This window comes from Pipra filicauda, unplaced genomic scaffold, assembly GCF_003945595.2.
Source record: "Pipra filicauda isolate LSUMZ 115617 unplaced genomic scaffold, ASM394559v2 scaffold575_size278286_pilon, whole genome shotgun sequence".
Lineage (NCBI taxonomy): Eukaryota > Metazoa > Chordata > Aves > Passeriformes > Pipridae > Pipra > Pipra filicauda.
Genome location: NW_024104726.1, coordinates 4,538 through 117,000, shown reverse-complemented (window position 1 = coordinate 117,000; position 112,463 = coordinate 4,538). Strand labels below are relative to the sequence as shown.

The 112,463-nt window shown below is 38.8% G+C and overlaps 1 protein-coding gene across 4 annotated transcripts; it reads right to left on the bottom strand.

Annotated features, from left to right (window-relative positions):
• Positions 1 to 30,920: 30,920 nt before the first annotated feature.
• On the bottom strand, positions 30,921 to 107,068 carry ENAH (ENAH actin regulator). 4 transcript variants are annotated; one of them, XM_039387541.1, is made up of 14 exons: positions 106,838 to 107,068; positions 74,705 to 74,870; positions 73,122 to 73,299; positions 62,060 to 62,144; positions 47,244 to 47,563; positions 45,253 to 46,053; positions 43,177 to 43,484; positions 42,765 to 42,910; positions 42,330 to 42,384; positions 42,017 to 42,065; positions 40,264 to 40,330; positions 34,176 to 34,254; positions 32,577 to 32,634; positions 30,921 to 31,441 (listed from the first exon to the last, which is right to left on the bottom strand). In XM_039387541.1, the coding sequence occupies exons 2-14, from the start codon at positions 74,834 to 74,836 to the stop codon at positions 31,404 to 31,406; spliced, it is 2,316 nt and encodes a 771-aa protein (XP_039243475.1). In that variant the 5' UTR covers positions 74,837 to 74,870; positions 106,838 to 107,068; the 3' UTR covers positions 30,921 to 31,403. The 4 variants fall into 4 exon arrangements, with proteins under 4 accessions (XP_039243475.1, XP_039243476.1, XP_039243478.1 ...); XM_039387542.1 differs by lacking the exons at positions 73,122 to 73,299; positions 74,705 to 74,870; positions 106,838 to 107,068 and adding exons at positions 62,505 to 62,516; positions 68,819 to 68,999; XM_039387544.1 differs by lacking the exons at positions 73,122 to 73,299; positions 74,705 to 74,870; positions 106,838 to 107,068 and adding an exon at positions 68,779 to 68,999.
• Between the last annotated feature and the right edge of the window lie 5,395 nt (positions 107,069 to 112,463).

Genomic DNA, 112,463 nt, shown 5'->3' with positions numbered 1-112,463 from the left:
ATTTTGTAGCTATAATGTTTGAATTAAGAGTAAGTATGGCAAACTTTTTTTCCCCTAAGTGATTGCAGGAAATGGGCATTTGTGTGTGAATTATTTAAAAATATATATATATTACTATTTATTCTGTCTATTTTGGCCTTGAAATTTTTTGTTTTCACAAGCAAATTTTAAAAAAATTTATTTTGTATCTCCTATTTTTATACCAAAGAGGTCCAGTTATATTTTCTCATACATTCATTGTATTTTTCACTATGTGATGCAGTAAGAGACATTTAAATGAGATTAAAAGTTACTCAGTCAAACAGGAATCATGTGTAAATATAGATTTTAATAAATGCAGCCAGAATAAATTTGTTCTTTAGTTAAGGCAATCAGCTTTATCTAAGAAACACTTGATAATTTACTATGCAAAAGAATGCAAGTGAAGCTTAATTTCTGACTTCAGATAATGTATATTTTGGTTCCAGCTAAGATTTTTGCTATATTACTATTGCACAGTTTACAACCATTATGTTAAAAACTGTTTTCAGTAGTTGTCTAAATTACAGTAACTATTCCTTGGAGTGAGCCTGCTTCATTTTGTTGGCAGAAGAATCCTACAATTAATATGCTTAAACATGAAGGTTTTCAGTTGAAATCTCATTTAGAGAATAAACTTGCTTTCAGAGAAATGGTTTTGGTTTGGAATTGCTTACTGAACCTGGATTAGAAACCTACTGGGCCATTAAGAACTGTTTATTGCAATTCTACCAGTGATAAGTGGTATACATTTGAGAGATTATTTCAGAAATATTTATGGGACCACCACAGGACAACTAATAAATGGGACAAATAGGAAATCCAGTCAGGACCATGACCATCAAAAGGATATTACCTGTGCACTGCTGCAAGTTAGGTTTCCAGTGTTTGAAATTTGCCTATATCTACAGAAAACATCTCAATCTCACAACATAAAACTGAGAAAATAATTCTCTAGGCTTTCATTTCAATGAGAATAACAGAATCATCAGGGTTGGACAAGACCTTCAAGATCATCTAGTCCAACTATCACCCCAGCACCACAATAATCCCCCTAAAATGTATCCCCAAGTGCCACATCCAGAGACACTTTCAGAGACAGTGACTCTTCCAGAGGAGAAAAACACCTTTCCTTCTCTGATTCCTGTCTCCAAAATGCTCTTCAGCTGAAGGCAGAGAAACGGGGAAGGGGTTTGGGAGGAAGCCATTCAAAAAGCAGTGGGAAGTGAGTGTTAGCTATGACAAGACTCAGGAGAATGGTGGAAAACAACACGATAACCAAAAATGGGATCATTTCACTCTTCTCCAGCAAAGGCCAGGAAAAATTTCATCAGGTGTAAGTTATGGTTCTGAAGTCTCCTTAGGACACACACTTAGCAGTAAAAATTGCTTAAGCTTAAGGGAAAATATAAGTAGCCGGTGAAGTAAAATTTCAATATGAATAATATTGTCTGCACTCTGTAAAATCTGAGTATATCCAAGGGGAATCTGGGGTTTTCTATAGGACTGATGTCTCAAGCAGCTCTAAGTGACAGCCAGGGATAGTCCTACAGTTTGTGCTTGCTTGTTGGTGTTACTTAAGTAGTCCCAGGGAGTTCAGTTGTATTGTCTGGCCTTGGCAGAACAGGTTGACTTTACAGAGGAACTCTCTCCAAACAATGAACCCCTCTGGAGGTTCTGAATTTCTGCCTCTGGAGGCACTGAATTTAGTATTTCAGGATATTAAACTACCTTTAATTTAATACAATATATTTTAAAAAAATCCCACTGGTATATTAACTCTAGTTAATATCCCAAGACTTACAGTTCAGAATTGGTGACCATTGGAGTACCCTACATTGTTATTAACCAGTTGGTTATTAACAGTTGCTGCCTGTGATATTATGAATTGCTGGCATTATTATGTGTCCTGATATTTAAGCTAACTCATCTGGACACACATAACTGTGTGCTTTCTCAACACCATATGAAAACAGGTTTCACAGTAGTCCTCAGATAAGTCAAGTCTATGGAATTAAATTCAGGTTATAGCTAGCCTCTTTTTTTAGATCTGCAGATACTTCTTGAAACATTAAATTTTACTCTAAATCCTTTTACCTTTATTTTGTATGGTTGCTTAATAATATTTGCATATTCAATATCTATCTTGCATTTTTTGTCCTCCTATTTTTGATTTTACCTGAAAATGTTTGTGGCTGACAAATAAAATCATCTCAGAAGTGTTCTTGTTCCAATAGCATTTAGAGACCAAATAATGAACTAAAATTCCATTGACTAGGCAAAAAAAATTCTTACAGTCATTTTCACACCGTTTCTGTCCATCTCTTATTTCTTCTGATGTAATAAGATGGAGATTTTCATTTTTTTAAATATAAATATTAAAAGATGACAATTCTGATACCAGTACCTATCTTTCATCGAATGTAACTCACTTTAAATTGACGAAATCAATATTCAGGAAATACAACCTTAACACACTGCACAGTGCTGGCCATGAACTCCCCTAAATTTGTTTTGCTCTGGAATACTTACAACATTTCTGGTCAAAGTTAATCTTTTTCTGTCCGGCAGCCAGATCTGACAGCCCATGGCTGTCTGGGGAACTCCCATGTGTCCCTACCACACCTGTGCTTAAGACAAGTATTATTGTTACTTTGTTATTATACCATTTTTAATAGGTTTCGTGAAAGGTTGCAAAAACAAGTCCTAAAAAGCTGCCAACTCAAGAAGGTTGAGAAACATTGTGATAAATGGCTTTAGCAGGGGCTATGGAGGTGGGTGGGGTAATTCAGCTCCTGTTTCCTCTCCTGATTAGCGCTTTGCTTCTGTGGAAGAAAACACCCGTAAGACTCATAGTAAGGTGGCGTTTTTTATAGGCTGTTAAGCAACCCCTTCATGCATAGATGTGTGTGTATATATAAATGGGTGTGTATGTGTATATACTACATAGACTTTTGTGTATATATATGCACACCCCATATGCTTTCTCTTTCTCTCTAGTATTATATTTGATCAAAACATCCTAGCCTGTCCAGTGAAAATACATCTATTGTTTGCATGAGAGGAAGAAAATTCTTGTCTGGCAGCTGTCATCATGACACATGGAGCTGAGCAAATTACCTGCTGCAGCCAAGAAGGTGGTGATGAACCTGTGTGTTGTCTGTCACATCAAAAAGTATAACCTGAAAGAGAAGGCAGACTGAGTTCTGCATGCTAACAAAAAACATCTCCTCTCTGCCTCTCAGACTGACACTGAAAAACTAATGACAATCCAAGTTTTAAAGTTGTTGTTAGTGTGCTCAGGCACTTTGGGGATTGTTTTGATTAGGCTATATAACTTTGTTCATATTTTTTCAGTGATAGAATCGTTCTTAATAAAGGAGCGAGAGATTTGGGATTAGCCTCTGAATATTATCGAACTAAATCAATAAAAATTTTGTTTCTTTGGACCTCAGTAAGGCAGGGATTTCACCCTCGACCACAGAAAAAGTTTCTCATTGTGTATTAATATGTGATACATCGAATTGGAACTTAAAACCCCCTATAAAGGAACAGCCTGCCAACAAACAGTACAGCTCTGGGCAAATTAAGTTGAGCACTTGCATTCTGGGAATTTTTGCAAAATGTTTATCTTTAGAAACAGCTTTAAAAAAATACCCAAGGCTATCAACTGTGCTGGGCTCAGCAATAAGAAGAAGGACACAGATACATACAAGCTGACTTTAGTTCTCCAAACAGGAGAAGGAGGAAAAAACCCACGTTGAATCTTTGATCTCCACAATAGTGCAACAAGCTTCCTTTCTGTATTGTATGTGAATTTATAAATAAGACTCATTATTTACTAGGGGAAGTTGATGCAATTCTCTGAGCAACAGGTCCTGAGATAAGAGTTTTGGCTACTGTATCTTCTGCTGTATCTTCTGCTGTATCAATGGCTTACCTTGCCATTTTTGCAGCACGGCTGTTAAATTACTCCAGCGTTAAGCCCTTGGAACAGTTGATTTTCTGAAGGCTTATGGAAAACACAGACTACAGTATTTCCAAGGATTTCTAGGACAAATACATTTGTATGTGGTAGAGGTATGTGCTTGAAAGAGTTGTAAATGTTTAAACAGAAAGTGGCTTTAATTTAGAGGAAGATAGAAAACTTTACACTTTAAATGTATTACTTTAAATAAAAAGAAAAGCTGCTTGCACCTCCTGGGTACCTGCTGATTCTCAAGCAGTTTCCCAGAAGGCTTCCAGCTGTTGAACTTGTATCCTCTAGTCTTCAGGAAGAGCAGAGCAGTGACTTCAGCTGACACAGCAGCCATCTGGGATCCCCACAGGATGGGAGGGACAGAATATACCTTCTCCTGGTTCCTGTGTGACAGCCTGCCCTGGATGAAGAGAGCAGCTTGGCCTCAGTTCCCACGTATAGCACATTGAAAATGTTCATCCCTAAATCATTAAGACACTCTGGTACCTGGGAAAAAAACAGCAAGAAAAGCCTTGGCAAATGCAAAACAGATAGAACCCAAAGGCTTTGAAGTGTCAACACAAACAAGTATACGTGTATATGTGTGTCCACACATGTGTATATTTAATATACATACAAATATGTATATATATAAAGAGTGAAAAAAATATTAACTCTCCAGCGTTAGTTTTGCAACCAATGCATGATTTTCGTGCCTGTGGCTGGCAGATTGCACAACTCCCTGCAGTAGATGAAACTAATATTGAAGTGGCTTTTTAAAACGAGCTGAAGAGGGCCACAGGCTGCTGGTCCGGAGGGAACAAGCGTCGGAGCCACCGGTGTGGAGCCAGGCAGGAAGGAGCAGTGAGGCTGCTGACTGGGCCAGGCCAGTGGCATGTGAGGCCCTGCATCAAGGCAGAATATTGCACCCACATCCAGTTTTCTAAATGGTATTAAAAATTCGCTGCAATGTTTTTAATTGAATTTTAAAAGAGGGAAAGCACTGTACTTCTGGGAAAATAATTTGGGTAAATTTGTACTTAAGGAAAATAATTTGGGTAAATTTGGACGACTATTTGTAACAAATAATTCCAACACTGGGATATATAGAATAAATGATAGATTTCTTAAGAGAGTACAGACACCAAAGAAATTATTTTATTTAATGTCGCACTCATTTTCTCTTGTATTTGGTGCTACTGCCATCCTCACACCTCTCATCTTATTCTACAAAAAAAAATGTAATTACTCAAAACATTTAGACCTAAACCAGAAGTGATAAATGAAGAAATCAGCTTGATGCATCTAGCAAAAGATGAGCTCACGTATTTTGGCTTTAGGAGCTGCTATCACTGTATATCTACTTTCAACTAAATTGACTTCTTCTCTTATTAAACCTGTTCAACTAGTCTTGTTTATTATTTTTTAAAATATAGTAATTTAAATATTAATTAGCTCTTTGAACCTCAATGTCTATATTTCTAATAACATTTTAAAATATATACACATACCTAATTTTTCCACTGCGGTTTATGAAGACAGAGGGTTTAAACTGATTCAGATTTCTAAAAACCAAACTAGCATACATGCATCAAGTTGTTTTCAGAAGTATAAATAATAAGTATTAGAGCAGAGCTTCAGTGTATGTGTGATCCTTCCGTAGCATTGTTCATTGCTTAACATTTGAAATTCTTGTTTCAAACAATATCCACATAAAGTTAATTTTGTTAGAAGCAATTTTACTACATGAATCAAAATGCTTCAAGGCAGAATTTGCATATACAAGACTACACCTCCCTCATCTCCACAAATCTCTCTTACCTTCCTTCCCTAGATTTAAAGTCTATCTATGTATACTCTGGCCACGGCTTTAAATGTGGACTGTTTATAAGACAGCAAGAAATTTGCCTCCAAATTCTTGGTTAAGCAGTGAGCAGCTGACAGCTGGAACAAAAGAGCTGAAAGACACTGTTAATGTGGGAAGTTTCACTGAGCCAGTACCTGGAGACAGATAAGCGGCAAAGATCGTTACATACTTCAGAGTCTTGTCTTCGTCTCTCTCCCCAGTTTCTCTCCAGTTCTCTCATTTCACAGGCATGAGAAGCTCAATCCAAAACATGAGTTATGGGAAGCAGAGGCTAATGGCAGACTTCTTATTTAATTAAAGGAGAAAAGATAATTAGTATGATTTCCAGCCTAAACTATACTAAAAACCAAATTCATAATGAATTCTGGCACTAGGCAGACTGACAGTTTTCAGACACTTCTGTGCTTAATTTTAACTGCAGAACCATCCCTAGTATTATTGCAATAGTCTTCTATTCTTGCCATGGACACCTCTGCAGTTTTTGAGTTTCAGAAGGCAGTCACAGGCATTCCCAAGCAATAAACAGGTCAGTGTTCTGAAAAAAAGTTACTTGGATATTTAAAAAAAAAAATATTTCTGTAGGGACCAATTCCCACACACTCTTTGTTTGTTCAGCACACAAAAGGAAACAGCACTTTGTTCTCCAAGAAAGCCAGCACTGCCACAGACATCGTTACATCAGCTCAAGGTCCCAGTAGGGCAATTGAGATGGCTCACAGATATTTCTTCCAGCCTGTGCAGAGCTGACCAGTCCCGGAGAGCTTTGATGAGGTTTTTGAGGTTTTTAAGGTTTTTAGGGTTCAGACCGCTGTGCACACAACACATCTGGAATTTCCTTGAGCAGTAGGTGGCAGGATTCTGGTTTCAGATTCAATGTTGTTAAATACAGTGTTAAATACAAAAAGCAAGGACTTGGGTACCTGACACTGAACTGCATGAAATTGTTTCTCCTTGACAGGTGGAATGGTCTTGCTGCTGGAGCAAGCCCTTATTTTGCTGGCCAGAAATGCACCTCAGTGATAACCTGACCTGAAGCACCTTCCCGTGCACAAAAACAAAGACGCTTCCTGCTCCTAAATGTTTTGCATTTATGCCAACAGGCAACATGACTCATCCCATTTACTTTTAAAGTTTGCTTTCCCTTCACAATGGCTCTCTGGCTGACCTGGTCTAGGTGGATCTCTCCTGCTACGATGGGCCAGACCCATGGTAGTGCCCAAGCCCATGTGCTGGAACACTCACAGATCTTAGCAGTGCAGGAAACTGTGCTGTACTGGACTTATTTATCCTTTTTCTTACTTACTTTGTTTCTTGAAGATGAAGCTGCTGTAGTGTGGCTCAGAGGTTATTCCTGTAAAGCATCAGCATTACTTGTCTTCCACACCCCTGATGAAGGCACAGGGCACGTGGCAGGAGGACCTCACGGCGCAAAGGCAATTGGGCAATGGCAGCCTGAAAACCACAGCGCAGTCTTTTTCTTACTTCTCTATTCCTTTCCTCTCTGCTATATATAAGAACATTTCTCAGAGCACGTTTCCCCCAGTTACATCCTCTGCCGACATTGCACAGGCCTTTTGTTGAAGCAGTGGTGGCGCAGGGCAGGCACTGCAAAGTCATTTCCTGCACTAGCGAGTTCAGGCTCTGAGGTGGTGCAGCAACCACTCCATGTTTGCCTGCCACTTCAGCACTGAGATACATGTGAGCTTTCACCTGAAAAAGGCAGAAAAAGGTAAAATCCAGATGGAATTGCAGAGCCAATGGCAAACCCCCCCCCCCATGGGTGCTTTTGCAGGCTGAAGCAGACAGGTTCTAGGCAAGGCTAAACAGAAATCGGGAGATCATCACTGCATCCTCAAGCCTTGCTTCAAAGCGGGAGTTTTAAAGCATTTTCAAGTTTGAAGGAGATTTTTTTATTGTGCAAACAAAAGAGCGTAAGTCAGCATCACTTGACATGAAAATATATTTTTCAGTAGTCCCAGTGGCTCACACAGGCGTGGAGCAGGGTGGGGCAGCAAAACACCCAGAAACACCATAACATTCAGGCCACTAAAGCTGGTTTTGAAACAGCTATTGAAACACCCTCCTTTGCAGTTCCACCTTTCCCCTGCAGCCCTCACTTTAAAAAGGTCTGTTCATAAATGCACAAAATCTGTGGAGGCTTCTCCTATCACTTCAAAGGAAAACCTCAGGGAAAGGCCTTTCTCTACATGCTTTCTTACCGACATATTTACATTTCAGTAAAGGAACTGTATAGGTCACCCTAACCGTAGACTTTGCTGGTGCCACTTCTCTACTGTTCCCTTGAAACCAAGTTTTGCTTTCAAGTTCAAAATGAGAGGTTTTTCTCTTCCTGCACACAGCTGCCAACCGCTTCTTGAGCCTTCTGAGGCGCAGCACGTTTCCTTCGCTGGGAGAGGGGAATTTCCTCTTTTCAAAGCACTGAGTCCCTCCCCACACCCCCGTCGATCCCTGGTTACTGTATACAGCCTCTCAGAAGACTGATAAAAATGCAAAATACAAACTTGTTTGGCCCCTTTGTATTTACTCAGTTGCTTTGCTCATTAAGTGTACGTGTCTGAACCTTCCTTTCCTTGCAGGGGCATGGATAAGGAGTTAACATCAGCACTTAACAGCAAAAGGGAGCTCAGTTTCTGCTTTGCTTCCCTCCTGACTCCCCAGTTGCCCATAAGTCAGCACCAGAGATTTCCAGTGTCTTCCCTTTGCAAAATGAGAGCCCTGCTAGTCTTTAGTGACTTATGCCTACTTATGTCTTCTTTCTTTTGCCTTATTTTTACTAGGACAGTAGGGCTGGCACATGTGCCACGCTGTGCTGTTTTGGCTTTGCCATACAGCTTTTCATGGGCATGCAAACAGACAAGGTCAAGGATCCCAAGGGGCCTGGGAGGAGCTGAGTTATACACTGGAGAGAAGTCATCTGTAAATCAATAGTTAATAAACGATGCTAAGCAAATCAGAGATTACATGCAAGAAACTGTTTAGAAATACATAAGAAATTTGTAAATGCAAAATTTATATCATTATATGCAATATATACAGGCTATATATTGCAAATAATTCACAATATATGACTAATATAGAATTCATAAATGTACAATCATACAATTTATAATTTTCTAATATAAACCCCTCATACATATGCAATATAAACACTTCTGAAATTTTATAATAAAAAATGTATTTGGTAAAGCCAGCTAAGAGCTTTCTCTGCAATTCCTGAAAGTACTTTTCACTCGAGATCTACACAACCCGGTTAAAATCTAGTTTATAGTTTCAGCACATTCAACGTGTAAAAAGTTTGCCTATAAGCAAGCGTTTCCAGAAGCAATGTGTCTGGGCCTTATTGTTTTGCTCCTCAGACAGGAAAAGTATTGTATCACAGGCATCCTGAGCAGCTGCTCCAGGGAGGGTGAGTCTGAGACACAGTCTTTCTGCAGTGCTGCCTGTCACAGCAATTTCTGCTAAGCTGCTGCAAATTACCCAGTTCAAGAACACATCACAGTGCAAATGTAAAACAAAGCACAAAAACAAAGAAAAAAAAAGAAGGAAAGAAGGAAAAAAAGAAAGAAAGAAGAATGAAAATAATAAAGAAAAAGAAGAAAGAAAAAGAAAGAAAAAAGAATAAATAAACAAAAAGAAAGGGAAAGAAGAAAGAAAATGGAAAAAAAATAGCACTTCAAGCTTCTAACTTTAAAGCAGTTTTCCTTATTACTTCTTTGCATGTTTCTTCCCACATCTCTTTATCCCATTCCAAAGTAGCCAAACTTGCCTAACATCCACAGTAGCAGAGGAGCAGAGCTGAGCTTTGATGTTGTGCTGTGGATCTGCATAGCTTCATGTGAGGAGAAAAACAAGCCCTCAGCCATTCCTGCTCCCTAAATTTCATGCTCAGGGTGTGAGTGCTGGACTGCACAGCACAGCAGGAGACACCAGAAGGGAAGAAGCAACACTGTGCCCTTCCCAGAGCAGCATTTCTGCAGCGACACCACAAGCATACGTAAAGTATCAAGGGGCTTGGATGTGGGACCATCCATTTGGGGCCTGGAAGCCCCACAAGTTAGATCATTTTTGTTGATGCAGGCTGTTACCTCTCAGTAGAAACACCTTTTAGAGTTGTTCTCGAAGATACCACTGACAACAAGGTCATGGTGAGCTGCCTCTGGGCTTCATCTTGTGGTCTCAGGGATTGGTTTCCTGCAGGATCTTACAGATGGAGGAAAATGGGGCAAGGCAGAGAGAAGAAACTACAGTGAATTAGACATGTTTTGCACAACACACAGCTAGTTTATTCACAGCTGTCTACCTTGCAGTCTAGTCTATGCAGTCTAATCTAGGGTGTATTTGCTCTCTGGTATATATGATACAGAACAAAATAATTTTAAAATATTAGGGGTAAAATTAACAAATACACAGATCATTAAAGAAGAATCTGGTTTCGGTAATGAGAATAAGACCTCCACCTAAACTGATGGAAGCTGGAATCCTTCCTATCATGCTGGCAAGGAACATGGAGGCATTAACAATATCTGATAGGATATTAAGGCTGTGGGCTATCCCATACCTCCCTGGTATTACTACAATTTCATGTTCCTTTAGAGCACATATTTCAACTGCTGTAGCTTGTGTGTGATTGTTACTGAGCTGATACCAACAGGCCCCTCACCTGTCTACTTTATGTGCCTACACTGGAGTCCTGCCTTGGGGGACTGGCTCCATGTGGACATCAGCTACTGCAGGCTGGTGACTTATTTTAGGGATGAATACCCCTCACAAAGTTCACAGTGTGAAAAAGAAAGGCATACAAACGTTATTATCCTGGTTTCTTCCCTTTCCCTCATTCAAAGTTGCACCTGTCTGCTGTCCCCTTACATCCTTCTCCACATAAATCCTCTGGCAGGCGATGGATGGTGCAGAGCACTTGCACGTGTGGCCGTCCCATCAGCGTGAGCACATCACTGTGCTCCTTCCCAAAAGGAGGTCAGCTGAGCAATGGCAGCTGAGTCCCATCCATGTTTTCCAGCCCAACCAAACCTGAGGACTCTGAAGGATCAGGTCATTACAGGGCTTTCACTAGACCAAAGGGAGTAGTTTGCAAGCCCACACTGATGGCTCTGAACTGGAGACTCACTGGGATTAGGGGAGGATTGCAGGACCCAGCTGGGCAGGCATCTTCCTGCTGCCACAGCCAGCTCTTCCTCTCCTGTGCTTTCTAAGGCCCCTTTGAAAAGCTTTCAGGGAGGCAGAAGACAGAAGAACAACTCTTACACCACAGTTTACTCGTCCTGATATCTTGACAACCCCAGGAATTGTTCTGACTTAAAAAAAAAAATAGGCTTTGTTTCACTAGCTTGATAAATTATTTTTTTCAGGAAACAAAGTTTCCTCTAAATTTTATCTGTTGAAATTGTAGCAGCAAATTCCATCTGCAACAGCTTCAGTGGCTGTTCCAACTCTCCATTCAAAGAGCTCTCATTTCTAAAGCTTGCAGAGAGATGTTTACCACTGGATAAAACCACACAACTCGGTGACTGTAGAACCAGAATTAGATGACTGCATGACATGATTTCTGAACCTGAGTCTACTGTCCTCTCAATATATGTGTTTCTTTTATCTCATCTCTGAGGAGGCCATTTGAAAGCCATCTCAAGTGGGGACAGGGGAATGATACTTGGAAAACCTATTTTTCCACATTCTACCTGAAACTTAGGATTTATTTGTTGTGTACATCTAACAGGCTGATTACAGTGCCAGTATGAGTTGAGAAAGGCTGCCCTGTGCCAGTGTAACTAACATATTGTTAACTAAAGGATGTTTCACAGAACCACAGAATATTCTGAGTTGGAACGGACCTGCAAGTGAACAGCCCACGTGGAGATCAAACTTGGTGTTATCAGCACTGTGCTCTAACCAACTGAGCTAATCTCAGGGTACTTCTCAGTATTAAATCAGCCACACAGTTGGTTCTTTTAAAATACCTGTCTGGCGATGAGGGATGCACTCCAAGTGGTTTTGTATCCAACTCCAACGCTCTGCAATAGCCTTCAGGTCTCACGAAGCAGCAGGTTGGCAGAGGGGTGTGCAAGTGAGCCCTCTTCATTCTTGGGTTCCCTCCTCTCATTAAAAAAACAGCTGAAGCAGCATTTCACATGTGTGTGCATGCAGCCAACTTGTAAAGATCAAGGCTGTGGGCAGGGTTTTGCATCATTAGCAGCCCTCTCTGTCACAGTACCACACAGTACTGAGAGAGTTCAAGGTAAATTATGCTTTTCTCAGCAAAGATCCTAGGCAGCTCGCCTCCACAGCAACCTCACATACAAAACCAGAAAGGACAACACATTCAGAGCACAACAGCCCATTTACCAGTCCCTGTCTTGCACATTAGAGCATGAACTGTGAACCTGTGGTTTCTGGCTTGAGGTGCTGCAATTAGACCAGGGGAGAGCAAAGCAATCAGTGTTGCTCTAACATCTCACACTAGGTAATAATACACCTAGTGTATTAAACACATCACAATTACCATGCTAATTATCTGTGAGAAAAACAGCCTGTGAGGTGCCCAGCCCTGTCTTTTCCTGGGAAGCAGGGAAAGTACTTTCCTGACTCAAGGTGTCTCACAGTATTCAACTTTTTTTCCTGTTTTCAATAAAAGTGCAAACCACTGCTTTGCAGAGGTAGGACTGAGCAAAAAGCTTACATTTCTTCATTCTTCTCTGTGTTTTCCTTAGAGTCACTGGCGAATCACTGAGGGCTCATTGGCTGAGAATGGCAGCGTGATGATACAAAGCTGTTTTACCCCAGAGTACACTCCCTACATTGATCTCCCGATGCATCCCTGGAGTCAATCCAAAAGCCAGAAGCCCGTGAGAGTATATGTGTGTGTCTGTGTTTGTGTATGTACGTGTGCTTTTGGGAGGCAGGCGTTGTGCTGTCTTCTCCTACACACAGCTGTGACCTTGTCCTTGCCTACTTTAGATGTTGCTCTTGGGCTTATGCCCCATTTATCCAAGTAAAACTGAGTCTCATTTACTAGATGTTGATCTTAAACAGGTAGTGCAAAAGAAATCCTAAGGCTGAGGCACTTCTCATCCCTACTTTTTCTCCCTTCCCACCCTTGTTTGTGGGAAATAACTTATAGTGTAAAATCTTGGTCTGACACTTCTTTCATGGTCTTTTCCTTCCCCATTTAGTGAGCTGTACTTATTGCTGCTTAGAGATCTCCAAGAACAAAGCCTGCATTTGCTGTGCCACTGCACTGGTGTGTTATTTACCATATTACACTTCTGCAATATGATTTTAATAAATTGAAATGCAAAAATATTTCTCTACAATTTTACAAGACTAATTTCAAGCTGCGGTAATAAAAGGTCTCAGTTTTTATCTGTGATTTCAGAATCATGAGCTTCACTGTTTGCACATAGGCTAATTCACTTATGAAGATGCTGAGCAGCACAGAAAAGATTGATCTTGTGCTTACTGGATTCACCGTCAGCTTCCAGATAGCGCAGAAATCTGGGAAGGCTGCTTTGGCTGGTAAATTGGAGGAACTAATTGGATGTGTTCTTTCATCAGTAAACAGTATCCAATTCTGAGCAGAGCATTTTGAACGAGCAGATGAATTTTGATCTGGAGAGGGATCATAAAAGCACCAACCTTGGGAACCCTGAGGGAGGGGATCTCAGCAGAAGCTGTGGGTGATGCACAAATCAAAAGGTACAGCATAAACTCACAAGAATACCCTCCTTTTGAAAGCCCAAGAGACTCCAAGGGCCCTAATGGAGTAAGTTGTTGTGAACTCAGTGCAAAAACCCCTGCCACCATTAATGCCCCCACAAAGTGATCCCGAGACTGCTCTGACCTACATTGCTCTTACCAGCCAAGCTCCAGCTTCAATCACGTTCCGCAGAAGTGAACACTCAGCCCTCGCCTCTCGCAGCAACAACAGCATCATTAGTGGGTCTGGCAGCCCACAGAGAAATAATTGCGGGCATTATGAAGCAGCAACAGTGATGGCAGGTTCAGAGGGCAGTCCCATAATCAAGTGAACGTTTAGATAAGAACAATAATAGCATACGGGAACTCAGAGGGAGATAACAAGCGGGTTATTGAAATATGCTTCAAGGAGTAGAAAGATCAGCTCGGATAGCAGGGAATCAAACTGGCATTTCTTTTAATTCAAGTTCAATCTCAGCCATAATCTATACATTCAGGGTTAGGTCCAATTCAGACTACCAACAGACACTCCCACACACATGCACACCACGCTGCTTCACGTATGGAATGGAGTTAGATCACTTCAGACCTCAGCTTCACTAGAAATATGTTAAAATGTGAATTTATATGAAGTTCCAGAAATGTTCAGAAGTAAATTTTTCTCTAGGCCACTTCTGTGTTGCTAGGCAAGAATGTAAGAACCGTTCTGACCAAACCTTAGACCCAAGGGGTGGAAAGATGATTTAAATTTTGATTATTGAAATGTATATTTTATAAGAGATTGTTAAAGTGTTGACATTCCCCACAAAACGAAAAGTTTTAACATACTGGAAGTCACATATAAAAAACTAGAAGCATCCATTTAATATTACACCTGTGGCCTCATCAGTTGTGGCTGGTAACAAGTAGTGCATGTTTTGATTTTGGAGTGAGATACAGCATTTTATGCTGAATCCTAAAGCCTGTCAGGTTGTATCACATTTATGGTGGGATAATTCTAGACAAACATGCAGCAAACTGACATCAGCTCTAGAAGTACCTGCCTTAGAAAAAGGGAACACAAGATAGTCCCTGTGAATCTTTTGTGTGCAGGTACACCATGGTCTTCTGTAGATACGTCATCATGTACAGATTGCTGTCCTCCCCTCCCCCAAAATAAACAGGGCAAAATTCAATGTCATGTATTTAAATTCCTAGAATTCCGACAACCAGGGCAGGACCTTCCCAGCAACTGGGCTTTTTTCCACCTCCTAAGCATTACGCAATTTAAAAAAAAAAAAATTAAGTTAAATTAATGAAATCTCTGGTTTCAGTTTATTAAGTTGGATTAAACTCAGATGGTGCCCCATCTGAGCTGTGGAAGGATTGTGGGACATGGAACTTGTAACCAGTGTACAGCTAACCTGAGTATGGGCACTGGCTGTATCTCCAGGACTCCCTACCCATTCCTCCACCTTGGCTGCTGGGCTGCAGGAATTCAGATCCTCTTCCATAGGACACAGATTACCAAGAAGGACTTTACTACAGGAAGCAAAAGAGATGGTGAATATGGAAACTGAGAGTCAGGTTCAGTGAGAGTTCACACAGAGCACCGGTTTAAGCTTCCAGGAGGAGCCAGACACAAAGTGAAGCCGAGCCCTCCTCAGGAGGAAATGGGTTCGCTGGGGTTAGTGAGCTGAGCAGCCGTCCACGCTCGGGACATGGAGCAAAGGTTTGCAGTAGCTTTTCCAACTTCGTTGAGGCCTTGCTCACCCTCAGGACAAGCTGGTGGCATCTGAAAGGTGGGGAGGAAACGGCCAGGGGGTTTGTTCGGTTTTTCATTTGGTTTTTTTTTCTGGTGCTGTGCCTTTGGCAGCACACCTCGGCCGCGTGGTTTCTGTGCCTCAGATCGTTTCCTGTCGCTGCCGCAGCTCGTTCATTTCCCTGTGGTGGTGCTGAAGTGCTCGCCACACAGAGAGGGGTTTTTTTTTAAAACAAAATGAAATTTCAGTAAGCTGTCAGGAATCAACCCCCCAGATGGTATGGTAAGAGTTTTTTTAAAATAATATATTGGATTATTTAGGTCAACATTAAGCTCCTTTAAGCCTTTTGTTATGCTGTTTCAAAACAGTTCCTGTTGTACTATTTCAAAAGTGCAATCTACTGTATCAGAGCATCGGTCCTATTGAGTTGCATCAATAAAAACCTCAGACACTACTTAGGATCAAGTTGTGCTGTGTTTATGCCGTTGCAGCTCTGAAACATAACACAGGAAACAATTTCATTTATATAACACCAAGGCAGTGCACAATAGGCTTCACAAAGGCCCATCAGTGCTTTGCTGTGTAATTTCTCTCATTTCCTGCTGTAGAGAATATGTTATGTGTACAAATGGCTCTCGCAACTCCAAGAAAAAAGGTAAATGGTGTTTTTATGATGCCTTTGATTTATTCATCAACAATATGTTTAGTTGCTAAATTATTATGCAGTGTAGCAGTAGGGCCATCTAGCTAATTTAGTCTTTCACTGTATAATTATAAAACATATGTAGATATTTTCTGTACTGATCTGAAACACTGAAGCCAAAGAGTATCTATGCAGGCCTACTAAGTCAAAATTTTCCCAGTGGAAAAAGATATATTTCAGACGATTGATTTTTTTTTTTTATTAGTTATACACCATATATTTAATGCCATTTCAGATAAAATACACAGATGGAAACCAAACATACAATTTGGGTCTTCAAAAGACATTGTCAGTACCAGACAATGATGCTTCGAATTATAGGATAAAATTAACTACAAGGACTTTTAAGCTTCTATTACAATTGCTTCTGATTTACCACTGACTTTGCATGTAAAGAGATGTGTCAACTGAATAATTGAATGCATCAAATGAATCTTTTTACGTTACCTGAAGAACAGTGAATCCCTTCTGTGTTTTAAAAGCAGATGCTGTGTTCTTCCACGTGATGTGAGATTCAAATGACCCCGAATCTTTTCTGCTGGGGAGCCTTGGGAAAGAATAAGGGAGAGTTTTGCTTATTTAGGTTAAATCACTGAATGTTTGTCTCAGAAATAACTTCTTTCAGCATTTAAAATAAAGTCTGTCCTGAGAGGTGAAGTACAGTTCCCCAAACTTGCACGGTGTTTGAGGGGTTTTCACAGCAATCTTAATTCAAGCATGATTTGCATGACATCTGTTCCCTCTTCTACACATCTGCATCAATGTCTTAAGTTGACCTCTGAGAGGCTGCACACATATGGGTGAGTGCCGGGGAAACACACATGCAGCTGAAGACATGCTTGGGACTCTTCAGGTCCCTCCTCCTGCTTGCATTGCTCCTCCTTCCTGACATATCACTTGCTTTAACAGTGTCCCAGTGAAAAACACTGAAGTTACCTGGCCTGACTAGAGAAACACATCCACGTGGTTCAGCCGTTTGTCATCTGTGCCAGACCCCAAAGAAAGGTGACCTCAGCTGGGCTGAGATGCTTTGGACTGACATTGATTCAGGCAATGCAAATCCTTAAAAATAAATAAATAAGTAAGTGCAAATCAGGGAGTTTATTCCATGATGTTTGAAGCAAAGAATCAAACTTGTAAAGTGGATTGCAGGGAAATTCCAGCTAGAACAAACCCAGGGAATGCCTTGTCAGACCTCTGGCTCAAACCAAGGTCAGCTGTAAGGTCAAGCCTGCTGACTCAGAGCTTTAAATGCCCTTGATACGGCGTTTTAAATAGTTCAACAAAGCATTCTTTAATGCCTGCACTAACACCCAACAATCCCATTCAGCATCACTGCAAGCCCTGCAGTTGTTAACCTTGCCAGCAGATGCCACTGCAGTAAAGTTGTTATAAAAGATAAAAAAGTCGAGATTAAGACCTTTTGTTCCTTGGTACATCTTGGTACTTACTCAGCAGCTTCCCAGAATTACTTAAATTAGAAGCTGGTGATTGGAAAAAAATCCCCAAATCCTCGCCACCACCACCTCTTTCAGAGGACTGAGTTTTCCTGGGTTTAGTGCAGCAAGAAAACCACAGCGTGGCAAAGCGAGAAGGTACTGCTTGATGCCACACAAAGGCTGGATGTGGCAAGATCTGATCACTGTATTTAACCTGCCCTGACAGATGCTGAGGAGGACAGTGAGGGGCATGACAGAAACCTGGAGAAACAGCCACACTTGGAGCATCCTGCCTGAAGTTTGTGCTGCCTGCATCCTTAGAGACCTGCTGGTGCTCAGGCAGCCTGAAGCATCTCAGTCTCTTTCCATAGGGAATTAACATAACCTGAAAAGGGCTTGGCTTTTGGTTTGGTTTTTTCGTTGATTTATTTTTGAAGTTTCACCATAGACTGTTTCTTCTTGACACAAGAAACCCGGCCAGGCAGAGGCATGGAAATCCCACAATCAGCAGGCACCAGCAGCCATGTCTGGGGAAGATCAGGCTCCACCTCTGCTGGAGTATTTTCCTGGTCAGGCTCTCGGTCTCTGAACATCTTTACGCTGCTCAGAGTAGGAAAGAGCAGCGCTATTGCCAGTAAACTGCCCGGACAATACCTTTGTCCTTGAAGAGGCTGTGGGGAAGCAGTGGAAGAGCCCTTCTGCTGTTTTTGGCCTAGGTTAACTGGAGACAGCTACTCGGTGATAGGAGAAGCCCAGCTGCAGGAACTCTCCTGCCTGCTGCCAGTTCAGCAGCCTGAGAAGCCTGATAAGGCTCAAAATGCCACACCAGGGCTTGACAGTGGTGGCCTATGACTTATCCAGGCAGCAGCTCGTCCCAGCAGCAAGGCAGGCGTGACCACGCCCTGACCTCCCACAGCTGCACCAGGAACGTGGCTTTGTTTTTAAATGGAACTTATGGCTACAAAGACACTGTAAAGGAGGTGGGAGGGAGATCATGTACAGTAGGTCATGTGCTCTAATAAAGGTTGGACAACACAAGGGTGGGCCTGCAAATTGCAGAGCAATAATTAAGGTATCACCGCTTCTGAAGACAGCTCTGTTGGGCACAGGAAGGCAAGGAAACACATCAATACTAGCTTTACTTAGAAGGGGGAATAGGAACAAGGTGAACCCTTAAAAAAAGCACCCTGGCATCCACACAGTTCCTGGATATCCTCGGAAATAAAGGAGCCCACCAGCTTCTGAAAGAGATGGAGAGGGACACAGGAGAGAAGCACTCTCCTCCCAGGAGGAAAGAGAAGAAATTCTCCTCCAGGCTCTTGGGTTTCTCAGAAGGGAATTTTCCACTCAGGATGCCCTTGTGGAAGGAGGTGCATCCACAGGAGTCCACTCCTTGTTTCCTTCATAATCTCACTGACCTCAAGTTATGACAGAAACCTCCTTACCATAGCATCCAAACCACCAGCTGCACAGGGAACTGGAACAAATTCCTTGCGAGAAAAAAAGCCAGAAGGCTCTCCTTGAGCAACTATGGCCCCATATTGACAAGCCATGGAAGAGATGAAGTCTTCATCCTCTGGAGATGCTGGTTCCTCTCTGGTGACTGTTGTCTAGGCTGAATAATTTAGAGTTGGAGGCCTAACATGGGTGTGAAAACTGATGGTGCCAATCCCTCCTGAAGCTGTAGGTTGCCTTTAGGGCTACCAGCACTACCCTTGGCAATTATTGCTCCTGACCTTCTCCTATTCCCAAGATGATTTCTTCAGTCACACTTGGGAAAAGAGGATGTCTGGACACCACTCCTGAGTTCCTTCTCTCTCTCTGTGGACAGACCAGACTTTCAGGTAGATACAGATCTCTTCTACAGCAAGGTGCTGAGGATGCAGTAGCCCCCCAACAGACACCACTATGTGTGCACCAACATTCAGCTAAACAAATAACATGTCAGGCTGGTATCAGTGACAACTCTCACTTTACTAATTCCCCAAACCCTTTTTGCCCTACCAGCCAGGGCCATGGGCTGGAGCCACTTAAACATTAAATAGACATCATTAAATAGACATTAAAATACCCAGGCCTTACTCCAAGGCTTCTTCTGAAGATGGAGAATGTTGCTGTTGAACAACGCCTACCGCTTGGCAGAGAAGACCTGTATGTGCTGTCCCAGTAGCTGCACATCAGCTGCGAGGACAGAACCACCCTTTATTTCCTCTGACTTATCCCCAAACAGGTTCAACCCTTTCCTCAACTCCCAAACATTTCCACCATTGCTTCCCAGTTACTGTTCCATGAGATTGTCTCTGCCACTATAACTTCTTCCTTATCCTTGTCTTGATCCAGCTTTGTGAGTGATACTCTTGCCTCTGCATCCCACTCAGACCGCCATTTCATCAATCCCATTATATCCTTAGAAAGATCTATGTTCAGTTTTCCATTTTAAATAGAATGTCCTGTGTTTAGGAATAGGAATCAAACACAGGAACATACCCTAATCCACCCATTTTAATTTTACTGAAGCTAGTAGAGTGTAAATACACACACACACACACAAATTACAATTAATACCTCTGTTCCCGCAGACCTTATTTTTCCCCTCCATTGGCTCCAGCTTTCTTACATGTTTCCCACGTCATAGCACAATATTGGGCATTGTATCTGGAGTTTGCTCCTGCTGCTGCCTTTGCAGGAGAATTTCTCAGCAAACGATTATTTGATTGCTCATACAGAGTCATCTGAGTAACACTCCAGACTGAGCATTTTTGGGGGGTATTTCATAGGCTTCTATTTTTAAATTGCATTCTTGATACTGGACTGAATACTTGGGCATTTGTACTACTGCGTCCTGAGGCTTGCCAGGTATTTTTTCTGCTTGTTTAATGAGAAAGCACATTATACCAAGCAGCATAGTCCACATCACCTGCCTTCTCCTCTCTCCTCCTTAACTGCAGATAGGCTATTTTTCCATTAAGTACAGCATCACTAATTTTTTTTCTATAATAACCAAAGAAGATCCTGATATGGTGGGACTCTGGCTGTAGGGAATGAATACACCACTGACACATGATTGCTAAAAAAGCCCCAGTGAACTCCCAGTGAGGAGCAGGTTTTCTGGAACCTAAACCTAGTTACTAACTAGTATAACCCAAGTCACCTTAGCAAAGTGTCATGCTAACCCCAGCTGTCCACTAAGTACCACACAGCTGCTTGCTCATTCCTCCCTCAGTGGGATGGGGAGGAGAATCAGAAAAAAATTGCGAAAAACACAAACTCATGTGTTGAGATAAGAACAGTTTAATAATTGAAAGTACTACTACTAATAATAATAGAGAGATAAATAAACTCCAAGAGAAACAAGTGGTGCACAATAGAGCTCTGCCACATGTGCGGCAGGAGAACTTTGGTCAACAGGCAAGTGAGAGGCTGGTCAGCAAGAAGATTTAGGGAAGCCAGGAGGAAGAACAAGAATCCATATTCTTGTATCTACCTTTAAAAATTAATTTAAGTCTAAAAAGATTATGAACAGTTGAACAGTCATCCCCTGCCTCTTCTGAAGCTGTTTTAAGACTGAAAACACCTGATGGAAGTTGCTCTCCTGATTTGGAAGGAAACAGTTCCATTAACTGCTTCAACTGCACCGTAGGATATCCCCTAGGCTGAAACTATGGTGACTGTGAAACAAATCTGGTTTGATTATCCTCACTGTTCTACTCATTAAGCATGTAAATCCTTTTGTTAAAAACAAGCCATTGCAGAGCACAGACTGTTCTGGTTTCTGCCCTCTCTCAAGCACTTCAATTACCTTTCTCCAGCATCAGAAAAAAATCAGTGCTGCCCTGCTAGAGAAACATTACACAGTTTACATTCATGCCAAACTATCAGTATTTATTTCAAAAAGCAAACTGATATTGACTGTATCAAAATAGCACTTTTTTCTAACCAGCAAAGCATGGATATGAGGAGTTAATCCATTATCACCAAGAAACTTTTAATACAAGCTTCCCCCTGTGTTTTCCAAACGAACATATTTGCAAGAGGAAAACCTGAAATTAACTGGAACATGAAATTTATATGCAGTTCGTAAAATATAAAAAGACTATTTTTAAGTCACTGTTTGCAATACAGAATCTCAATCTGTCTGTGATACATCTGTGCAGCACTTCAGGGAAGTTTTCCTCTGGGAGCATTAGCTTTGGCAATGATATAAAAAAAAGCCCCTCTGAGATAACTTTGTAATTGGAGCGTTTTCATTTTCATTCCCTTTAAAGCAGCCATCAAGCCATTTCTGAAATTTTAGTGCAGAATCTCTCCATAAAAAGGTGTTTTTCTTACCTCTAGCAAATTTAGCGCCACTGAAACTCAGTAGCAGAGCTCAAAAGTCCCTCAACGCTTGCAATGGCTGCACCTCCCTGCAATGCTGGCTCCAAATTGCACCAGCTAGCAATACTATCCAGCTCCTTGCTCAAAAAGGAGACCTTACTTGTCAGTAATTGCTATTTATTTATTCAGTATCTGTATCTCAGTTATTCAGCAAATCAATTTGAGTTTAGAAATACTGCCAGATGCTTTCTTTTCTTTACTCACAGCATACTGTATATGACATATCATATGACAGTGTAGTGATATGATAGTATGGAAGTTAGAGGACACTGATAACACAAAACACCGGACAGAAAAGGAGCATATAGACTGGAAGTAAGCAATTAAAAATAGTCTGAGCCATTCTGTAGCACCCCTGACAGTATTAGAAGCAGGATTCTCAACCTCCTGTTAAAAAAAAAAAAAAAAAAGTAATTTCCTGTAATTCAAGTTTTATTTTATTGCTTAGATATTTTTCATAAATGCATAGAAATGCTGGGCAGTATTTACTAGGTTGTATAAATACAAGACAATTACATCTGATGGCTGGAAATATTTCAGACTAAAAAGGCCAAACTAGTATTGACTTCAGAGAAGCTGAGAACACTCAGGGCTTGAAGACGTGCAACTTTTGTTCATGACAGCTGAGAGCATACAGAGAAACATTAACAATTTGGGTCCAGTTAAAGAACAAAACCTTTTGCCTTTAGAGTAATGTAGAGGGTAAATACAGAACGACTTGTTTGCTCTAAAGGTTGCAGGCTGACTGACTGACACTTAAAGGAATTGTGTTGGTTTTTTCTCCAGAAGACTAATGACTTCAAGGCAATGAAGTTGTCCTTCAGCAGATACGTAAAACATAATTATTATGCAATGAAAACACCTCAATTTTGCTGCTGGTGCAGCTCTGGTTGTGCTCAAGGCTTCATGGACAGGCTGTGCTGGATCCTGCACAGTGCTCAGACCTCGAGCTGTGACCCTGCCAGGCTCTGCCCTTGGGGAGCAGTGCTTCAGACCTGAACTCCTCTTCCTTTACGTTAGTCAAGTATGTAAAAGACATGATTTTGGTTACATATTTCGCCTTATGTTTCTATGCCATCAGTGAAAAAGTAAAAGCATGTAAGTGAAAAGCAAGTACAGCAAGAAACTGCAGTATTTTATGAAGTGCTCGTTCCCCTCCCCTTATTAACCTCTGGCTTTCCTCACATACAGTGCTTGGGAACACATGAAACCCGGATGCTCGAATTCACACTGGTTGTTCTGACCATGCTAAATGTGCCACCATCTTCAAAGCACTTTGCAACTCTATTTCTTCATTTTGAAGGAAGGAATTTGCATTTTTGGCTGTCAGTCCCTCTCTTCTGGAGTCCTCTCATTTGCCTACCACTGCTGTGGACTTGTGATTTCTCTAACTACATTCCCTAAAGGTGCACTACTCCATTTCCATCCCTAAGCTCATCTCTGGAGATTTCCACCTTCAGGTGACTTTCAGAGGTGCTTCCAAGAGCTCACAGGAGGGTTTTTCTTCCCAGGCACCCTGTGCCACTGACTGCAAGTGGTAACCAAGCCTGGCTGGTCACTGAACTCAGAATTGTTCATTCCCACCTGAGAGCACAGAGCATCTCACTGGCTCTATGATAACTTATTATAGCAAGTAGCAGATCACCAAGCATTACAAGATGCAAGAGATGGAAAACCATCTGGAAAGCAACACAAACTAACAGATTGATAGAGAACTGAAAACTCATGTTTTCAGTTTACAACCAATAAATTGCAGAACTGTCGTATTTTCAGCTTGCAAGTTATTTTGTAAAAGCCTTCAAAGAGTGCTTTTCTTTCTTTTTCTTTTCTATTTTTGCTTAATAATTTATTTAAAGAGTACTTAAAAGCTGTCTCTGGTATGCAGCCTGTGTGTTCCCCTTTCCTGTACTTTGAGATCTGTGTGGGAATGTGACCTTGTGAAGACTCATACTGAGTTTGTCACCACAGCTTCAGGAAAAGTTGCTTGACTCCAAAGTATCTGAGAATAATATTTAAATCTTTGAAGGACTTTTTCCCCCCCTATCAAACAGAAACAGGACAACAAAGCAAATTTAAAGGCCTCATTCAGCAATGCTGCCTCTAAAAATGTCTTGAGCACACACTGACCTGCCATGTTATGGAGATACTAAGAGAAGCTGAAGATTGGAGTATCACTATCTCTTTAATAACAGATTTCAGGTGGAAAAAAAAGATAAAAGGCCACAAGCATTGTATTTCCTTTCCCTCCTGGACAAAGGCCTCCTGACCATCAAAGCCTGAACCTGTGCATCCATAGTTAACTGCACTCTCCCTCTGGGGACACAGTATTTATTAGGCACCGTACTCCGAGGTCCCTGAACTTCCAGTGTCTGATGGGACTGAACTCCTCAGCTTCCTTACAGGTTTCTACATGACTAACTCCACTTCAAGTCACTTTTGGGAGGTGGAACATGTAAACTGGTTCCATAACTGAGAGATTCACTCCCATACAAGTAGTAACATGTAGAATAAGAGTAGGATATAACAAGGTTCTCACCTCTGAGAAACCAAACATCTCCAGCAAACATCTGAACTAAAAAGATCATGTTTAAGGCCACATTATATGCAAAATACAAAGCTTTGTCCTTTGGGTCAGGCTATGAGTATGTTGCACTAACACAGAATATCCAGTTATCCTTGAAGATGTGCTGACAAATCCAGTGTAGGTGCCAAGTCTTTCATGAATGCCAGTGTCTTCCTAGCATCATAGGCAGCCAGCAGCATCAGCCAGTACTCCTCAGGATGCACTTTGAGCAAGGAAAAGGATTTTTCACTTACCCTATGAAGTCCTTTGATGGACCAGCTCCATCAGGACTGGACTCCTTGGACCCCCCTCCACTTCTTACCTGTAGTGTGTCAACCTGTAGCACCATGAGCTGAGGAGAGCTTTTCTCATCAGGGGAGCAAGGATTACTGGGCACATTTTTGATGCTTGTATTTGAGGCAAAATTGGCCAGTCACTGGCAGAGATAAAGGTCTCAGCCTAAGAGCCATGTAAAACTGTTTCTCAGCTTCTCCAACCACAAGGCTTCATGGCAGCGACAGACACCCCTGGAACCACAATCAGGAGGCACAACGAGTGTCTCTGCACCCCTCTCTTTTTGTCAGGGCTACATGTCAGCTGTTGGGGCTGGTTCTGCCACATCACAGGATGTAGCTGTTGGGGCTGGTTCTGCTGCATCACAGGACAAGCTGTGTAGGGTCAAAGCGGGTTTCACAGTACTGGGGAAAAAATGTCAAGCAGCAGAAAACTGAACTTCAACACAGACATTTTTTTTTTAACATCCTCACCCTACAGTGACAAGCAAGCAGCCTTAAGACGTCCAGAAAGCCACCTTTCCTGCCTGTCTCTATCTGTGGATTCCAGCAGCATCCATAGTGGGTTTAAAACCTGTTTGTGTGTCTTCAAGCCTCCTGCAGGCCATTTCCAGCAGTGTCCGTCCCTGCAGCTATAGCCTGAACACTTTCACAACTCCCTGACACTTTCTCTTCTTTCAGCAACATCCTCACTACTGTTTACGTTTTCCTCTGCCTGTGTCAGCAGCTTATGGGACGATTCCCAGAGACTCCTCAAGGAAAACCAGTTCAGCACACTTACAGCATAATTAGCACAGATAACTTCATTGTTGAGTGGAAAGTTGTTCAGAAAGTAGGAAGAGACTTAAGTGGCCCCAGCTGGTTGGTGATAAAAAATAACATTTAAGATGGTAAACACTGGATGATGATGGGAGACCACTTCCAACTCTATTGTGGTTGAGCAGTTGCAGAAGAGACCTGAAGTCACAAAGAGAAGGGAAAACATCACACCAGTAAAAGCTGTAAAACATGTTGAGAAGAGAGGTGGTGATCCCCATCACTGAATAACAATAATGGCAAAATTAAGCATCTCAGAGAAAACTGTCAGCTTGCAGTCAAAAGCTGCAACAGCCAGAGCAGCAACAGAGCTCAGCTGCAGTAGTTGCTCCACATCTTCACCACTGAGCAGCTCAAAAGGACACCAGATAAGGAATACTCATTGAGTAAGATTCAGGACACTAAGCCCTATAAAGCAAATGTTAGACAATGCATTTATATAACAGTGTTTACCTGGGATCCATTTATAAAATGGAGGTAATTTTCAAGCTCCTTGAATTTCAGCATCACTGTGACAACCAACTACCCAAAGAACCTTCTGTGCAATGAATTAAGATACTGATTACAACGCAACATGCAGATACCAGTGCTGTGATTATAAGGTTTGGCTGAGCTTTCCCAACATCTAGAACTATACCTATTCTTCCATATCTTGGACAATTACACCAATTTGTATTACATGTCTATCATTATTATTATTATAAACCTAATTGACTTGAATATATCTCCTGACATATCAATTTCAATAGTCTTTAAAGTTTTGAAATAAATACTTAACTCCTGTCAGGCTTTCACATACATCGACTTAAAGATGTGCTGTTTTGAATACGTAAATTTATATGGTGACAGCTGATTTAACATCCTGCTTCTCCCTTCGTTAAGACTCTCCTAGATAGCATGTAAATGAGCATTAAATAATCCTCATACCCAAAAATAACCCCTTAAGACAAACAATTTAAGTGATCTTTAGCCTGTTCTTCAAGAACTTCGCACTGGCCCCAGTTCCACCAAAATCAGACTCTCGTTCCCTTGTCACCCGCTCTCTATCACTCCCTGCCCAGCAGTAGCCTACAGTGTCAAGAAAATTTACAGCCCCAAAAAGAACTGTGACTTTTTGGTAAAAAGTTGGTTTGGGAAAATTTTTTTCTTGCTTCCAGTCTTGTTCACCTACTGAAAATAGAGGAAATCTTCTCTTGATTTTGCAGGCTTTGTATGACTAGATGTAAGAACGTGCTGGCAAGTAATATTTAGCACTGGAACTGAGCCCAGTTAAACATTTTCAGAAGAGTCCATGCAAAGTGCTGACAATCATCAGTTTGATCAACCACAGACCATCTTCCTGCTTTTGTAATACACAACTTTAAAAAGTAGATACCATCCATCTCTTGACACCAATGGACAGATTTGGTAACACTGTTCAGACATTTTAATCAGGAATGTTTACACTTGTTGCCTAAACACTGCCCCAATAACAGCAGACCATTTTAGAATCTAGTGATAATTTTATTTAAAAAAAAAAACCTTTATAACTCATTAGGGTTGGTGCCAAACTTGGCACTGGGACCAACAGTTTGCCAAACAACAACAGCAGAGAAGTACAACTTCAGGATGTCAAGTCGAGGACATTTAAACAGCTATGCTCAATATTCTGGTATAAGATAAATTGAGCAAAACTGTCCTTAGCGTACAGAAAGCTCTATTGATCTGCCATGGTAAGTTTGCTTTATTACCACTATTGAAAATAAGTCACGAACATAAAAGCAGTAAGAGAAAAAGGTGGACTGTTTGCAAGTATTTTCCCCCTGGTCTTCCTCTCTCCCTCCCTTCCAAGTTCTCTGTGGATACAGAGATCAAAATATATATTGTGTGAGAATGTAAATCACATCATACATTTAAAATTAATTTTAATTTATGTACAGCAGTTACCATTCATGAATGTTACACAGTCCCTGCAATTACATTCCTTATAAGGTAAGTCTTCACTGATCTCTGTTGAATCTTCTGATGGAGAAACAGAAAGGAGAGGTGGAATCAAGGGGTAAGGAATGACCATGGTCATCAAAAATTTTGGGAATTTGAGCAGTAAACCTCAGAGAGTCTCTATGACATTCCAGAAATAAATGGTGGCAACGTGTATATATTGCAATTTTATTTCATTCGCTCAAACAAAACGTTAGCATGTAAGAAATTTAAAATGACACAATATGATAAAAATAGCAGAGAATGAACTGAGAAACTAAAAAGAAGGTAAACCTAAATGCATGAAAAGTCAACATTCATTAGTGATCAGCTTCAGTCTTTGATTGACACTTGATGCTTGATAACTTTAAAACAATGAACTGGAAATCATTATGAACTATCTGAAGAGATTTCAGCACCAGCACTAAGATTTTTACATTCAGTTGGTTTGCAGTTGACTTGGTAGCCACTTGTCTGTAGTGCAGGTTTATCACAGGTCAGATCACAGTGTTGAGGAAAGCAACGCCCTCCTGGCATTAGAAAGGATCCCTTAAACTGCCCTCAGCTTAAGACATCCGTTGTACAAAAGCACAGAACCACCACAATATGGTTTTTAAAGAACTTAGTCACCAGTAAGCAAAATAATCTTAGCTTCTGCAGTTCATTTTCAATACTGAAATCTCTGGAAACGGTGCAACTGTCAGTAGGTCAGGAAATGTCTACAGTAATCTTTAATTCAATCCGATTTCCTGGAAAGAACCAATTCTGCAGTTTGGGATTACAGAAAGTATGTATGTAGAAGCAGCACAAAAGACAACATCTGTTCCTTTTTCTTTTAAACAGAAATCATGTTAATTGTAGACCAAGGCACAAAACGTTTAGTGCATAAGCCAGTTCCTTGCACAATCTAGTAGTTCAGCTTTTAATTTTGGACCACTTGTACCCATTCACTATTCCACTATGCTACTCCTGAACTCTCCTAGAAACAAATCAAACGTGATTTCTGACAAGGGTAAACATTCTTAATGCTCAAAAAGTCCATGTAAAACAAAAAGTTACATCAACAAAGATGAAAATGCCTCCTCTTGTTTTGAGAAAAACAGTACTTGACAAGCTTACTATGGATTTTTTTTTTAATGCCTCCAATAAATGCATGCAGAAAAATGTTGTTGCTTCTCTTTATTTAAAAAAAAAATTAACAAATGGAGTTAGGTAATATTTCCACTGTTGTCAACTCTTAGAATTTGAACCTCTAGAAATAGGCAATGTTTGAACAGGTGAAAAATTTCCTACTGAAGCCTTTCCAAAGCTGCTAAGTGCTGTTTTGCTTTGGTGTTCAGCACTCGAGACATGTTATGGAAAGCATTTGTCCTACGAATGAAGCTGCACATACACGTAAGCTGAAACGCTAATCTCTCCAAAAGTTGTAAGTAAACTTTTCTTTTTGATCAGCACAGATCCCAAAGCAAACATGGCACTGTTACAGCTTGGAAAAATTGACCGTGCAAAGGGAAAGGAAAGATTTTGATCCATGTTCTTTATCCAAAGCACTACAGATCCAATTGAAAGAATTTCTATTCCACTGAATTGTACCACATTAAAAAAAAAAAAAAAAAAAAAAATTTAATGCATAAGATCTGAAAACCCTGGGAAACAGAAAAGTATCACCTCCCCTAAAAATGATTCTCAAATTGTTGAACAAAACCAATGGCATTGCTGTTTTTCTGGGTTTGGGTTGTGTGGAGCTGTGGGGGGTTTTGTTGGTTTTGATTGTTTTTGGAAAGGAGGATGGCAGATAAATTAGGAGGAGAAGGGGACATTTACTGTGACCTGATGTTCTGTTGTTCTAAGGTAACTGCTGTTCTGTTCATTAAACAATCAAAAAAGGAGTCTCAGAAAAGAGTGAAGCAGAAGGTCATGGTAAAAAGGTAAAGGACAACGCACTTACACAGGGGCATCCTCAGTAATTCAGATGCCTACACATTTTTTCTCTCACTGAGAAATGAGTTTGGTTCACCTGGGAGTTTCAGAACCATTATGGAAGTACTACTGAATTTCAAATAGAAAACTGAAAAAAGATACAAAAGGATTAAGTACCTGGTTCCATTAACATGGTTACTGATAAAAGTTATGTTTTCCTCATTATTACACATGCATGTAAGATGAAGAAAAAGTGTAGAAAGTAATAAAAATGTGTCACCTTCCCCCTCCCTCATCCCACATCTTTCTGGGCATAAATTAAGCCTTACAAATGAAAAGGCTACTCTGTGACATGCAATTTTTCTTTTAATTAAAAAGCTGGCTGTGTTGTGTTACATTACAAAAATGTCCACATGCATAAATCTAAAAAAAGCCCCAAAATCTACTGTAAATCTACAACATACTAATGATTTACATTTGACTGCTGATTCGCATTATGTAGAAGTCTTAGATTTGGTAAAGCATCGTAACAATGTAGGAAGGCATCTACATCTTTAAACTCTGGACTGTATTTGCTTTTTTTTGTTTTCCTATAAAATTGCATGAAGGCTAACTAGAGAGGCTTCCTATCATAAAATTCCAAAGTCTTGATATGTTATCACCGTCTAGGTCATTCGCTTACAAATATTGCCCTTTAAAAGCGCGCGTTTCTAATTGTTCCGTGTTTTGTGAACCGAACTTCTACACATCTGATCTCTTAAATTATTCATGGAAATATCAGATATGATAGGAAGACAAACCTGAGATACATTTGAAGTACAACAGTATAACTTGCTCCTTCATTAATAAAGAAAACCTCTCTGAAAAGCCTTCCCAAGCTTTTCCCTGTTTTTTGTCTTAACAACTGTCCTAGTTACAGGGGTCGGGACCAGTTTATCACAATGTGGGTATAACCAAAACTGTGTATTCTACACCCTCTATGTCATTTCTGATGGACTGTTAATAATAGATCATTTGCAGCAGCTGCCCAGGGCACACCTGACACCTCAGGCTACAAGCTGGGCGTTAAAGAACTCTGTGAGGAGTGTTTCTTTGTCTTTACACTAATGACTCAGCTGTGATTACTCCCCTCCGGGAAGCATTAGCACCTTCACACCCAGCCTGAGGGGTCATCTCTGCTAATGGGCCATACTGGACTGGCATAATAGGCAGCTGCAAGGACCTAGACCATTAAAGACTCCAAAAATATCCCATGACTCACAGAGTTAAATCACCCATTGTGAAACTCCCTGCCCTGGGGGAGGTACTGGACATTCCCACCTGAACCTGAGCACATATAATCTTGGGGTTTTGGGACTTCTGGTACCACTCGGCAGATCGAGAGAAAGACCAGAACTCCAACAGGACTGCAACTGCGATCATTACCTCAACAGGACTGCGACCATCATCTGGACCAACAGGTTTTCCTTTCCTTTTACTTTGCACCCGAGGGACCACGTGGTGCTCAGCACAGGGGCTAACAAGCACTGTTCTTGTCCCAGGGTGCCGGGTTATACATCTGTCTTTGGGGGTTAAAACCAGTTTTCGCTGGATCATTGTATTTATTGTAATCTTCTTAGTAAATTGTAAGTCTGACTTGTAATCTCTCAAGTTAGGTTCATTTTCTCCCACCGGTTTACCTTTAAACCAGCATGAATTCTGAAACATGTGCAATTTTAACTTGACATGAGTAGACTTCAAAGCATTGTGATCTTGTCTGATAGGTGTAGGAATTTCTGCATAATCATTACAGTAACTTTAAGAGTCTCTTCCACCCTGCTGTAAAGGTCAGAAAAAAGCTGCAAACTAGGAGGGGGAATAGCATATCACCAGAGTGATGTGTCTGAAGCTTTTCAGAATAGGTTGTTTCTCCCTCCTTCCAAGTGTCTGTCTGTCTGTCTCCGTTTTCTTCTAACAGCTCACAAAACGTAGTCAGTTTTATATCAAGTTAAAGAGTCACATCGGCTTAGTACTAGTCTTTCTATGCAGTATTCGACTTGCTCAGTTCCTGCCTGATAGCTGGAGAGAAAGAGAGAGAAAATTAGCAAATCAAATAGTCACAGTCAAGGCAGAAAGCCAGAATACTCAACTGACCCCTTAAAGAAGGCTCACCCTGCTCCAACAGTCTTACAGTGTGAATAAGACAGTCTCATGTGGCTTCAGACAATTGTAATTATCAACCAGGCACTACTCTTTTCCTTCCTGTAAAGTTAACATCTTATTTTTCAGTTCCCATCTCCAGTAAGCCTATGACCTTACCTAATGACAACCACTACCACTGGGATTATCAAGGAGCATATGTTTGGGCTCACTTAAGTTTTTTTGTTTGTTCTAAGAGCAGCCTCAGGGCCCTGTACAGTTTGCACTGCACTGTTGTAAAAGGCTGAGGTACAACATACCACAGTCAAAATATAGGGAAAAGCACTACATTTTCTATAGCCCAAAACCAGCCAGCTCTTTCTACAATATCAGCTGATGACTTTGATATTTTATCAGCAGTCGTATGAGTTTAATATGACTTTTTTTTCCCCCTAATACTTTATTTTGGTACATTCCACAAAGCAAAAAAAAAAAAAAAATAAAGCCCACCAAGGCAGTAAATTATACACAGAGTTTTATTTAATTCCTGACTGGTGGACCTTTAAGATCGCTCTTTCTCGGTGTTTTCTCTTAACTACAGAAGACTACTTACGAAAAGGTCTTCTGTTAAAAATTAAAATTGTGAGAATTCTTTTCTTTGACTCCTATGTTACAAATCAAAGAGAAGACAAAGTTGGAAGCACCATTCTAGTCTGAATATTACCAGTTTTGAAATACGCACCTCGGCATCTCTGGATTATTTCAAAATAACCTACCTACCACCACATGATACTAAGGACAACTGCAAATCACCCAAATACAGCATCCCTCCAACCACTCTTAAAAGACATTACTTGGTATAAATGTTCTACTAAAGCAAAATTCCCGGGAGAGAAAACAAAGCACATCAATCAGAACAGGTCTGGCACAAATGGTTTGCCACCAGGCTAAGAACAAAGCTAGTTTTACCAATATATAATTCCCAAGGCTGGAAACACTTTGTAAACACATTATAAAGCACCTGTAGCTACTTACTCTAAAACTCAACAGCAACAGCAAACACAGCAGTACCTACCATCAATGAGTTCTTCCTTTAATTTTGTTAACTCCTTCCTCATTTCGTCTAAAATGTCCTGTGGCATCAAAACAAAAATAACAGATCAGTGAACAGATTAGTTTTGCCACCTGTAATTTTCTGTGGAGAGAAATCGAAAATTCTTCCAATCCAATTCTTCCAAACAACACTTCACCCTTCTGAAACACGTAACCCACCCTTCAGCTTCCAAGTTAATCCTCAAAACCTAAGGCAGGCATCCATAAAACATCCTTACTGCAGTACAATACAGAGAAAAACTTTCCATAGAAGTCCTATAAATTGATTTCCATAGAAGTCCTATAAATTTATTTCCACAGAACTTATGAGAAGTGACATTTCAAAGTCAGAATAGTGCACTAATATAACTGCCAAATAAAAAAAAAAGTAAAAAAACCCAAAACTTGGCACATTTCTTTAAACTAAGGAAGCTTTGCTACAGGTGAAATGTGATGTGGAATGCAAAAGAAGGAGCTAACTAAGCACCACAAGCCAAGGAAATAGTCAAAGAAGAAAAAAGGGAGATCAAGTTATCAAGGTCCCGGTTGCCAAGCAGAATGTGAGGGAATGAAGGCAACAGGGCAAAGGTGCCACCTCCTGCTTGCTGTTTTCTCCATCCTTTCCTCTAAGTGATGTTAACTGATGATTTGATAATGTGTCTACAAGCAGAGTGGGGGGGTAGTGTCTGTTTCTGCAAAAGAGACTGTCATCTCCTCGCCAAATCCGTAGTGAGCACAAAAGTCATCTAGGGGATTCCAGCTGCTTCTTTTCCAGTGTTGGGGTCAGCATGCTGTTCACAACCGTGCTGTTCACAACTGAGCATGCAATTACTGTCATGTGCTCTACATTTGTTGGGTTCCTTATGAGCTGCACCAACACATGCATGGACACACTTTTCCTGCCTGAAGGCATTCCTGGTGTAAGAGCATGTACCAAGCTGCAGAGTAGGTAGGTCTCCCCATTCGCCAAGTCTTATACAAGACTCTTGGGCAAACAGCAAGAAGCCTTAGAGTGGGAGTGTGGCCACCAGTTTCTGGCAAGGGCAAGTAAGAGTTTGACATGTGCGCAGTAGACATAGAGTTTGAGATGATTTTGCCTCCAGAGAAAATAATCTTAACAGAGGCAGTGGGAATGAGTGCACTGTAAAACATGGGAGACCTGTGCTTTACGGGATGATGGGGTCCTCATCTTCTGTGCCTTCAACTTGAAAGAACCACAGAAAAGAAATAAAAGCAGACCAGGAAAAAAGAAGAAGGGAAAAAAAAAGCAGCTAGACTGCTATCAGCAGCAGCATTTCATGGAAGCTGTAGCAAGAGTCCCACAAATCCTCTCGAGATGACAAAACTAGATTCTAGAACAAACCCACACATGCTCCAGGACCTCCCACCAGGCCAGAACCCATTCTAGAACTGCCTGCTGAGTCAGGACTCAATCCAGAAGCAATGAGAACAGATTGCTGATCCATAACCCAATTTAGAGCCAACCACTAAATCGGAATGGTCTAGAAGGAACTACCAAGCTATGGGACAGCTACAAGCCCTTATATATCCAAGTTGCCCATTCAAAGCATTATATACATACCTGCTTCAATCTGTCATAATCTAGACCTTCTGACTGTACTCCATTGGCACTAGGTTGTCCCGTTGGTGTAGATTTTGGTCTGCAGTACAAAAACACATTCATGAGTACAGGATACATAGGACTTCCCCATCAAACTTACTAACACTTGTCTATCGAAAACATAGTAAAGAATCAGAATGAAAAAAAAAATGCTGAGAGTGGGAGGGTGGGAAAATCAAGCAGATCCAAAATACCACACAGAATAGAAAGCAACAACCGAAAACGTTCTCCACACTCTGGAAATATTAATTACCATATGAATAAGAGTTATTAGTTCAGACCAAGAACTTTCAAAGTAGCAGACATTTCACTGTCAGTGGTTTCTGATTTCTTCATAATGGGCATGAAAAGCTGAACGCCTTCAGACATCAAATACTTTATCTTTTCAATTGCTTACTCATTCAAAAGAGGTTCTCTTAAGGAAACACTCCCACTAACTAATGACTACATGTTGATGCTGACTGTATGAATGCCATGGAATCACCCTGGCAGATTTTTAACATTTGACAGGACATGGTTGAGCAACCTTATCTGACACCCTTCCAAATTAAATTATTCCATCAATTGCTTTTTAAAGCTACTGAAAGCAGGTATCTTACTGTAACAACAGTAAGATAATATGTGAGAGGAAATTCAGTGGTTTGGACTAGGTTATGTTCGGTGTTCCCTGATGCAATACTCTCTTAAGACAAAGACTTGCTTTCCAAGATCATCTTGCATTTTTTAACACAGATTCCAAAAAAGTGGATCTTCTGACTTCTCACTTCTCTTTCCCGACCCCCTCTTTTATAGAAGGTGTAATTCAGACTCATGTACTTACTACAGCTATGAGCAGAGACAGTATCTAGATGCTGACAGCAGGAATACCAAAACGGTTCTCCAAAGCAGGGAGGGATGGATGGATGGCGTGGGACAAAGTTCATGTCAAGAGGTTTCCCCAGTGTTTAGAATTATCACAGTACGCTAACTTTGAGGAAGGGCAGGGTATGAGTAGACTAAACTGGGACCTATTTCACTGAACAAAAAAAGCCTGGCCTAAACTCAGTGTGTCACTTCAAAATTCCTACACAGGAGAAATTCATTAAGCACTGCACTTTTCTGGATTTGTCACCTGATGGTGCAGCCTTATTTATTACAATGGAAGGTGGACAGGAACAAAAAAAAAGAAAACAAACAGTAAGAAAGGCACAATTCTGTGCTTTATCTTCTTTTGAATATGCACTACAAACCTACTTTTTTTCAGAAAAAAGCAGAATGCGTGAAGGACACAAGCAGTGTATCCCATGTTTGCGTTCTCATTTATTTGTATATTTTTAATTTAGCTAACCAAAAAAAAAAAAAGTTGTGTTCTCATTCAAAAGAAAAAGAATAGCAAACATATATATGCATATATTTCCTAGTTTGTTTTATCAAATCGCTACCCTTCAGCTTTCATACATCTTCCTTTACAGGACAGCAGTTCATTCACAGAGAAGTTATCCTATTACATGGGTTTTGTTCAATAAGAGCTGAATGAACACCACACTGGATTGTTTTGATGACTTTTACAACCTGACAGGAATATTTTCTGGAGCTGCTACCTGAAGCAAGAACACTCAAAACATGACTCCAAACAGAAAAGACTGCACACACCAAAATGTTGGTTTGATACTTGTTCTTCATGTGGGATCCCAATACTCAATTGCTACGGCTCTTAAGACTTAAGCCTACACTGTTTAAATGTAAGTTCCAAGAGAGAAACTGCTAACGTTAGTATTGCTTGAAACACCCCAAAAAGAAATACACAATCCACCAAGTAAGACAAAAGATGAAATACTGAATAACTTGATAGCAAAAGAAGCTGAAAAATAGAGTTCACCTTGCAACCACCACAAAATCTACTGTGCTAATGCTATGAAGGCAAACCACGGTTTAGGATCTTTTACAAAACTCTTTACGTATTTACAGTGCTTAGTTCATAATGGAAGAATTCCATGCTCTAAAATATTCATCAAGATGAGATCTTTGGCAATTGCTGTTTCATGAAGTATCTGATACCTGAAGTGTTAGTTGCAGTTTACACCTCAAACCGTGAACCCCGACTTACTCCAAGCAGAATAGTATGAGTTTTTCAGATTCTTCATATATAGTTTCTGATCACTTCCATTGACTACCACTTTGTTCCCACGCACTGTGGTATTACAGCATCTAACAAACATGACTGAAAAAACCCCCAGTATCCTCTTAAATACAGCTCCTGGCAATTGATAACAGGCACCTACTGCCTTAATAGAAAAGTCCAAACAAGAATATACTTAAATATTTTTTAAAATTTTTAAAAAATAACTTATGACTTTAATGTTTTAATGAGATGACTTCAAAGAAAACGACTGCTTCATGGTTTTTTTTCTTCAGAGCTTCAGAATAAAAAGTCAGCTTTACCCACCCTACATGACCTACTCCTGCTGTCAAAAATCTCAACAGGAAAGCTTCTTTATAAAACTCTACCCCTCAGTCTTAAGAATGTCTTCCATTTTTGCTTTCCGAAATGCAAGACATTCTTAATTTAAATATTGAAAGACAGCAACTTGTAAACTAAATAATTTCTATTATCAGGAAAATCTACCTGTCTTTCCTCCCTCTTCAACTTGCTCAGAAGAAAGATTAACAGTGAATGCAGTTGCCATTAAGGAAAATGTTAACTACTGAAATTCAGTCAATAAATCATCCCAACCATTCGATCCATAGACAGCTAAAGAGCTCTCCCGTGTGGTTTTTCATAGCATTGCCTAACAGGACAGTGAGGCAACTCTGACAGTCCCTAACACACCTTAAATCAAGCATGCAAGGTAAAGATTTTTTTTCATGCCAACATGCAGAATACACCACCCAAGATAAGTAGCTAAAAGGGGAACTTTTCATACAAAAGATTAAGTAATCACCACAGTGAGTGCCTTCACAAAAAGCAAAGCTGGAATCTGACTCAGTAATTCTGAGGGGTCTGTGACACTTCTACCTGTGGAAAGTTCTCCTAAGGAAGGTTTAAATGTCAGTACTTTATGAGTACCACTAGAGAGTGAAACTTAGATCTACAGAAAAAAAAATACATGATGTTGACTCTAACTTGTGAGTATGTTCCAAATAGAAACATTAATTTATGTTTAACAAGTCTTCTATCAAAAAGCAAATGTGAAAACTCACTCGGAAAAGTAATTGCTATTCCTGTGTATCTAAACTTTACAGTTTTGAAAACCATTTTGAAAATGCCACAAACGGTTCACTAAATCCTGGCATTCAACAGGAATTGGCATCTTTGCAGGTGGAGACTGCCAGAAAACCAGTATTTAATATGAATTCATATCTGGTTCTTAAGCCATCTCAATTTGCCTTTGACACCATCTGCCTTTAACAAGTGCAAAAATGGGCTCAACTGGACAAACAAAATGTGAAGAGATGGTGAGTGTGGTGATTACCAATCCATGTAAAAAAAGTCCAACCCTGAACTGGTCAAAGTGGTTATTACAAAGTCTCAAATCCCAACAGGATGATACCTGTTTAATGAATCATAGAACCTGTTTTCAGAAGCAAGCAGATTTTTCCACGGAGATTCCCGTCTACGAAGGGGAGAAACACTACCTTAACAAGCTATAATAGGTCTTAATTTTGTTCAGTTTTAGCACCTCAAACACCATGGAGTTTCAGTAGGTCCAAGAGTTCTATTTGAATGTTTCAGGAAATAAAAGCACAAAGCTTAAGTCTTTTCGGTTTGCTACAAAAAAAAAAGGCCTGATTTTAAACAGGACACTAGCTTATTTTAAAATGCTTAGAACATTCATTCTGAATAACAACAACTTCATTGTCAACCTGTTTGGAAGCTCTGAAGAGAAAATTTCGCTTACTTGCCAGTTTCTTAAGCACACTTTGCTTAACCTCTGTAGATGACTCATATCCTCTCTGTAGAGGTTGGAAGCAGGTTCTCAAGCCCTACCAGGTGAAAGATATCCCCTTTTGGCAAACACAGTACTAGTGTTTCAAATAGTAACACCCTTTTATTAACTCACTCAAAGAAAGTTTAACAAGCTGCTTGCTGAGACAAACTTAGCAAGCGTAGAGAATTAAGAAAAATGCAAGGATATTCAAGGGAGACCTCTTCTGACACCTTTTCTTTCTTGGTCTGTGAAACATTCCTCATCCTGGCAAAGCAACTTGTAAACCCTGACTAGAAAGCTGTACCAGCAATCTTAAAGTATACGCTTATGGCACTTGCAAGTAGGTTATGACAGCATTGGAAAATAATACTGATGTTCAATAAACACAGAATTCTTATTTTAGAAGTATTTTTAGAGTATACACCAATGAAGGCCCATATCAACTTGAATTCTATCAACATTTTCCACTGGGTGAGTGAAGACAAAAGCTTGATGGAGAGACTGTCTCAATGCATCTCAAGAGAAATCTCAAAAATCCTCTGTAGTCCTGTACTCCTCTAGGTCAGAAAATATTTTTTTAAAAGACCTCAGCAACTCTGAATTTCACCAGTTGAAAAAAGATCAGTGAAATTAGATGCATAAAACAGTTTACAAGAACCTGCTATTGCAGGGTCAGGTAGAAACAAGACTTAAGAACATCCCAGACTCCCCAAAAGAGTCCGACGTGGACAGCTGCCCTACTTATTAATCCCTTCACTTTCTTCAACTGCTTATCCATAGGGTATCTACAGCCAAAGGGACAGGTCAGCAACTGTTTTAAACAATATGAAATCTAAAATGCTCTTTAGGATTCCTTACACAAAATATTTCTGTGACAAGTTCCCCCTCAATGCCACACATTGAAGCAGAATGAGGTATCAGTACAAGAGACCTTGGTTAAAGCAGGTAAGACCTGCTGGGGGGTAAGGGGGAAGAAGGCAGTGGACAGTCAAAGCCAAAGGCAATGCAGCATTTTGTTACACTGACAGTGTAACAGAGAGAACATCATCACCAATGTCACCTGCTTTTTGACAAAAAACAAAGCAAGCAACCAGAATCAAGGCTGCAGACACCTTGAGCTCCTGGGATTAAGTTACTTAAGAAGGACAGACATGGATATTGATACAGGCTGAGAATGTTTAGTGTTGCATTTTAGAACTGAACTGGCAAACTCAACTACAAGTGAGGTCACTTAAAGAACAGCTGTTTTTAATACTATAATCACCAAATCTTGTATAGCTGTTTCCAACAGACCAGACTTCTAAGGAGAATTCAAGTAATTTCAAACATAGCATTCTAAAGTTTAACATGTTCTTTTGTTTTCTCTCAAGAAATTCAGGTAATTCTTTCAGATTATCACAGTTCAGAATCCTTTAACCTCTGTACACACAACATACAGGAATTCTAAGTGAACCCCAAGCCTTCTGCTTAATGTAAATGGCAATTAAACATACCTCCAAAAAAAATACCTAAAGCAACAATTTCACTTACTGAAATGCCTACTGAAACACCCACTACCTACTGAAGTTCCAGCTGACAAGTTACCAAAGGCTGGTTAATGCAGTGAAGGATGTAGTCTTTTATGACAGACTTCCTTAGATTGGTATGAGACAGCTACCGAAAATTGTCACAGAATCAAATCTTACCAAGATAGCTTAAATATCTACAACACCATTCTATGACTAGCACAGTGATAGAAGGGAGAACACCTATTCACTAGATTTACTACTGAATGTGTGAACTGCAGCACTGAGTTTGGTTTTCCCTTGCAGGAAATTTCAGACTTCAAATAAATAGAAAAAATTAAACATTGCTATAGGCACATATACAACTTAGTAATTCAAGTTATATACTAGCAATTGTTAAAGAATATTTTTGAGTTTTAATTTTGATTTTACTGTCAAAAATTTCACTTACTAGCATTCTCCAAAAGTGACTCTTGATTCCTACTTAGAACTGCCAAAAAGCAGTTTCGCAGCAGTAATTTTAAACCCACACATTTTACTTTTAACACTATTAAGGTGAGCTTTGCTATTTTAGCCCACCATCTTCAGCAGCATGTGCAACTGCAAACATAAGGAAAAGACAGCTGAGGGGAGTACCTGGAGATAACAGGTGACTTGCTTCCATTCACTGTATTTGTCCTTTCCCAAGGCTTTCTTGTTAGTTCTGGAAAACATAGTGAGGAGATTAAAAACAATCTTTTTCCATTCCTTGTGTAACTTACATGAGGAAACGTCAAGTATCTGGCAACTTAAGTCAGCAGGTTGGTTTTTTGCTGTTGTTCCTACATTGCATTAGTTCTTTCATATTAAGCTGCCTCCTTTTGTACCCATCTTTTGTATTCATCTGGTAGTTTTTAGTCATACTACCAGTTATGTTGTGAGAGCATCTTAGAGTCTCACATGTGTCCTAGACACTGTAAATGCCATTTGATTCTTAATCCAACTGGGAGAAGGTCTGCCTATACTTTATGTATCTGATTACTTTCAGTTGTGAAATATGGAATTTTGGAAACGTAACCAGTCAGCTTCAAATACTCGAGGAAGAGGATTTAAAGCTAAAGGAGTTTTCCTGAGCTGCTAATGAATTATATAAAATTAATTCAGTGCCAATTTCAATTTAGTTACAGAAGGTATGATACAACCTCACACAATTAGAATAACTTTTCAGCAACGAGATATTTATTTTCCAAAGTCTTGTCCCCAAAAGGATACTTCTACAGTTGTAATATATCATTTTCCCCTTTCAAAATAATAGACTCAAAACTAAAGGAACTTTCTGTAGTGTGAGATATTATTACTTGCAATCATTACTTAACTCAGGACTTCAATGTGCTACTGATCAGTCTATATTTCAGGTTTGGAGTTTGTTCCCTTTCTTTCATATTGCTCAGATCTGTTAAGCTGGGCAAGCAGAGAGGCAGACATGCCCTTTCAGAGTCTCATGTTGCCCAGAAAGTTTTCTGGGATGCAGCAAGATACTGAGAAGAGTATCTGAATTGCAGAAGTCTGCTAGCATAGCCTGTGACCCAGCCAAATAAAGGTTGCCAGTGCTGGTAATAACTCTGAAGCTTGTTTTTACACACCAGTCTTCAGGGCTTGTCCTGCCATAGGAGTTATTTTAGTGGGATTTTAGCCATATCTGCAAAACTGAGTAACTTCGGCTATGGCTGCAGCTTGCTCAAGGGGATGCTAAGCATTCCTTTTAGAACATTTTAAAGATACATTCCAGCGATGAGGCACAGCATTACCAGAGCATCTCACATCAAGAAAGGAAGTGAAATTTCTCCACTGGAAAGAAATGGTTAAATTCTGAATGCATCTAACATTAACAAGTTTGATGAGGCTTCTTATCATCACAACCAATTAAAGGAACCACTTCTACTGGCTTTCATTTCCCTCTTTTGGTCCTATATTAATTTCCCTAAGGCTAAATTCATCCCTGGGTTTAACAGAATGAAGCAAACTTCTAAGGAGAGAGAAAAAAAAGGGAGGGGGGTGTAAAAACTTCATTTGTGTTACGTCATTTATTGCCTTGCAGTCTAACTTCTTTAGACTACTGGCTGTATCTCAATATTAAGTTTTCCAGTTATTTTCACCTGGACACACTTAGCTCCTAGGACTCCTCAGCAGAGGAATCAGGGATAAAGAATTCAACTCCATACATTTATATTCCTTATTCACTTATATTCTTTTTATCAGTCACCTTCTCAACCAGGACCCATTCTACAGCAAAATTCAAGGTTGTAATTATGGAGAAGAAGCAGGTTCCAAAATTCAGCAGAGCTGCTGAGATTTGTCACTAGACTGTAGCATTACAGAGCCCCAGTGCTCATAAACCCATGCTACTTACCAGGTGTGCTTGTTGAAGAAACTTTAGAAGTTGAAGATTCTGATTCTTCCTGATTAAAATGGAGGAGAGAAGGAGAAAGGAGGGAGGAGTGTTAGACTCACAAGAGTCAGTCTCAACTGTTTAAATATTTATTTCACTTTTTATATAGATTTAAAATGTATGTAGAAAATGTGCAAGCACTAGGCACTTTACAAAATAGTGGTTGTGTGTGTTGAAATATATAGTAAAGTATAAATAAGCTCTTGTACACCATTTGAATCTCTCTCAATCTTTTTAATGAGTAATGAGAAGTAGATAAAATTTCTCAACTCACAGTTTTATCTTCTTTCTGCTCTGGTTCTGTTGATCCCTTTTCAGCAATTCTTCTCCTATAACAGAGACAAAAGTTAACAAGACCATCATGGCTTTAAGATGAAAGAACGTCACTTACTGCAACTAAAGACCTCCACAGCCTGATAGATACTTGAAAATTAGTGTGTTTAAAGAGGTACTTTCAAAATACTTTCAAGGACAACACACTCCTGGCGAACACAACTGTGCAATTTAAAGTCTGTATCCCCTCTCCTACTGCTGCACAAAGACTTGTACAGAAGTACTGGATTACACTCAAATAAAAATGGGTATTCATGAAACATTATCAACCTCATGAGCAAGCCGATGTTTATTTGATCCTCAGCCAGCTGCAAACAGGCACCCCAAATCCTACCTCTACGATGACCAAGCAGCTGGAGCACAGCACAAACCTTACCTCCTGGCCAGCAGGGCACTCATTTCTTCCATCAACCCACTGCCTCCCAAGGGAAGTGGTCCATTTCCACGGCCACCATCTGTTTTAGATGAAGCAGATGAAGCAGAGCCTCCTCCTCCTCCACTTGAACTGGAGGAGTCTTCACCCTTCAAAGTACACAAAATAACAGCAGATGTGCAAACAGAATGAGAGCTGACTTAATGAAATCAGCAGAGTTCACATACAGGAAAGACACAACTGCATAAAGAATGTGATGGGCTGGTAGCACATCTTGTAATTCTTTTTTAATAATTAATTAAGCCTACCCAAAAAGTCTTGATACTGCTATTAATCTTGAACAAAAGTTACAACCGGTTCAGGAAGACAGAATTTAGAGACAGGAACTGGAAAATGAAACGGAAGTTATATTTACCCGTGAGACTTTCCTAAGTTTGGCTCCAGCAAGTGCAGCTGCTAGTCCAGTTAAAGGGCGATTATCTTCGGACACGAACCCCGCTGAAAATCCAGAGGCTGGGAGGGGAGGAGCAGGAGGTGGAAGGGGAACAGGAGGAACTTGGCTAGGAAGTGGAGGAGGCGGTGGTGGTGGTGGCGGAGGCCCTGAAGGTGGAAGTGGAGGAGGCGGTGGTGGGCCAGGAGGAGGTGGGGCTGCTACTGAAGACTGAGCTGGGCCAGGGGGTAGGGGAGGTGGAGGAGGAGGTGCTGGTGGTCCTTGGACACCACCTAGTATCAAAGAGAAAACAAACAGAATACATTAAGGACTTAGAAAAGAAATGTCTTATTTCCATTGAAATGGTGGTTCTTTTGCTCAGTGCATGAAACACCAAAACTGGTAAGATACTAGGCAAGAAAACACTGCAAGTTTCAGCAGGAGACAAACATTCTTATTCAATGTACTAAAAATATTACATAGTATAGTATGAGAGATCAGACAGTTTCAGAGACATTTAGATAGGAAACCCCTCCAGTCAGGTTCCGTGCTGCAACCAAGAACTTTACACCAGGAAACAGGCAAAGAGTCAAGTAAGGCACGAGCATCGTACCATGTAGGAACAATACTGTGTGTTCACATAGTGCTAAACACAGAGTGACCTTTCATTGTATTAAAAAGCATTTAACACATCACCCAATCTGAGCCCTTAAACTGCTTGAGTATCAATGCTAATTTCTAAGCTATATATAAATCTTTCTTCTAAAAAACATTCCACTAATCAACTTTAATAATTTAATACAAACACTAACTGGTGAGTTAGAAGACTGACATATTTCAAGCTGATGAGAACGAGCTCTTCTATTTTTTATGTATCATTCTTTTAGTGCTTTAAATTCACATTGATATCCAATACAAAATGTATTTCGAAAAAGTAATATTCTGATGATCACTGCGTTATTATTATAAGAAGAATTTAAGAAATTGTGACTAAGACAATAGCTCTGCACATCCCTCCCCATCTTATCCAAACTGCCATAAGGTACTAAAAATGCTGCACAACTATCTTAAGCAGTCTCTAAGGGCAGGAATTTCACATACAAGTCTGCCTGGTTTCGTAGTCTACTAACTACTGCATAAATTCAAAAGCCTTTTAAACTCTCTAGGCATCACTCACCATCCAAGTGCACACTTTTATTCCATACTAGAAGTGAGGCTGTTCACCCTATTTCCACTCCATCCCAGAGTAGCTCACATCTTCATTTAAGACAAGAGGGTATAAAGAGGATCTACTCTGCATGGCTTGTGTGTGATTAAGCCACAGGCTGCTTATCCCCCAGGAGCCCCTCTGCCCATCCCTTTAGCTCAGCTACTGCAGAGTTATGTACAAAGATCTAAATCTACAAAATCAATATAAAAGCAGGATTCAGGTTAACAAAGACATTTAGACCCATGTAAAACACGTATGTCTGTCACATTGGTGGAGCGTCCATTAAGACTGTCACCTGCTTAATCGAACTTTATGTCTAAAGTCGCTTTAGCTACGCTGATAGAATACCACAGAAGACCTATCTATATATGTGTGCACATACAGCCATGTATCCAAATACAATCACTGTCCAAAAGGAAATGCTGTAGGTGTTACATGTTACTTTCTAAATTTGAATAATTCCTCACTTAAAGTCCAAGGCCGCACACGTGTTCTTCTGTGTTGGCTACCGTGAGGAAACTAATGATGCTGCCTGTTAACACCTCATTCCAAATAAACTAACAGTGCAATATTTACCAAGCAAACACTTGACAAGCTCAGATGCAGACAGGTGAGAGCTTAAGAAATCGGACTTTTTCTTATGACAGGCCACAGAACGCCGGCTCTTGCGCACAGGAGCTTTCAAGTTTCCCTTACCCCAGTTTTCCAAACGGTATTTCGTTGTGGTATTAAGATCACTGCAACTTTGGAAGCATCGTATTAATGCCTGGGGGCAGTTAGGGGCTTTGACACCAATTGGTTTCGAGTGCGTTCCTGCTTAGCGCATTAGTAGCAATAACAGAAAGCCTTACCCTGCTGGGTCGTAGGTTCAATCGGCTGAGAGGCTGCCTGCAAGACTGGCTCAGAAGCAGAGGAGTCTCCCAGCACAGAGTTTAGAGAGTTCTCAACAGAGGCAGGGGTAGCTGCAGAGGGAGAAGGGAGAACACTAGGCTTGGATGAGGGAGTCGAGGCATTCGGGGAGTTGGGAGAAGGAGAAGCTTGAGGTCCAGAGAGTGACAGAGGCGGAAGGGAAGGCAGTGGGGGGGGAGGAGGTGGCGGAGGCGGCGTTGGACCTGAGGTAGAAGGTGAAGGAACCGGATAAGCCAGGTTTTCAGGAAGCCCGTTAGGAGCCGTGGGAGACGTGGACATTTGGGTCACCGGATTAGAAGCTGACACTGGGAGGACAGGTCTCGGACCAGTAGCTTTGCCTGGTGGACTGCTTATCATTACTGGAGGAGATGGGGGGAGAGGGGCAAAACTGGGTGCGGACCAGGCAACAGGCTTTGTATTTGGAGGCAAAGTCGCCATGGCATTGACAGGAGAAGGGGGCCGAGAACTTTTGTTCAGCGGACGAGGAACCGTAGCATAATGGGGGAGAACAGGGTGGAAAGCTGAGCCTAAAGATGTAGCAAAACGTGATGCAGAGTGCCTTAGAGGCGGTGTAGGGGGAGTGGAAGTCGGTGGTGCAGAAGTCACTACAGCGTACTCCGGTGTGGCCTCTGACATTGGTGCTGAGACTGCTTTTGCATATGATGGAGGAGGTGCTGAAGGAGGCTGGCAACTGGAGTATTCAGGAAGTGAAGTGCTATACGGGGAGTTGTCGAAAGATGGAGCTGGACAGAAGATGGAAAGCAGCAGCAAAGGCAGGATAAAAAAGGAGAAAGAGAAAAAGGGAGCTAATGAAGCAACAAAACCAGCATTCAAACAAAATGTATAAATGTAGACTACAGTTAGTACCAGAGGATTAGGCACAAGTGAAAATACTGTTAGGAAAGTTTCACATATTATCAACAGGTGCTTTTAAATCTTACCAACTATTTTTGTGCCAACATTTGAATTTACAAGTATGTTCCAGAGAAAGTTTTCTCAAATCCCATCTGTGAGATGGATTAGATATAGGGTTGAGTAATCAGTGTTTTATGAGCTTTTATCTTCGTATTTGGTTGCAAACTGCAAGCAAGTGTAGTGATCTTAACATTTGTTTCAACTCCACTAACAAAATTCCTACCCTAGGCAGCAAGTATCATCTTTCTATTCCCCAGAAAAAGCTCCATCTTGAAAGTGATGGGAATACAACTACCCATAAAATCCTCTGCTCTAAAATGACTAGCTCTTACACAGTATTCCTTGACTTCTACCATGAGCTGACTTATGCAAATTGAGTTTGTTACTAAAGAACAACCAAGCACTTGACTAATGTTCCATTATATTACCAAAATGAGAAAGCTTTCAGTCATCACTGGATACATTTCCACAGGCACTGCATTATCTTATCTACAAGCACATACAATACATTTCACCGAAATGTTACTACAATGATAAATTAAGCCAGACTTCAGACTGAGAAGCTTTTCTCCAATATTACTTTGCCTTATATGGGTACATACCTTCTATGTTAACACAGTCAACCTGGCATGTTTAGGGGTTTTTTCCCAAATTATGCACTGCAAATACATCTTGTTGAATAGAGCAAGCAATGATAAGGTATTTAGAAAGTTTAACTCATCACACTTTAACCAATGTTGAGGGCGTCCAATATGCTTCAAGTTCTTCAAGCAATCAGAGTACGGCAGTGGAGTGAGCAAATAGTGCAAAAAAATTTATTTCAGGGTTAATGGAAAATTATGACAGGAAAGTCAAAGCTCTTGGACTTCTTGCCATAAAAAAAAGGAATTCCAGCAAATAAAAGCCTGTTGTCACAAAACTGTACTCACTGCCCTTTGTTGCTCCTCTCACACTCCATCACCAAAACACATAAAGAGTAGTCTGATAGTTGAACACACTCAGGTTTTGAAATTCTTACCAGCATTTGAAATTCTTCTCTCTCTTTCCCATTCCAACTGTTCCCTTTCCAACTGTTCTTGTCGTTCTCTTTCTTGCCTTTCCCGTTCAAGTCGTTCAAGTCTTTCTCGATCCTGCCTCTCCTTCTCTTGTCTCTCCCTTTCTAGGCGCTCTTGCCGTTCCCTTTCTTGCCGTTCTCTCTCCAGTTGCTCCTGCTCTAGGCGCTCTCTTTCAAGTCTTTCCCTTTCTAGCCTCTCTCTCTCCAGCCTCTCCCGTTCCATTCGTTCACGATCCAGCCTTTCCCGTTCCAGCTCCTTCTGCCTCTGTTGCTCTTGCAACTGTCTACAATTGTGAAAAAAAGGAAAAAGACTAAGCTGCAAAGTGAAAACCAAAAATGTGAAGCAACTGTTGAGAGGACAAGAAGAGAAACTAACCAACAATCTTTGTACCAGCAAAAACAAAAGCACAGCATTTGTACCTACATAAAATTCTTAATTCTATGCGTCATTTTTCTGAGCTGGATAAGAGTTTTATTATGTTTACAGTAAAAAAAAAAAATCACATATCCAATTTCCTCTTAACTAATTGAACATTCTGAGAAACAGCTTTCAAGAAGTAAGAATAGAAAGCTGCTGCTGCTAATTTACTGATACAATCTTCCCAGTTTGGGATATGGAGTTACATTTGTTCTTTGCACGGTATTTTATACCCGAAGCAGTGAATAAAAGTACAGTCAAACAGTAATAACACAAATACTCATTTAAAAAAAACCTACCCCCACATAAACTACGTTTTTTGGATTAACTAGTCAGCTAGTATTTATCCAAATTTTACAGAAGCATCAAAACATGGACATGTCCGTCTCCACTTGCATAGTACTATGCACACATACAATTTAACTGGCAACGACACGAGAACACCCTGAAGGCAGGGGAAAACTGGACATGGTCAAAGAAAATCCAGGGTGCAGCAGCCAAGGAAACACTGCAGGGAGCTGGCAGGTTTTCCAGCTCATGGGAGTCTTTGCAAAGGAAAGCAGAGAGGGGGAAGGCAAGTATAAGCCAGGCAGAAGAAATATAAAGAACTTCCTAAGGGTAAGGAGGAATCTTGCAAGTCTCTGCCAAAGCCTCTGGGTTAGCTGAAAGGACTTTCCTACAAAAATATAGTGGGAAAAGCTATATACCACTTTTTTGATTCTTTCTCCTCAACTTGTTTTGCACTTTCTTTAGGTTGTTTGTTTGTTTTTAAGATAAATAAATCTTCCTAGTTGGCTAAAATACACCTTTTTGATTTTTAAAGATTTTTCATCTCTTGGGGATAACTCGCTGCTAAACCAAAAAACAGGCACATCCTCCTCCCAGCTGTGGCCAGTATGTTCCTGTCAGGACATAACACTGAAAATGTTATAAGTTGTTGTTCTCTTTGAATTCTTGTTTCCAAAAAAAAAAAAAAAAATCTTGTATAGAAATCACACAGTCATTTTTTCTTCCATGCTTCAGATGCAAACTGAAGAGAGCTTCTCAACAAATACAAAGCACAGCCAGCTTTTAACTATGAAGCAAAAAGGAGACCTGAATTTTGACACCTCAAGCTGCCAGATACATGTTTTCCATACTACACCACTGGGCACTTTTCATGGACAGGCCACTGGCAATGCTATACTCAATGTGTAGAGTCATATAAACTGAATTCTGAAAATGAAGGGAACTTCACCTGTTTCACTCCTTTTCATGCCTAGAAAATATTGGCATAATTGGAAACTCTAGCCCATGAACTATTATGAAGTCCACCCATTTTTCAGACCAGTGTTTTTCCTTTATAAACAAAAATAAATTAGAAATATTGAAACTGCTATGAGCAATAAAACTTGAGTTATGTACAGCAAAAGGACTTTTTCCCTACTGAACTTGTTACCCACCATCCTCAGGAGCAGCAAAATAGTTATGCTCCTTTAATCAGTCCTTCCCTCAGCTCCTGCTCTCCCATGTAACAAAGCTGTAATAGCAGTCACCATGAAACCAGAACTGCAATTCAGCTTGTTAAATGTTTGATTTTTAGCCTCTGAAGTCCACTAAAAAGTCTGGTGATTGACCCATACATATTTGGAACCAGTAGAGGATTTCTATAAAATATTAAGAGAATGTAATATAAACCACAGAAATGTAAGCTCCAAAAGAGATAGTATTTTTTAAATTACATTTTTGCTTGCTCTGTACTGTGCAAAACTAGTTTTCCTATATACTCTTTTCCCCCTCAGATAAAATCTATTATTTAAGGAAAGCAGGGTTTTCATCATAGCTAACTTGAGCTTGCTCATCTTAAGCTCTTTTTTTCCCCTAAAGGAGAGGTGAATGTGCACACATTTGTTGCTAAAAGGCTATTCAGAGCACAAGTCAACAATGACAGACTCCAAAGCAGGTTTATTGTCTTCATTCTTTTTCATTTATTTGCCAGAAACGAGCATATTCTACCTATAAATCCTAAAACTAAAATGCAGATACGGCATTTGGGGTTATAATAATTTCATGTTACATTTAGTTTATAATACTAGAAGGTATCAATTCACTGGGTTTTAACAACACATCAAATAACTGCCAAAAAATTTCTTTTGCTCAAGTTCTTCATTTCTTTACAGAAATAGAACCTCAATATAGGTCACTCCTCACACAAGACCAGCATCACCAAGGCAGTTCTGCAATAAAGCCATATGAAGAGCTCTGCTATTCATATTTTCATAAGCAATCTGGAAAAGAAACAGCAAGGTGCTCTTCTTTAAGCTGCTTAAAATATTAAGTTATTTAGGATAGCAAGGATGATGGCTGATTATGAAGAACTACTGATGGATCTTCCACTTCAACTAACCTGGCAAATAAAACTCAACTGAGATATAACTGAAGTGAAGCAGGGGAGAGAGAGGGGAAATCTGCTAAATTCATATACAAAACGCTGGACTTTGAGTTGACTGTTGATTCAGGAGTGAGATATTAGGGTTACAACACCCAGGTCTGTGACAACATCCATTCATTGATGTGTTCTGTTCAAAAACATAAACCAGATGCTAGACATCAGGAAAGGATTACAGAGCAGTCCAGAAAACAGCACCATCTTGCTTCACAAACCCTGAATCTCTGTTCCCACATCAAAAGGGGGAGAACAGCAGAACTGAAAAGATTCAAAGAGCAACAACACTGTGATCAAATGTACCAAACACTTTCCACTTAAAAATAATTAAAGAAGTTGGAATTCTGCATTCCGGAAAAGACAACTGGAGCTCTACAAAATCCTGAGTGATGAGGACATCCTGTTACAACAGCTGAGAGGAAAGATTTGATGCAACTAATAACAGCAAAGCTCAAAAGAAAAGAGCTCCTCTGAACATCAGGCAGACAAGCTGTGGAACTCCTTGCCAGAGTGATTCAACTAAAGAATAAGAAAAAGCCCATAGAATAAAACCAACAACCATGAGAAGCCATTTAGAAAAAAAATGGCATCATGCACAAGAAGCTGTTGAACCAAGGGATGCCCAGAAGACAGGAGAGCAGCAGAGGGAAGTATTCCAGGTGTTTGCCCTGGCCCAGAAGGGTTTTACTTAATGCTTTTCTAACTAGTGACAGGGTAAGTGCACGTGTGTATATTATGTACTATATACACAGAGGAATTGGTGATGAGAGCATATATAAAGGAATACTCTGTCTTTATATAGCATGTAACTGTGTGCAGTTAGCTAAATTTTAGCTATTTTAGCTAAATTTAACAATTTTAGCTAAAGTTCAAGATGTAGCTACGCCTAAAACAAACTGTGTTTGGGATTGACTGATTCTCCTAATACATCTTAACACATTCCCGAAGCTTTCCTGGGGTTCTTCTCTTCACAGAGCTATAAAGACACACAACACCCTTGTGTCATAACAAAATGCACCTAAGTGTTTAAACTTAATCTGAGGCAAAATACATTTCAATCACCAATCAACATGATCAAATTGTATTGGCTATCTAATGAGATACAGATGAAAGGCAATGAGATAAGCACTTTCATCCATGCAGGACTCGAATAAAATAATACTGATTATTTAATAAATATTGAGTGACTCAGAATTTAACATTTCATTTTTTAGTAAAAGAATCATCATTTTCCATTTTTACAGGAAATAAAAGGTATAAAACCAGTTTTTAAAATGTACAAATAAAAATTATGAACAAGGTGAGCATTGTTTACAATACAAACGCTCTACCAAGAGAGGGCAGCAAAATACCTTGCAAACATATAAAATTCCCATGCAGCAAGATATGAGACTAAATACAGCATCACTGAGCATTTTTTCTCATTATACATTGCTGAACCATCCCTTTGTCAACAAGAAAAATAAAAAAACTCGACTGCACAAAACCAAAACAAGAAACAAACAAACAAAAAAAGCCCCCTGCACCCTTTCCCACCTCACAACCCACTACATTTTTACTGTAATTTTAACAATTTCAACAAACCTTTTGAACAGCAAACCAAAAGGCTCACAGGTCAGAACGTCAGTGTGCCAGTAATGCAATTAAGCTGCTTTAACACAACTTAATGAGCAAGGAAGAATTTTGTAAACTACAAACTAAGCTTAACAACTGTTACAGTTGTTGCTTAAAAAGATTAAAAACTCATTTGATTATTTAAAACAAAAAACCTACTTGCATTAAATCCCCCTTGGTTTTGTTTAGTTAGCATTAGATAGCATAATTTTATTTTAAAATTTTGTCAGAGATCAAAATTATATTAGGCAAAAGCATTATTAGATTACGAAGAGTCATCACACATCAATTAAAGTATGTCTGAATGTCAAGACTGGTAGTTCAAGAACACTGTGAAAGCAACATATGAAAATCCTTCAGCCTTAGAATGCACAGTATCTGGCCACCAGGACAACTTTTGAAAAAGATGAAGAGGTACTAAAAGCGCTCTAGAAAGTTGTCTGATAATGAAATGCTCATTATGCAAAGGAAATGTGATTCTAACCATTTTGGAAGTGTGGATTACTAAATCTAAGAGTTAATTTACAAAACTGTAGAGCATGTCAGTCACACACAAGGTACTGTTACACATGTTTAGATTCAGAGAGTCAACTTCAGAAATTTAGAGTAGCTGCTAGCTTTATCACAGATCCTACTCATGGAACTTTATGGTTCCTAAATAGTTTTGTGTCAAAAGCATCTTGGGAAACTTCACTTTGGGGTGTTTTGGTGGAGGTTTTGGATTTTGGGTTGGGTTTTTGTTTGTTTGTGGGTTTTTTGTTTTGGTTTGGGGTGGGTTTTTGTGCTGTTTTTATATTAGATTACTTTAATATCGCATCAGCTTTTAAAATTATTTCCCCTCTTGCCCTTATACTTTTGTCCAGTTATGGAGATACTGGGAGGTACTGGCAGAGGATGAAGAAAGAATCATATTTACTATACTGACTTGTGACTTAATATCAGCATAAATCCTGCAGTTCTTTGGGCAGACAAGCATCAGGAGCACAACTACATTATTGAAATAACACATGAAGAAAAATGCAATGAGCAGAATGAAGCACACACTTGCATCTCTGCTGAAGAAACGGGCACTCTGTGATGGTGAAAGGGTTTAGAATTTCTCCTACGTGACAACTGCAAAACACAATTGCAGTTAATTTCCTTACTCGAGTACACAGAAAGCCTTCCTGCTTGCTCTGAGTCAGATCATAAGAGGGTATAACAATTAAGAAGTGATGCTGTCTCAGCTCTTGATCTACGAAATGAGCCAAATACGCACATCAAGATCACTCTCTATTATGCCTTTAGCACATAGCACCAGTACATTCAAAACCCGGTGTGTTGTGATGGGCAACCACGAAGCTCTCTCAAATTAATACTATCCATTATCTTTTGACCTATACTGGTGAGGGAGAAGGGAAGAGGCGGTTGTTTTAACTTCTGCTCCTGAAAATGAAATGACTGACAGAGATTAAGAAACTGGTAAAACAATATTTTGTGTCAGAACAGACTTAATAGCCAGAGAGAAACTGTCCTTTTCTGCAATACTTTTCACATCTAAGCCTCCATATCTTGGTCGTCTGCAGAAGAGTTTCTGCAAGTGTCTCAGTTTGTGGAAAGACTGTCCTTCCACCAGAGCAAGTCCACCCCAAAATTAAGCAACTCCCATTTTGTCAAAAAACAGAGCTGCTGTCACAAAGGCACCAAGAGAAAAAAAAAAAATCTATGAGTAACAAATCCAGAGCTGAAACAGCTTGCAAAAGCAAATAGCTGCCTGCTCTGGCAGGTCACCTTGTTTCCTCAAGTGAAAGTTTTGCCTTACATTCACATAAATCTGCTGGATTCTAACACTAGCTTGCTTTGCTCTTGGAAGTGAGATCAAACCATTAAATTTTTTCCTAAAAAGATGATAGGAAACTGCACTGAGAAGTCCATATATCAACCTCAATAACAGAGTTCAGTCACAAACCTGGAAGGCTTCTTGCCACAAAGTCAGATACATTAAAAACAGAGGTATTTTCATGCACAGTACAGACAAAGGCATCTTTGTATCACATCCAAATTCAGCAGGCACTGAGCTGATAGACATTCCAAGATGAACAGAAACTGGTTTGAAGTATTTAATTTTAAAACTCACTGTAGAAAACAAAGATCCAAGGCAAAGCCTGCAGAAAACAAAATATCTTGAGGAACAGACCTGATTGAAGTAATTGCTGCATTGAGTGAAGAGGTCAGCTGCAGGCAGATAATACATAGTGTTTGACAGCTGTTAGTCATCATTTATGTACACACCAATTTCATACTCCACTCTTTCTTGGCTGAAAAACTTGATGTCAAAGCAGGGCATCAAATCACTCAGAAAGATCAATAAGAATACTATCCCTGTTTTGTCTGCCTAAAGATACAACAACAATAAGAAGGATGGGGGAGGAAAAAAGCACTAATAAGATTGTTGTATTAAAAGAGGACACCAAAAACCATCATTTGAGTCATTTAAAAAAACAACGTGGAATAAAAAATCATAAAATTGAGGGGAGATTTTCAGGCTAAAAAACCCACCCACATGGTGGTTTTGTTTTTGTTTTTTTTTTCAAAAAGTAGTTTCTTGCTTGTGCTTTTACTTATCCTCAAACAAGTATGGTATGGCAGAAGAGAGACAAAAGGACAACACTCAAAAGGCAACACTACTGCTAGCTTAAAACATTGCATTCTGTATAAGAAACCAAATGTGATTATATGAAAGCATTCAGCAGTGCATACATCTTTCATTCTGTGCTTCACTATGTTTATTTTCAAGTTTTATAACCCAACACAAACAAGGAATCTAGGAATAACTACTATGTTAAAGTGTACAACCACAGCTATAATTAAACCTAGATTAATCAATCCAAACCAACTGAGTTGTTCAAACTGGAGTCTCAGTATATCCAGGCTTTCAAGGCTGCTCCAAGCTCTTACACCAGCTCCTCTAACCTTGCCTCAGTCTATGGAGCAATAAACAAGACAGTAACGTTTTGAGTTTTATTCTAAAATGCTGGAAGCCCCAGCATGTGGGCACAGATAGCATTATCTAATCCAACAGTCACTACTTGCTAGAATACATCTCACATGATGGCTCTCCTCCTCCCACCACTGAGTCACTGCCACAAACAGAGCAGCTGGCTGCAAACAGGCTACACAATGCGTGGCAGAGCTCGAGGCACCAGCACCAGATGCAGGGTGACCTCAGCTCCATCTGAAGCACTTTGTTCTCTGCAGAAAAGCAGCTACCTTGTTATTGCACAGCACCCTATGCACTCTCTGGACATCAATTTAAGTAGATAGAGCCAAGCTACTTTATTACTGTTAAAAGCATTTATAGGGAAAAAAAAAAAAACCAACAAAGAAAAGGCATTTTAACATGTTATTTTGAACCTAGCTGCTAGTTTGATTTTTAATGGTTTAATCCCCTGATCATCTTCTGCACAAGTTCAGGAAAGGAAAAGTGTGTCTGTTATGGCCCTTCAAATTAGTAGGAACTTATCTGAATAATAAAAACAGAGTCCAAACATTAAATTTGCTCTTCCATCGTTAATATTAAATATTTATTCATCACTCCAAAGTTCAGCATTTACCACAGAGCTCACTCTCCTGTATGGTCACCCAAACCTTCTGAATACGTATCTTAAGGCCTACACGTTATGTACCATGGAATGAACACACACCACCCCCTGAACTTCGTAATTTATTTACAGAGAGAAAATATAGCCTAAATCTTGGAAATATACAATATGTGTGGACATCAAAGACAGGCAGAGTCCACAGAGACTGAGAATCTTCATGAATAAAAAGTACACTGATGCACCAATAACATAACCTCAGCAGAAGTGATCAATATTTCACCTCTTTGCATCTTCCTAAGCAATCTCAGTTGCACCAACTTCACTTTACAAACTGAACTCTTGTTATATGTTCTAAAACTCTTACCAAGCTAGCTTTATTTTTTTTTCAGGTGCTAGACAGCCCCTACAGCTTCTACCTGAGCATAATGCACATCATGTAAGAGAAACCTTGATACAATGAGCAAGAAACAGAAACTTAGAAGATCTGCATAGTCTGACTGTTGAAGGCCAGGGTTTGTGAAATGAGTTTATGTATATGCTCTGAAACTGATAATTACTGCCAGTCTGAACAGTGGTGTGGGCCTTCGGTTCTTTAAACAGCAGTGAGAGGTGAGACTGTTTCAAATTATGGGGGTTTTGGGTCTGAGGTTTTTTTGATTCTGTTTTGTTTTTAATTTGTATCAAAGAACACTTTACACAATTTAATGCAAAATTATAAAGGCATTTGACTGACTATATGTATCATGATTTTGAAACACTAAGCAAAAACTAGGTCATTATAGCTACTTCCAGTGTTCAGGCAGCTTTCTCCTGATTAATCACCATTGCATGTAACACTTCCACTGTCAATTCGATTTTCTCCATACACTGGTAGGGTCTACAGACTGGTGGTTTCCCCCTCCAAAACCAGAACACCTACTATGAACTATTTCTCATTCCATTTTGATCATCCAACTCCTGCTCTCTTTCGCATCAGCATCAAGGACTTGCTTTGTTCACCAAAACATCAGAACAAATTTGATTATTCCTGGTCCCACTGATGCCTGTTTTTATGCTCCACACACATCCACAGCAATCCTTTTCTCTTCCACATTAACTAAGAAATTCCCTCTTGGTATCTGTTAAATGCTTTACTAAAGCCCAGGAACAGCCTTTCTGCTTTTGCAAAAGAAAATGTTATCTGTGTCCAGTTTAGTATCCTATGTCATATCTGGGACCAAAGTCAAACTAACAGGCTTTTATTTCCTTGATCTAAAGGGATTTAAGGTTTAACAAGAAGTTTTTATGCTATAAGCTCAAAATGCATTAGCTGCAAGTACTAAGAACTAGCTTTTATCGGTCAAGCAAAAACTAGTAGCCAGCCACCACTATAAAGACATAGAGATACAACAACATTTTATTAGATACAGGAATTTTAATACACAAAGGGATCTATTAATACTCTTGGATCAAAGCTCATTAAGTCCAGTTTCCCTCACCTTGATTTTTTCAATATATCATCTAAACTAACAGAACACTTGAACCTTCCTGGCAGAAGCCAGACTGCAGGAAGACACCTGTGTACATACAATTTTAGAAAAACAAATAAGAATCTCAGTAGTAGAAAAATCTACTTTTATTGGCAACTCCCTCTCAGTGGTATACTCCAGTGAGTACATCTGGAACACAATTTCATAAAAGGGAACCACAATAACTAAAAATCTGGAAAAATATAGACCAGTTTCTAATCCAAATTACACATTTCGCATTAAATAGAAAAAAAACCCATAGAACTGAAAATTTTTCGAAAAGCGTAAGATTTCATAGCAACTTTTTCAACAGAGTCAAAAGACTGCTTAATGGAAGAGTGCTCTTCTCAGCCTGCTAAACAGACTAACGTTACCCAGCATGTATAGTTATGCAGTGCTGTAACCAGACAGCACCCATTACACCTCTCCTCAAAAGCCTTTTAAGTCTCTGAAAACTAGACTTGACAAAACTAAGGAAAACCTTACTACGAATGGAAAGAAAATGACACATCTTAAAAAAAAAAAAAAAAAAAAGGAAAATAGTCATTATTATACCAAAACTCAACCCTGTTCTCAAGAAACTTTTGAAGGCAAGAAAAAAAAAATTAACCTTTCATGATGACAAACAAAACCAGCTGATGGGTCTTGCTTTGGTCTCCTTTTGTCTCTTGTCCTAGTACACAATTCCATGTAAACCATGTCTCTGGGGTGCAAACTTCATGCAGATTTTGTAACATGCACAGCACACAATACAATCATATGACTGTATTCTACTGAAAATCCTGAACCAAAAATGCAAGTGCTATATCTATTCATATGCGTTTTTCAGATTAGAACTGACTGGTCAGTTATAATCTAATCAATCTGTACGCCTTTTAAAGAAATCCTACTTCCTGAAATAAGCTGTTGGATAAATGGTACAATTTCAAAAGCAAAGGAAAACTGGAAACACTGCATCTGGCCACTAAGTAGGAAAAGGTTACAGGCTGTGGGAAATCAGTAGAAACCAGGCTATCAGGGACAGAAAGTGATGGGCAAGCTTTCATTCTTCAAATTACTATAGCTATATTACTACTAAATTGTGGGATGCAGGTTTTTTCTTTCACCATGTCCATGTTTTCAAAACAGCTCAGAAATTACCTATGTAATAATTACTAAATTACAAGGAGGGGGAGAATTCTTTTACCATAGTTAAAAAAATTAAATTTAGCAAAGTCTCAGAAAAAACATTTTAAATCTGTAAAATAAATATCTTTCCTTTGAGTCTATTGGTAAATAAGAAATTGCTACCCTTGACAGCCTTTGAACTTGCACCATCTAAAACTAAGAAGCCTTTCACAAGATGTTATGAAAACACCACACCATATCAACACTATTTTCTAGCAGTCACACACAAATTTTTCTTTAACATGGTCGACCCAATCCACAAAACAAACTAAAACTGTAAGCAAATCTGAAGTATTTAACGATTATAACCTCCCCCCCAATATTCTGCTGTTGTGTTTTGCAAACTTCTAACATTTTTGAGTACTTACGAAAGAATTCGGTCAAGTTTTGGTCCATTACGTCCCTGAAGGACGACAGGAGGCTTGTATACCTTCATTATTCCTTACTATCTATACAGTTCCTCTGTTTCTGGTGTTCTTGGTCTCTTTATTTATGAAGCGGTGATGATTTTGAAGTTATTTATAAACATTAACTCATTAAATTCCCAAGTGTCATATTAGATACCAACCCAATGACTCATATTCCTGACAATATATTTACCATGTCTGAAGAGAAGGTAAATTTACATGCACGAGTAGCACACACAAGCATGCCATGAACTAATCTTATATTTTAAAATGGTGTTTGACATTAAGTAACTCTGAAGTTATTAACAAATACATATGTCAACTCAACTTGGCTCATTATCAATCGGTGGAATTCATAAACACTGCCTGACTACCAGGCTGACAAAATGTAAAACAACCCATATAACAAAATATCCCTTCAGTTCTGAGGATTAAAAATAGAAGCTGGAGTGTTTTAAAGCTTGTTATTACTGTAGTTGAGTGAGTGCAAGTTAAGGAAAATTACAGTTAACTTCAAGTACTCTCTGAAAGGGAAAGCATAAGTCATGTGTTAAGGTTTCTTAAAAGAGAGTAACAAAGGTTACAATGCACCAGACAAAATTATTTTATTACACCTCATGTGTAATCGTGGCTTCATAAAACCCTCGGTGTTTTCGATCGTACATCTGGTCCTTGTAGCTCTAGAAATTGTCTCACTGCACAGTAAGCAATACAAACATCCAAGTAAGAAGCTCTGCAGCAAAATAAGCAAAGTAATATTACTACTTTAGCACTTCTACTTAAAATGTAAGGCATCTAAATCCTTTCTAAAATAGAAAAGATTCTTTGAAGCAAAATAATACACTTTTGCTGGGAATGATCTAATTCAGTTCCCAATTTCCCCAAGATTCTTGAACACTGGTTACGAAAGCAAAGGAAAAAACCATCAGATCTGTTGAAGAGCTCTCTTCATTATGCCACTCTTCACTGGTCAGTCCTTTGGCAAAATACTTCTGAAGAAATGTTTCTATTTCTGCCTACGAAAACCCTGAAGCTAAAAGCCACATAATTTAACTTTGAAATTAGTCCTGCTTTGAGCAGAGGGTTGGACTAGACCTCCACAGGGTCCCTTTTCCAACTTTAATTTTCACGCAAGCAGATGTTTTCCTCCAGCTTAGAATAATTTCAAAAAATATTTTCCTGCACTCAACATGGTAGTCAGTTAAACACTACTTAATCCAGGTACACTTAAGGGCAGGGATATGAGAACAGCACTTAAAGACAACTATTATCAAGCCACATTTTAAAGAAAACCCCCATCCAACAGATACATATTTCACAAGCCATAGACTTAGCAAAGCCTGCCTTTCTCTTGATCCGTCACAAACCCCATGTTCCTTCCTACGCAGTAACATTTATTCCCATTTCTTACATTCCCTGTAGCCTTAGTGCTCCCCACAGGATTCAATTCTGCCCACACTGCCTTTATCCTTTACTGAGATTGGAAATGTCACTCATAGATATGTCACAAGTAGTACATGCCTAAACCTTTTTTTCCCCAACTATTTACTACTCTCTACATTATGGGAGTAAGTTCTTACAGTCTGAAAGCTGAAAGACAGTTAGTACAGAAGAGAAGTTCGAGCTTAGAGTTAATTGACCTTCATTAAAACCATGTAGTTACAGCAGTAACAAGACTGAAGAAGCACTTGTGAAATGTTTTAACAAAATTACATGTTCTTCTAAAGCTTAATGATACAACGCCAATAGTCTTTCCACAGACAATCTGGCTGGCAGCATGAGTAAACACTCCAGAGCTCCATCCTCTTTTAGGGAAAAAAACAAATCAAAACCAGGACCAGACTTCAAAGAGGACATTACATTAGATGAAAACAATTAGAGCACGCTGATCAAATGAGAAATGAAGCCATAAGAATGCCATCTGATAATATGTCCTTTATATACAAAAAATTTCAAGAGACTTGCAGAGCTCTTAATACAGGGCAGCACTTTTTCCTGAAGAGATGCCTATCTACAATGCTACTCTGAAAAATATTTCAGCATTAGAAATTTCAGTTAATACAGCCTTCTAAAGGAACAGACAAGAAATAAAAATACTAAAAGCCACTAATATAGAACAGAAAAAATATCTAAAGAAAAAAAGCTTTTTAAAAGTCTGTCAAAAGAAGTGACATAAAAGACCTTTACTATGACAACAAACTTGTACATAAGTACATCAAACAGACGAATTTGTAATGAGCTTCTTGCTATTTGTTTTTAACAAGGTAACTTTCAGATAAAGTGATCCCAGCTCAGAATAAGAACATACCGCAGAAAAAAGACAGACAAGTATGACCAATTTTGATCTCAAAACTTTGTTCAATATGTTTCAGTTACTAGTTTATCAAACCCATAATATGAATTATTCCCAAATTAGCAATCTGGTTCTGCTCACCTTTTCATAAACAAACTAAGTGCCAAATATCAACACAGAAAAAACTTCCGTGCCAATTAGACCCAAACATGTTTAAGCATTTTTCCAGTTACTACAGAAAGCTATTAGGTGCTTTTACACCATCAGTCTGGACCACCTCCCATTTATTCAAGGATCTTGTTCCCTGCATCTGTACTGCATGTGACCTAAATGTCTCCCAGCATCCCTTCAGGAAGGGAACAGCTAATCTCCTGGGAGTATTTTGATGGTAAAACAATCCAGGATTGCATCACAGGCAGTATGCTTGAGACAGCCCAAGGTCTTGCTGTTTTCCTTTAACCAGTCTAACAGCACTGTCCTACAAGACTTTGCCATTTCATATACCCATATCCCACACACTAAATCTACAGCATTGACCCGTACTGCCACAAAACAAATGAGGGAATCTGGCAACTACAGAGTTTCCTAGAACTTGGGCACATCATTGATACATAGCAATTTTTAAAAGGAACAGAAAGAATCCGTATGTTAAAAATGCTTTGGGTCTGAAAAATATCCCACAGGGCATAGGGCAGGGTACAGTGGCTTCACATTGCAGGGAACAGCTTAGCTTGGAGAAGTGCCAGCTGGTCAGGGGAACACAGACTACTCGCTGAAGGCAGCACAGATGCAACCAGCATTGCTACAGCTGAAACTTAAACAACTAAAGGCAACATAAATTTATACACTAGAAGTAGAAAAGGAAGGTTTCTTTGCTAAGTAATACAGACGAAGGCAAACAAGATTTCCAAAAGAATGTTCTGATCTACTGCATCCACGTTCAGGAAGAAAAGCTGTCATTTGTGATGATTCAATTCTCTGCTTCTAAAGGTTAAAACTTCCTTCTCTGCTTGCTGCTTTCTTCCTTACAAGCGTGTGTCAAAAACTGAAGACACAACAGTCACTGCAAAATTAATTAGTCTGGTTGAAAATGACAGCAGTGAAACCTCCCAAGGCTTCCCCTCTGATCTTCAGCTCTTTCCTGACAGGCCAATAGCAGTTGCATTGTTTGAATGGGTGGAGAGCACGAACAAGGGATCGGCTACAATCAAAGTTTTTACATGGCCGAGCTGCACTAAGGAAAACCACACGCATACAAATGCTGCCCTAATGCAAGAGAGTAATTCTAAGTCCTTGACATTTAATTTCTCATCTTTAGGGGGTATCACTTTCTTGAATTTAACATCTGTTCACTTTTAATACCGTACCTTCTCTGGATTTCCAATTCTTCTTGTGATGGACCATTTTGCACTTGAGAGGGAAGCTGTGAATTCTGTCGAGGCAACGTAGGACCTAAAAGTGAAGACAGACCATAAAAATGGTTTGAATTTTTACCATGCAAAAAAGCATATAATCAAGGAAAAAGGCCAGCCACCACATGACTTTAAGAACTGTTCACTTTTGCCTTTTAAGCCAAACAAGCTCAAAAACATAATTTAGCAAATAAAAGCTGCAACAAATGTTACCTTACGCATTTACAGAATGAATTTATTTCACATGGATGGAAAGGTTTCACAGAAATGCAAAACAGATTTTATATATGATGGAATTTGACAAAAGCTTTGAAAAGCACTCCAAGTCTGAGATTTTCTTAAAACAATGAACAAATACTCTTGGAGGAACAGGAAGGGCTCAAAAAATTAAAACACTCACCTAAATAGAACACTGGAAAAGGGGAAGAGGAAAACAAAAAAGGAAAAAAAAAAAGAACAGGAGAGAAAAAACATCAGAACCTTATCACCACATTGAGAGAAGGAAGATAAAGTATGTTTCTACAGGTCACACCAAAATTTACTCAGATTTTAGCTCATCAACTTGGATCAAAGACTTTCTTTTTTAGATAGGTAAGTACTGGGTCCAAAGGAACAGAGGCACATCACCAGTGTACAAACTGTGAATTCTGCTAAGCACATGAGATGCAAAAGAGAAGGACACACAAATTCATCTTCAGTTTTTACTGATGGGCAATTCTGAATCATACAACTTTCAAATAACTGTAAATGTACATTTAGAAATGAAATATGTATATTTAGAAATGAAATGACTTTTCCATCTTTCTCAAGTCTATTTACAGCACAGAATTATTTACAAAGAATTAACAGATGTGAAGAATTACAAAGTGTGGAATGGAATACAGGGGATCAAGAATGCATTATTTCTGTAAAAATGGGCACTAAACCAGTAAATTATTTAGATTGTAGCTACACTTAAGATTATGGAATTTATAAGCAAGCAGAATTAAAAAAGATTAAAATGTGTCAAATTCTGAAAAGATCCCAAAGCAAAACAGTAATTTCTTGCTGAGATTCCACCAAACTAGTTACAGTGATGGAGTTGTAATGAGATCTCCCCTATATCAAATACCAAAATGTAGAATTTGTTTCCCATCTGAACTTGTGAAAGTCATCCAAACCCATGAAAAGACCATGTGTGATACACTGACACATCTAGGACAGTCAAACAAGTGCCCTGTTTAAAGGCTTTACAAAAAGGTTCATTTACTCAGAACAGCATAGTATTGTGTCCACTGTGGTCATAAAGACAATCCTGAAAATTATAAAAGTGTACATTATCAGTGTATCCTACAGTCAAAAAGTAATGTAGGAACTTACTTCTGGAAGATAAAAGCAGAAATTGCACTACAGAGGTGGTATCTTCCTGATTTATTCTTTTCAGCATGTACCTAATGACGTGATGCTGCCCTTGATGTATTATTTTTGCTTCGAGTATCTCCAAGAGATAACCACAGATATAAATCTATACTACTTTTAATGCAAAATATTAAACTGCAATGATAATCAATAATTAAATTATCACTAAGTAGAAACATCTGTTATACTGCTCATCTGGAAAACTTTTCAGCTTTAAAACTTCCATAAGACACACGTCCTGCTCTCATCTCCCCTGTGTGACAGGTGGAAGGCTTTAAGGCCCATAAAACCATGACTGCAGCTCCCAGGCAGCCGGGCTATTTGCTGCCTGCACCATGCTGCAGCCTTTCATGGACTTTCACAAGTAGACACAATCCAGCAGCAGCTGTGCTGCTGCTCAGAGATGCCATATACACCACTACTGCTTGCCACGTCTAATAGAATGCTTGGAGTAAGTCAAGGTTCACAGTCTGAGGTGTAAACTATAAGTAACACTAAGCATCAGACATATGATGAAACTCCCTTTGTATTTCTGAGTATGAAACACATTGACCTAAAAATTAACAACAAAGAACAGAAATAAAAAGAAATAGTCATACTATGGACATTTACCAACCATTTACTGCACTGAAAGTACAGCAGAAATGAGAAGTTCAAGCTTCCACCCATTTAATCCTTAAGAGGATTTAACAGGGGGTTTTTGAACAAGGTATTATCATGATGCAGTAGCTTAACATGGACCACCACTCTACAACCTTTCTACTAGCGTGCTCCCACTCTCTTTTTAGCCAACCCCTCCAGAAACCAACCATCGAGCTTCACTTGCACTGGCTATTCCAACCAACCTAGTGGTGAGAAAACCTGTTCTTGTAGTCTCAAACTTTGTTCCAGAGCTCTGTCTGCCAGAAAATCATATTGTCAATTCTGCAGAAGGCAATCATCAGCAAGCCAAGTTAGAGTTGACTTGGCCAACCTACTCCAGTGATGTCCTTCCTTCATAGCTGTATATGCAAGAGAGCAGAACACAATCACCTGCTGACAATTAACTTGGTGGTTACTTGGTTTGTAAGTATTTCGTACAAATTTTTGCTGTAAGGAAATGCAATTTGAGTATACCAAAGGCTTTCAAGAAAGAAAAGTTTAACTACCAAGTCATTTGGCCAGTTTTCTCATCAAATTTCTCTCTGCAAGTACAGATTCTTAACAACTACCATGTAAATGGACAGTGGCAAGTTAAAGGCACATACCAGGTGGCAAAGTACATTTTATCTGAGAAACTTTATTACAGCAAGCAAAGACCATCACTTCTTTGTCTGGGTAGTGGGGTAGGTGGTATATTAAATAAGCAGTAGCTAGCTTAAATAAGCTTACTCAGAGGCTTTTGAACACTTCAAGATACTTCAGAAAAATCAAGCCCCAAGAGAAAATCTCACAGATACTGCCTGGAAAAAAAGTCTGATCTTTCTACAGGATCACTTAATCTTCAGAAACCAGTACAAGCCAAGTAAGAGATGAGGCTGAATAGTCTATTCATTCTGAGTTTTAAGGAAAACCTAACATCTTTCTTTTTCTAAAGAAAGCACAGATGGTGCACTCCGCAGCACGCTCTGACAGACAGAGGATATAATTTCATACTAATTTGTTCAGCAGCCATTCCAGTTTCAGCGCTTTCTGTTTTTCAGCTTATTCTCACCTTTGCATCACATCACCCTTCCTCTATGACAGTTCAGGCAACCGCATGGTGAGAGATGGATGGGAAGTCTAAAAATCTTTAAAAACCCAGGGGAAAAAAGCCTGCATGAAGCATTTTTACCAGCTAGATCACAGCCAGTTTTGGTTCTTCATGTAGTCACACAGACAATTATGCTGGCGCTGGCGTAGCTCAGAGAACAACGGGCTGCTGGGGGCTGCTTTAACCAAATTAGGCATCCCCAACACCACCCTTTTAAACCACAACCAGAGCTGTAGTTTATCAAACTCCTTAACTTCATTTTCAGTCCTGACATCTTACCTCTACCTCCATTCGAAAGCCGAATCGATTTCCGTTGCACGATCCCATAGAGGCATAATTAGCAAACTGGAGAGGGAAACAGGTGGTTTCTCCTCCCTCGATGCCTTTGGGTTCCTCCATTCCTCCAGTCTTTCAATTACATTGTGTCTGTTTTGGAGTTTCACACCACAGTCTATCCCCCTTCTTTTAATGTCACCTACATTATATTATCAGTGTTGACATAGCACCTGGCTGACATTGAGGACATAAGGTTTCTATAACCCTAAAAAAACCCATTTATCTGCTGTTCAAGATTGGCACAATACATGTATTACAAGTTATACAATGAGCTACAATGTATATTTTCATTTGGCTGGACAGGCTTAGGTAACATAAGGATGGGGGAAATGGTTTTTGTGGGGACTGCTGACAGTCAGATCACGTGAAATCTTTCTCAGAACCCCACATGCCCTAGAGTTCAAGAAAGCAAACACACACAAAAAACCTCATTCCTCCAATTACTGTACTGTTCAGAGTAGAGCATTAAGAGAAAAAAACTCTAATTTTTTAATAGATCCAGTAAAGCTGGTCAACTATCACACATGAGAATTTTAGTTTGAGGTGAAGATCTCTACTTTCTCCCCAGAGAAAGTTTATATAAACAACTCAGTAACTAAGTTTCCACTCTTTCCTTTCTCAGCATGTTAGTGCCAAAACTAAGCCACATTCCAATTATACAGTCTGATATCCAAATCAAAATATGACTTGACTTTTCAAAGTCTTTTCAAAGACTGAAAGTGAACAGCAAGTTTATTTATACATGTATATAATTTAAACATAACTGTACTGACTAACTATAATCTTCAGAGACAATTTTCATTAAGGACAGGTTAAGTACACCTACTAAGCTAAGACCACAGGCAAGAGTTCAAAGCCACAGCCACTAAGATGTACTTCTGTTTTAGAATACAAGAACTTATAACAGAAAAAAAGTGTTCTACTAAATGCTTAAATGTTTTCTGAATAAACGGAAAGCAGGCTTTTCAGAGATCTATGCAGGGAGTACTATGAACAATTATGGTGAAGTACCTTTTACTTGTCCCTAGCTCCTTCTCCTCCCATTCAGAGCCTGTCCTGCTCTAGGACATGACAGAACAAAGTCTGGGGAGACTTGCTAACCAGCCTCCAGCAGAAACAAAGCCACACCACTCCTCAAGACGTGGACTTGTGTTATGGATTTATATGCAAGACTATGATGGCCAAAAACTAGGGCATTAACAAGTGACAAAACTGTTCTCTAGTACTTCTATTTGGGTGAATCATCTTTCAGCTGAGACTTCCCTTTCCTTCAAATACCTCCTTCCTCTTATGCTGTTACCATTTTGTAAGTACCTTGAGCTGAGTTAATTTAGTCATCACTCTATACTTAAAGGAAATACTTTCCATTTCACTCCACAAGTACTTTTACCTGATCAAGATAATAAAAGGCAGCAAGAATAACAAAAATATTCATTAAAATACATTTGAATTTAAGTAGAGGTAAGCCTCCTATCAATGCCAGCAGAGCCTCCTATCAGTGCCGGCAGTGCCTTGGAAACCAGGCGCTGATAACCTGAGTGCCAGGCTTGGCTCAGCACCAGTGTGCTGGGCGACCTTCAGGAGCCTTCCAGTTTCCCTCTGCCATCCTTTCATACAGGGGGGAGACAAAGCTTCAGCAGTAGAGAACTATGGTTGCTTAAAGAAGCTACAGTATCACAAACTTACAATAGCAATTATTGAAATAAAATATATCAGTACCATCTACTGTGGAATATTTACTATTTCCCCACCACCCCCACCCCGTTCTGACAAAATTTGTTTAAATAGTAATGTTACAGGTGATGACTGTTGCTACTGCTGTATAATACTACAGAAATGAGCCTAACAAAGCTGTATTTCCACAACTATGTTCATGATTTTTATGAAAACATCCTGTTCCCAAAAGGCACATTTAATCTATCTACAACTTCTGCTGGGAATATTTTTAAGACAACAATATGAACTCTCAAGAGTAAAATATATTGACATTCCCCAATATTTATTAAATAAAACTTTATCCACAAATTAATATATTTCTATTTATATTTGCCATACAGTTTAGACCAACTACCAAGTTTTAATTAAATTCTTTGTTCACCTAAAAAAAAAATTAAATGCTTTCATGCGATACACCACTAATTCTGAAGAACCATGGAAATCAGAAACACCATACAGGCAACCCTTAAGAGTTCATAAAGCTTAGCAACTCTCTCTTCACTTCTAAATACCACAACCAACACTGATGATGCTTTCAATAATCTTAACTGCAATTAAAATGAAAAGGAAGTAGTTTGTCCAATAAATAGTTAAAACTTCCTCTTGGTCAATATTTTGACATACAAATTAGGATTAATTAAATCAGGATTAGCTATTGTAAAAATCTAGAAACTACCAAAATTTTTTCTTTAATCAATCCCACACCTAAAAGGAAAGGAAAAATCTTGTTAGCAAAAATGGAGATATCATCCAACTTCTGACAACACAGGTAATAATATCATCACGTTACTCTCTTTCTTACAGGGAGTGCTGACAGCCTGCTCCAGAGGCTGGCTTAGAGTACAGGTATAGCCTAATTACTTCACTGCTGTAGAATTTCTCTTTTCTCTAAACAAGTTTTAGCATGACATGAACCAAAACAGTACGAAGAGAAGCATCTGAGATCCCCCCGCGAGCTCCGCATATATTTTTCTCATTTCAGTCTTCCATTGTCTTTCAATATATTCCAATTAGGAAACCTCAATTTTTGGTTCTGTTTGCATTTCCCAGAGATATTAAATTATTCAATCCGCGATATAAGTGCATTCCCCTATCAGCAAGGATTTAATTAACTATCTCTGCTATAAGAAAAAGGACTGCAGATACAGTCATGGAAAAAGCATGCATCTTTACCCCATAAAAGTTTTTTTAATTTAATAACTGGACAACCTAACTTCTAGAGTTAATAATTCAAGAGAAATTCAAAGAACATGAACCACAGGAGCTTTTTTCCCCAAGATTAGATGAACAAAATAATGAGACCCTGGAAACACAAAAACTGTTTCTTTTTCCTCCTCCCCATTTTCCTATGAATTAAACTGCAATCTAAGGCAGTACTACAACAGCGTCACTGAAGCCATTCCCCCCCTTGCCTTTATATCCAGAACACCCCAAAATCTTTTCAAGAATCAATATATAACTGCTAAAGATTAGTACAAAAAGCATCATGAACCTTAGGTGTATGTAATAAGAATTAGAACAGGCTTATTTACGGTTGTATGACATCCTTCAGTTCTTCCAACGCTTTCATCTTCTGCCACAAACAACTCAAAGTACCTCCTCAAATGCAAATTACACATATATAAATCTCATCTTTCGTTTCTTATTCCCTTAGCAAGGCTTTCCTGAGACTGAAGAGAGATGCCACACAAAGCAACACCAATTCCAGCTGAACTAGTAGGTACTTCTGCAGCAAAACTGAGTATGATACTCCTTTGTTCCTCCCATCTCCCAGAGCACTTGCCCTTATTCCTTCAAAGAAATAATCCATTGTCTCACACGCAGAATTTTCCCAGCCATCTAATTTCCCTTCATTGACACTTTACTCATTCCAGTGCCACTTTGATTGCAACACTGAGTTCTACTTAATGCAGATATGAATATTTTCTTTGTAATTAAATGCAAAACTTTCACAGAGCCATCAGCTTTAGACAAGACCGATAACTGAATATCTGAACTCATTGCACACAGTCTTAAAAATCCTCTTCAAATGACCTCTTAAACTGACGGCACACACTTGTCATTTGATGAAGGTGTAACTCCAAACAATCATTTAATGAAATAAGTAAGTCTTTCAAAATCTTCCCAAATGAGTGACAGAAAGAAATCTTAGTTCAGTTTTAATGCAACTTCTAAATAATATGAGGCAAGAACCTGTAGTATTAGTAGTCTACCTTAAAATTCCAGGAGAAAATAAAGTCCTGTGTTGTTGTCTTTCTCTGCTGAATTTGCAGGTGGCCTACAATCTGCTCAACTAGCCAGCAGGAAAATAGTGTCTGGTTGAACAGCTACTAGCTAATGCAATTATTCAAACCAGAGCAGAGTTAAAACACTGATTTTTACATAAAATAAAATAAGCAGAATTCAAGCATATAAGTCAGGATGTTCATATGATCAGCCCTGAAAATCAGCGGGAAGGAAAAAAACCTAGACCTGCAGAATATTTCAGACAGTTTCACTGACAAGGCAGCCACTGCTTCGGAGCCCTTTGAGACAAACCTGCAGTGTTTTTTTAGAAGAAAACTGGTTTAGAAGAAAACTGACAGCTGCAGTAAAGCCTTTAACTTCAGAGACTTTCACTCTGCATTCTGAACTCATCAGAAGGAGGAAAAGCCCATCCCTGCGAGCTCAGCGGTCCAGGGCACCCAGTGCCTTCACCTCGGCTTCGGCAGATCCACTAGAGGGAGATCCTAAATTAAGCAACCTCCAATTTCGCCAGCAGCCAGCAGAACAGCTGAGGATGCCAACTGCAAGCAAAGATCAATGACATTTTTCAAATATATGCAAGAGAAGGAGACCGTGATTTAATTTTATTTTAAAAAGAGCGAGAGAGCCATACCCAACAGCTGACTTGCAAACTAAAAGGATGTACACAGCACAATCTTTAATATTCCTCAGAAGTCATTTAGATTTCTGTGAACCCTTGCATAAAATTTAAAATTCATCTACAGCTTTATGAATTTCTGAATAGTATGCTCAGCTAACATTAAAAGTGCTTTCCTTTTATGAATAAAATACAACATGGAATAACCAAGCTAATAAAAGAAATCGCCAAAGTGAGAAAACACAGCAGAAAATAAGGATACTGCAAGAATCAAACTTTGACTGTAAGCAATTCTACAGGAAAAGGAAAGTTCCTATATAGCTTTTATTTTACTTGAGTTGGAAGCTCTATATGCTATATTTCATATGCTAGAAAATACAGCAGTTTATTTAAAATATTAGAGACAAGATGTCCTCTTCAAGTACAGATTTTTCAATTCTTTAAGTACAGATTTTGAAGCAGTATCTTCATAATACCAACTGCATGTGTTAGAAGTCTTTAAAATCCTAGCAGATAATTGAAAGAAACAAAACCATCAATACATTATGCACTGATCTTCACGTATTTATAACTTCACTTTTATAACATATACTCTCTCAACACCTTTCCAAAAAATAGGCTAATTTGTTTATAAAAGAAGGGAAGTTGCAATCCATTTTCTAAAATGTAGAGCTAATATGAAAGCCTCAGAGCCAGTGACCCATCTAAGTAAATATTCAGCTATTTCAGAGACGCTGAGGGGGGAAAAATTAACAGCAAGGATTCATTTCTAGCTGCACTTTTAGGAAATCATATCAACTATAGAGAGAAGAAATGCATTACACTTTAAGCAAGGAGTCCAATTAGCTTGATCCTAAACTGCAAGCTACTCAGTAGCCCATTTCCAACACTGAAGCAGGCACGTTTAGAAAGATACTTGATCTTTTTTAATTCCTACACTGATAGAGATCAGAAAATATGTAGATCATACATATTAACATATGTAGATCATACATATAAGACAAACCTCCCAGCTGATAAAACTTAGGAACACTTGATGACAGTATTCTAACACAGATACATTATGAACATTATCTTTAAATATTCTCTGGAAATGCTACAATGTTACAAGGCTTACAGAGCAATCCTATATGCATAGTTAGTATTTTTTTTAAAAAGCAGCAGTGCTAAACTACTCATCTTCAGACATCTGCTGAAAACCATGCTGATGGTTTTCAAAGCTTTGGTTTTATTTCATCTTGATGGAAGCTTAAGAGCACCTATGTGTCAGTGACAGAAAAAGCTAATCTTAAACAACTCCAGTTCTTTTTGGCTGACAGGGGCTAGGGAAGAACAGTTATCTCCTGTGCCCATCATTAGCTTGTGATGCAGCTACTTAATGCATTTTGACTTGTACCTACTGCTGCTACCAAGTCAAATCACAAGGAGAAACAAAGTGACTACCTTACAATTTGGAAAACTTAAAGGTTACAATCAGTCACTTTCAGACATAATTACAGAACTTAATTCATGTCCTTGTCAGAGCTACACCTCAAAACTGTCAAGAACGAACCAGTAGATGACAGCACTGCAGCCAGCATCTGGGCTGTGATACTACAGTCATACTCAACTCTCATTTCAAAATTTGCCTAAAAATAAAACAACCAATCATCAGAGATTAACTGGTCTTAAATTGAATGAAGCAGACAAACTCCAACTGAAGTGGCACCTTAGTTCAGTAAAACTTCTGCTACTAAAAAAATATATCAATGCAGCTGTTAGCCCACATATATTTTGCATAAGACAGCAAGAGAATTAGGATTAGACAAATTACAATAATCCATGAAGACACGCTGACCAAAAAGTGAGCACTGTCATGCCTGCTGAGGGTAGGAGGATGGGAATCACAACTGGATTATTTTAGCAGGCAAAAAGAAACCCTATAACTCTAGCTATCATTTCTATTTTGGCCTCATATGTTGCATAACAGTGTAAGCATTGCAGAATGTATCATCTGTGGTCTAGATAGCTTAGTTTCAAAAGGTAAGTCTTGAAACAACTACCAGAATAAAGAGCAACTTGATAAAGTCACCTTTTTTTGCTGTAGTTGAGAGAGCCCTAGTAAAGTTATCTACAGCCTCTCCTACACACAAGAAAGAAAACCGGTACAGAAGAACTATCTCTTGTTACATGGGCAATCTTTAAAGTTTAATGAGGACAAAAGAATTCTATTTGGTTACAAGAACACAAAGGACTCTTAGTCTTTTAAAAGAAAAACTCCCTGTGTGTGTATCACAGTGTTATACTGATCAATTTGCTGTAGAGCCTACCTAGAACATGTTACAGATATCACCTGAAGACTGAAAGCAACTAATTTTTCCACCAATGTTTTACACCCTATGTCACCCCAGTCTTCAAACAGACAAAATGACAGACCTGTTGTCTAAATTTTATGTGCTCATCTGAAGGTTACCTCTGGATTTAAAGTCTTCAAGCTAGAAAACTCTTTTATGGTAAGAACTGCCAAAGAGGATGACCTGAATTCCAAAGTTTGGAGGAAAAAACCTCTTATTTTTATAATAAATCAGTAATCAATGAGAAGCAAGGATACTGACACACCATAAGAACAAGTGGATGACTCTAGAAATCCTGAAAAGTATTCTAATTACAGAGTACATCTTTCTTGGTCAGGTCTTTTGGTTTTGCTTCCTTAAAGAAAAAAAAAAGGCAAACCCAGCAGTTTTTATAGGTAATAGATAATATGAAAATTGATTTACTTGCTAGGAATTGCATTTACAGGGATGGCAGTGCAGTTGAGAAACACTGTTAAGAAGCAGTAATTAGTCAGACAAAACACCCAAATAATTAAAATGCCTAGAGGCTGAATCCCGATTAGAAACAAGATTTATTGACTTTCCCGCATAATCATTGAATTTTTTTCCATTTCTGTATTTGAACAATCTTAGACAAAAAAATACTTAAGAGATTCTTACCAGCTTCCTGTGAATTTAATACTTCTAAGGCATGCATCATGGCACTTGCAAAGACATTGGCATCTTCTTTGCTGCCAAAATTCAGACCGTACACCTGCCTGGCATCACGCCACTGGTGGAAGGTCTGTGTAGCCTGATTGTACTTCAGCCCTTTCGGAATGGCACAATTTATTACCACCTACAATCATTAAAAAAAAAATAAATAAATTACTTCTCCTTAAAATTGCTGTTTCATCACAAGTTTCAGCTTTGTGTAGATTTTATTCCTTAACCACATGGGTTAATTCAAGACCCACAATCTGAAAGACCACAATGCTGAAGCACATAACTATTTCAATTTTAATTCCAAGGCTGTATGTAATCAGGGATGAGAATACACAAGGGGACTAATGAGATATTTTGTATCAACTTTTGTAGCTTAAGTGTTCTCACTTCAAAAGATGCTGCGATGTTTCGTAACAGCAATGTAGTAACATCAACACTTCTGACTTTCAGCAGCAGACTACTTGATGTGAATATGCACTTGGAATTCAGAAACTCAGTTTTCCATGAATTTCACAGAGTATTTGTTACAATTTTTTTTACCCAAGTTATCACCTTCTCTCTGAGGCTGCTGCGCCCCTTGGCCTGCAGGGCTTTCAGCAGCAGTTCATGTGAACTTCAACGATGCATCACAAGGTATCATTTTGCAAGATCGTTATGGCTCACACAAAAGATGATAAATTCGAGCTGGTAGTACAACCATTTACTACAAGCCATCCACTAAGAGGATCCCATTGCACTTTGATAACTGGATCACTCTCACCTTTTTCACTGAATAACGGGAGGAAAAAACCCCACGTTTGTTCTCAGATGAATGCACAGAAACCATTTATTACTTGGAATAAGTGTTTAGTGACAAATCACATGGGAGATTATCGGTCTATGCTTCAGGTGTGTGATAAATGACCAAGAACAGACCAAAACAATTCTATGAAATGCTTGGAGAAAGGGAAACAAATATAAGAAGCTTTCCTCAAATAAAAGATTAGATTTTTAACCCCATCGTAAGTATCACATGGCAGAGCATATTTCAAGACACAGTGCTAAATTTGCCATGTAGTCCCGATCCAGTAACTTCTTCAAGGAAATTAAGATATAATCCTTATTACTCCCTTCTCAGTCTCTCAAAGCATTACCAAATATCAGAGAGCTTTTTGGTCAAAATGATCGGGGGAAATGAGATATCATGGATCCAAGTTTTGATAAGACAGGAAGAGCCAAAAGACAACTGCTGGTGTCTACGCAGACTGCAGCTGACAGCACGGAGCGGGGAAGAAAAGCTTTTAGGTTGCTACTTTGCCTTAAAAACAACCAGATGACTTCTGTGTACACCACTAGCCTTTGTAGATAGATATCTGTAGGAAGGAATGGTAAAAGGACTGTTGCCTTGGAGGTGTGCAAAGTGCTTAGTTCATGGGGAAAAAGCAATAATACAGTTTTGCTCCTTCAATTAAAAAAAAAATCCATTTATTATTTATTGGTCCCATAATTTTGCTGAAGATTTATTTCTCAACATTCCAAATTTTCAGAGATTTCCTTACCTGATGATCCTGAATCTTCCTGCCCACTACTCTGAATGTGTTGTTGCCTGTGTGATGATATATATGAACTCTGCTGAATCCAGTTGATCCACCAGCTGGTACCCATTTCTTATTGGCATCGTCGTAGACCATTACAGCAGCTCGTGCTTGGCAGATACTCTGTTCACTGTTAAAATACAAATATTTTGGAGGAGAAAATAAAATTACTTATGGCAAACCATCAATTTTCTGGTCAGCTTTTTTTTTTTTACCTCAAAATGTTAAAGCAATACTCCTTGCAACTTGCTGAAACACCCACCTTTCTGAATATAAACCCTGTAGCACTTTGACATTTTGCTTACATGTATTCATTCTAGAGAGTTATGGTCAAGACAGACAGGCCTAACTACTAATGAAAGAGATCAAGAAGATATTTACTTTTTCTGCACTTCCCCCCTCTGCTTTCTCCTCACCACCAACCATGAATTTTAATTAAATGCCATAACAGTACACAAAAGTTTTCTGCAAAATCTGAAGAGCAAAGAATTTGGTGTCACACTAGTTTCATACAGTTTGGATTTTCCAGTGGCAGTTACTTCCACAAGAGATGAGAATTGGAAGGCCCTTGCTCCCTTTAACACATATAGAAGAAAACAAACACACGTGGGACAAAGTTCAGCACAAAAAATTCACCAGCTCGTAAATGAAATGCATTTTGGTTTTGTCACATTTTACCACAGTCGACACCTAGATGTAACATTTTCTCCCTGAGAAAAGGTTCCACTGATTACTAAAAAGTACAATTTCATCAGGAGATTGCTATCAGTAGCTACTCCTGATTATGCCAGTCATCTGGAAGTTAAGGTAGAGCCTGAAGTTACAAAGGAGCGTATCACGAATGTCATCATATTAGAAACACAAGAAATCAGAACATACCATAAACACACTGTTTACTAGGAGAGGAAAGGGTGACACTATGCAAGTTGGCTTTACGGGAAATGTCCAGATGTAGACAGGAAGTAAAAATAGAAAGGAATGATTTCTTATCAGTAAGTCAAATTCTCTGAACATACCACTCGGGTACCTCTAACATTATAGAAAGCACATGATGCCTGGCTTGTAAGGAATGTGGCCTGCCATTTGGAAAATTGAGAAGGCTGAGGAGACATACATTCTTCAAAAGTTACAAAAGGAAAGAAATGAAGTATTTCTTCATATTTCATGAAGGATGCCTCTCCCACCCATCTTTCTTGGAGAGGGGAGGGTATGGTTTTTATTGGTTGGTTGGTTGGTTGGTTGGGAGGGGGGGTTGTTGGGTTGGGTTTTTTTTAAAGACCATGTTGAATTTCCTAATATCTTATTTCTGTCTCTCAACACAAGAAAATTCTGCACTGTATCCAGCTGTTTTGTTAACTTTCAACACTGACATTTTTGAGAAAACAGTATCAATTTCTATAATACTTTCCATGACAATCTAACAACTAGAAAAGCACTGAACACTGGGATGCTTTTCATCCCAGGCTAGGGGAGAAGAGGGAGTACTGAGATCATGTCTCTTATGCACACAAGAGATTCAAGAACAAATGAGGAAATACGTTCTTAATTTTAAAAATGTACGTGTTCTAGTCTCATCAACTATTCAACAGCTAGATAAGAATTGGATTGCAACCTCTAATTAGACCACCCTTTTTCTAGCCAGAAACTAGTTCAATGTAGGGACATTAACATTATAATATACATATATACAGTGCTTTTTTTCTAAGTATAATTTACAGTTTAGACTGGAAGGACCACATCTGATCCAAGAAGAAAGATTAGATGCAAAGAAAATAAATTTAGTTACAACTTCTATGTGTTTCACAGCCCCATTAAAAATACGGCACAGTTAAATAATGTTCACTCATTTGAGAAGAGGGCAACGCAAGAACCTACTGGATTCCTTTATTTTTAGATATTTTGGCACACATCTTAAAGTTCAAACCCAGAAACATTCTGTACTGTTCACAAAGTACATGACAAACAGTAGTGGTTTTTCTAAAATGCCTAACAGTATTACAGTAAACTTGGAAAACTTCTGAACCCATAACAATTTCTTGCTACGTTTGAATGTGGATCAATCACAAGCATGATAAAGCGTAGGTGACAGGACCTAGATACTGATTTGGAAGCAGAGCCATGTGGTTCGCAGAGTTCTTGCCAAAAAATAACTTCAACTCAGTCATGTGCCAGACAGATTAAAAAAAAAAAATTCTATTAAAAATTGAGACTATGATTCTAAGCTAGTATGTTCCAATTACAATGAAGGTAGAACCGGAGAGTGATTGAGTAATGGTACAGTGATCAGCAGACTTAATTATTAGGACAGACCGTCAAAGATCAGGTGTTCTTATTCGGAGAATTCTCCCTGCCTTGCCTTGGTCCTTTCTCAGGCCTAAGTTTATAGAAGTTTTTATGATTTTATTTAATATACCGAGAGGAGGAAAAAAAAAAAGAAAAAGAAAAACCTATTCATTTTAGAACTATTTGGTATTCCATGGCACACTTCACAAGTGCAAATACAATGACCTTGAGTAGAATTTCTAGCTTTTCTTTAACAACTGTTAAACTATTTTTAGTTCTGCTTCTCAGGCTATGCCTTGTAACTGGAACTATTACCCAAGTCTGGATCTCAAATACTTCATGCTCCATTTAAAATAAAACAATTTTCTTAAGAGGGAATTATTCTTAACCATATAAAGATATGAGATGATTCACATACTTTTAGAAGTTACAAATAAAAACAATTTTCAGTTGACCTTTTCAATCACTACACAATAAAACTTCTGCCCTCATTTCACACAAATCCTAAAACTAAAATTTCAGTGTTCCAGGTATGTAATTTTCATATCCAGGTATCCATTTGAAGGTGACATACTCCCCTCCTGCCAACAGTTCCCACCAATCATCACTTTGTTTATCAGGCTGCAACAGAGAGACGGAAGAATGAAGCTATCCCTACTAGAAACAAATTAAACCATCACAGTATGCCAGCTTTTTTCCAGAGTTCAATAATTCCATAATACTAGATGCAGGGGAGATTTATTTAATTACTTTCTCTTAGTAACAATTCTCTATAGCGATTACATTTCGTTTTGAAGAAAAGCATGGAGGTATGAGCTTTAGTAAAGAATCTTTAAGTCTGCTCTTCAATGGTCATTCGATAGTTTAGCATTTGAATACAGTATATCATATATTGTAGCCATTAAACACTATAAAGTAAATATTTAAGTCTCAAAAAAAAAAATCACTTTTTTTTTTTGTTACAACTCCACTAACTTCAAAAGGCTACTATACCAAATCAAAAATTCATGCTGGTAGCTCATGACTGTCTTTGACTGGTCTAATGAAAAACAAGGTTTGTTTTTTTTCCATGTTCCAACTTTTTCTAGGAAAATGCCGAGTTCAACATACAGACTGTTGCTAAAACCTGAGCCAGTGCTCTTGTATTCCTTTGAAAATATATATGAACTTAAAATTCAGTTCAAAGGAAAAAGGGCCAACTGAATCAGAACAGTATAATTTATTATGTTTCTTGCTTATCACGCTTATTACACTTCTCTGCTGTACTTCTAACAGGAAACAATCTCCATATTTATACATGAATTCTCTCCACAGGGTTTGCTGTAACACATGTCCCTTACGTGCAGGAACTGACCTGTGCTAGGATGACTTCATTCACTGCACCAGAGTCACTTTGGTCTGTTCAGAAAGGCACATTTCTTACGGACAGATTACTTTTCACTACTGAGAAATAAACAAATCGTCTACAGTCACGTTGAAAGAGAAAACAAAAAGGGTTTTCACCTATTTGCCACATCTTCACCTATTTGCCAAGCATCCTACAGGGTTCACTTGCCTTTCTACAAATTTGCCTCTTCCTGGTTTCGTGTAACAGTTCCAGAAACCATTACACTTGGATTAGCCTGCCCTTTCCCCATATGAGAGCTCACTGGGGGATGCGGGAGAAGGAGCGAAGGGATCTATCTCCAGCTTCAAATGATACTGCCAAAAGGCACAGCTGCTCTGAGAACTGATTGCTAACTCATTAGGGCAGTGGTCTGGGGAACTAAAGTGACAATCCGAACATTAACTATGAAAAATGGAGAAACTGCATGTTCCCAAGTAAACTTACTAAACTCAGTATATGAGTTATAATATATATATATTTGCAGAAAAGTGAAAATTCATACAAGAGAACATTCACGCAAAAGAGTGCTTACCAAACCTTAGGAAACAAAGTGTACAAGCTTTCTTCCCAAAATGTAAAGCTTGACAAATAGTTGAATAAATATATTTTAGGAAGACTTCTTCTCTAGACAAAGATGTAAGGCTCTGATTGTTAAAGCCAACCATTATTCTGGGTAAGTCCACCTACAGCAATACCATATAAAGCCAAAGACAGGGTGGTTGGTTTTTATTTGGGGTGGAAGAGTGGGGGGAGGTCTGGCACTCAAAAGGCTCACACAAAAAACCACAGTAGTAATGAATCATAACTATAAGATTATTCTTATGGGAGAATATACTTTCCTCCTCCAGTGATGAGATCATACAGAAAGCTCAAAAACCATAGCAAACTGAACCCTAACAGACATCATTCTTTTGCCCAGATGGAATGTGTTCATTCTTTCACTCCCAAGTTCTTAAGCTCAATGCACAGTGACACCAATCCACAGTCTGCTGACTTAAGCCTTTTTTTTTTCCCTCTCCACAAAAAGTGAATGCTTGGTTTTCCTCTCTCAAGAACTAAAAAGGATAAACATACTTAACTGATCAAACTCTCATGAAAAACAGCACGATAGCAGCCACAGAATAGATCATTTAACTATACTAACAAGAGCAAGGAAAAGCTGTGATTGCTCTCATTCTCAACCTTTAGTATTTTTCTCAGTGATGTAACAATTAGGGTTTTGAAAAATCATTTCCCACTACCGCTGCTTCTGGTGATTCAGGGATTTTTTTTTGCTATGTTCTCAATTTAGAGAGACATAACAACATGTTCTTAAATGTGCAGTCTTTGCGGGGCAGAAGGAATGGAAAGAGACACTGATTCATCAAACGCCTGTTTAGGATTTTCAAACCATGTGGCACAAAGCTAGAAAGAAATTCCAAACACTTCCAATCCCAACGTCTTAAAAATACACGTTTTTGAAAAGCAGCTAAATGCTGGTCCAGATATCAAGTTATGTACCTTGGTGGTGGTGTTCTGCAAGATGATTTTCCCTGCTTGTTCATGAACCCTGACTGGCATATCCTGGTGAAAACACATGTTCTCTGTTTTGCTATTAAAAACATCAAAACCAACCAACCAACAACAAAAAGCCCACAACACACTGTGCACTGTACCTCTACTTTTCATTAACTAAAACAGACACCCCGTAGACAAAGTTGTCATGTATTCCAAGATGCTCATTTGGCTTAACACAACAATTAAGCTACTTGTCAGCATCTTAAAGTTAACACAAGAAATGTTTCCTATGCCCTCAAATGTGCTCCTCACATTATAGTCTGCTGAAATCCAGATTGAACTCCATTATATAGATAAATATTTATTTTGGAGAGTAGGGGAAGGGGGTTGGATTTGCTGAGGAGGGTGATGTGAGTGGGTAGAGGGGAAGAACTTTGGGTTACTTTAGTTTTTAACTCATAATCAACCACTTTAATTTTACTCATTTCTTGAACTTTAGCCAAAAGGACATCTCCGAGAAGGCTGAGTATAACAATTGCTACCTTCTCCTGCCAACTAGTCTGGCATCCACACCACCAACAGGACATCACGGAAAATACAACCCATTTGGACTCAGCAAAGATTAACATAGTGGTTCTTATAATAAACCAATTTTCTCTAACTCATCCACAGCTAAAAGGCAAGAGTCTCAACTTTTTCTGCATTACTAAAACCCACTTGAATATGCTGCTGCAGGAGAAAATTTCAGGCTTAGTACAACAGAAGGAACTAAGCTGTGCTATTCTACTTGCACCTAACTTCAAATGACCACTCCAACACCTCAGCTAGTACAGAATTTACTTGCTATTTAGGTTTTAAAATAAGACTCAGTTAGGACCAGCTGATTGATCTCATCGGTTTTCATGTGGATTTTTCTTCAGACACTACAATGCCCCAGAGAACAAGAGTGCTTGTTGATTCCTTCTAGCAGATCAAACTCAAGAGTTGCTGTTCAAATAGGGGATGAATACAGAAGTAGCTCCAGATTGCTTCACTAACAGCTCTGCTGCTAATGAGTTAGTACTTGCCTGTGCCTGGAAAACTTTTGATTGATAACCGAGAGATTCATTCATCTCTCCCACTTTTTCGTCTCTGATAACCGAGAGATTCATTCATCTCTCCCACTTCTCAGTCTCTGATAACAGAGATTCATTCATCTCTCCCACTTTTTCTTCTCATGAATTACTCAGAATACAGATTAGCTGCAACATCAGAAACCAGCGGAAAATCCTGCATAGGAAAGTCCCAACTAGAAATAAAACTAGTACTGCTGAGAAGCAGTGGAAACTGAATCACTAGGATTAATAGCTGGCATAGGAAAGGTGCTTTGCTTTTGGCACAGAATTCTGCAACACTCCAGAGTTTTAGTTGGTACAGTTTGTTGAAGGCCAACTTACTTTGCTCAATGAGCACCTTCCACTGAAAGAAAATTGCTTTTCATCTCGTGTATAAAAGCATTTAACATTAATTTAAGAGCAGTCTGCTCTTGGAGCCAGAAAATTTACAGCATAAATTTCTCCTCTTGCTATAAATCTGCTCCTTGATGATTTTGCAATTGTAGCTTGTTCCATAGCAGCAGGTGAATATCAAACAGCTGAAGGAAATCATTGCAGGACACTCAGGCAGAAAAAGAAACATTATTTAGAACAGCAGCTTGATGTCAAATGGAAGCCTGCTTTTCACACAGAATTATCAATTTAAAACCCAAGGAAATTTTTTTTTCCCAAATATTGTTTCACATGCCATATTTCATGCAGTGGACAAAGTAATTTTGTGTTGGCAATTCAATATTGTCTCTAGGTTTTTCCTGTGCTGAGTCACATAAAAATTCACCTATTCCCTCAATGGGAATCAGGAATACCTAAGAAAGAATATGACAACGGCCAAACCAAGAAACAGCCACACTACACAGAGACAAACCTTAAAAAACCCCGAAGTATTGATAGGAATTAAAAAGAGGAGAATAAAAGCCATAGATTTTGAGTAGCATGAAACTAGATACCCAGCATGCATACATTTCAGGCGAGGAACTATTTAACCAGTACAAGTCACCACTTCTCAACTCTTGAACTAAAGAGTCTGTATAATTACCCAAAACCAGATACCAGTGTTTAAATAGGAACAGAAATTAAAATAATTTAATACACAAAGGAATTGTGTATCCTCCAGCATACAAGAGGAACAACCATTTGTTGTCTTGCTTTTTAAAAAATTTTAAATTCTTAACTTTTATCATCCATAGTAGACACTGCCTTCTATAAAACCAGAGATGCTCAAAACTACTATCTAAAAACACCAAGATCAAACTCAAGACTTCAAGTCTATCACTTAATTTGCCATAGGTTACCTGTTAACCTTGATTTGTACTTATACAAATACTTGTATATATACAAATACTTGTTTGTATTACTGTACTCCTGTCCAGATATTTAACTATTTTTGTGCCTGTTAAGAGGAACAACTTTTCATGGCTTGCATTGCAGGGTCAAGGTTTTCTTTATAAAGAGTTTGGATTGAAAAAAAAATGCAGCACTAGAATGTTACCTATACATGTCCAAAAAGAATGCTCAGCCTTGTACAGACAATACTTTACATCCTTAAAATAAAACGTGATGCTTTTAAATCTCAGTGAAGAATTTACTTTGAACAACCAGACATTACAAAATTTGTCCAAACCTTACTGTCAAAAAAATACTAGGTTTACTTAAAATTCCAAGTTTGAGACAGAGAAATAAGAACTTGGATATGCTGGAATTTTATACACAAGATTTGGTCCTTGCCTTGTATGCAAACCCAGTGATAACTCAACAGAAATACTTTATTAGAGGCCTTCATTATTGAGCTTTGAGATAAGATTTTCAGTGAAGCAACCTACAAGTGACAAAAGCAATATTTTCTCACTTTCTTACAGAATTTTCTAGATCTTTTTATCCTATAGAGAATCATGAAGATTTTTTCCCAATAAAGGTTTCCAAAGGATATTTTGAAAAAAAATCAGAACTACACAGAGGCTATTTCACTGTAATGCATTTACACTGATGGGGGAGTCTTTCTAGCCATTATTTTTATCCTGGTAAAATAAGGTCTTACATTTAGACTCCACAGAACCATGAAATAAGATAATTCAGTTCATGCTTCCTCCATGCACTCATCCATATTCTTGTTTTCTTTTATCCCTTTACACAGGGTGTTCTCTTAGGCATGGTATTTTTGGTAATTTACCCAGATTTTTTCCTGAAAATACTGCATTGTTATAATCAAATCCATTTTTCCACTGATTCTTCAAACATATTTCTTAAGGGCATTTACTACTTTACTTACACTAAAAGGTTATGCAGTATCTATGCAGTAATGGAAATAGATTACGTTTCCTCAATGCAGATCCGATACAGTGGCAATGCAAGCCAAAGGTTTTGCCACAGTAAAGGATAATACTGTCTGGATAGTGATTTTACTTACCAGTAAAACAGGAACAGAAGATTCCTACCATGATTTTTCCTCTATCTCAAGACAGATTTTTATCAAAAATCACTTTCTTGGTTTGTCTACCTGTTGTCAAAGCTAATGAAAAACAAGCTCTACAGCAAAATCTGGGAATTAACCAATCTGTAAGGACCAGGGTACCCTGTAATTTAACAAAGCTATCAACCATAAAATCAGTATTTTTACTGAATAGGAACAATCATTACAGACTGAAAAGTTCAAATCTTTTAACCTGAAGGTCTTAAAAACCAGGGCCAAAAGCTATCCATATACATTACTTCTTTGCTATAAATAGTCTATTTTTTGGTGGCTTTTTGCTTTCCTTGCTACAATTCCATGAATCTGAGCCCGACATGCTGTGGAAAGCCTTTTTAAGTGGGCAAGAAAAACAACATCTTCAGCAACTAGACTGACAGCTGACGATTTCCTGTGAAAAAACACTTAACATACATTTCCTATCTTCTATCCATATTTTAACAAAAAGTGACCTTCTTATGTTATTTCTTAAGCTTTCGACACATGGTACAAATCACAGCATTCGGAGCCCAGATTTCCCGGGCAATCCGAGTTCCCAAACACACTGCAACAGAATCCGTCATTACATTACCATCACTACAGATCATGTAACTCATTTTACTTTCAGATAACGAACGCCCAACTCCTCTTGGAATAGCAAGACAGTAGGATTTTTACATTACCTATTTAATATAACGGCAGCCTCTGATGTAGAGAGCGGTTTAAAGGCAACACGGCTGATCTTTGAGACATCCGGGCCCCAGTGTTAACACAGGAATATGCAACTCACAGTTTATTACAAGAAAGAGCCTTTTAAGGAGTGTCTTTCTAAAATTTAACTTCACCTAAAAAATACAAAAGTAAAAAACCTGTATTTTCTTAATTGTTTTTAAACACCAAGTTGACATTGACATGAATGCAAACGGGCTTTGAGCAACCTGGTGTAATGGAAGCTGTCCCTGCCCATGGGCACAGGGGAGGGAATCTTTAAAGGTCCCTTCCAACCCAAACCATTCTGTGGTTGTATTGGTTAATCAAGGTAATTGTGAGCAGCAAAGGACACAGAAAAGGTTACATGTATCTGCCTTAGTCTCTGAGGGCAACTTTTGTTCTCAGACTTCCCAGGTCTGCATGAGTATTGGAGTATTACCTGAAGAAGAGGAAAATAAAGTTAGGGGTTCCAGTTTGATGAACTGGATACAGGGAGTCCATCGAATGGGAACAGTTTGCACCCAACACAGGTGGAGGTACTATGTGGTAAAATTGTGAGGCCACTTTAACATATCTTTACAAGGTGATTAGGAGAAGTTCCTGACAGCTTGAAAAAGGCCAATATCATGATCACCCTCTAGCAGAACAAGAACCAAGGTTTAGGGAGCCAGAGGCCCAAAGAGTTCCAGTGAGCAGTTTGACATCTAACTGTATGCTATGACTGGTGCATTTCTCAGGGGTCAACACCAGCTATGATGCTGTTTAAGGTACTTGTTAATGACCAGGAAAATGGGATGGAATGCAACTTCAGCAAGTCTAGAGATGGCTTTCCATAAATTGGGCTAGATTGATATGCTGTACAGTAGAGCTACTGTGCAGAGGTGTCTCACGAGGCTGGAGAAACCAGATGACAGAAACATCAAGAAATTTGGAGGCAAGAGCAAAAACTTGCAGCTAGGAAAAAACCCACAATGCTTTACAAAGTTATTATTCCCCTATATTCAGACAACATCTGGCACATTGTGCCCGGTTTTGGGCTCCCCAGTGGAAGGAAAGACTTAGACAAATTGGAGCAAATTAAAGAGAAAACCATAAAAGGGGCTAGAGAAAAAGATGCACGATGAGTGGCTTCAACAGCTGTTCTTGTTCAGTCTTAAGCTAACGCAGGAACATAACAGCCATTCTCAACTACTCAATAGGTCATTACAGGGAATAAGAGACACAATCTTTGCAAAGAGCACTACAGAAGGATGAGAGGTAACAGTCAAATATTGCAGAAAAGGGGTTTCTAACCAGGTAAGAAAAAGTTGCATCAGTGAGAGGCTGCCCAGAGGAGCTGTGGAATCTCAAGGCCCTAAGCAACCCAACCAAGGTGACTGGAGCAGATGAACTCCAAGAAATCTCACCTTGAATAAGACACTGTATGGCTCTAGAAGAAATAAAATTCTTTGAGAACACCTCACTGAATTGCAGATATACAAGTACCTTATTTATGACAATTTCTGCTTTAGCACCTCATTTTATTGGAATGTTCTTCCCAAAAATAACAACATGCATTTCACACTTGAAGTTGCAACCAGCCTCTCCTTCTGTAGCCTATAAAGATCTTAAGCACTGCTAGTAGTTCTAATATTCAATGTTTAAAAGTAAGAGGTTTAAATAAACTACATGGTAGTTATATTGCTGACGTGTACTACCAAATAAATGTTTGAATATTTAATAAGTAATAAGCCTTATTTCTTGCATACTCTCCTCCCAATAAAAGATGTAAGATTGATTCCTGAATTTCTGAAATCTCTTAACAAGTCTGTGCTACAAAACACTTCAAATATAAACACGTCTCTTGCCAATCTTGTCCTTATTTCTGAGGGCACCAGGATAAGGCAAGTTCAGGGCCTTACTCAAGTGACTCTAAAACAAGTGAATTCTTAAGCAACCCAAGAGCAGTCATGGTGTGGTAAACAAACACTGATCTGCAAAAATTACTCCAGTTACAATTGTTTCCTTGTACAGGAAGATCTAATGAGCATTCTCATGTTGTGCATTTAGTGGAGACATTTATGATAATCTGTAAACCAAAGGAATACTAAATTTCCACTTAAATGCCTTTCTACAGTAGAGCTCTACTCTCCTCTTTGAGCCCAGTTTCCACATACAAATTTCACAAATCAAGGAGAGGTTATCATCATCAAGTTGACACAATCTGGAAGCATTCTGCTTCCACTTCAATTATGGTTAATTTACATTTACCATTGAGCACATTCAAAGTTATCACCTATATTGAAACATGAATTCAATTTTCATGCCAAACTACTGCATTTACTCACTGAACAGCACATTTTTCTTCCTCTCTTCTCTTCTTTGATCCAAATTACTTTTTGGCAAGTCTAATTCAGCCTTATTTAGAATAACTCTGATTTCTTTCCCACATCATTTTATCTCTAAATATCCCTTTTTACACAACTGATTGTTTTTTCACTCCTCCTGTACCCTATGTATTGGTAATATCCTTCTTGAAATGGCTACTCACACAGTCATTTCAGAAGCCCTTCTTCCAAGTCTTACTTCAAGATTTTAGCCTCTAACTCAAAGAAATTCCTGATTCCACCTCACACACAAGCCCTATTCCTTACTTCTTCCAGCAATTCATATAATACACTTCCCTCAAAGTACTAAGTCTGGTAATTAAAATCTAGTTACTTAAGTAAAATCCCCCTTTCATACATTCTTCTATTAAATGCAGCTTAAATTAGCCTATAATCATTCAATCCTGTGATCATTACAGTGCTCTTTAAGAACTAAAAGTAAAAAATGTTGCACTTCCCTAAGTTTGAAGTTGGCTTCACCAGTTAATGAATTTGATGACAAGATAATAAAGGTAATTCTACAACAATTTTATAGTACACACATTTAATTTAAAAAGAAAATCCTTTTTCAGTAGCTGGCAGAGGGATTTAGAGGATTCTGTCCTGAAATGTACATGCTACTGCAATTTTAACAGAAGGGGCAGGTTACTTTTACATTAATGAGGGTGTAAGTAAAAGGCTTGAAGTGCTCTACTCTTCCTCTCTAAACCAGCAGGCAAGGAAGAGCACAAGGAGAAATACGAAAATCAATGCTAGAATTCACCGCAAAAGTATTTTGAGACTCAGTGACCCACTTTTAACTTTGAGCACCAGCAGACGATTGCAGTAACTAATTCAATCTAGTTAATAATTAACATTTGTGCATTCATTACATCTAAGGTTCTGTCCCAGAAAATTGGATGATCTAGATGCACCATGAACCACTGAGTAGAAGCTGTTTGATTTTCTCACAATGTCAGCTATTTCAAGCATCTCTTGCAATAAAAATTAAGCGGCTGGAGTGAAGAGGCAGTAAGCACACAGCCCTTGAACAGAAGTGTATCAATGCAGATGTGGGCTTGAAACACTTGTTTGGAGCGTTTTTACCCACGCAGAGCAGCCAACATAAATGGACATCGGAATTGTCATCTCAATGAGTAAAACCAAAACTATTTTTCACCATATCTTGCCCCCCTGAAATAGGTCTATTATCAAAACTCTACCAAAATGGTTACAATGTGAAAAAAAAAACCAAAGAACAATCTCACTCTAGAGCAGACAACACCCACATATAAGAAGTTACTAAATTATGATGCAAGGTCAAGAAATGTTGATCAGTATAAAAACTCATTACACACTGATTTTTTCCAGAGAGTAGTTCTTTTAGTATTTCAAACCTCTTGGCAATGTAATTAATGTTTAAGATTGCAATGGGTTTTTTCCCCTCATTTTAGGATGCTTTGCAAGTTAGGTTCTTAAATATTGTCACTGAGATCTGCCTTCACACCAGAAAAACAGTTACCAAGCTAAACAGTGAGAAACTGTGTTTGCCTTGGTTTCCTGGTCCCAGTTCCTAAATGTTTCAGCTGTCTCTCCAGTTGTTCTGTCTGCTTTGCAAAATGCTCAGTCTTTAGAGACAAAACCTGAATTTTAAGAATCCAAAGTCAATTCTGTTTTGCAGTTACTTTAATCTTAAATATGTGTCCCAGCTGAAAACAGGACAATATGTTAATCCGTTAAACACCAGGATCTACAGTAACAGGAACACATCCATGTTCATAAGCAGGACTTCTGTTCCATTACCATACCACCTACCTCTACTTCCAAGTTTTAGAACAAATTGCATCACATCTACCGGCTATACCAAAAGGAGACTGTATTTCTCAAGAGTCATTTCATTTTAAAACTTTCCCAGACATGACAAATCATACCTTTAAGTATATCTGCATGAACAAGCACAAATAATTATGCAACAAATTCAAACCTCTGCGTGTGCATTTCTATTTGTACTTGGGCACAAAATTTGACTCCAGAACGGTCAAAATTGGATTAAAACATCACTCAGAAGAAAAAAGTCTACAGATTTTTATATTTTTGTGTGTTATATTGTATACATAATGCATTATATTAAAAAAAAAATCCACTGTATAAGTCCTTTATACACAATGGTATTAACAGCTCGGGAAGTCTCCTAAAGTTCTGACAAAAATATTTTTTCCTTTAGGGCAGGGACAAAAGTAGTTACTGGTTTCCTTTACTAGAAAAACAGGAAAATAAAGTTTCCAAAATAGCAACTGGATCCAAAAAAATCCTAATCTAATAAGAGTGCATTTAGTCCATTACTATCAAAACTGGAAGAGATATTTAGACACTTTCTTCTAATATCAGTTATTATCAGATGTCAGCTATTCTATTTCCTCCTTTTTAATGACTGTAACTCACTACACCTTATCTCCACTGAGAGCCCAGTATTTAACTGAAAGTAGTTCATAGGTTACTACTACTTTGTACATAATTTTTCTGCCTATCTTTTCTTACCCAAGTTTCTTCAGTGAATCATTACATATAAGCAAATACTTCTCATTACACTGAAATTATAAATTCAGTCTAGAAAGCAGGAATACGAACGGCTTAAACAGACCAGCAGCTCTAGCCAATTAAGGCTTTTATTCTGTGTCTTTAAGTATTGGAAATACATCAGAGGAACTAAAAGGTAGAGACCTATAATAACCATCATACTTTTCAACTGAAAAAAAATTTGTAAACGCCAATTGGGAAAAGAGAATTTAAAAGTTATATATCCGTTGATTATTTGTACTAATAACTTATTTAGTGGAGTATCTATAACGCAAAGGTGAGTTGAAGAACAATTCTGCTCACACTAGAAAATTAAGACTCCTTATCAGCATATCCATTGTTTAGGTTTGTGCTAACTGCAAGTGCCAGAAAGCTTTATCTGAACAGGGATTTTCACTAGTTCAGCTAATCCAGCAGTAATTATCGGAAAACGCTATTTTAACACATAAAGGCAGCACAATCCAGCTGGCATCCCATGGGCCTCTTTCATTGTACAAGATGGCTGTTACGGAGCTAGAAATGTAACGTGGCTTTCATTACTCTGGATCAACAGTCCAACCATTGTATTATCTTTCCTCTCCAGCTATAGCTTCATTTTAGAAACCACCTTTTCCAGGCAATCTTGCATCATTTTAATCAGCATTTTAATTTATTATGTTACTGTCACCAAGAGTCATTTTGCTGCCAGGATATCTTAAGCTTCATGTCACAGAACATTCTTCTGCTATTTACAGCGTTTACTACTAGCCTGGGTTTTTCCAGTGTCACGACACCCTTTTAACAGCTACCCTCGGAAGTTTAATCTTTAAACCAGAGGGAGTGTTTTGCATCTTCCCTCTTAACAAAAGCATTTCTAACCAGGGCCTTCGGGTCTGCTGGCAAACAGGAGTTTTGAGGCAGTTTGGGGGTTTGTGTTAATGGAGGGGGGTTTTTGTTTTGTTTTTAACCCAAGCTATAAGCATATACTACTATGTTATAGCACACAAATCAGTTTGATAACACCAGCTACACACTTAACAAGACTTAGTTGTCTTTGGTTGCTACCTGCCCCACAAAAGCCCACTTTCAGGTAAGCAATACACAAGACAAGGGGCTTAACATGATACTGCATTTTCAGACTAGCCAAGCATTCCTATTTTGGAATATACTACGTGATCAGCTGCAAACTTAAGGTAAGCAAACAAAACCAGGCAAGACTTCACTACCAGCCCTAAAAAGGTATTTTGTGGGGAGACAGAGAGAAAAGAGTAGTTCTATTATCACCTTTATGCCATATGTGGTCACATGCTAAAACCACAGTTCAATTAGCTGGCCCCTGATACAGTAAAACCCTTTTTCTATTTATGCATATTCAATTGACCAAATTCATTTCTTAAAGAGCATACGATAAAATGCAATGATAAAATTTGGTTAATGAAACATGACAGAAAGTCAAAAGAACTTAGTTTACACATCTCTGTGCATAAAACAAACAGGTAACATTCCAGAAAACACTAACAAGCTTATTATAGACTTCAGAAAATTATATACTTCAAACCCTTTTTCCATTATGACCTTTTCCCCCACACACACCAGCATATTAGTTGTGGGGGTTGTTTTGTTTATAAAGTTTATCTTTAAAAGCAAAAAGGTGAACTGTTTGTTCTCCCTCCTCCCATGTACAAAGAACAGCATTCACCGTGTCTATGAAGTACCTAAGGGCTGTGAGTCATTTGTTTTGGAAAAAAGCTCCCAAAGGCTATCAAGCAAAACTGTTGAGATAAAGCCTTTCAAGACTTACATCAGGGTTTCCCAGACACTACGTGTACCAGTAAGTGCAGACTAATCATATTCTGTCAGACTGCAAACTACTTCTGAATCCATCTACCAGCATGCCAGTGAGGATAATGTAACCATAAACTATTAGAAGCACATGCTACTTCATGCAGTTCTTCTGCTTCTGCATCCTCACGCAAGTTGCTTCAGAAGTGCTTCATGGCTTTTTACAAAATTAAAATTGAGACAAATGGACTAATAGGAAGCAAAAACAAGCAGGGGGGACTCAAGGTTCTGATTTCCAGCAATGAGTGAACAAAGTAAAAAGCTACAGAAAGGCTGTTTCAGGCCACAGGAGAAAAGAAGCAAACTGGCCGGCTACCCCATCAACACAATCCGCTGAATAATCCAAAGTTATGGTTTGGTTTAGAAACCAGTTACTTCAGCTTTTATTCCAGTGATCTAAGGCTGCCAGTGACCTAGGCAGTCTAATCAAATCCAGGCCTTGTTAACAGCAGTAGTTTGAATGCCAGTAGCTGTCTTCCTTATGGTACTGAGTCAGACTAACAGCATCATTTGCACTCAAAGCAGGACACAGAGGTTATTTAAATCTAGCTATGGCAACACATCTCGCTCCACCAGCAAGGACATCAGGCAGTGTTTTCTAACAACTAATATCTGCTAAATTAAATGGACACGCACAGATGTTCACAGGAGCAAGAATTCTCAAAAAATAACCCAAAACCAACACAATGAGCACAGTCACTGTGAAGAAAATATCCAAATGAAAAAATACAATAACAGGCACCACCATGCAGTCTTACCTCTTCCTGCTTAACAATGGTCAGAGAAGTAGCCAACTCATTATAAGGTAGCATTCAAAGCAAATTGAAAAGTCTGGGAACGAACCAATACTATTCACAATTCCTCACAAAACACAGCTTAGAGTGGGACCCACCATGAGCACCAGTGTTTCCTTCACCTCAACAGCTAAAGAAACAATTAGAAAAGGCTTCAAAGAGGTGAAGCAGCATCCTGAACTACCTAAAACTACTGTTGCGTCGGGTAAAAACATTCAATTTATGGAGCAGACTTGTGAAAATACATGCCTTTTATAGAGCAGCATAAGCCAATAGGGAATACTTTTATACAAATTCAAACAAAAAAAAAAAGAACTGTAGAAAGCGCAAATGTATAAAATAGTTTCTTCACCTCCATTAAGTAACCAGCATTCATACTGTAAGACCTACAGACACTAAAACTGGCTTGACCAAAACTATCTAAAGAGCATCAACTACTGCCAAGAGCAAGAACTTCCTGTTGAGAGGCAAATTTACCCCGAAGTATGAAAACCATGCTCATAAAAATCAAGGTTCCTATTTACCTGTGGAATGTAAGATTTACCACTTTACAACTTTTTCTGTGGCAAATCCACTAATAAGTAGCTCATCGTGAAATAGTGCACGTAGGGGGGAAAAAGCTTTAACTACTAGTGGTTGTTTGGGACCTGCTTGTAATAATCTGGCTCAGGTAATGTGGGCACATACAAAACTATAAGCAAAGTATCACCTCACTACCAGGAAGAACAAGAGATCACACACAGGAGACAGCCACTACCTTTCATCATTACCCAAGTTACTCAGGACAGGGGAGAAGCACTGCACACTAAGGATACGGTTTTGATAATTAAACATCGCCATATAATAATTAGTAAAATGGGAGGAGATGTAAAATCTAAAGTATAAGGAAAAAGTAGCTTCAAATTACCTTCCTACAAACATAAGCACTTTGGACTACAGCAGACATACAAATTGGGAAAACACTTGGCAGGGCAGAGGTGTATCAGAAAAAGACACAGGGGTTACAAGGTTACAAAATAAAAGAGCAAACACAGAGGAAAAAACCTGGGGATGTATTAACAACATCCTCTATAAACATGAATAACAGGAAAATTCCCCTAACAGTAACAGCAATGAAATACTGGAACAGACTATTTAGAAATATTGTGAAATCCCATGGAAGATTCTGAAAAAGTTAACACATGTCAAGGTAAGTTTATCAGCTTCTTTATTCTCAACTTGGTATTTTAGGAGCATCCCTGTGCATAGGCAGCCCTTGAGCCTCACACCCAGCAGAGCACACTTCCAGGCAGGAGGGACAAAACCCCGGCGCATGAAACCCTTCCGGGAAGCGACGTGAGTCCGTGACCACACTGCCACAGCACCCCGGGGTCACAGGGATGAACCCTGCCACAGGAGAGACCAACACTGGCTCTATGCAAAACAAGGTCAAGATCCAGCAGCAGGGTTACTAAATGCATCGCAGCACTTAGCAGGTGCCGGTTTTATCGCCTTCAGATCAGCAGGCTGCTGTCTCAGAAGGTACGGAGTAAGAATCAATCAGCCAAATGAATCTGGCTCAGATGTTCCCAGACCATGGCTCTGGTCCCATGTCTGAGAAACACCCAAGGAGCATGCATAACTTTATTAGGATCTGAAGCTACTCAGCTAATTTGCAATTACAGCACCAGCTGGTGGCCCAAAACACCATGCTGTGTTATTTGAGCCTCTCAATATCCATGGCAGTAAAAAAACCCGATGCCTACACTATCCCAACTTCCTTCAACATTCAAGGGACAAAGTAATATGCAGGAAATCAACTGAGCAAGGATCTAAACACTCACATTTACGATAGTAGTTTGGGAAATGAAAAACTTTTCTCTGAATTCAGAGTATCTCATCAACATAAATGAGACACAGCTTAGAAGTGTTCTTACTGTTTTCTCTCACACTTCTCCAAGTGATTTGTATTTTGGCTTATCTGCCCAGGATAAACACTCCCTCAAATGCAATAGCATCTAGAAATGATCCTAGTAAATTATGAGTAGACATCTGATTAATTCTGAGTCCCAGGACAACAAATTACAGAACAAGCACGAATGTTCTGCCTCCTTAGAGATACACCAAGGACTTTCAGGGTTGATGACAAAGAGACAACCCCTTCCTCCCAAAAATGGGGCAGTACCTGCATAATAATGGTTCTAATTTAGTGTTGCCCATACACTGACAGAGAGACTAAAAGGTCAACATCAGGTGTTATCTGTTTTTGTCATTTCTAGAACCCATTAGAGTTTAGCAATAACTTTTCTTAACATGAAACAAAATGAAACCAACCCCTAAACAGTCTAGAAACAGACTCTTGTCTGTTCCCAACAATTTTTAATATAGTAAAACTGATAATTTTGGGTTTAGTATTATTCTACTTAAGTTTCAGTTGTTTTAATTATTTAGGTGCCTGGTCAACTCATTCTACTGTGATTACTCAAATGGTATTTGTTCCAGCTAACAAGAATATGCAAGTTTTTTGGTTAAACAGTCTGGATCTTTATCTGCTGTTTTTCAAAATTCTGGATTACAGGTAGTTTCAAAAAACTCCTGAGCATGTATAGCTTTTCTTCACATTTAGTGCACTATCAACTTGCTATATGGAGCATCTCTCTTACGAGGAAGGGCTGAGGGAGTTGGGCCTGTTCAGCCTTGAGAAGATACAACAGAGAGGACCTCATGAGTGTCTGTAAGTATCTGAGGAAGGGTGTTGAGAGGATGAATCCAGGTTCTTCTCAGTAGTGCCAATAGGACAAGAGGCAACAGGTAGAAACCAATGCACAGGAATATGAGGAAGAACTTCTTTACTGTGTGGGTGATCAAGCACTGGAACAGATTGCCCAGAGATGTTGTGGAGTTTCCCTCACTGGGGATGCTCAAAAACCATTTGGATGCAAATCTGTGCCACGTGCTCTGGGATGACCCTGATGGAGAAGGGAGGTTGACTCAGATGACCGAATGTGGTCCCTTACAACTTGCCTGTTCTTTGAAAATGCTGTTGTACCCAGGTTGTTCTAGAAACCCAAGGATGTTTGCCACACATCTGCAAGTGCCTGGCAATTCCAACTACGGCAATTTAAATCTGTTCGCCATCTGACCCGAGGTCATGCCATCTCTGCAGCACAGCTGCAAAGCACACATGCATTAGCTTCTCAGAAGCTGCAGTCCATATTTAAGCCTAATTTAACTTTAGTTATTAACTGCTTCAGATGTAGCAGCTAGGGGATAAACTTCTGCCATAGCAATAAGTGACAACAAATGTGTGAGCAATCAATCTTAACAACGTCCCCAAGAAAACTGGTATCAGTTGTCCTGCGTAATTCTACAGTGTCTGGATAAATTGTAACACCTTGTTACAACTCTGATAATTAGAGTCAATCAACTGACCACTGAAGTCTGAACAACTATTAACTCGATCTTCCTAAAAACAATTTGAGCACTTTGGGATTGTTGTATTTGGTGTTAGTTCTGAAGTCAGCTCTTTGCTCTCCAAAGCTCCTGCCACTGCAAATGGCCTTTCATGCCAGGTGCATAAACATGTATAAAGGATGAAGAAGAAATGTGGAACCTTCTCTTTTGCTTTTTTTAATAGATTGATCTGAATATGTCTGCAAGAAAACAGAGAAGAAAATTGTGTAGGAAAGTTTGCATGGATGTTCTTTGTCCTAGAATTAGGCTGGTGCTATCCATGCTCCTCTTTGTATACAAAGTCACGTTTTTAGAAATAGTGACTAATGAAAGCTTAGAGTTAAAACTTGAACATATCAGTAAATCCTGTTTTCGAAAGTTTTGACTTCAGCATATATTGAGAGGTTATATTTTTAACAAACTAGATTCAAAAAAACCTGTCAGATGGAACACAAGGTTTGCAGAATGACTCCACAAATTCCTGCTAGGTGCATGCCATTTGACTCACAGCACAATCCCAAAGACAACAAGTCCCTGTTTTTTGCATTCCGATTTTTAGCTTGATTCAGTCAACACATTGACTGAGTTTGCATGACCATTGCTGTAATGTAATGTAAATAAAGTTCTCTTTCCTCAAACTTTTAGAAGTACTTCAAATAATTTTTGGTATCATAACATCACTTATTGTTCTATAGCAGTCTCCAGTCTTGAAAACTATACAACTTTCGCAGGAAAAAAAACGCCCTACAAAGCCCCACATTCTTCATTCTGAGGCTGTTTAAAACAGCTTTCCATCAAGTCCTATACCTTAAACAAACAGCTGCACTCAGTTTATGATGTCTCTGAAGATTCTTTAGGACCAGAAACCAAAGCACGAATTTCTACCACTGTACCACATTTTGCAGAGTTTTAGGTGGTGCTGCTGAAACCGTGGGTTACTGCAGAACCTGCTGAGGCCTCTCCTGGCAGCTGCATAAGAAGCCTGAGTGAGACACAGCACCTGTGATAAAAAGCTCCCTCCAGATCCCTTCTCTGGTCAGCAACAAGGCTGCTGGATTCTTCCAAAGGAGATTTGCAATACACCAGCCCTTCCTCTGAAGAGAAAGACATAGCATGAAATTAATGTCCTATAATATTAGTACTGTACCCTAAATTTAGTTTACTTGATGCAGCCTAGATTTAACTCACCTAAAATCTCTGTAGTTACATTTAACTAACAATCCCACCATTTTGATTTCTATTGGAAAAATATTTCTTCTTGCTCAATATGTTTTGTTCAGTTTGTTTTCTGTACACCTATGCAGAACCACAACAGCCAAAAATGCTGTTCTCTGCAAAATTAATGCAGCAATGACAGCCAGAATCATGTCCACTCTTCATCACTATTCAATTTTGGATACTCCAGTGATAAAACTTAAACAAATTGTCCAATTATAAAACAAGTGGCTATAAACAAGTTTTCATTATAAATTTGCTGTCACTACAATTTTAGTAGGAATCCAAATTTACTGTAGTATTTTTGTATTTTAATCTAGGTTATGGTATTGTGTATCTATGAAAGCAGTTAGCAGAAAAAACATTCATTTATTTTAAAAACAAATATTGAACACCTTTTCAGTCAAAAAGTTCCATTTCCCAGGAGGAAAAAAAAAAAAAGCATGTGAGAAGAAGTTATGTTTGAAACACCTAAATATACTCTGATTTTCGCAGCTAGCTGTCTGCAAAACTACTGCAGAGAAATAAAATAGTTAATATTGGACAAAATGGGTAATTAATTAAGTTCACACCTGCTTTTAAGGGAAACAAAAGACAGAGGTTTTCTGTATTAGTAGAGTTCTCCACCTTAAAATGGGAGCTCTATGCAAGTTATTTGCAAAGGCATCCCACTGTGGTCAGCATATATTCTCACTAGGTGCTACCCCTACACAATCCTAACACACAAGACAAATAAGGCCTTTCCTGCATCATTCACTGTTCCAAAACATCCAAAAGAACCTAGTTTGGCCTAAATTTAAATTACGTAACCTCAGTTTCTTTCAACAGGAGCTTTACAAGTGTAAATAGAGGCAGCTTTTGGTCCTGACATGGGAATGTAATTGAATTTTGAATTAACTGGAACACAACCACATTCTCTTACATACAGCTACATTCACTCTGTACAGCTAGAAAGTGTCAGACAAAAAAAAAAAAAATCAGAATTTTGCTGTAAGTAACTGTACCTTCTGAGTGTACACCACCTGTGAACTTTAAACAGGGTTTCAGACTCCCCAGAACAAAATGGGAAGTTTCCTTACTCATCAGTTTCTTGCCTGTAATCCAGTATTAGACTGTTAACATCTTCAATATCCAAAGCCCACAAAACTTCCACTTTTCATCACTGAAGAATTACTCCTACACCTGTTCATGATAATGGAGGATGTAAGAGAAATCAAGCCCAAAACCTTCATTAGTGTCAGATTAAGACTTAAAACATCCAGAAATTTTATGTGAAAATTCCCAGAGTAATCCTAACATTCACAATACACAAACTATGCCAACCCACGAACATAAGGAAAAAGAATGTAATAGCCTGGATACAACTTAAGAGAGGAGTCATTTCAAGCACTGCACTAGACTTTTAACTGTGATCTTATAGATGGTGGGGGTTTTTTCCAGTCAATACATACTTACACTGAAAAACTCAAGTGTCAAGTAAAACACTTCTATCAAAGTCACAGTATATAGAGTGCTGCCACCATAACTATCTTCTGAGGTCACCGTGTTTTAGTTTTACAACTCTGGTAACAAGGAGACAGAGGAAAGGAATGTTGAAGAGCCAACCGATACTACTACTCCATAAAAATGTATTGACTTTTCTCCTGACTTACCAGGATGCTGTGAATTTAAAAACAACCTAATACTAGTATTCCTGCATTACATGTTCTAAACTTGCAATTTAATATTCCTCTGTGTCATAGGATTTCCACTCTGGTTTTTGTGTTTTGTTAACACAGCTACCTGGGTACAGTTAAAAAACTAAGGGAAAAAGAAAAAAGAGCAAAACTGACCCATAATGAGCCAGGTACAGCAGCAGGACACTGACCTGACGCAATAGCTGCAAGGAAACCCTGTTCCTGTGTAATGTAAATCATACACAGGAGCTGCACAAGTTTCAAGCTCTTCCCTCCAGCCATAAAAATTACGCAACATGTACTGCCTCTGTGCTAGACACACAAAGAATACTTTTATAGAAACAGTTCCATAAAAATATTACAAACTGCTAGAGCAATCACCAAAGTAACCTGTCAAAAAATTGTCAAAATGTTTAGAGAGATCGTTCCTTACTAGTGCAGACCTTTATTTGCTAAAAGGAATAAATTGGAAGGTGCTACTTGGATAGTCTAAAATCCTTCAGCTGCATATCCACTTAATCCACGTCAAGGAAAATTAACAATGCCCTTTTGGTCTTACAATAGCACAAACAACATGATTACTCCTCCTTGTCACTTCACTTGCAAAGAAATATATTCACTGTACTGCACTGCATACCATAAACCAGGCTGCTTAACAGAAGCAGAACTCACAATGACAGGGCAAAGAGAAGCCAGTTGCCAAATCTGAGCTTCTGATTTAACATAAATCCCTACCACCCTAAAGGTTAAAAAGTTACATACAGAGACAGTGAATTTCTGGACTTTGCTGCTACAGGAAGTTATGGATGCAGATAAGATCAGCAAGCTAAAAAGGAATTAGAAGAATTCACAGATAACAGGTTCTTAAAAAAAAAAATTAATAAAAGGAATCAATAGGCATGTTCCAAAACACCTTGAAACAGACAATGGATTCTAGGGTGCTGGCAGAGGGGGCGGAAAAGGGATTGCTAAGGGGCTGCTGGTGGTTTCTTCCAAGCAGCTTCTCCTATTGCTACTCTCCAAGACAGTGTATGGGACTGCATCAAACACTGGTCTGCCCTAGCAGGGCACTTCTCCATTTTAGTGCTGCTCTAACACTGAAATCTCTCCCACTCACACAAACCCGAACTCTTTCCATGGGCAATGGGCAGGGAATCACAGAACTCTGAAATTTGTCTTGTTTAAATTATACATCCTGTTTTCTTTGTTTTGTTATCAGGGCAGTTAAATCTAAGATAGGAAGCAAAGTCTTTTAGATAAAGAGTCATTTTCTATTGTTTTAAGTAGTCAGAAGGAAGTCCCAGTTTAAATAAACAGCCACTCTGCCCAGGGATCACCACTGGGGAAATCTTGGCAAGCTTTCTTTTTTAATCTGGCATTAATTTTAGCTATAACAGCTTTCAAACCTATTTGCATTATTTCATACTTAATCTATGGCTACACTACTTTTGATATGTTTTTCTCTAATATTTCATAACAAACAGATCAACCTAAACCAAGGCCCTAAAGGCCTGTTCTCTAGTTATCAGGCAACATGAGAAAAGCATTGCTCCATGCCCCTCTTACAGCATGCTATCAGATGGGAGAAATTGAGAAAGAAGAGACATTGAAGTACAACGCAGACTAAGACTGAATTTGAGACAACAAAAAGATCTGTGCACTCTGCAATGAAACTGAAGAGTTCAATGTCCAAATTTTACACTGAGGAGAAAATAAAAGAGGATTATGATCACTTCTGCAACAGGCAACAGCAAAGAATCACATGTATGTGGGTTAGCGAGGCTGTTGTGTTTACAGGCTAGATGTGACAATGTTGTCCTCATTGCTATCACACACACAGTGTTTAATCTCTGTGGTAAGGAATTATCCAGGAAAAGCACTTATACTTCCAAGAGACTCTAAACTGAACAAGGAAGCTGAACACAGTGAACTTTATAGGCTTCAAGAGATATGCTGCCTGCAGCCTTCTGAAGAATTTAAAAAGCAAAGCCAACCACATAAGTTATGATCTCCCACATCTCAGCTCCCCCACGGCTACTAAAAGGATGGGAAGTTTGCCAATACTATCACCCTTAACTACTCAAGACAGATACAGCAGTGTCTAGCCAGACCTGCTGCAATGTCAAAAAAGAAAAACAACTCCTGCTCTTGCTTCAGCTGGAGAGCTAACAATAGATGCAGTGCATTCCATGGATCAAATAGAGCTGCAAATAATCCCAGCATATTTCGCCATGGTCACACGGAGTACACAGGCTGTCACTAAAGTTCTCCCCACACTGGGGAAATACTGGGGGAAGTCTTGGGGCTTTTACAGCCTGCAGCCACCTTTTGAAATGGCTTTTTACATTATTATCTCTGAGGATGAGCAAATAGATTCTGAAGTGGTTTGAGCTGACCCAGCCTTGCCTAAACCATAGTTCAAGACATTCTAAAGATAGGAAACAAAACCCCTCATTTTCAGACAAGAACCTATTTTGCAAACACAGCATATAAAAAAAAAATTAAATGCAAGCTAAATGTAGACTTGGTACTTCAGCTGCCCAATCACAGAAAGAAATTTAGAGATATTTACAGGAATAAAGTCTTTTTTAAATGGCTTTAACTGACATTACAAAATAACATTCCATTAACTTCAAAATTTTTAAGACAAGAATAACAGCAAAAAAGCAGATACAGGTTTAAACAAAAAAAAATTATGATTCTACTCTCATTTCCACAAAGTTCACAATGAACTACAATATTAGGAAGTGTTAGACATCACTTATCAGCACTTACTGAAGCTCGGACAAAGCACAGATCAGATAAGCTTTATAAACTACATCTATTTTGACCAAGTCTAATTAAATTCTAAAACCTTGTACTGAGCTAAGTTATTGGGGTAAATCACAGAAAATGAGAATGACTGTATGCATTACACAAGTTTGAAAACTCCACTATCAGTCAAGTCCTGTTCACCCTGTTACGTTTTTTGGTAGCAGCTCCACAACCACTGGGCTACAAACCCAAGCTATAAAGATGGCCTTGTGGATGTTCTCCTAACCATCCCATCTACAGGTATCTGTAACGCTACAACAATCACCTGGAAAGCACCCCTGACAGGTTAACAGAAAGACACTGACTGCCAAGTAAAGGGAGAAACCATTTGTTTCATTAAGAATTCCAATGACAGAGGTTTAAAATATAAGTATCTGTTCCAGGTTTTCATTTGTGCCTTTGCTGGTCTCATTAGTTAAGATTAACAGCGGAGAGCAAAAAGCAGCACTCATTTTTGAAAGGAAAGTGATGCTCCTGCTAGGAAAAATGGCCACTTACCTTGCACCTCTGGATTTTACTTAAAAGAGTAAGTTAAACTCTCTCTGTACATGCATTCGCTAGAGCTGGATAAAAAGCTTGGGCACTCTCCCCACTTCCATTCCCCTTGTGATCTGTTCTTCCATACTGCCTATGAAACATTTTAAGCCTAATTTCCAATAGGGAGTCAAGCAGCATGAAGTTACTCACCTAAACCTAAAGATGCTCAGCAGTGTACAGGAGATAAAAGAAACTCTGTGAAAAGACCATAACTACAAACAGTGGCTTGTTGCAACACAAAAGGAAAGTGAAAAGGCTTTTGCATTTTCAAGCTATTTTGCAGACAGAAGTGGCCATAGTGACACTTTTTAATGAAAATTCAGCTAGTTTCTAGAAGTAAATAATCCATGATTACCCGTTTAAGAGCTTATCCCCTAAGTGTACCAACTAGCTACACAGAAAATTAGTATTTAATAACACTGTCTAGCAGTATTTCCAACACTTTCAGGCTACTATGAAACACAAATAAGCGTGTACAAAGGAGGCAATACCACCTGTCTTTTCAGGTAGTACTTTTGCCAGGTGCAGAAGCCTTGAGTACTGCTAGTTACATCTCAGCAAAATTAACTCTCATTGTAAAGAACAAAGCTTCTTCAATCAGAGATTTATTTTCACGTAAAACATTTTGTTTTAGAAAAACGATTGGCTTTTACACTGTAGAAGAACAGACTGACCACAGGTCACAAAATACTCTCGAATGCATTAGACTTTCTTCAAGGTTTCTAGACTATGTAGATTCCTGTTAGGACAATATAACTCATTCTGATGAAAACCTGGAGTTTCTCCTGAAAGTCAGAGCAAGTTTAAGATTCAGCACAGAACTCTGCCACAATCCACTGCAGCAAACAACAGCCTGGGTCTGACTGAAAGGATTTTAATCAGGCGCCTGCAACACCCCAGTACCATGGTAAGGGAATGAAACCTGAAGCATGCAGCAATTGTGTAGCTATAGCAAAACGAGTTTATGGTAAAAAGAGGGTTATTCCCGCAAAACCAACCTCCTCCCCTCTCTTAGGTTATTATCAGTAGGTTGTAGCCCAACATCTTGCCCCATAAACTGTTATATCCTGCTTGGATCCCAAGAGGGTAATCCTTCTCAACACCATACCCCCAAGCATTACCAAGGAAGCTGATACCATTCTCATTCTTTAAGCTTTAGTCTTTTCTCCATGATACTATCAGTGATACTAGCAACAGATTGCTCCACGCTGCTTTTTACAAAGCCCATGTTCTCAACTGCGTAAAAATCTGAAAGCTTCAACTACGACAGATGACTTTTTTCCTGTACTTTGTGTCTGCATTTACTATGTATCTTTTCCCTAAGAGAAAACTCTGAATGTCATGGCTACGAGCCTCGGTTTTCAGGAGACTGCAGTTGTTTGGCTTACGCTGAACAGATTCAATTCCAAGCTGAGGAGACACTCAGCAAAATTTCCCCTGAAACTATTACCACCATGTTTTCAGCTGGTGTTCAGAACCTCAGACCATGGAGGGATGTCAGTCAGGTTTGCAGAAGCCCGTGGCTCAGTGTTACATCCAGAGCAGAGGTTCTGAATGGGAGAGGAAGCAAGCTGTCAGAAAAGAACGTAAAGAACTTACGTTTAACTTCACTCCCAAGAAAAACACCAGTGAAAACCTGCTAAAAAATAACAAATACATCTTCAATGCTACTTATGAACTAATAACGTCAGATAAGTTTAGTTTCCTCTAGTTCTTCTGGAGTCCTATTCTTATTATCATACAGAAATAGCAGACACTGTAGTATGACTTCTAGTATAGGTTCTTGACAGAATTCATAGGACATTTTTGTAGGAGAGATATATACACAAAAATTATTGTAAGGAGAGCAGAAAGGAGTTTTGAAAACCATATTCAGACACCAGCTATCAATGCTACACTCAGAGAAATTATATGGAGTGCAGTTTTGCAATGCCTGTGCTGCAGCAGAACAATAAAGAGATGGAAGAATATGCTTGCTATCATCAGAGAGGACAAAAACACAGAAGAAGACGCAAGCAAGTAGGGTAAGAATTCTGAATAATACTGGCATACCAGAAAAGTGCCTGGAGAAAAAAAGTTCAGGTCTACATTTAGATACGTTCCAATGAACAGATGCAAATCAGTACATGACAGACGGGACAACAATCAGCCTCAGCTTCCAAATTATGTAGACCAAGTGGAGAGTAACAACTGGCAGGATGTCTAAAAACAGATCACAGTGAGATATTAATGAAATTGGTGATTTTAATCTTGAAAAGACTTACGAGAAACGTGAAGCCTCATATACACTAGATGTAGCTTTGGAGAGAATAAACTGTTCTGTACTGTCCACAGTTAGTGAGCATGCAGCAAGATGAAATCACATAGTCAGACAAACTCCAAACATAATTCAGTTTCCTGATAGAGGTGACTGCAGTCTACAGACCAGAGTCTGCAGGAAAAAGATCTGTCTGACCATACTGGTCCCTGGCATCATCTTCCCCAGACCCTACAAAGATATAGCCAGAGAACATGTACAGTTATTTTGAAAACCTGTTCCTCACTCCTCAGAGGGTACTGCAACACCTCCTTCCTTAATAACCAGGCCTACATCTGCCACGTAGCCAAAACACATAAAAGTGACCATTTCATCATCATTATAGACCAGTTGCACCTCTGAGTATCTAAAAGGAGTCACCAAAGAGGACTGTCCCATTATATAAGACAACACAGAGATCAATTTAGACCAATTTGAAGTATCTTCAGAAAAAGCCACCTGGTCTAACCTACTAGAACAACGAATTAAGTGTCCCAGTCCTATCTTAAAAACTGGCAGATAACTACTGATGGATCTTAGCTTGGTTGAAGTTAGCAATTCTGATTAAGCATAGTACAAGGAGACCATAGATTCCAGGACCTAGTGTTCCTGTCTGGTAAGCACACCTTGCCATAATCACAGTTTCAGCTTCCTGCATGTGCATGCTCTACTAATAAGACAAGAACTACCAAAAGTTACAGTGATTTTAGGGAGAACACGCGGCTGACAATCTAGCTGTTCCAAATCTATGCGTATTTCAAATATCACGGCACATTATGTTTGGCTTAGTATTTCAACTTTTAAAGAACACGAGAAATTACACTGTATTATGGTTAAAAAAATTACAAGAGTTGAGAACGACTAACAGTTCTGGCTGCTTATATATGAAGGAAGGAGTGACTTACAGTTGTAAAACCATTAAAAAGTCTTAGTTATATACTTACTCCTCTCACCCCTCCCACCTTTTTTCTCAGACTGCCTCTGACTTAGGATAGATGAACTGAGGAGTAAACGAACAGCTAGTAGGTTTCTTCATTATTCAATGTGTAGTGACGTTTTTTGCACATTAATCAAAACTTGTTCTGAATACCAAATTCAGTAGTTATTCGCAGTTTAAGCACAGTGTCATAAAACAGATCATTTGAGAGCTTTAAACTTGAACATGCTTCTTTTTAAGAAATAAGCAAAAGTTGGAAATTAAAGACGGGAAGTTGTTTCCTCCACTGGAGAGCTGAAGCACAACAACTGGTGCACCAAGCCTTCTGATGCTGATCATTTAATCCAAGATGATCTAGGGCCCTCTTTGTCTTTAGCGGCCATATAATGTTCTCTGTGCTTTAAAGGACAAAGGTATATGCTGAATAATTTAATATTTTGACAGATTGGGCCCACAGACTTAAGTTAGTCAGCAAGATAACAAGTCAGGACACAGCTAACGAACACCACTGACAACTCTGAACAACTCAGTCAGCACCAAAGGACAGAAATTCTTTGAAAAATAAAAAGCAGTCATTCTTGCAGAAAACACTGAGCTGAGTCCATGAAACCATCTTATCTTCAAGCAGTTCCCTATGTCACTCATTAGAGACTTTCTAACCCCTGCAACAGAGAAAGATAACCTAAAACAAAAAGAAAAGCAACCTTCAAACCCCAATCTATTTCTTTCTACAAAGCAGAATCCAGTCTCTATTGTAGGGGAGGAAAAAATAGCATATAATCATTCACATGCTTCGACATCCTTTTTAACATAATTCTGCATATAGTATATGCATACAGGTATTAATTAATGACCAAGAGCTAGCAGGCTGGTGTCACTGGTCACACATACATGAAGAATGTATTGATTTCTTTTCAACCCCCAAACAGAACTTTGGACTACCAGTATCACAATTTATTTTCAATTTGGGAGGAAGATGATGGATATGAAAAGCTGACCATTTTGTTACAGCCCTATTTATTGCACCACAGCACCTGAGCTTAACTTTTAAATGCTCTTTGCCCTACAATCAGTGTTTTTAGAACATCCACTTTCTACTTTGAGTTCCTTTAAGACTTACCAAAGTAGCCCACCAACACACTACTTATAACTTAATCTCAAGTTTCCTGATTTCCCGTGTATATTCTAGAACTTCTCTATCTACACATTAAAATAAGTTCATGTCATTAAAGTTACAGATAAATCTGTTAACTTCACAACTAAATTACATTCTGCTACCTCCTTAAGAAGTAGAGACAGTTTTACAAATTCCTACTGTTTCCTGTGTCAAAAGATAAAATTAAAACAAGTCATCATAGCATTGAAAGCCACAAGCAGTTTACTCATTCCAAACAGTTGCGCAACAGAAGCAAAGATTCCTCTTCCCAAAACAGAGAGCAAAAAGCCCCCAAGCATCCCCATCCATGTATTTAAATCATTTCTCTGTGACGGAACTCAGGTTTGATCTCACCAAATGCCATAAGAATTTTTTAAGTTATACCAAGTTCTCTTTCTGTACACAGAGGAATGCTTTTTACTGGGTCTGCTTAAGAACAGGCACAGAACTCCCTGCATTGAGGTCTGAATTAGGCATCAGACTACAAGAAAGAAATTTGTATTACTAAAGGCTGTTTGCTCAATGATGCTTTATAGATTAGAGGCACCCCCTTGGCAAAACAAGCAAGAGTACAGTACTGAGAAGTGTTTTAAATCTTTCCAAACTTTATTCTTCCTTTTGATTTCTGCTTTAAGAAACCACACATAAATACATTTACTACAGTATTTTAAAAACCAGCTACTTTCAAACCTGCTTCAGACTGACAATTTAAAGAGATGGTAGACAATGGCATCTTTCAGTTCTAAGAGCAGAAACAGCGGCAAGCGTTTGACCTGCTAATTTTAGTTCCTAACTTAATTTCAGATAAGATTTTTGTAAATTGGCTTTCAAAATCCACAGAATTGCTTAAAATAAGATGGGTCATTACACAGTATAAATATGATGGCATGTAAGACACAATGCATGCTTTCTAAAAGCACAGTATTACAAATCCCCAGCTTTCAAGTTTCTGTATTTCAGACATCTATACTGCATGACAGACTTTGAGGCAAAGATCAAATTAACATCCTTCTAGCTTTCAAATCATTTTTGTCTTCTTCTCTACTACAGAAGATTAACTAGATTATAAAATAATGCCTTACCAGATGTTGTCATTTGTCCATTACTTAATTACTGGTTCCAGAGCCATAGAGAGTAATTTTCCCAAACACGCCCTAAACATCTATTCTAGAATCCATCAAGAGCAAATCTAAAGAGTTCAGATGCTGAGATTGGTTGGTTTTAGCACTGGGGGGGGAACAGAAAGGTAGGGAGAGGAAGTATCAACATATTCAAATATCAAAGTTGATTCTAATAATTACAAAATTACTGGATCTTTTGGTTTAAAGATTCATACAATGCCATCTGCGTTAATTTTCTCAGCATCACACACAAAGGTTTTCAGAATTCACAGCCTAGTATTTTTTCCCTCTAAGAAATTTCTCCCTTTTGAAGTGTTAACATGTTGCTTGGCAATACCAACCCACCACAGGGAAAGATAACCACCACCCCTTTTTGTCTGTTTGGAAGCCTGGTTGTGTTGCACAGGTGTCCCATCCAGCCGAAAACAAAGAAAGGCTCTGCAAGTGCACTGACGTCACCGCAGCTACAGCAAGCACCAGAATAGAAGCTCAAATATATACTTCATACTACAGTCCTACAGGAAGCCAGAACCATACCCTCCTGTTAAAGTATAAAATGAACGGGCAGAGATATGTGCCGGGAATACCAATTTAATATATCCTGTACTAAGTGACATTCTGTTTGTTGCATAGCAACAGGAATCTACTGCAGAAAAACAATATGGAACTTTTTTTTTTTTTTTTACTTGCCAAGCCACAATTAACCCCAGTCTTCCTGAGAAACAGAAAATCCATGGCATAAAACTCTTACCCTTGTCACCAATCTACCCAAGATGCTATATCTAACACTCACTCTGTTTTAAAGTGATTCTCTACATTTAAACAGTTTTAGGGTATGGTGCTACCGAGAGAATATTAACTGCTGCAATGCATATGGCCAGTAGCATTTTAATTCTATAGTTATGACCAAGAAAAAGTTCTCAGACCATTCTTAAGTGCGAAACATTTTCATCATTTTATACACTATTTCTGTCATACTATGTAAAAAAAAAAAAAATCAAGGCACGAAACTTCTAGAAGAAAAGCCTGTGGCTTTATTTCTAAATGGTTTTGCTCTGTTTTGTTTAAGGGACTGGTTTTGTTTCTAAAAAAAAAATAAAAATGAGCATCAACCCAAACTACTTTGAATTTAAGATCTGTTATGAATTCTGAAGATAAACTATATATGGACACTTAAACTGTGTATCTCTTTGTGGGAAAGAAAGTTTTTTGTCAGACAGTATGAGCTGCATAAAATTTTTTCTTGTGCCCTGAAGAATAAGAAAATTACAGTCACTCAGGTGGTTTGGAAATTGATACATCATAAGTTATATGAAAATATGCATCAACAAATTGGAGAGAATCCTCTCGGGTTTTTGGTTTTTTTGCTGTTTTTTTAAACAGCCTCTCCATTCCCACACGAAACCATGGTAAGCTCCCTGAGAGTTACAACCAAAATATCTAATGACTGGGCTTTGGGATGAGTCCACTGCCTACACTTACCCCAATTGCAGATGTACTTGAGGAGAGGGAGTTCTGTTCAATCCAGGAGGAAAAAATGGGAGATTTCAAATATATGGATGTTGAATACTGAGACTGCCACTACTCAAGTCACCAAATCTGAAAGCATTCCTAACAGTTACACTGACAGACTTCATCCTAACAGCACTTATAAAATACATGCAATTTACTTAGAGGAACAAGTTAAGGAAAGACATTATGAAGGCTTTATTAAGAAAGCCATAAACTATGGATGAACAAGGTAACAAACACCTCCCAGTTCAAAACAGACAGAGATTTCTCTTATCATACAGTCACTTCTCTTCCTCTTTATTCACAACTAGTGAGAGACAGAATGGACTGGATAGAAATCTGATACCTTATTGTAGGTGAAGATTGTGCATCAAGTACTGGAAAACCCAAACAAGCAAACACCTGCACAGGTAGCACACAGAGGTTAACAGAACATATAAGGAACAGTGTTTTCTTTTTGTTGTTGAGGCAGGGAGCAGTGCAAGAGGAGAAGTTCCTTGTTTTGCAACCATCTGCCCTAAGAAAAGGATATATATGAATCTAAGGCAAGATATTCAGAGGACTCAGAACTGGCTTAACTGTACACTCCTCTATCGCGTGATGAGTAACTAGGGATTTCAACAGGGCAAAAATAAAATCCTACTATTAAGTATTATTAAGCATTAGTCACATCTAAAGATGCAACCCTTGCAGTGCAATACACTATCTGCATCTTACAGATTTACTATACAAAAGCCACACTAGTGACCCAGACCATGTCACCACAAAAATAACAAAAATGAACTCTTTAAACAAGGCATTCCAAGCATTTTTCCCCCCAGTGATCTCCAGTAGTCAGATGCTTCAAAGGAAAATACATCATCATGCTTTACACAGGAACAGTAACATTTGAGAAACATTTTCACAGGTTTACCTTTTGACAGTGCTCTCTGCAAAGCAATCTCCACATCCTTCATGCAGACGTCATCTTTGCAGAGTAATGCAAAAACAAGTGGCCATTTAAACAACATCCTATAGCTGCTAACCTGTTATAAAGCACCTAATTCCTTATTCTTTGAAATAAGAATTGGACCATATCTTGCTACTAGGTCAGGCATCAAAACTATGAGTTATGTATAAAAAATAACACAGCAACATTTACCTGTATCTGCAACGTGCCTGTGACAATCCACAGAGTACAAAACCTCCACATGGTGTCTCCAAACAATTGAGTAACTTTCTCAGGAACTCAGCACTTGGATGTCTAAAAGTTTGCCTGTGCCCTGTTCCCTGCCACTGCAGCAGTTGATCTAATAAAAGATAGTGCCTGTCCTTATAAAACCTTTGTCTTGTTTATATCCTTAGAGCAACACAGCTACAGCAACAGTATTCATAACCTGCAAGGCAACCCTTGTGTTTATGCTATTGCCATCCATTTGTGGGTTTAGCTACTGTTGGAAACAGTGGCAATTACAGGAACATAGAACTGTTCTTTCAGAGAGTAAGAAAGGCACATCAAATAAAATATACAAGAATACTCTTTGGTTTTTAGCCTTTATAGTACGCCAAACCAAGAGGCCTAAGACTACCTATTCCTCCAAACTTTAAGAAAAGACTACTCAAAGGTACTGCCAAAATACAAAATGAAGTCCCTGAACCCAGCAGGCCAGATCTCTTCACCTCACAACTTAGTTGCAAGATCAGATGTAAAGTGCAGCAGTAATCATTTTGAGGATAATTCATATATGATGCAGTTAACACAGTCCAGTAACCAAAGGCTACTGAACTCATCACAGTGCATTGTGGAAACTAGAACACTATCACCACAATCCTTGAGATTGCAGCACAAGGTCTTTAAGGTGGAGAATTTGTATGATTTACTTCTTTCATGTGTTTGATGCTTTGGTCGTCTTCCTCAGTCCCAAGTAAAAATTTTCATCTGAAAGCCACTACTGCACTTCCGCTCCTTAGCTAAAAGCCATTGAAATGCTACAAAACCTCATTCTCAATTACTCTCCAAAACACTGAAGAAGTAACTGAAGTACTGGATTCAACTTCTGCTTAAGTTCAAATACTTAAGTGCTCTAACCATTCAGTTGCTCTTCTTTCTACTCATAATTGGACACGGATTCCCTTCTAGCTTTCCAAGACGGACCTCTCTCCTCAGCCTTGGTCAGAAAAACACTGAACTGAGTAGGTAATCTAGTGATTACTCTTGTTCTTTTACTGTTCTGCTAAATTCCAAGTTTTAAAACTTTTTCTATTTTGAACTAGGCGGCTATTATAGCACACACCCACCTCACCTCACCTTCTTTACAGAATTTGCAGTAAGTTTAGATTTACATTGCAACTCAATTCAGGAAACAGAAGTTTGAAATTTGTAACAAAAAAACCCAAAGGAATGAGAGAATGTTTGAAACAAAACCCTTCCAATCATGTTTGTGCCTGGAACTAGAGTTTACAGAGTTACTTCTGGCAGCACACCAGTCCAGCGAAGTAGCATTTTAGTATCACCCTCTGGAGTGCAATCAGTTTCCACTTCTTTCCCTCATACATCACCTGGTGTCAGCACCTTTCTTTACCATAATTTTTAAAAAAACAAAAGAGAAAAAGAAAAAACCCACACCAACCCACTCACTTAGCAAAGAGGCAGACTAGTTTTGCACTAAACTGAAATAGTTTTTACTATTCTTTCTTTATGTAAGACAGCTTCGCTTGGAGAATTTTCAACATGTGAAACTAAGAGCAGATTATTTTTTGCCTGAATATTTACTGTGTTTTCTTTTAATGAGCCTTGCCTAAAGATTACTCACAGAGACAACAGAATCTTACTTCAACTCCTCACATTTACTTGTGCATTGATTCCCAAAATATGTGCTTAACACTTAGCAGTTCAACTGGAAAGACTAATCCAAAGTGGACTGACAATTCCTTTCACGTCATACTGAACAGTCCCGTTTTCTCCAGCACGTTGTCACTAACATTTGGGCAGCAGACCCAGAAAGATGTCACATCACCTCCCCAGCAGCAGTTCCATAAGCCTCCCATAAGTACCTACAGAACTATCACATTAGGATGAGCACAAGCATAACGCTGTCAAAAGTTGGTAAGCGCAGTTCTCATGTTCTTTTTCGGAACTTTTTTGACATTAATCATGAAATAGCTACACTGAAGGATACTTGTAACAAGTGATAGCAGGAGAAAGGCTGAACAATTACTACAGCAATTAATTAGGAGTATCTGGAGTAAAACTCAAATGTTTTCATCTATGGACCTGTACTGGTACAGAGCATTTTCAAATCAGACTCAGTTACTTAGATGTATCTTTTTATTTCACATGTTAGAAAATTTGAAAGTTAAAATAAGGTAGTGCAGCTATTTCTAAAAGGGGAAAAAGAGTCTGTATATTAATCAACAAAAAAAGCTTTATACAAACTGTGTTCTTTTCCAGGTTTGTAGAACAACATGGGAAATTAGGGCAGGAAAGGGACAGTAGGGACACAACACTGGCTCTTCACCTGGCAGATTTAAATACAGACAGACACAAAAGCAGCTTCCCTCCTTTATTCATTCCAAGAGGATCTAACACCCCAAGAACGCAAGGTAGTTTTATACAATTCCCAAGGATTGGCAGGGAAAGGCGGGCTGGGGAAGTGAGATAGAGAACTACCAAAAATTACTTATATATTGAGGTAGTTCAACAAGGCTTGTGTGACTTCTGTCACCACTACATTTAATTTTAGCTACTACTAAAAGTCAAATTTTTTGGAATCGAACATAAAAAGCGCATATCTTCTGCTTTCTCTCAACACTACAGCACTCTTAAAACCTAAACATGTCTGGATGCTTAAAGAGCTGGCACACGTATTTCTACACTGCTGAGTGGAAGCAGGCATGAACTGTCAAAAGCAATTCTAGATGAAAGGTCAAAGTAAAGAAGGGAATAATATCTGTTCCACAAAATGCATTTGCTCTCTAGTAATGAAAGCTAATGACTCTATCCAGTGGTTCAATAACCTACTTCTGCCATAGTTCCTCATGAAATGCCCTGGCATGGCAAGAAGCAGTCCCCATTACAAAGCATTTCCAACCACAT

Excerpts from the sequence above, each read along its gene's own strand:
- ENAH (XM_039387541.1), bottom strand. The coding sequence starts at position 74,836 with ATGGTCTACGACGATGCCAATAAGAAATGGGTACCAGCTGGTGGATCA. Across the intron at positions 62,145-73,121 it reads ATTAAATTCACAGGAAGCTG|GTCCTACGTTGCCTCGACAG; the intron begins GTAAGAATCTCT and ends CTTCACTTTTAG. Across the intron at positions 31,442-32,576 it reads AAAGGAAGAACTCATTGATG|CTATCAGGCAGGAACTGAGC; the intron begins GTAGGTACTGCT and ends CTTTCTCTCCAG.